This window comes from Terrapene carolina, unplaced genomic scaffold (genome assembly GCF_002925995.2).
Source record: "Terrapene carolina triunguis isolate 2854851 unplaced genomic scaffold, T_m_triunguis-2.0 Scaffold238, whole genome shotgun sequence".
Classification (NCBI taxonomy): Eukaryota; Metazoa; Chordata; order Testudines; family Emydidae; genus Terrapene; species Terrapene triunguis.
Window position 1 is genome coordinate 12,824,897 of NW_020664589.1, and position 138,285 is coordinate 12,963,181.

Here is a 138,285-nt window from a genome sequence, read left to right on the forward strand (position 1 = left end):
ATCGTTTGTCATGGGTCTCCCTACTTGTAGCTCATGTACATGAATCATTACCAAACTAGAAGAAATATACATTTTCCCTTAAAAGCTGGTTAGAAAGATCTAATCTCCTATTGGGGTTGGAGAAGGATGAACAGAGGAGGATGTGGTTGCTGTCTGTTGTGAAAACCAACTGTAAACTGCCACCAAAGCGAGGAGTTCTTTGCTTGATTTTAAACCTACCAGTGTGACTTGAAGACATAAATTAGGTTTCTGAAGGACACTTCCCTCCCAATGTAGGACATACATGTCCACCTTTTAACAGAATACTCTATGGCCTTAACAGGACCATGCACAATTGTAATGCATATAAAACAATACTGGCATTTGCCAATATATGAAGGTTTAAGATGCTCATCTGGGAAATGCCTCACATGCTTATTTTTTTTAGGGGAGGGGGGCCACAGCTCATCCAAATAAATAAATTGACCTATAGTGAATTAAAACTGTGACTGTAATAAAATCTAAAATTAGTCTGATTTGGATTTTATATAGTATGTATGTAGTTGTGTTTTAGACTCCTTGTAAAACAAATTGTATAGTCTGAAAGAAGCTCTTTGTACAATAGTCAATGCTGTACTATTTCTGATGAGTGAGTGTTCTTCTTAAGTGCAATATGGTTACTTGCTTTCTCTCTCAAACTACTGGCACTATATAATTAAGGTGGTAACAGCTTGAAAGTTGTTTAAAAATAATTTTCCTTTTGAGTGCCAGAATCTGTTCCTAATACTCTGCTCTTGAACTTCCATTAATAAAATAACTAAGGTCTTAAATAGCTAACAACTTAATTTCATACTAAATTAAATGGATTAGACCTCTACTGATCAACTTGAAAAGCTTTAGGTTTAATATAGAAAATTCTGAAAACCATTGAGGTGTAATATTCACATGCATTGAAAAGTCTAAAAGGCCCACAAGGAGAGAAAATAAACTTCAAATATTTATTAAATCATTAGGTCATATTTTCTTTAGGATTTGACAAGGAAGCTGATTGATGTTACTTACATTTCTGCCCATGCGTTGAAATAATGTATATGTGGAATTGTTAATGTTGCCCCTTGATTTTTTTTTCTCCCCCCTTTTCCTGGGTAATACCACCTTTTGAGATCTGGACAGCCTTATGTATATTTCCAAAGGGATTATACACGATTTGAAATAAAATGTGGTGACCTGGAGGAATTAGTAGCCTTCTGGTAATGCTCCTTACTCTAAATCCTGGACTTGGTCAGCAGCAGTCAGTGTGGCTTTCTTTTGTAACTAAAAACCTGTTCAGATACTTGGCTTCAGAGACTGCCAAATATCTTTTAATTCAAGAAGGCTTCCTCTGAGCTGGGAGCTGCTATCTTTCCGAAGTGTTAGATTTGACGCTGTAAATTCTTAAATAAAATATTTTGCGCTCTGGAGCACTTTCACACTTTACTTTTTCTTGTGGTTATTGGTTAGCAAGCTGGTTGGATAAAAGAACTTTTCTGTACAGTTGGAGATACAACTCTGAACACTTCAGGCTTCTTAAATAATTTAGAGAATACTGCCTCTCTGATCTCAAGGATTGCCACTTATCCATTACTAATCTTTAACTTGTATATATTGGAAATTGATATTTCAACCTCTGATTTAAAAGTGAATATTTTCCTTTTTAATGTTCAAAATTAAAACCTATTTTACAGTAAATAAATGACTTTCCAATTTGTTGCAGGCTTGTAACAGTATTAAAAAAAAAAGTGCTTATTAGAAAAGCAATACAGTTGGTTTAAATGTCCACTTCTCGGTAAATATCACACAAGGTTTTTTGAAAGGATTCATCCCTGGGTAACCTTTCCAAAATCTCTGATTTTTATATGGTTTTATAAATGTGCTGTTTCCTGTTGGTTTTGCATTACTGCAGCCTGACATCAAAAGTAGTCAGTATCTTCTCTTCCGCCTTGATACTTTGTGTGTGGAATTTTCCATTTGTCATGGAATGGTTTAGAAAGCACAATGTTTTTAGCTTTATAATATGCTACTGTTAACTGAGTGTCAGGGCAAGCAGGTATGTTATACAAAGCATCAGTGATGCAGACTAGATATTAATCTAATCCTCCTAGCTTCGAATGTTTTTCATTAAGTGCTAGCCTTCTTGATTTTTCTTTATTTTTACTGTGTTTTCTGTATTCAGAAATACAGCCAGTTTACTAAAGTTAATAATGCTGCTTTATAGTTCAGACCTGGATAATTAGTTTTTCTTCACACCTTCACTGCATGTTTTGTCTTAACTTTTGAAATGCCTGCACTTCCTGCAACCACAGGGACAAATGCTGGCAGCTGTTCATACTTCTGCAATGAACTTCATTTATCTAGATGGGAAGGATTAGCTGTCAGGATTTGACCCCGCGGTTCTTGTGAAACCTTTGAAAAGAGAGGTCTTCTCTTGGTATAGATACTAAAGGTCCTATGGTAGTTTTCAAAAGTTCTGGGACCTTGGATAAATTTTTTTCCTCAACCTGGAATACAGCTGCATTTTGATGCTAGTTTGTATACAGTGGTGAGTTTGGGATGACAAGCACTGATCCTATTTATGATGTACACATTCATTGAATTTTTTTTTATTTTTTTTTTTTTTTTTTTTTTTTTTTTGAGGAAGAGCCCATGAGAAAAGCTGCATTAGTTTCTGTCCACATACAGATGGCTTGAAGTAGGAGGCACTTGCTTAGAACAGGCATACTTAAAAACTGTTGCATCCCTACTCTATGGGCACAAGTCAACAAGGTGTTTTCCCTTGTGGATTTAGGTAAGTATTTAGTAGCATGATTTCCCATAGGGGTGCCTACTGATATGGCAGATCAATTCAGACTTCATGGGCTAGTTTTTCAAAAATCCTAGTAATTTGCTCTACCTTGTATATTTTTAAAAAACATTTCCTTTCCAGAGTTGCAGAGGTGAGACAAGTTTTGTAGTGTATGGTGGAAAGAACACTGCAAAAAACTGGGTTTCTGGCTAACTAGTGAAAATCTGCTTGTATAATTAGTACAGTTTAAGGGGTAAAAAAGGCTGAGTGTTAAACAAGAATTGCCATACCTACTTCAGCCAGTGCTCCACTGTAGTGCAGCCAGAACTGACCGTGTTAGAGGCAACTGCAGGATACCATGTAATGGACAGTTGTGGAAGAGTGTCTGCCTATAGACAATCTTTCTTCCTAAACTCTTTCAGTTGCCTCATACCCTGAAACATCCCTTCTAAATTCTGTATCCTGTCTCGTAGAAATAGCGGCTTTTAGTATATCATGTTTAATCCCTTGTGGCATCTTGCTAAATGGTTGAAAAGCTGAAATGGGAGGCCCGTGGTTCTCAACAAGGGGTCTGTGTGGGTACATCAATTCATCTAGATATTTGCCTAGTTTTACAATTAGCTCCATCAAAAGCACTAGTAGAGCCAGTACAACTGAAACTTGCCTACAGACAAGGACTTGCAATACACTGAAATGTGCGCACAATATTTATAGTCCAATGGATTTTTTATTTATAGGGTAAGTTGTTTACTGTCTTTTTTGTAGTCTGGGTGCTGTGCCGCTTGTCTTTTTGTCTGATTGTGTAAGCAAGTAGCTCTCAAGGGAGGGGAAAGTGGGGGGGCGCAAGACCGACCAGACTCCTGCAAGGGGCACAATCCTCGGGAAAGGTTGAGCCGCTGCTCTAGGCCAGGCGAGGGCCGGGGGCTGGGCTGGGCTGTTGTAGAGGGGCTCCCGGGGGCTGGGACCCTCTCCCCGGGCGGGCTGCGAGCCCCTTTTCGCCCGCGGCGAGGCGGCTCGGGGGGCCGGAGCCCCCAGCGGAGACTCGGGCCCCGGCCCCTGCGGCGGGGAGCTGCCGGGGTGGGGCCGGGCCGGGCCGCCAGGGCTGAAGGCGCCGGTCTCTCCTCCGGGCGGCAGGGCGCGCTCGCTGCGGGCTCCGGCCCTCCGAGCCGCGGCTGCTCGTTGTCAGGGGCGGCCCCGGCCCGCGGCTGCCGACCGAGCCGGTTGCTAAGGCCGGGCCGCGGGCTGCAGGCGCGGACTGGAGGTGAGGCCGGCGCCGGATCCTGTCGCTGGGCCCCCGTCCCACCGCGGCCAGGGCCCCGCGATTAGCGGCTGCCCCCCCACCCCCCCCCGGGTCGCTCGGCCTCTGACTCGCTCCCCCTGCCCGTAGGGTCACTGAGCCCCTCCTTGTTCGTCTAGGCGCCCCCCCCGCCCTTAAGTGTGTGATCACATCCCGCGGGCACTGCCCCCCCCGTGTATCCCCCCTACAAACACACGCAGAGTGTGAGTCCCACACACACACACACACACATACACACTGCCTGTGTTCCCCCATACACAACCCCACTGGCGTGTCTCACCGCCATATCGACAGACACAGTCTGCCCCCCTCTCTGTGAATTCCCCCCCCCCCCTATATACACACACACAGTATCTGTGCCCACCCCGCATATGCACACACATTTCCCGGCCGTGACATAAGTGTTTTTAACACTAACACAAAGCCCTGGCACTATCGGCCCCAACTCGGGGGGTTCCTGCCCCTGGAAAGGGGAGCTGCTGGGGTGGCCTTGCCTAACCATGCTATTTAGACGCTGTCCATCAGGTCACTGAAAAGTCCCGGCCCCTTTGGATAAAAATAGTTTTCCCAGGCTCTGGGAGTGACTGGCCCTTTTGTGGGGTAGCATAGTGTTAGGGTTGAACAGGAATTAAGGCCCAATCTGGAGTCCTTCTTTTCTTTAGCTAATAAAGAAACCCTGCCTTTATTCTCTCCAGGCTCCTATGCTGCTCCAATCACCATAGTAGTTTTAATAAAATGTTATTATTTGCATTACCGGCAGAACTTCTCTTACAAGTACCTTAGCAAATAATAGGTGGGATGGTGATTTGAACCCATGAGTCTCAAAGGGTTTTAGATTATTTTGGTTTCGCTTTAAATTGGTTAGGAACAATAAAATGAAGTAAGCCGCTCTTCAACCAAAATAAGAGGGGTTTGCACCAGTTCAACAAGTTATGCAAGCTTGTGTGCAGGTGAGGCCTACGTTTCATACGGCTCCTCTGAGGCAGGTAAGTAGTAGTATGCCCATTTTACAGGTGAGTAAATTTCCTGAGGGGTTAAAAGGTCATAAAGCTCCTAATAAATGTTTGGTGCCATATTAATAATAAATCAGTGGTGAATGCAGGAATAGAATATCATTCCAGACTCCCAGCCACTGGAGAACATACACACAGGGCCGGCTCTAGGCACCAGCAAACCAAGCATGTGCTTGGGGCGGCACAATTCCAGGGGCAGCAGGATCCCAAGACTGACCCCCATAGAGGGGCACATATAACTCCTAATGCTGCTGCAACTAATGGAGAGTCTTCAGCTCAAGTGGTAGTGGCCTATGTGTTGTGCAGCCACAGGTCTACCTTAATTGATGATGGTGATACAGGATCATTACAGAACCTGAGACCATTGAAAACTTACTGATTTCTGATGCTGAATGTTGTACCTACCTGCATTACTAAATCACCTCACAGAGTGACCATCTGAAAGCCTAAAAGATTAAGGTGGTAACTTGTATGTGGTTTTAATTTCCATTTCCTGCTCTGCTAAAGCGAACGAACATCCTGTCCTATAAAACGCATGGTGGGAATTTACTTCCAGTTCTGTCACATACAGTCCTTGGGAAGTCACTTCACTCTTCTGGGCCTAAATTTCCCCTTCTGTAAAATGGAAATAACACTGACCTTTCTTACAGGGGGCTTTTTGAGGTTTGGAAAATGCTTTGAGATCCTCTGATGGAAGGTGCCATGCAAGACCATGATTTTATTGTGTTTATAGTATATGGCTCAGGAGGTTGTTACAGTTCTGTTTCTTTTGGGCAATTGCAGGTTTCTTACCGCTAAGGCTTTTCCAGCCATGCATCTTGCTACTCACATAACTTTCCTGTATTCCTGGCAAAAGACTTAGGTGTATTCACATTCCTGATCTCTGTGTTTTGGTTCAAACACCTGAACGTACCACCCTGGGAGCCAAAACGATACAGTAAAGGAAGATGACTCTTTGAGGAACTGACTCTATGGAGAGGAGTCCGTAACTGGTACATGGGAGGAGAATGAACCCTCCAAATGGATTTTCTCCACATGCAGTGGCATGTATTACTTCGAGCACAGAGGGCAGAGTACTACAGGACCAGCAAGTGAAGAAGGCTGGTGGAGCTATGAGGAAGGAGGCTGGTGACAGCAGGGTGCTTGCACTTGAGGACCGTCCAGACATAGAATCCTTTTTAAATGACACCTTAAGGTTTCCCCCTGATGAAATCAAACCCAATATGAAGATTAAATCTGTCACCCCGAAGCCTCCCAGGAAACCCAGGCTGGCGCGAGCATCATCTCTTGATGAGAAAAGCTGGAGGAGGAGGAGAGTGTTTAGAACGAGTCAGGAAAATCTGATCGATCCCAGTGAGACAAGCTCCTCCAATGGCTCTCTCCAGGAGTCGTCCCTGAGTCCTCCCACCAGGAGCAGAGTGGTACTCAATGGTGATCAGGGTTCTTTGCACAACTTGCAGGATGCCTCGGAACCGAGCCCTTATGGGAAGAACAAGGGTAGCATTTCTGATTCCGAGAAACAGGTCTCTGAGGTTCCCAGTGTCTCTGTGGGGCTTATGCAGGGGAAAGAAATTTCAGGCAGCAAACCCCGGCTGTCCAAAATAACACCCCCTCGACCGCTGCCCCCCCTGGAACTCAGCGTGGCCTCTCACGTGCTGAGGACAGCTAATAGGATCGACTCAGATTATATGGATTACCAACATTATTCTCAGAGCAGGTTTGAAAGGTTGAGCAGCAGCCTGAGTGACACCGGTCTTCACAACAGCGGGATGGTCTGCGATAGCAGTTCCACAGACTCCATGAAGTCTACGTTCAGCCTGCTCACCCCTCTTCGTGCCAAGGATGTTCGAAACAGGTATATTCTCCATGTTTTCATAGCAGAGAGAATACAGTATTTGTTACTAGATGGCCAACTGCCTTGCAGGATTCTGTTTGTCTGCAATAAGTAACTTGACCAGTGAGCAAATTATCATTGTTCCCTTATTTTCACTGTCATGGGAAGGGCAAGTGAGGTACATTTTTGAATGGCTGCTTTATGGCAAAGCTCCTCAGAAGAGCAGCATGTTAGGAAGAAACACTGGGGCTGGATCAATGTGCGTCCAGGAGGTGCAGGGAATATTTTGAGAGCACAAGCATAACATGTAGAAAGTGCAGTCACTGGCTGTATTAATCAAAGTTTCGTAGCAGAATGCTTTTCACATGCCTAGCTGTGAAGGTTAATGTTTTGAACTGTTTTGAAGCTGAAAAGCTCAGAATAAGTGCTAAATATAATGTTGGCTTTTTCATGCTGTAACTTACTTTCACATGAAAAATGATTCAAAAGTTAATTACTTTCAGCTTTCTGATAATACACAAGTAGTTGGTTTCGCAGGGGTAATCCCAAAATCCAGATATTCTAGCTGAAACTACTAGTTAAAACAGGGCTTTTTTCTTTAGTAGAAGCTGCATGATTTTCAGGGATATCTGATCAGAAAACTCCAATGCCCAGTTCATCTTTATTTCCTGTTTCTGGGCAGGAGGAGAAAGTAAACAATTTACCAGGCTCCACAAATCAGACAAGAATAGCTTATTAAAGGAGAGGCGCTAAGCACTTGCCATTTCCATTGGCTTCAGTGGGAGCTATAGGTGCTTGGCACCCTTCAGGATCAGCCCCTAACTTAGGCATCTGATCATTTAAGTGGATCTTATGAGTCAAATTGAGATGGCTGGGATCTTGTCAGAACTGGCAAATAGAGTGGTATGAGCCTGGGGGTGTTTGTCCATTGCTAAAAGAGGTCACAGGGCCAGCCAAGGATTTACCTGCCCCTCTCAGAAGTGAAGAGAATTAGCCGATGGATTGCAGGGGTGACATCATCTGCTAAAGTGGTAGAGCAGTGGCAGTTCTCCGTTTTGCTGGAAGTGTGTTCCTGCTAAAGAAAAAGCTAGGAGAATGCCTTCAAGCTGCTTGACATTAGCGCAGGCTTTGGCCCCAGCCCCGTGGGGTGCGGAGTGGCCTCAACTCCCAGTGGTGTCAATGGGAATTGAGGCTGCTCAGTTCCTTACGCAAGGTATGCAGCTTCTCATAGGATCAGGCCGCTTGTCAGCACCTTGTCTCGCAGGAGATTCTAGACTACAAATTTTCTAGAATCCTCTGAGAAGGGAGCACAATTTGCCCCCTCCTCCACTTGCTACTTTCTGGAGTATTTTACAGAAAAGAGTATAAAGAAGGGCTTGTATTCTTTAGAATGAAGAGGGAATCAATCCAAGAAAAGACAGTGAATGAGTGGAATCCCTCTGAAGTCTGTATCTCCAGGAACCCCATGCCTAGAACTAAATGCCGGGTTTTATGAATGACAGGCTGTCGCTCAGAAAGCTAGGGAAATGTTTGAAAAGCAGAGAGAGGCCCAAGTCAAAACCCTGATTTCATGCAATCTCCAGCTTTCGGGGGTGTTTGATAGCTGAGCCCAAAACTGGATCTGAATATTACCCATTCTCCTACTGTGCTTCCTATGTGTGTCTCTTGCTTCTTTATCCCCCAAATTCAGTTGGATTTAACAGTTGTTTTGGAGGGAACAGGCTTGTGAGTCCTCTTTCTCATCTAGTTGCCAGCATAACCCCAATTATACAGCTCTCAAAGCGGAAAGCAGCAACAGATTATTAATAAGTAGCAATTGTCATCATCCAGTTTCTATACTGGGACATTTCCAAACACTAAAGAAGGAAGGTGTTCGATCATCTGTCCAGCCCAGTTGCTGCTTTAATTTTCTTCTTATATTTGAGAATTTTCTAGTTTTATTCAAATGCTCGGTAGCATCTGGAACTCATTGCCACAAGATGATGATGCAGAAAACAGCTTAGCAGGATTCTAAAGCATATTAGACATTCATATGAACAATAAGATTAATAACATATGAGGCTAAATAATTATAAGGGATATAACTCCTCATACCGTAATGTACAAGTCAGGTAATTGGTGTTAGGAAGAAACTTCCTCTGCAGGCAAGTTATTGCCTACTTATCTGTTTGGGGTTTTCTTGCACCTTCCTCTGAAGCAGCTGTTGGAGACAGGATACAGGGTGAGGTAGACCATTGGTCAGATCCTGCATTCCCTGACATTATGTTGTAATCATTAATTGCAGGGTTTAAGGCTCCACAGACTAAACCAGATTAGAAGTATTAATTCAGCCTGCTCTCCTTTCATGAGCGTCCCTGCCGAACCCCGACCATTCCTAGCAGCAGATTCCCTGCAGGACTCATGGGAGGAGTTGGGGAAATCCAACTGTTTCAAATTGCACATACTGTTTTATTTAGGGCTCCAGAAACCTTTTATTTAGAAAAATCTTATTGAAGTGAGAATAAGATTATCTGAATTTGACTCTTTAGTTCCCTGCACCCTAATGCAGGAGCTATTGTAATTTTTTTATTTTATGAGGTGAACTAGTTCATATTATATTGGGAGCTAGTTCTCGGTGGGGCTCGGTCATCAAACCAGTCACACTATTTGTTTCCATGTATGAGTTTAGTACTGGAAGAAGAAACAATCTGTACAACCACACCCCAGGTACAGCACAGGTAACATCACTGCAAGCTTCACCGACACTGATGCTCCAGTGTGTCCCTGCCCTGACTGAAAGAGACTAGGGACAAGAGGCTAGTTCAGTGTTCATGGTTCATTCAGTCCTTGAACGCTCCACTGAGATTAACATTAAAGGTGGCATTCGGGGGTACTTTTTGTGGGACCTGAACTCTGCCTACCAAATTCATTTTCCACAAGCCAGTGTTGGCAGATGGTAGGAACTTCTGTTCATACCAACCTGCGTTGTGTTTGAATTGGTGACCTACAGAGGTGCAGCTACATACCATTTCCAAGTGCCTGAGCTGTCAACTGACCCTCCTCCCAAATTCATTTTATTTAGAAAATTTCAGCCAGAGATCATTCTCCTTTTCCTCTGCCGAATAACTAATTAACTAGCTTATAACATCCCATCTGTCGACCGTGTTGGTATACTTATATGGCACCCAGTGTTGTGGTAGTGGAGCATTATCAGAGCGATCCAGAAGCTAGATGAGGGTTTTCTCCTCTGAGTGGGAATACAATTTTAACTGGAGCCTGACTTGATACTTCTGTTAGATATTCAGCAAAATGTGGGTGGGCTCTAATACATTCTTTCTGGTTATAGTGTTCCTTCCTGGAGTTCCGTCCAGTTCCTCTTCCGGAAGATGACTGGACACGTGTTCCTCCAGAGCTTCCTGACACCAACCTGAGCATTGGTCAGAGGCTGAGTGGGGATCGCTTGAGAGAATTGCAAGCAACTTTGGCAGTGCTCAGAGAGAGCTCTCTAAATGGGATGTTGTATCTGAAAAGAGTGTTAATACAACTTGGCTGTTTAAAAACGTCCCTTCCGGTTTAGTGTGTAGTCAGGAAGCTTGTGTGCTGTGAAACAGGATCCTGAGTGTTCTGTTCCTCCAGAAGACCTCTGAGAACTCCAAGCTACTCTGCTTTGTTTTGTGTGCTTCAGATCTTCAGGGCCTGGTGCTCCCTCAGGCGATGATGATCTCATCAGATCTGCCAAGCGAAAGCAGGCTTGGGCCAGTTCAGTACTTCACTTCAGTGGGTATGAAAACCCCCAAGGAGCACCCCTGGTGCTGCAGGAAGTAGTATTAGTGATTCAGTACATTGCATTATTCCTGCTGACCGGTGCCCAGGTGTTATAGTAGAAATTGTTGTCTCTTGACTAAGCTATCAAACAAACCTGACCGCTTGTGGGTGTTAAAAAACCTTGTGGCACTTTTCACAAGAGAGTGTATGGACCCTGGTGTTCTGGCCAGATTCCTCTTTCGGTGTCATGTCTTCTTTCCCTGGAAGCAACTCAATATTTAATGCTGCATTTCCGAAGACTGTGAATATTAGCTCCTTTTTTAAAGGAACTTGTAATAGACAAAGTATTATAAAATGTTAAATATTGTTAAGATTTGGGTCTGTTCTTGAGTGATGCAAACTAGGATTCCGGCAACCAGAACATTTGCTTATTTGCCTTTTTAACAATATGGAGTTTTAAAAATACATTTCCCTCTCCCTGTTTCACAGAAGCTATTTGGAAGGCAGCCTTCTAGCTAGTGGTGCATTGCTGGGAGCAGAAGAACTGAGCAGATATTTCCCTGATCGGAGCATTGGGATATTTGTGGCCACCTGGAACATGCAAGGCCGGAAGGTGGGTACATGAATCTCCTGAATTTGGCTCTTGGCGGTGCATGTTTCCCCCTGTGTTTGGTAAACGGACTAGCGCCACTGCTGCTTGCGAAATTGTCACTTTCAATATATTTATGATGTTGATCCTCATCTGCCTGAGTAGCTTAGTCTCTATGGCTGCTCAGCCTTCCTCCTGTGTCCTTGGATCCTCTTGCACATGCTCAGTTGAGTAGACGTGACCATTGTAATGGTGAAATTCTGTGAACTGTAGTATTTGGTCAATAGAGAGCAGGAAGCGGGGAGCTGCCGCTTTTTTATTTGTATTGTGAGTGCTCCCTAGGGCCTCAGTTAGGATTGGGGCCCTATTAATCTGTGTGATGCACAATTGCTTATGGAGAGAATGTTTTTGAAGGGGAACATAATCATAACTACATCTCTGCACAGCAGAGAAACCTGAGATTGCTGCAGCCAAGTGACTTAGGGACAGAACCAGAGAGAGACTGAGGAACACTAGGTGAGTTCAACGGGGGATGCAGGTGCTTGGCACCTCTTGGGATCAGGACCTTAAAGAGGTCTGTATATTAGCCTCTAAACTCTTCTTAAATAAGTATCCGAGAGAAATTAAAAATACACACTGGGCCACGGCATTCATCGTGTGGCCATGACCAAAACGCTTCACCCCCTCTGTGTCTCAGTTTCCATATCTACAGCCTGGGTACAGTGATGCTTAGTGATGGGGCAGGGAGGTGATTAGACTTGATTAATGTTGAGCGTCTCAGATCTAAAATGTGATGTAAGTGCAAAATATTAGCAGTGGTCGTAAATGATTTATTAACTCATTAAGCTTGAAGCTTTTCTGGATTTTCCCTCCCCTCCTTTTCCAAATGCTAGCATAACAGACGCTGTGCATCTCTTCCTTTTTTTGCAGGAACTTCCAGAGAATCTGGATGACTTCTTGTTCCCATCGGATCCTGACTATGCCCAGGACATGTATGTTATTGGCGTTCAAGAAGGCTGTCCAGACAGGTAGCAGAAACAGCGTAATGAAGAGCCACCCTTGTCACTTGCTAATCACTGCTGGGTTTTTTTTCTTTTTAAATTAGTTTTCAATACACCAAAAAACGGAATAGACTTGCCCTTGTGCTTTATTTATATTTCATAAATCTGTGAATTCGTCAGTATGAGGAGAAAACGAGTTCTAGAGGGTGTCTTTATTTAACCTCATAGTAGCCCTAACCACCTATCATCACCCAAAGTTTGGGCTTGGTACTCCTCTCACTGAAGGCAATAGCAAAACTCTCTTGATTTCAGTGGGAACCTCCAGCTCTCCTGCTGACTTGTGTGACCTTAAGCAGGTTAGCTTCCCAGGGTACTGCGAGGCGTCAGGCTGGATGTAAGGTGCTGTGGATGTGCATTCATTCTTAGCATCCTTCCAAGGGTTTCAGAATGCAGGTTTCTGGCAGTTCCTGCGATCTACTGATATGTAAAACTATGTCAGAGTGAAGCTGCTGCATGCAACCGACAAGGTGCTTACTCTGTTTGCCTATAGGTTTTATAGTCCTCAATTTAAAAAGCTGTTTGTCTTCAGATCAGCCCAGTGCGCCATTGTTTTGGCAGAGGAGGTACCCTTATATGGTAGCGGTTGCTGCACCCTCACACTGCTGGTTCCCCCCACTGCCTGCTCATTCCATTGTCTTCCTCATCACCATCATCTTCACCTTCCTCCTCATCACCAGTGGGCATCATTCTGGCACCTCCCAAGGGCTACATCTCTCTCTCCTACTGCCCACAGGCTGACAACTCTTCCCCTCCACCTTGTCCTGTAGTTGTGATGTGGCCATGGTGCTTTTGTTGTCTCCCATAGAAGAGCGTGGGAGATCCGTCTGCAGGAGACGCTGGGGCCCCATTACGTCATGCTGTACTCAGCTGCACACGGAGTTCTCTACATGTCAGTGTTCATAAGAAGAGACCTCATCTGGTTCTGCTCAGGTACGTTGTTAATAAAGCGCTGGAGATTACAGAGAGGGAAAAATTGCGCTGTCACTGTGTGGGACAGGGAGACTTGTAATGGTGGGTGGAAACCTCCGAGAGTGGCATCAGTTAAAGGTATAAATTCTCCTTACCTGCTGAAAGTGTCTGTGATGCCCAAACTCTGATCAGTAGCCTGCCATGCCAAATAGGACCAGGCCTTTTGAGAGCTCCATGGGGCTTGTGAGCGCTAAGCACCTCTTGGGAGCAGGGTAACCTATGTATTTATTATGAACCACAAGCCAGAGGGGATGGCTTTCAGGACTAAGCCTCTGGACTCCCTTCAGGGTGGGTGCATCCTTTCATCCTTCTGAAGGCTAGATTCCCAGATAGCCAAGCTGAGTGACATTCGTTTTGCTGCATCTCTCTCGCAGATGGCACCTTGACAGCAGAGGTCCTGTCTGTGCCACATGGACCTTCACAAACCTATGGCACTTGCTAGGTGTTTTCTCTACGTCCTGAGCCAGAATATTGCTCCACTCCACAGTTGTGTGGTGGTGTGTGTTCCTGTTAACTGCCTGGCTGGGCCCCTGCCGGAGGGCGGGTGTATTGCAATGATGCTGGGCATGTACAGTTTGTAAAGTGAGCTGGGATCCTGGGAGCCCTATCAAACAATGCAGCAGTCTGATTAAATGACTGCCCCCTCCTCCCTTCCCGTCCTCTTTCCTCCCCACAGTGCAGTTTCAATGGGCTTCCTGTAGCAGCAGCAGCAGCTTCTCTTTCCCTTCTCCCTACAGAGGTGGAATACGCCACTGTGACCACTCGCATTGTGTCTCAGATCAAAACCAAGGGAGCCCTGGGAATCTGCTTCACGTTCTTTGGGACTTCCTTCCTCTTCATCACGTCCCATTTCACATGTGAGTCAGTTACTTACTTAACACAAATGTTGTGTCCCCTTTCCCCATCCCTCACCTGTTGCTGCCTTTTTAGTTTGTACTCTCTTCAGGGTAGGGACCATCTCCTCCTACATGTTTAGAAAGTGCCCAGCACATTTTGGATTCTGCCACAATCATTCTACATAATAATGATCCATGGCGATTGAATTCAAATTCTGCACAAAATCTCCATCTTTCCACATGAATTTGCAGTGTTTATGCATCTCTCTTTCAGCGGGAGATGGTAAAGTGTATGAGAGGATACTGGACTACAATAAAACCATCCAAGCACTTGCACTTCCCAAGAACGTCCCAGATACAAATCCCTATCGATCCAGCCCTTGTGAGTAACTTGATGTGAACAGAATCCATGTCTCTGGGCGTGTGTATGCGTGTGCCTGCACGGCTAGTGGAAGGATTTGTGGGTTAACTTGCTGCTCCACCCCAAAGCAGAAATGGGGCTGATGGCCTGTCTCACTTGGCTTTGCAGCCGATGTCACAACTCGGTTCGATGAGGTGTTCTGGTTTGGAGACTTCAATTTCCGACTAAACAAGGATCGTGAGAGCGTGGAGTCAATCCTGAACCAGCATCTAGAAAAAGATATGTCCAAGCTACTGCAGTATGACCAGCTCATTAAAGAAATGAATGATGGTAAGGGACTTGCTGCCTTCCCCTCTACTCCTAGTCCCCACTGACTGGAGATTTCCAAGCATGTGAATGTCTGGGCCTGCTAAACCCAGGGTTGTGAGTTCAATCCTTGAGGGGGCCACTTAGGGATCTGGGGCAAAAATCAGTATTTGGTCCTGCTAGTGAAGGCAGGGGGCTGGACTCGATGATCTTTCAGGGTCCCTTCCAGTTCTATGAGATAGGTATATCTCCATATATTTACTTCTTGGATAGCCACTGAAATAAGTGAGGGCGTTGTCTCTGGAAAGGGAAAGCCAATAGCTTTCAAATCTAATGACACTTCAAAGTAGGGGAGTAGGAATGTGAATTCTTGGGTTCTGCCTGACATGCCACATGCTCCTGCCAAGGTAGTCAATTATTATGAATCATGTCTATTATGGCAGAGCCTACGGGCCAGCCAAGACTGGGCCCCATTGTGCCAGGTGCTGCACAAACACAGGGTAGAAGATGGTCCTTCCCCAAAGAGTTACAGTCTAAACAGACAAGAGAAACGCAGGACAGAACACACAAGTGAACAATGTGATGGCAGCAAATGTCATGTTAATTCCACCACCTGGGTCCTAGTGCCCCTGGAGTTGGGGGGAGTCTCCCCTGCACTTAGGTGGGGTGTGGTTTGCCTCTGTTTACTGCTCTGTAAACTGGAGATAATTCCCACCTGTCTCACAGGGGTGCTTAGAGCGGATTGATTTGCAAAGCATGCAGAGGGTTTCAATGGAAGGTACCATAAACAGGCCAAGTATTAGTTCTCCAGTCTTTTAAATGTTCCCTTATAGATTCACCCTTAATTTGAACAGACTTTAGCTAATCCCCTGTCTGGGTCCGGTTTTGTAGCCCTGTATGTTACAGGTTTAGTTTCTAGCTGTGATTGCCAAGCTGCTTTTAAAATGTGTGTTGTAAATGCCCAGATGCTGTTATGCTCGGTTACGAGGGAAGAATCACTTTGTTCTTCATGCTGCCTCCCCTTCCCCTGCAGGGGCTATTTTCAAAGGGTTCCAGGAGGCTGCCATTCATTTCCGCCCTTCCTATAAGTTCGATATAGGGCAGGATAGCTACGACACCACTTCCAAGCAGAGGACGCCTTCGTACACGGTACAGGGTTACTTATAAACACGCTTCTGGGGAGGGAATGGACTAACAATCCTTCTTCGCCACTGTAACGGGTTCCCTACTCATGGCTGGGGCTCCTCCTCCTGACTGCATCTGGGAAATAGCTCTGCGTGGTCTGACGCCCTTCCGGCCGCTCGTGTGCCCCTCTCATGCTCCAGGAGTTGCAGTGCTTCCTCTTTATGGCTTGGCCCTCCGGCCAGGTCACTAGAGTTTCCCTTCTGGGGTGTCAGTCTCACTGGACTGGTGGACCGGCTATCATTCCCAGCAGTCCTCCAATTCAAGACTATGCCACTTCCCCAGTGGAGGATGGGGGAACCTGGGCCCATGCACTAATCTGGGTTCTAGCTCAGGGACCCTCAAATCAGCGATCACTGTCTGTACCATCCAAAACCTTGCTGCTATTTCCTTGGGCCCTTTCCTGCTCCACCTCTACCAGGCTTCCGCTCCACCGCCGTTCTGGGTAAACCCTGCCTTCCTGGCCAGGGCTTCCACTCTCCCCCTGGGTCTCTTCCTTTCCCTCTGTCAGCCCAGAGTGACTGCAGGCTTCCTGGCCTTATACCAGCCCCGCCTGCTCCTGCCTAGCTGGGCTTCAGCCTCTCTGTGCTTGCTTGTCAAGCCTAGCTCTCCTTCACCCCTCGGAGCCACATGGACACTTTCCAGGCTACTGTGGGGTGAACATCCCATCACAGCTGGATAGCAGTTCTCTAAGGGAGGAAATCCACCTATCATGGGGGACTGATGGGACGCCCTTCCCATCGCCTTGCGTCTACCTGATCAAACAGCCATGCTGGGAACTTCCACGTTATCCTGAGCAGAGTGGGGCATAGGGGGTGGGGTAGGGGAAGGGTCACTGGCTGCTCAAAAACATGGATCTAGGCGCCTCAGTCCCCTGCCAGATAGGAGGTGAGATGTGGCAGGGACAGCTATCCCTCTTTGAGTCCAGAGGGTCAGCCATGGAAGCTCATCGAGAGGGAATTCTCACCCACACATAGAGCTGTATGCAAAGCAGATCCTTGGCTTCGCAGTGCCAGATATATATGCTTCAGTGTGCTGCCTCCATCCCAGGGTGCTAGGACAGGGGAGAATGAGTCCTACACAGGGCTCTGAGTTCCTTTGATTGCAAGGCACTTCTAAAAGTGGAGGGTTTTAAATTAACCTGTGTCTTTAGCGAACAAATGTTTCTCTCCAGGGTGGATAAGGAAAGGGGAATGACCATCTGCTTCCCTCCTTCTTTCTCTCTTGGCCTCCCAGGATCGAGTGATCTACAGGAGCCGTCACAAGGATGACATCCATGCAGTGAAGTACTCCTCCTGTTCCGTGGTCAAAACGTCAGACCACAGGCCAGTGTACGGGCTGTTCCGGGTGAAAGTGAGGCCCGGCAGAGACAAGTCAGTGACCTGTTTGTGCATCTACGCATGTGATCAGGCTGCAGTGATTTCCTAGGACATGTTTCCAGTCAGGAATTTGTGGCTTATGTTGTCACAAGAGCTCCTGAGATGGAATGAATCCCCTGTAACTCACTGCAGTGTATTTGCTCGCTGTGTAATGTTTGGCCCCAGCGCTGAAAACAATAAAAAGCATTTAACCCAGCCTGGCCATAGCAGTATCCCTCCTGCTAGTCCCCTTGGTCCTTCTGAGGGATAACTTGAGTCCAGTGCATTTACCACGTAGGCATGCTCACCTGAGAGACAGCTCTCATTGCCCTTTATCGAGGAAATAGGGGGGCTGCCCTTTTCCCAGTCCCCAGAAGTGGTTGCGTTTCAGTAGAGCTGTATGTATACAGCTCGCTAAGCACCTTGGGATCCTTTAGGATTCATAACCCTAGAGAAATGTAAATAGAAATCAGTCTCTAACATTTTAACAGCTTGTAAACATTAGTTGGTTTGAATCCACGAAGCTGGCGAGTTTCATGCTCAAGTAATTAAAAATGTAAAAGAATCTATAAATTAGAAAACAGTGCTGACTGGGTGTTTGGGAAGTCAGTGCAGTTAAAATTGCTGTTTGCTCGGTTTCAGATGTGGGTGGGGTTGTGCCTGCCCACCCCCTGAGCTCAATAGGTGCTCTGTTCTGTTGTGGGTGAAATGTGACCATGGCAACATGATAAATACAGAGATGTTGCTGATTCCATGAAGGCAGACAGGTTTGGTGCATTGCTCCCATTCTTCTGCTCCCTGGCTACGGGATGGGAGGTAACTTATGGGCTCAGGAGGAAGAGGAAAGCTTTCCGACTCTGCATAAGTAAACTCCATCTTAGCCTGAGCGGAAGAACTGGGACGAGCTGTGGAGCCTTACACATTTCAGAGTGACTGTTCTTGGAAGTCAGATAATGAGACCAGCAGGACCAGTTCATAGTTAAAAGAAACAATAAAGGTTTGGTTAGCTGTTTGACTGACAGTCATAGGCTTAAGGGCCCAGGGCTGACAGCAACTTCCTCATGTATGTCTCCCATTAATACTGGAAGTTTCATGCTTAGATTGAGGGTATGTTTCCCTTTTACTACTCAATCTAGCCTCTCCAAACAAGCCTAACTTGCTGCGACGGTAGAGAAACACTTTGTTAGAGCAACAGCCAGGTGCCTTAGTGCGAGAGAAAATGGAAAAGTTCATTCTTGCTGCTGTTGGGCCCTACACTAATCATGGAGCTCTAAGCCAATGTAAGTTGTGCGCATTGCACAAATCTAACAGCTTTTCTTTATATTGTAGCATCCCGCTTGCTGCAGGGCAGTTTGACAGAGAACTTTATTTAATCGGAATAAAGAGACGAATTACAAGGGGACTTCAGAAGCGGCAGGAGATAAAGGACCAAAAATCCAGCAGAGTCTGTACTGTTTCCTGACCTTAAAGCCCAGCAACAAGCTTGTAAATGGTGCCCGAAAGGAGGATTTCAGACCCAGGCAAAGGTGACTTGATTCCATGTCTGCAGAGGTACAGCTCAAGAGGAAGGGGTCTTGGTTTGAGCACCAGCATGACAGTTGATGTGGCCTGTACCAAATGTCTTAAACTTCAGCTCTCACGTTTCATTTGCATGAGCTAATCCAAGGAACTTGAGTGCTTTTGCTGAAGAGGAAGGGAGTAAATATTCCGAACAGATGCCTCTGCTTATTCAATCAGGTCACTTTTAGCAAAACTTCCTTTGCAAGCAGCAGGATGCAGTTAGGTGGCAATGCTGGCCATACCAAAGACAAGATGCCCCATTGGGTGCATTGTATTATGAGTGGTTACTCAAGGACATTTTTCAAAAAGGAGACAATTGTGGTTCCATCTGTTTTATTCAGTCTGTTCTGGATACTTGCTTTGTAAGTATCCATCTCAGGAGGGCATTGATGTCAGCTATTTATTTCTTTACGTATAGCCAAATGTACAGTATTCTGTAAAATACCTAAGGGGACCAACGAGAGAACCTGAGCAGTCTCTCTCCCAGCTTGATGCTTGCTCATCATAGTTTTGCTGTTGTGGGCCACTGCAGCAAGATCTGTATGGATGTACAGTAATCAAGGTGCATTTGATATGGCCTTTTAATTAGTATTTATTTTTACTACTTCTGTTGTTGCTAAGGGTGCATATTAATCTCTCAAACCAGCACATGTCCTTGGATAAAGTCAGACTTTCTGAACCAATGTTCATATCGTAATTTATGGATCCTCTGCAGTAGAGATCCGGTTTCTACTTCAGTGAGAAATTGGCCACAAGCTTGCAGGCGCAAGAGACGCTGCAGCTGAAATCAGTGGCCTCGGTGGCGTTAATGTGTAAAAATCTAGCAAAAAGTGATTTACTGTAGAAGTAAAGACAGCACTAAAGAAAGCTACTTTGGGGTGGGGGAAAAAAATCTGTTTTGACCTTTGGGAGATATTCAGAGCAAGAATCAGGACTCAGAAGAACTCAGTTCTGTTCTTTCTCTGATTCTCAGTTTGGAGAAGTTCTGTCCCCCCTGTGGTTGTTTCCCAGTCAGCAAAATGTGGAGAATTTCTCTCTCTAATGGGGCTTTTTCTGGAGCTAAAGGCACTCTAAGTGTCAAGTATTACACTGGTAAAATGTACGTGACAGTTAATACTGTAAAACTTCTCATGGGAATACCTTGCTTGAATCATTAGCTAAAGTTAACACTTTTTAACCCACATTACTACTGGAAATACAAAGCAAATGGTTTGGAGGAAGCTCCATTGTAATTAGGTGTTTGGCAATCACCTACTTCCACAAAAAAACTTAGGATGAAAAGGTATATTTTAGAACACGAACAATATTGTGATCATTCCCAACTCTGAGAAGAAAACCTATGAGAAGTGCTACTGTTCATAGGTAATAAATCAATCATCTTTTCATGTTTTAAACAAAAATTCTGCTCTCAGTAATCATGTATCAATCCCTCCTTGAGCAAAACTTTCATTGTGGTATCTTAGGGTAGAATTGTTATATGTGTAGGAGAGAAAATAAGAATTGGCTGCTTTATGGAAGGAATATAAGGCTCAATCCTGCAAGGTGCTGAGCACACCAGCCTTGATCCAGCAAGACTGAAGTCTGTGGGACTACTCACATGCTTAAAGTTGAGCATGTGCTTAAGTGCTTTGCTCGACTGACCTGAGCACCTTATGGGCCTGAGTCCTTAATGTGTCTCCCCATCCCCTTTAAAAAACAAATCAGATTTTGGTTTAAGTGATATTTTCATACCGTAAACATAGCCTAGAAATTAAATTATAAAGAAAAGTCCAACTTTATCTGTGTTTTCAGCATTTTCGTGTTAGAGCACCTGTTGGTATGTTTTCTGTCCCAATTTCTTTTTACAAATAAAATGAGGAGCAGATTTTACTCAAATGGCACGGTTTCTAAATTAAGCTTGTTACTGAGAGGTAGATTTCTTGTGGGAACAATACTAAGCTAGAAAAGGGACCTGCTGCCCATGTGCCATAAATCCTTTGCTGAGAGAGTGAAGGTCCCTGTGTATGTGCAGTAGTGACAATATACATAGCCCTAAGCCTATGGAACCATGCACATGCTTGGATAAATAGCCCACAGAGCCTCTGTGAATTTAAAGCCATCTCTGTCTGTGCACAGGACAGATCCAGCCATCAGTCTTACTTTTTCTTTTTGGTTCCTTTAAAAAAAAAAAAGCCCTCAAAACAAAACAGTGCACCTTAAGCCAGAGCCAGCTTTGTTGCTCAGCAACAGCAGAGCCGAGTTCTAGTCAAAGCTGTGACGTGTGCTTACTGGCTGGGTGGCCTGGGGCAAATCATGTCCTCTTTCCTCAGCTGTAAAGTGGGTCCCAAGCTTCTTGCCTTACTAAGTGGTAATGAAGTGCTTTTAAACTAATCCATAAACTATCAATTTACCAAAGCAGTCTAGAAATCCATTAGAGTTGATAACTTTCTAAACCGTCATAGTCACTTTGCTCACTTACTAATCACACCCATTCATTTCAATGTCTTTATTTGTTTCCTTGACAAAGATACACACCACAATTGCCAGGACAAAGCTGTCTGTTGTAAAACATACCGTGGGTTCAAAAAGCAGCTGCATTTTGTTAGTATTAACAGCACTTGTGCATGCTCCTGGAGCAGAGAACAGGCAAACTTCCACTCACATGAATGGATGTGTGTGTGTGTAGCTAGTAGCTGCCTCTGAACCTTCTGCTCAGTTTGATCACTTATGCATAGTCATTTAATGGCAGCACTAAACAAACAGTTTCACTATTTATACCTAGAAAGGTCAGAAATGTGTATATAACTGGATATTACATCTCACCTGTCAAAGGTGATGGGTTCTTGTGTGCCTGAGAAACAGGTTACTAAACCGTGTTACTGGTGGTATTCTTATATGGATTTCTTCTTATGGGCTTTTAGTAAGAACCAATTACCTTCAAGACTAAGCTCTTTACACAAATCATTGTCTCTTTGCTGACAACATTTAATTCAGCTTAATCTTTCCTTGGGAAATAAACAGTTATCAGGGTAAATGGCATTTCTGTTTGCAAGAAACCATTAGTTGCACTTAAGGTTCAACCTAACTCCAAGTGAGCTCTGTGTGGCCAAGTATCTACCACCCCACACCCTTTACAGAGAGGATCTGCCTGACAGCACAGCACTTGATGGAAAGCTGTAAGTATGTTATCCATGATATGTCTACCGAGAACATGCAGCAATCTTGTTCAGATTATTGAAGGTATTTTACAATAGCAGCCAGTATTTACATTTTAAAATTAACGAAGTATAAACTCAGAACTTTGTTGTGGGGACAGATTGTTCTAGTGCTCTCCGTTCAACTTGATTACAGTTTTATATATCCTCTGGACTAAGAAGCATCACATTAGCACCTTGCTTTAGCAGTACTTGTAACAATCCTCCCCAAGTGACAATATTACTACTCACAGTCTACAAGATTGGAGGACAACTGACTTATGAAATGTAACTCCACTTAAATCTATTCCTTTAGTAAGGAGGACCACACATTTTGGGCTACAACCACCAATGTGCATACTTATGAAGAAAAAGTAACATGAACACTTCCCTTGCAATACTGGATATTTAAAGCAAGTGGTAACTGTAAGATCTTGGCTAATTCATCAATATGTGTAGCCCTTTCACCTGTAGTGGTTTAGGTTTGCTTTGCCACACTGCTATTCAAGGTGCCAAGAGAAAGGCCTACACACACAGCCTTCTGTAGTCGGCAGAAGAATTTATTGATGGCCAAAGTGCTCATTCAGAGCTGGGACCGGTCTGTAAGCCTATATCAACATGAACACTTCACATTCTGAACACCTGAAGCCATCTCAGCTACAAGAAAAGTTCCATATTTACATCATGTGCATGTAAATATTTTTTGCAGTGACATAATCCAAAGAACAATATGTATAAAAAAGGCAAGTCTCCTGTTCTAGACGGCATTTGCTGCTTTATCGAAAAAGTCGATACATCCTAGGTAGCCGCCCGTCCTTACTAGACAGTGCTGCTTGAATGTGTTCATACGTAGGTAATTCCGTCAAGTCACCCAGGGCAGCCACTGCTGGTTTGTTACGAAGCATTTTCGCAACCACCCTCTTGATGTCATTGGGTTTCACGTTACCTGCAGACAATGACGACAAGAGCTATTTCAAATGCATTTTAAACAGAGTTCAAAGCTTTGCCCTGGAGGCTGAATATCATCATCATGCCGGATCTATACTTGGAATGCCTGCATTTTAATCCCAGCTCTGACAAACTGTGAGACAGATTTCTCCTTCTGTTAAACAGAAGCACCCAGCTAGCTCGCAAACAGTTGTGAGGGTTACTTTGTGAGATGTTTTGAAGATATTAAGTCAATGTATTACAAGTACGCCCAGTTAAAGGGGGACAGTTCACAACTGCATTTCCCTCTGATTTTTTAAAAAGAACAGGAGTACTTGTGGCACCTTAGAGACTAACAAATTTATTAGAGCATAAGCTTTCGTGGGCTACAACCCACTTCTTCGGATGCATATAGAGTGAAACATATATTGAGGAGATATATATATATATATACACACACACACACACACACACACACACACACACACACACAGAGCATGAACAGGTGGGAGTTGTCTTACCAACTCTGAGAGGCCAATTAAGTAAGAGAAAAAAAACTTTTGAAGTGATAATCAAGATGGCTCAGTACAGACAGTTTGATACTCAGTCTGATACCCATAAAAGCCTTATGAGGCTGGCTCTTAAATTAATTTAAAAATCAAATTGATGGTGTCTCTAAGCCTTGCTTAGTGTAAACACACCCTAGGGCTGCGGGGGCAACACGAGCACTTCCATTTGCACTGTCACACCCCATGAAGTGAGAAATTCCTGTTCTACAGAGGGGGAAACAGAGGATCAGAAACATTAAGTGGCTTGGCCAGACACAGAGCAAGTCCATGCGAGCGCTGGGATGGCCTGGCTTTCCAGTCCACTAGACAATAAGGGCCTAATCTGAAGTCTTTCCATTGATTTCAATGGGCTTTGGCTCAGACTTCATCGCCTCACTGGTTACATTTGCTGTCCATATTTGAAATACCGTCAGCAGCAAGGTGAGCTGGGCATTTGCCCCAATACCGACAAACAAATACCTAATCCCTAGAGTGACTGCTGCCATTGGGGGATTCTGTTGAAACTTCCCTGCCCCCCACTCTGGGGGTTAAGAGCCCACAGGAGCCCCACCGTGCTGAAGAGTTGGACCAGAACTGCAGAGATGGCACCCTACCAAAAGGTCCCGTTTTATCCAGTACAGGATTTAGGTGTTTATCCCACCTGAACTTGCGAGGTAGCTCCTGCACGAAGGCATCAGCAGAGTGCACCTACAGCCCAACACGGTCAGTGCAAAGTCCATGGGGTTTACTCACCGATGAGAGAGCACAGCTCATGAGGGAGTTTTCTTGTGTTTGTTGCCAGCACTTGCCTTCCTACATCCTCAAAGATAACTGGCCGGGATTCTAGGTTCATCATAAGCATGGATTTCAACTGGGTCTTTGCTCGCTCCAATTCCACCTGTATGGCAACAGAAAATACAGCAGACTGCTTTAGACTGGTCTCAGGACTGGCAACTACTCTGCATGCTGTACACAGTCATCCTCCTCCAGGAATAACTGGGAGACATCAACATCACATTCTGCTGCCAGCGTAAATCTAGAGCTGGGGATGGCCTTTACAGCTGGAATGAGTCTGCAGAGGAGGGTTTAAGAGGAAAAGGAAGGTGCTTGGTAAGTTAACAGAGATGGTTCCAAAACGAAGTGGTGTGAAGTCAGGATTGGGCAAAGGGTCCCTTCTTCTACGTAAATATTTGCCACCCATACACACACAAAATTGAGCTACAAACACCTGCCTCCTTGTGGAGATGCTCTTGTGATTACTAGACTATTAAAGACATGAAACACAGTCAGAAAATGTACATTCAAAAGCTTACGTATGAAATTCATCAGCCTAGCTAGGGCCCATCACCATGGTATTTCAGTACTGAGACTATGTGCATAAAACAGAGTTCGGGCAACTTACCTCTCCCACTGCTCCCGCCATTAAAATGAACTCTCTTGTAATTATTTCCACCATTTCTCGGACCTGTAAAAACAAGCGAGTCTTTGAAAGAAAAACAGAACAATGCCTGCTCGTTCTCTCAAGTTGGGTTTAACAAAAAAAACACCAGTGATCAGCAGGGCGCGACTTTCAGACTCCAAAAGGAGAAAGGGGAAAGATTCAAACCCCTCCCTCGTTGAACTGCACGAGTACAGGAAAATTGTAGTGGGGCACCACAGCAGCAATTCCCGTCAATGCGAATGGAACTTTGCCAGAAGGGGAGTGAGGCTGTGCAGAGCACCTGAGCCATTTGGGGACGATGTTTATAGCAGTGGGTCAGGAATACATAAACCCAATTCACCTTTATACATAGTCAGCTAAGTGGGAAAATAGGATTCCCTCTTCCAGAGTGGTAAACTTTCACAATGCCAATATTTTACAGTTAGAATTGGCCATTATGACCATGCAACCCCACTGCAAAATAACGTATCATACCCTCGAGGGGTGAATGATTTAAAGTTTGATGTGTTATATGCAACCGATAACTGCTTAATGATAATATGGAAAGAGCTACTCTATCTGAAATTAAGTCAGTGACAGACTTACCTTTTATGAATTTATGACTTGGAATACAGAAGAGCCACGTACCTGTCGAGGATCTGCACTGGCATGAATACACAAGAGACCAGTATCTTCATAACTGTGATGGTAAGAGGTTGCATTATACATCCAGTGATGCCTGTAAGTACAAAAACATGCATCTGAGTGCTCTATAACTAACAAAAGACAATACACTCCCTGTTTCATCTTCAAGGTGAGGATTCCGAAATGCTGATGGGAATTCAAACTATCAGTCCAATCATTAGGAACAGGTCTCCGCTCCCCTGATTATTTTCTTCTGTGCATGTCTGCCCTCTACTCCCCTCCTCACTGTTTCTATAGTAGGAGGATACTGTGCAGGAACAGTTGCATCAACTGCTAATTTTCAAGATTCCCCCCGAGTTGAAGGCATGGGCCGGTGGAGGACGACAAGATTCCAGGGCACCCGTGTGATCAGTTGAACTACACCCACCTCCTCCCAAATAAGCCACATCTGCTTCTAAGAGCTGATTTTTAAAAATGGACACATGTAGGCTTTCAGATGAGGCCTTCTGTTCAGGGCCCATATCCATAGAAATGTCTTTTGGCAGCATTCCTTGAAAGAGGTAAACAAACCTGTTGAGTACATTAAGATACAGACGGGTGAACATGCCCTTGCCAGGTCCTCCGGCAGAAAAGGAGCCGCCACCTCCCATCATCATGTTTAATACAGCAAAGGGAATGAAGTCTTCCTCCTGAATCACAATAAGAGAGTCCGTCATCTCTACAGTGGAGATGCAGTGCAGGGTGTCTCAGTGCTCAAAGGTAAGTGGAAGAGGGAAAAAAACAGGAGAAAGGCCCCTGATGAACACAAGAAGCCATGCAAATATTGGTGCATATCTCCAAGCTCTAACTAGCGATACATGTGATAGCAAACTCCTGCAGTTGGGTGGCAAAACCATTCCCAGCCTCCCAACAGGCTACGGATGGAAAACGCTCCCTTGCTACCTGCATGCATCTGTGCTCTCAGACACAAAATAGCTCCAACATTTGAACAATGACATGGTTGCTCAAGGTTTTGCTAGTTTAGAGTGTGCACAGCAATGAATTTTAGGACCGTACTTACCAAAAACGAACAGCTTTCTAACCCAATCATGATGTGGGTCAGCTCAGGGATTGGGGTCGGACCCAAACTCACATCTGACATGTCTTTTTCAAGCTGTGGGGAGAGAGAACAAATTAGGATTTAATTTCACCTTCAGAGTGTGGCCTAGTAAATTACAGAAATCAAACAGGTTGCCCAGCAGCAGCCACAGTGGGCGCACACAGAGCTGCTGCACATTCATAAGCCTGTACTTATATCGGCACAGTAGGCAACTGCATGTACAAATGAGCACTGACGTAATTAACTGTTTTGTGGGTACAAATGCTGCTTATCGCGAGTTCAAGAGGTGCCGTTTTGAAAATAAAGACCTACCACTATGAATGAAATCAAGGGAGCTCAAATCTATTACTGTACGTTAAGAAGAAGTCGCATAACGCACTGATTAGTTCTTGCTTTTATTTTACCTTTATGATTCCTCCCGTGTACTGTGCGACTGATTTGTCAATTTGCTTGGGCTTGTCGCTTTTCCACACTGGATCTACACCAAGCAGATACTTCCTGGCACACTCCACCAACTGCTCATGCTCTATCCCAACTCCAGCCAACACCATCCTGTCAGGTGAATAGTAATTCTGCAGATATGAATGGAGCACTTTCCGATCCATTTTCTCTATGTTTTCCACGGGGCAGAACCTGTTGAGTCCCACGGTGTTCTCCCTGTAGGCTGCCTATTGGGAGGGTGAACATACAACCATCCTTAGTTTAGAACACACAATGCTCTGTTCTCCCTCAAAATTACGATGTGAGCCTTCCCTTGCCCCTTTACATCTAGGCTAATGTAGATGCAGTACGAGAGGGAACACATATTGAGCATCATTTCACTTACGCCTCCCCACTCCTCCCAAAGATAAGTTATAGCAGGAGAGGATTGGGTAACTGTCTAAGTGTCAGGTTTGAAACATCTAGACTACCTGGACTCGCAGGATCAACAAAGCCCTTCATTCTTTTGAGGAAGGTACAGTAAACTTAATGGACTCAATGTACATGACACTTTCAGAGGCTTTAAAAATCCAAGACCCTGTCTGCTCTACATGGATCTTAATGGTATCATGGCCCGTTTTGTAAGAGCAGGGGTTTGTCCAGTTTCTGTAGCCTATACTTCCAGGGACAGGATGCTGTTCCGATCCCGCCCCCAGCAGAGCCTGTGCCCAGACTTCAGTGGTACTAGATGAATAGCTTGGATCCTTGGGGAGAAAGAGTACTACAGAAATGTAAGTCATCATCCTGAAGGTGCAAACAGGAAAAACAATGGAATGCTGGAGACAGGAAGTTCTAAAAGAAGCATGGAGTGCAAGTATCAAGCACACTATACAAAGATTGCAGTGTGAATAAGCTTTGGTTTATGTTGGAACCTTAACTGCCCCTTTCTTGACTTTCTACCTCATGCAGAATATAGGATTTCAAAACGGAGCGTAAGCAAAATGCTCCCCCAATTCTATGTTAGCATAATAAAAGTGTGTTTATAGCCCAAATAAAAAGCACCAGTGAAATTAAGTAAAGGGTGGAAATAAACTGCATCACGTAGTGCAGAGAGCAATGTGTGTGAGACAAATCCCACAGCAGTTTACCGCGTGTATCATCTCCGTTAGTAGAGGCTCTGGATCAGGTCTCATATTCAGATCTTCAAGCTCAAACTGCACAGCCATTCGAGTCATCTCAATTTCTTCATCTACAGTGAGAGAAAACAAAGGATATGAACCACTGTCCAAAGTATTGAATAGGTAATGAACTCCCTGGGTCCTGCACAGACAATGAGGAACACCGTGGGATGTTGGCTCCAGCAGAATCCTGGAGGTCAAGAAACAAAGAAGCTCAAATTAAGACGGGTGGGGGAAAGAATCCATCCACACTATTCAGTCTTAAGTAAAACACTGAGTATCAGAGGGTTAGCCGTATTAGTCTGTATCCACAAAAACAACAAGGAGTCCGGTGGAACCTTAAAGACTAACAGATTTATTTATTCAGAAAAAGATCTTGGCGTCATCGTGGATAGTTCTCTGAAGACATCCACGCAGTGTGCAGCGGCGGTCAAAAAAGCAAACCGGATGTTAGGAATCATTAAAAAGGGGATAGAGAATAAGATGGAGAGTAACTTATTGCCCTTATATAAATCAATGGAACACCCACATCCTGAATACTGCATACAGATGTGGTCGCCTCATCTCAAAAAAGATATACTGGCACTAGAAAAGGTTCAGAGAAGGGCAACTAAAATGATTAGGGGTTTGGAACAGGTTCCATATGAGGAGATATTAAAGAGGCTAGGACTTTTCAGCTTGGAAAAGAGGAGACTAAGGGGGGATATGATAGAGGTATATAAAATCCTGAGTGATGTGGAGAAAGTAAATAAGGAAAACTTATTTACTTGTTCCCATAATACAAGAACTAGGGGCCACCAAATGAAATTAATGGGCAGCAGCTTTAAAACAAATAAAAGGAAATTCTTCTTCACACAGCGCACAGTCAACTTGTGGAACTCCTTGCCTGAGGAGGTTGTGAAGGCTAGGACTATAACAGCGTTTAAAAGAGAACTGGATAAATTCACGGAGGTTAAGTCCATTAATGGCTATTAGCCAGGAAGGGTAAGGAAAGGTGTCCCTAGCCTCTGTTTGTCAGAGGGTGGAGATGAATGGCAGGAGAGAGATCACTTGATCATTACCTGTTAGGTTCACTCCCTCTGGGGCACCTGGCATTGGCCACTGTCAGTAGAGAGGCTACTGGGCTAGATGGACCTTTGGTCTGACCCAGTACAGCCGTTCTTATGTTCTTATTTGGACATAAGCTTTCATGGGTAAAAAACCCCACTTCTTCAGATACATGCAGATATAGGAAAGCAGCAATAGATTGGATCCATTTGCAGACTAGGGCTATGTTATTCTCTGTCCATCTCCTCAGATGGAAGCAAACAGTCTAAAACAAACCCCATTGCTAGAAGGAAGTGGAAATGACTGACCTGTCTAAGCATATTAACGTTCATACTAAAAACATTCTATAACAATCTAATGTTTGCTCTGTTACTTCAAACTCAAAAGTCTTTAAATCAGTAGGACGTAATGAACGATAGTACTGAAATAATTTTGTCATGTAATGTCTAGGTATCCTTTCCTGAAACAGAGACTCAGATTCTCGCACCTGATAACCTGGGCTGTAGTACTACATCAGCCAGTAGATTGACCACAGAGTCTAGGCCTTTGGCATCAGCAGAAACAGCATACATCGTGGTATCCCTGCAACACAAACAGATATTTTGCATTCAGTTTTCAAGTGGAATATATGAACTCCTGGTAATATTTGCCCAGTACTTTGAAATAGTAAAGCACTAAAATTCCTTCTCATTTTATGTTCACACTAGCATCCTTATTTGCAATTTGCCACAAAGAGATTACTCTTGCTATTCAAAAACAAAGTCATTGTTGTGATGGAACAGAAAATCAAGTTCAGTTATGCTGCGTCGCTGTCAGCAATCATGACAACTATTCATGCGTGGGGAAATACAGAGTAAGATGTGTACCTTGATGCCTGACAATCACAAATACCCCCGTGCTTTTCCAAGGTCAGAAGAATTTCATCTTTGCTGCCAAACTGGGCTGTGGACTAACCAAAGAAAAACAAAAACAAACAAAAAGTGTTAAGGCTTATGAAATGTGTGTCTATTTACCATTTGTTAGTGTGACCTAATACACTGAAGCACTTTTCTTTTTTTCCCCCACTTGAAGCAAATATATGCATAGAACTTGAGCTGGATTCCTTTAAGTCAGTAAGGCCTGGTCTACACTACGGGATTAATTAGGATTTAGCAGCGTTAATTCGAATTAACCCTTCACCCGTCCACACAACAGAGCCATTTAGTTCGAATTAAAGGGCGCTTTAAATCGATTTCTGTACTCCACCTCGACGAGCAGAGTAGCGCCAAAATCGATTTTGTTAATTCGAATTAGGGTTAGTGTGGCCGCACACCACCAAATTAATGTGGTTAAAATTAATGGGGTAGTGTGGCCGCACACCACCGAATTAATGTGGTTAAAAACCGAATTAATGTGCTTAGTGTGGCCGCGCACAATCGAATTTATACAACCTGTTTCCCAAATTCGAATTATCTAAATTTGGATTAATCCCGTAGTGTAGACATACCCTAAGAATCTTGGGTGCTCAAGGAAAGCAGACTTGGGCCTTCTGAGAATAATTACAGCCATACTAATAACCGAGTTTAGGTTTTTTGTAAGTATTTAACACAGAGGCTTTAGGAACCTTATCGTCACAAACAATACTTACAGAGAAAGCCAACTTTTCCAAAAAGTGTGAAATGCCGCTAAGGTATTTTGCTTCATGTCTTGATCCTGAATTTATAAGAACTTATATTAAAAAAAAAAAAAAAAAAGTTAATATTTATTTTAACCCCATTGCCTATTCACTGATTTTACAACCATGAGAATGCATATGACTAGCAAAGACCATCTCAATTTAAAACATAATTTCAATGCATTAGATTATTTCTAAGTAAATATTTCACTACCATATCGCTAAGGACTTCTCTTCACTGCAAAGTTAATTTGAGTTATAATTCAAGTCTTGCTCCCGTCCACACTCAAAACCCCTTGACTCAAGTGAGGTGCTTTTAACTCACGTTGGCTGGCCCACCGGGGAATAGGCTAAAGCTCAAGTTAACGCAACTCATCGGCTGCTAACTCAGCCAGTTATTTTGCAGTGTGGCTGCTCTCGTTTGAGCTGGGCTAACTCAAGAGGAATAACTTGAGCGTAGATAATTCAAGTTAACTGTGCAGTGAAGGCAAGCCATTAGGTATGTCTGTTTCACGTTGGTACCTAAATACCAAATCTGCTCCCAATTAAGTCAATGGGAATTTGGCCACTGGTGCCAAAGCAGGATGTGGTCCTCTATATATGGTAGATCCAAATGCAATGATTCCTAAATTACAAAGCCAGAAGGGACCATTGTGATCATTGAGTCTGGCCTGTATAACACCAGTCATAGAACTTCCCCTGAGCAGTGAGACTTGCCTGCTTGAAGTCATTCAGTACTTACTCCCTACAGTACAGAACTGTCCAAATTTGTTTTGTGATGCAATCCGCAGTCCATTCTCTAGTGTTGTAACTTTGGTTTCAAATTTCTCCTGTCCGTCAACTGTTGCGAAGACAGGCTTAGGCACTCCAGGCAGAGGAGAAGTGAGAGGGACGTTGGGGCAGCCACCACCACTGCTGTATTTTCTGTAAGCTGCCAAGCCAAACCTAGACCAATCATAGACATTTGTATAAAAACACTAATCACAGTGCACCAGACCTCAGTTCATCAAATAGGCTTTTAGTAACGATTGAGAGTGGATGCTTTGACTGTGAGGATTATAGCACTTCCCTACTTTGCTAGGGTGATGAGAAGGTAAAAATCCCCTCAGATACTACAGTGCTGGGGGCCACATAAGTACTTAAGTAGATACATGGAATCAACTGGCCCTGACCTCACTAGTGACAGTCATACTGCCAGAAGGTTGCTGAGGTGTCCAATTCTGTCCATCAAGGGCTGTTCAGCGTTCAGCAAACCATGAAGGAGGCTAAAATGTTCCCACAATCGTGGGGTTGAGCGAATGGGTTTCTAGGCAAAGGAAAGCCCTGCATGATGCCCCAAGGGAAGGAGACTGGGTAGGTGAGACAGATAGCTGTGCTTTCATTGACACCCCCTTATTTATGGGCAGGTCGGGATCTGGTCAGCGGAAACTCTATTCAGAGCTCAGCAACAGTAATCGGAGGGTGTGAGGCCCCAGGACATGTTGGGGGGGGGGGATCTTGTGAGGTCACTTGCCGAGGAGCAGCTAGGGGGGTGCAGCGTCCTGAAGGTGACATCCCTGACCTAGCTCTTGGGGGCCCTGTCAGAGGAGAGCCTGGGGGTGGCACCTGGGTCCTTAGAAAGGTGATGGTGAAGCGATTAGGATTCACTGATGAGTGTGTGTGTGAGGGGGGGGGAGTCTTAGGGGGTGTCTGGCAGGGGGCACTGGGGAAGACCAGGATTCTTGAGTCTCTGGCAGGAGGAAGAGCTCAGGGGGCGCCAGGGCCTTGGGGCCCCTGTCAGAGGAGAGCCTGGGCGGACTCTCTGGGAGAAGGGTTATGGGTCACTGATGGAGGGAAGGTGAAGGGTCACGGGGGGGAGAAGGGTGAGGGGCCACGGGCAGCTCTGTTCAACTACTGTCCGGGTGGGGGAGGAGGCTGCGCTCACCTGCGAACCGGGCCCCACGCGCCACCCCGAAACCGCACCATGTTCGCCGCCATCTTATGTCCGGGGAGCCCCGGCCTCCGCCCGCCCCTTCCGCCCGGCTGCCCGGCACGGAAACCACGTGCGTCGCCCGGGGCGGAGCTAAACGCGTTCCCTGGCGGCGTTGGCTGGTTGGCCAATGCCGGCGAGGGGTGGGGCTGAGTGTCCGGAGGCGGGTTCTCAGTGGTTAGCGCTGAGGCGGTTGCTGGTTGGTCAGTCCCAGGAAGGGCGGGCCCAGGCGGGGAATAGCCCCGCCTCCCGCCCCGATGGGAGCCGACGGGCCGGCCTGGGGCCTCTAGCCGTTGCTGAGGGGAGGCGGGGGGGCTATGGCGGGTCACAGCCGCGCCCCCCGCTCCCCTTCCCCGAACCCCCACCTCTGGGGCGGTGAGAACCGGGAGGGGGCGGGCATGGGGGGGAGGGGGTGTCCCCGAGGCCGCCCGGCTGACGCGTCCCCTCTCTCCCCGCAGGCGAGGAGCCCGGCGAGGCCAACCCCTTCTCCTTCAGGGAGTTCGTGCGGAGCCAGGGCCGGGGCGCGGCCCCGCGCGGCGCCAGCCCTAAGGTACTGGGGGGGCGGGTGGGGGGGGGGGCCGGGCGCCCGCCCCCCCCCCCCCGCCAGCCCGCGGTCCCCACCTGCCCCCTCTCTCCCTACAGGCCGCGCCGCCCCCCCTGCGCGAGGCGTCGGGGCTGAGCCTGCGGCGCCCCGAGCCGTTTTTCCCGGACCCCAGCGCGGGCGACGCGCGGCTGGACGAGGAGGATGCGGAGTGGAGCGGGTGTTACCAGCCCGCCGCCGTGGAACAAGCCCACTCGGCCGGGCCTGGGAGCGCCTCGCCGGGGCCCAGCGCCTTGGAGTCCTTCTACGGCGACTGGTCGGGGCGGGAGGACTCCGCTCCGTGGCCGCTGGACGAGAGCGACCCCCTGGGCTACGCAGACCAGAGCCTGGCGTCCGGGGGCGAAGCTGGAGAGGGGCCTTACCACCCGCTGCAGCCGGCCTGCCGAGAAGTAAGCGGCTGAGCTCGTCTCTGAGAGAGCTTATAGAGCCCTAGAGCATCCCAGCTTCCACTGCCCCTCTGAGTCCTTTGCCAGGCCTGAAGAGCTCTGTAAGCTCACCAGCTTCTCGCTCCCCAACAGACGTTATTCCCTCCCCCGCCTTGGCTTTCTAGTAGATTGTCCTGGTAGTTTGTGAAGTGCTGGAGCTTCACTTTGCACCTCCGCATGTTACAGAAAAGTTAGTTTAGGTCACCCTAAAGGGCCTTTAAAATGTATCGGCATTTTCACTGGAGTCTGTGAATGGTATTAAGGCAACTTGGCTTCAGAGTTGGAGGACTATGAAATGAAACCCCTTGAAATAGTTCTCAACTCTTCTATATAGCAGAAGTTAAAACTAATGATGATGTGTGGCACAGCACAAAGGTTTCTATAGGCACTCGGGGTGAGCTATAAAATCCCCTCATCGCTCTCCATATATTCATGGCCATAAAATCTTTATCCAGGCACACACTTGTCTCACTTAATCTCTCCATGCCTCTTGTTTTTCCTCTGAAATGGAGAAGATTCTTATTTTGGTTTTGTTTGAGAGGCTATATTCTTAAATATTTGTTAGTGAATTTAGTTCATGGAAATTGCCAAGATTTTTCCAGCTCTAGAAGTGAGACTTGGAAGGTTTCATCCAGGCTGGTTTTTGTATGTTAAAAAGATCAGTATGATCACCAGACCATACATTCCTGATTTCTAATGAGTATTTTTCTGCAGCTACAAGAAGAAAATGCCAGACTAAGAAGCAAGATTAACCAGCTTCACTTCTTCTCTGAAACTCAGACAGACAAGTATGTATACTACAGCGGAAAAGAAATCATTAACTTGATAAATGAAGATGAAATGCTGATATCCTTATACATCGTAACTGAATGAAACAAGATTTGTGACCATTTATGCCAGTGGTCACCAACTGGTCGATCGTGATGGATTGGTCAATCCTATAGGATCTCCCAGTGGATCGCAATCTCTGGTGGTGCAGCAGGGCTGCCGCTAAGGCAGGCTCCCTGCCTGCCCTGACCCCGCAGCTCCCATTGGCCGGGAATGGGGAGTTGTGGCCAATGAGAGCTGCGGGGCGGTGCTTGCAGAGAGGGGCAGTGCATGGAGCTGTGTGCCCCCCACTCTCCCCCAGGGGCCTCAGGGGCATGTTGGCCCCTTCCGGGAGCGGTGTGGGGCCGGGGTAGGCAGGGAGCCTGCCTTAGCACTACGCCACCAACTGGGAGCCGTGGCGGTAAGTGCTGCCCGGCGGGAGGCTGCCCCCCCAGCTCTGAGCCGCCCCCCGGAGCCTGCATCCCATACCCCGTCCTGCATCTGGAACCCCCTCCAGCCCTGAGCCCCCTCCCAGAGCCTGCACCCGGAACCCCTTCCTGCACCCCCAGCCCTGAGCCCCTTCCCAGAGCCTGCACCCAGAACCCCCTCCTGAACCCCAACCCCCCCTTCCCCAGCCCAGAGAGAGTGAGGGTATGGGAGAGTGAGCAATGGGGGAGGGGGGATAGAGGGAGCAGGGCGGGGCTTTGGGGAAGGGGTGTGGTAGAGATCTTGGGTTGCCCTTAAATTCAAAAAGTGATCTTGGGTGTAAAATCGGTAGTCTCCAACCTTTTATCTTATTGTATGACAATTTCACTACAGGGTTATTTCAGCTGAGAAACTTTGGCTTCTAAGAAATCATTTGGATTTCCTTTTAGAAAGAAATCAGGGAAAGTAGGTAGAATGTTTGTTTGTCTGATTTGGTGTCTTGTTTTTTAATAATAATTGGAGCCAAATCCTGTCCTCTTTTATAACCTATTCAACTCAGTTTGTCAATGAGGGCAAACTTGCCTATTGGAACACTTCAGACCTTCAAAGTGATGTATTAATAATCCTTACTTTGCTCCTGTGAGGCAAATAAGTATTTTCATTTTACCAATAGGGAAATTGATGGTGGGGAGGTTAGGTGAATTTCCCCAGGACACAGGTGAGTCAGTGACAGAGCTGTGATTAGAACTCAAGAATTCCTCTGTCCACTGCACCATGCTGCTTCACATACTGAGGCAATTCACACTTTCCTAAAAATGGACTGTTACACCACCACCGACCACACCTCAGAATGGCTTGAAAAACAACATAATATAGACTGACAGTGAATGGATGTGTTGTGCAGAGATTCAGCTGTATAATTATCCTTAATGCTAATGGATGTTGAACAAATGAATCCCCTGAGGCCCAACCTAATTCTGTGGGTGGAGTTTCTATAGTGCATTAGAATGAACATTTTTGTCATACTGAAGCCTCTATCTAGGATGTTCTAAAAATATTTATAATAGAATCTTCTTGCCTGCAACACTTTGTACTCTCTCCCACTGAATGCAAATAAAAATACCTACTTTGTTCTCTTTTTAACAAGGGTAAAGACACTTGAAAAAAAACTAGAAGAGAACAAGATTAAAGAGCAAAAAGAGGCCCAGGATCTAGAAGCAATGGTGCAGCATGTAGAACAGAATCTCCAGTTGATGACTGTAAATATTTCTTTATGTTCTTATAGTACAGAACCATGATCAGGGCTGCCCTGAGGGTTTTTGTTTTCCTCCTCAAACACTGGAGGAAGCATAAGCAATGCAGGCGGGAGGATGGTTCAGTAATGGTAACATTCTCTTTTCAACTCTGACACTTTGGTTCAACTTTTTCCCTTACATTATTCAGGAGACAAGTTCTCTCTCACTTTTCATAGTATCAAGTGTCTATTACTGACAGCACTTCTGAAGCAAGGGCTGCTAACATGAAAAGGAGCTGAGTTCCACTCCAAAAGTACCTCAGTTATACAGGAGTCAGGGCTTTGCATGATTGATTAAAGAGTCTTAATCACTTATATTCAGCTGTTTCTGTGTAGCTTTCTGGAAACACCCAACTTACACATAATTTACAAATATTTACATTTAGGCATTGCCTGCAAGAAAATTGGTAATTAAGTCATCTGTTTGTTTATAGTGAGTAAATTCTTTCCTTACTCAGAAGAAAGCGATATATTGCAGCCTTGATCACTTGATTGGTATGTTATATCCCTTCCCTATCTTTAGTATGTTATTTTAGTCTCTTTGAGGTAAGACTTATACATTCCTCTGTATTAGGAAAATGCATAGTGCATTCTAGGCACTACCACAGTATAAATAATCTTGGTATCTTGTATTCCAGAAACGGGCTGTGAAAGCAGAAAACAATGTTATAAAACTGAAACAGGAAAATGCACTACTTCAGGTATGAATCTGTCCTCTCCTTTTTAAGGTTCTCTTACTGTATGAACTTCACGTGAACATATCTTGATATTAAATGGAGTTTATAACAGTGCTACTGGAAAAGTATTCACCTGTGGGTGAATCTTTTATAAAATGTCCTTGTGTTCTGATTGAATGTATATTAAGTCAATGTAAACCAAAAATTTCACAACTCCAAAGTTTAGAACTTGTGCGCCATGGGACCAGTAACTATTATGAGGTTTCTTATCCCACAGAATCTGGGATTTCTCACTTTCCATTGGCATAAACACTGACTTTTAGCCATGGTATGTTACGTGATAGACATTAAAATCGCATTATTCTGATTAACCTCGTCCTCATCCCCAATGCACTCTCTCAATTTGAACTGATTTTAGTGCCTTCTATTTTACACTGCTAAGAGAAGACAGTAACGCCAACACCACCTGGAAGTCCAGCTTTCTGATATCAAATATTAACTTCTAAATGAGTTGGAAAATCCACTACTTTAATATCAGAATTAAAATTGAGTAAGGGAAGCAGAAGCAAGATGATTTTCAGAATGAAGCAGATTTCGGGACTGATAACTAGCAACCTGCCAGGGTTAGAAGCATTTGGTGGGACTAGTACAAATGCTTTCAAGTCTGGTAAAGGCTTCCAAGATTTAATCCTGGATCAGAGATCACATGAAGAATTTTGATCCCTGTAAGTGGAGACCATGATCTTGCAGATGGCACAAATTCCTAATGGAGAGAGCCCTAAGTTAGCCCCCAAAGAGCAGCATTCAAGTACTCATAGGAATTGTTTTTTCTCATGCCATCTTCTATAAATAAATGTGCATCTGCTCCAGGAAAATTGCTTATAATAAACTAAACTCTTCCTAAGGTTCAGCTGAAAAATTACAAGACAGAGAATGAAGCCTTGAAGACTGGCCAGTCTGCTAGTTTGGCTGTAGTGAAACAAAATGCAGATATTGCCTTGCAGAATCTTCTGAGAGTAATTACAAATTCACGCTCTTCAATAAAGTAAGTTCAGCTTTATAAAGAGAACTGTAAAATAAAGAACTTGTCCTAACAGGAGTCTATAGACTAAATGAAAATTAGTACTGGAGGCTCTTCCGTTGACATTCATGAGATCATGATTTCACCTTTTGTTTACATTTTGAATTTCAGTTTCACATAGGTGGAGGTGCAAATACTGTTCAGTTTCACTTTCTAGTTCACCTACAGTAGCTCAGTGTTATGTTTGTGCACACACTGCAGGAAAATAATTACACAATTCAGATTTTTCACTAACTGTTCAAAATTAAGTCCATTTTCTGTGTAATATTAAGCTTTTGTACAACTAGGGTTTTTAATGATGTAAATGTTAATCCTAAACTACCTAAATCTTTTTTTTTACAGTGAATTTTGCAATTCAAGTGAACTGTTTTTTCTTAGCAACTGAAGTTGCATAAATGTTCTCTGATATAAATAAGTTTGAAATGCCCTGTTTATTGTTCTTTGTCTCTGCATATCGACCCCTCTTCTGGTAACGTTTCTTGTTACTTGTAATCTGCCCTATCCTGTTTAGTATTTTGTTTTTTAAATTCCAGGCAATTGGTCTCTGGAGCAGAATCATTGCAGGTTGTTGCCGAACTCCTTAAATCCATAGACAGAATTTCTGAAATTTCAGATGATGGACCATGAAAAAACCACTAAAGGAACTCTACCCCAAGAGTTCTGTTTACATATAGAAATCACTATTTAAAGATTGTTTGCTTTAATATTTAAAAAATGCTGTCTTAAAATATGCAACCTTTACCCTTACTGTTTTTATTGTGGGAGAACAGTTATGCACTGGTGCAGTATTACCCTTCCTTCCATTGTACCAACAGTGGCTTTCCAGAACCTGATCCAGCAAAGCACGTACTTTACGTGCTTTGCTGGATTGGGACCTCAAGACCCAGCCCTCACACTTTGTGCATTGCAGTCTCCCATTAAAATGAAGTGGAGCACTGGACTCAAAACATTGTGCTCCCTGCCTTTTTTCCTCATTCCCTCTAGTAGTGCTGTGTCAAAGTATTCTATAAATGCTGGGAGCAAATAAATCTTTTCTGTGTGGTTTTTCTTTTTCTTTTTTTTTTTTACACTGCCATGAGGCGTGAAATAGGGGAAAATATTTTGAACTCTTGTATAATTAAATATGAAAATGAGACTATACCATACATAATGCTTTAACCAGTTTACTTCCTAAATATATTTAAAAATGCTTTTTAATTGTATTAGGTTTTGTAACAATACTTTTTTTCTAAAAAAATAAAGAAATAAAATAATACTGCCTTTAGTTGGTGATTCTTGGTGGTTTAAAAAAAATGGTTTTCAGGAAAAAAAAAAAGGGGGGGGTTCTTTTTAAAAGTGGGAAAAGTCACGTTGGTAGAGGTGAGGCAGCTGCTTTTGTGCACTGGACTACTTTCATAGACTTTAAGGTCAGAAGGGACCATTATGATCTTCTAGTCTGAGCTCCTACACAACACAGGCCACAGAATCTCACTCACCCACCCCTGTAACAAACCCCTGACCTATGTCTGAGCTATTGAAGTCCTCAAATCATGGTTTAAAGACTTCAAGGTGCAGAGAATCCTCCAGCAAGTGACCCGTGCCCCAAACTGCAGAGGAAGGCAAAAAAACCCCAGGGCCTCTGCCAATCTGCCCTGGAGGAAAATTCCTTCCTGGCCCCAAATAGGGTGATCAGCTAAACCCTGAGCATGTGGGCAAGACTCACCAGCCAGATACCTAGGGTGCGATCTGAGTTACTATGGAGAATTCTTTCCTATCTAGTGTCCCATCACAGGCCATTGGGCATATTTATTGCTAATAGTCAAAGATTAATTAATTGCCAAAATTAGGCTATCCCCTCATACCATCCCTTCCATAAATTTATCAAGCTTAGTCTTGAAGTCAGATATGTCTTTTGCCTCCACTGTTCCCCTTGGAAGGCTATTCCAGAACTTCACTCTTCTGATGGTTAGAAACCATCTAATTTCAAGTCTAAACTTCCTGATGGCCAGTTTATATCAGAAAAAGTCCAGAACTTTGATCTATACTACCACAATAGTGTATTCTGTCTAATACAGGAATTGCTGTAATGTGTATAAATACACCAGTAAACTCACATTTGAGCAGCAGTGAATACTATAATTACAAAAACCAAGGAAGACTCTCCATAGACCAACTTCAGGTGTGACTGAAATAATGGAGCTAACATTTCTTTGTGCAAAACAAGTGCCAATGATGTAGTAGTGACTGGAAAAATGGAGATGTTAATATAGGCACAGCACGAGAAGAAATTAGCGTTTGGGGATTAGTAGTTACTGCAAATTTGAGTATTTATTTCCAATGTTACTCCGGCAGGTGCAGTGCAGGGAAGTGTGGGAAATGTGTATACTAGTTGCAGTGCCCTTCCTCAGTTCTACCCTGTTTTGCTCCGTTAACACTGACGTGGGTGTAAGTGGCATGCACACAGGGTAGCTGGGGAGAGACAGCAGCGAGATCAGGTCAGCAAACTCCTTCAGGGGCATCCCAGGTGGATGCTTTCCTCTATTTCCATAAACCAGATGTCTGCCGGGGAGCGGCGGGCCCCGCCTTAAGGCCAGACAAATGAAATCACAGCAGGACTCGCAGCCTCCTGGGGGCAGCAAGCGCCTGCCCGGTCATCTGAGCCCTGGGGTCCAGTTCTGGCTGTGCGGCCGGTTACCATGTGTGGGGTGAGGCAGCCACCTCCACCCCCTGCCTTCGCTGTGTAACAGGGGGCGGGGTGAGGGGGGCGGCCGAGAAAAGCGTGACCGCTCCAGAGCCGCTGGCCAGGGCCCCTCTGCTCCGGCTGCAGGGGCGGCCGGCCGGCCTAGCCCTTGCTGTTCCGCCCCCCTAGACACCCTGCGCCCGCGGGAGCCCCGGGCCGCCCTAGACCGGAAGGAGGCTGGGGCTGGAGGAAACGTGCTGAGCCACCGCCGCCTCTCCCGGCCCCGCCGTGACCGTCTCAGCCCCGTCACGTGGCGGAATTCAGCCAATCAAACAAGTCTCCTGCGGGCTATGAAAAATACCGCGGCACGCGATTCCTCAGCCCAGTCGAAAAGCCACCTCCCTCGGCACGTGACAGCGGCACTTCCTCCGGCACGTGATACCGGCCGCCCAATCAGGTTAGCTCCTGGGACAGGCGATAGTCTCCTAGGCACTACGAGGGCGCAGCTCGCGCGGCTGTAGGGCCGGGAGGCGCTGAGGGAGTCTCGCCTTCGTCTCCGCCTCCCGCAGCCCTCGGGGCGCCGCCGCGGCCATGGCCCATTACCTGGGCCCGGCTGGGGACCTCCTGCGGGAGCGCGGTGAGGGGCAGGGCCGGCTGGTGGTGGGGCTGGGGCTTGTACCTGGGCTGGCGCCTCAGGGCGGGCGCCTGGCAGTTCCCTGGGGGACGTGCTCGGTGGGGGTGGGGTCTGCAGGGGACTTGCCCTGCGGCCGCTCACCTGGGACACCAGCAGCCACCCTCCCGTCCCTGGTGGAGAATGGGGGGGCGCTGCCCTGAGTCCATGTGGTGTCGCTGACTCTGCTGCCTCGCTCTCTCTCTCTCTCTCTCAGAAGTCATGTCGCCTGTGGATTTACACGCCGAAAGAGAGAGAATCCGGCGGGAAATAGAGGAGCTAGAAAAGAGCTTGGACCCCAGTATCCCCAGTATCGAAGTCCTTGTGTCGGATTCCAGCCTGGACTCGGATTCTGACGTAGGTCCGTTCTCACGGCGTGCAGTTATTTCTCGGACATCTGATCGTTCCTATACTTCTGCCCAAAAGATGTGTCCTGCAGTGTCTAGACACTGATGCTAAAGGCCGTGGCTTTATCTCCTGGTTACATCTGTGCAGAGCTTAAATGTTGTCACAGTGTTTTCTGCTTAAAAACTGCTGTCTGTGCCTGCTTTATAATTTATGAAAGGCTTATTTGGTACCTTGGGCGAAAATTAAATGTGACGTTTGTTTCTTGTAGGGTGCTAGAAATCCAGTCGTTATCCCATTTATCCTAAAGTGATCAACTGAAAACTTTAAGAATGTTAGGGTCTTGCTTGCATATTTTTAAAATCACCTTCTATTCTATATAAAAGAGCTTTAGATTCATATATTTTACAGATAGACGGGACTGTCACGATCGTCTAGTCCGACCTCCTGCATAGCATGGGCTCGAGAACCTTTCTTAATAATTCCTTCATGAAGCCTGTAACTTCTCATTTAGCTATGCTATATCTCAAACAGAACAGTCCTCTCTTCCATGATAAACTCGGTGGGATTTGAACATGACACTTTCTACTTCTCTACTAAGCAATTGCACCTGTGTTATAAGCATCCCTATAAAATGAATATTCTGCCATCTGCTTTTGCTATCAAATTGTAGTCAGATACCTGTGGTTTTTATTGCATCACGTTACTTAGATAAGAATCTTATTTCTGTGGCTCCTGTCCACGAAGAGCACACATTACATCATATCAGCAGTAAATACAACTGTACTGTACTTTATGTAATGTCCAAATTCTACCGTAGTGCTTTAAAGCTAAAGAAAAGGGAGCGAGGAATAGGTAAAGGGGAGCAATAAACACTTGAAATGAATTCGAGAATTGGTCAGGAAGAGGGTTACAAAAAAGCTTTTTCCAAATTGTGGTGTCTTCTGAGGAGAAGGTTCTTGTGCCAGCAGTTGCCAGGTTTTGTGATGAGACAGATGAAGTGGGCAGTAGTTAAGAGGGAGGGGATTAAGGAGGCCCATGATCTGCCAAGTGGGCTGGAACCAGTCAGTTGAGTGTGTTACAAACAAGGAGGGCAATATTGAACTGGCTCGTGGATTCAAAGTACTATTTTGGAGTGTTGTCAAAAGCTAAATCAAGCAGGTGTGAACAGTCATTTTTTTTTTTTGTATTCATAACTGGGGTGGGCATGTCTGTTCAGTGCAGCACAGACACACAAACCATCTGTCTTAACCTGCATCTACCTGCATCTGTGTGGTGAGACATCCCTTTAAAAAAAGAACTGCAAAAAGTCTTAAGCCACCAGCTGCTAGTCTTGGTGATCACTGTGCACGTTCCTTCATTTTACTGTGCCCCAATTCTCCACATACCCAAGTACATGCTTACCTTTAGTAGTCTTATTGAGAACAAAAATGGAAGCTGTATTTACTGCCGAAGTCTGTGGGACTACTCATGTGCTTCTAAAGTTAAGCACATTCTTAAGTGTTGCAGGATTGGAGCCCTAGTCTGCTTGGTTCTGCACCCTGGATTATTTGTTTGTGTTGCTCACCGTAGGAACTGAGACATAGCTTAATTGCAGCTCTAGTTGTTTAGAGGGGTTCTTTCAGTCTCCAAAGCAAAAAAAAAAAAAAGTCAGTGAACGGTGATTGATCAAAGTTTGGTCTTGGCAACCTTAACAGTGGCCTAGAATGTTGTTGGGTCAGACTTAAGAAATTATGTATTGTTCTGTTTTCTTGTGGTCATCTTAGCTGGAAAGCTTTTGATTTCAAAGCTCTTGTCATCTTTACATAAGAACAGCCGTACTGGGTCAGACCAAAGGTCCATCTAGCCCAGTATCCTGTCTTCCAACAGTGGCCAATGCCAGGTGCCCCAGGGGGAATGAACAGAACAGGTAATCATCAAGTGGTCCATCCCCTGTCGCCCATTCCCAGCTTCTGGCAAACAGAGGCTAGGGACCCCATCTCAGCCCATCCTGGTTAATAGCCATTGATGGACCTATCCTCCATTAACTTATCTGGTTCTTTTTGAACCCTCTTATAGTCTTGGCCTTCACAACATCCTCTGGCAAGGAGTTCCACAGGTTGACTGTGCGTTGTGTGCAAAAATTACTTCCTTTTGTTTGTTTTAAACCTGCTGCCTATTAATTTCATTTGGTGATCTCTAGTTCTTGTGTTATGAGAAGGAGTAAATAACACTTCCTTACTTACTTTCTCCACACCAGTCATGATTTTATAGACCTTTGTCATATCCCCCCTTAGTCGTCTCTTTTCAAAGCTGAAAAGTCCCAGTCTTATTAATCTCTCTTCATACATAAGCCATTCCATACCCCTAATGATTTTTGTTGCCCTTTTTTGAACCTTTTCCGATTCCAGTATATCTTTTTTGAGATGGGGCGACTACATCTGCACGCAGTATTCAAGATGTGGGCGTGCCATGGATTTATCTATCTTTTCCTGTAATAAAATCTTTTTTTGTACTTCTATTTCTAACAGATGATCTGGACGATGATGATTCAGATGCCCATACGGAAATGGTAATTCATCTTACTTAAAATGCATCATCCAATCTTTCTGCTGATGGGGGAAGAACAGGCAGAATTTTGTATGTCTGTAGGAGGCTTTTCACATTTTTGCACCTAAAGGGAAATGTTGCACCTAAAAAGGGAAACATTACTGCTAAAATTTTCATTTTTACAAGTCCTGTTACTGGTTTTTTTCTTTAGAAAAATAAAACATTTTAATTAGAGAGAATGTTTCCTAGAACTCAGGTAAGAGTATTTAAAAATATTTGTATAACAGAGCACATACAAAGGGAACTTTCTTTGTGGGTCAGATCCAGTTGATGTCATTGCAGGGTTCACTGACTAGTTAGATGTTTGGATGTAGTGCATATGCAAAAACAGAGCTGTGTTTCACCCATAATGTTTTTATTGAGTAGTTCATACAAAACTATCTCTAGACACTCTAGAAATCATGCAGTTGGGGATAAATAACAGCAAAGGGGGAGAAATGAGATGGTGAGTCCGGAGTGTAGTTCTGGAAGGCTGGCTCATACAGCAGGGGAGAAGGCCCTGGCATCAACAGCTGCAAAATTGTGAGACTGGCCAGAGAAGAGACAAGTACTAAGGGCCTGACACTGCACCTATAGAAGCCAGTAGCTAGCTTCCCATTGACTTCAATGGCAGTAAATTCAGGTCCAAAATCAGCAGAGGAAAAGGGAGAGGGCAAATAGACAAGGTTGATAGTGCTCTCATTGCCAACATTAAAGAGGACAGCCAGGTTAGAGATGCACAGTTGTTTTCAGAAGGATTCACACAAGATTCCTGACATTAATGGTAGTGGCTAGTTAAATAAAAATCACTGTCTGCTCAAAGCAAGCTTGGCTCTCTTCCCTTCTATCTGCTTAAATCACATTTATTTCACCTCACATCAGGAAGTAGAGAGAGAACGGGGCAGTAGTGATGACGACGACATTGATAACAACCTCCCAGCGGACCCAGAAACGTGTTTACAGATGAACCTGGTGTATCAGGAAGTTATTCAGGAAAAGATAGAGGAAGTCAACCTTCTGATCACACAAAACAAAGAACAGCAGGTAGGTGGAACTTGGGAAAAATGTTCCTTAGTGCACGGTTGGGGTGTGATTTTTCTCCCATTCATATCAACGAGGGAAGAAGTTGTGCGGATGTTTTTTAAATGGGAGTAAATTTGAGTCCTTGAATTGTGATTTATTTGGTATGAATCATTTTTCAAATCTCTGGAACTTTGAAGATTTTATCAAGTAACAGCGGAGGGCAACGTGATCTGCAGAGTAAAGGAATCCTATTGATTTTGTTTATATACCAAGAGCCTGATCCTGGGAATCATGAGCGGCTCCATTAATTTCAGTGGAACTGCTTATGGATTGTAAGGATTGGCAAGATCAGGCCCTAAATCTGGGTTTAAAATGACTTGAAAAACCTAATATGAAGAGAAACATTTTTAATGAAATCCTGTTTTAGGGGCCTGTTTTCACTGGGTTATTTAAAAAAAAAAAAAAAAGCATTCAATTGATAAGTTACAAACTTCCAAGCAGCATTTTCCTAATGTAGGAGAATCACTAACATTACAGTAAAAATGAAGCGAAAGTGAGTGAAGCTTAAAAAAAAAAAATAGAGCATCAATGTGAGAGGTTAACTAGATTTTTATTATAATTGGTGCCATGTGGGTAAGGAATTTCTTTTTCAAGTAGATTGCACTGAAGTTTTCAGAAATAACACATTGATGGGCCCTATGGATAAAGCTAAGATAGGGATATTAATCTTCACAATGCAAACAGGCTTTTTTGGTGGTTTTCTATTATTACAGCAAGTTGCTCTTGTCTCTGTTTTGCATTGGTCCACTTGGCAGTTACATAGGAAATTTTCCAGGTTGCAGAAACTACATTTAAAAGATCTGCTTTATATATAGTCTGATGGTGCAAGGTAATTGGGCTTCGCCTGGGATATGCATAACAGCAGGGCCACTGGCTGAGTTTGAGGTGGGATCATTTAAAAGTCTCAGTGATGTGTATGGTTTTCAATTAATGATTGTATTGCAGAAAGAAATTATGTGTGAGGTTGGTGGTCCAAAGATGACGAAGGCAGGAGATAGTAAACTTTTACCATTGAATATGTTTTTGGGCCATTTTATGAAGCCGTACTTCAAGGATAAAGTATCGGGAATTGTAAGTATAACTAAATGCATACTACACTCATTATTCCGGTGTCATTTAGCCTTAATTTGTTACTTACACTCCCTCTTGAGATGAACATTGCTGAACATTAAGGTCACTGCATCTAAGTTTTCAGTGTTTTTTTTTTTTTTTTGCCTGATTTGAGATACAGACTTAACTTATTGCTTTCTTGCTACCTTTTTGCCTATCAGACTCTTCAGATCTAAAAGGAGGGGGGGTGGATTCCCCCCCCAAAAAAATTCTGGCTTACACAGCATCCAGAAAACAAAGGAGTGCCTTTAAAATATATGTTCATAAGCATTTTGTTATAAAATGCATGTGGCCTGGAAGAGGATTCTAGGTAATAGCATGGAAATCTACCCACCAAACTTTCTAGGCACAGCACAGTATGATGTCAGGCAAGTGACAAGCTGTGACTTCTGTTTATTACCTCATCTTCCCAGCCCAACCCCCACTGTCTGTTTCACCCACCTGTTGCATCCCGGCTGTCATGTAAACTGAGTTCTTTGGGGCAAGGGCTGTCATCTGTTGCATAAGAACAGCCATGCTAGGTCAGACCAATAGTCCATCTAGTCCAGTATCCTGTCTTCCAACAGTGGCCAGTGCCAGGAATGAGCAGAACAGGGCAATTATCAAGTGATCCATCGCCTGTTTTCCAGTCCAAGCTTCTAGCAGTCAGAGGCTGGGGACACCCCAAGCATGGGGTTGCATCCCTGACTGTCTTGACTAATAGTCATTGATGGACCTATCCTCCAAGAATTTATCTAATTCTTTTTCAAATCCAGTTATAGTTTTGGCCTTCACAGTGCCACAGTTACGTGTCTTAGCCCACTAGGGCCTGACCTTGGTCATGATTACTGTAATACAAATAACTGCTCTTTGTTTATTGACCATTTTGGATAAGGATTACACAGCTTTTTGAATTGGAGTGGGCAGGTGTCACATGTAAACCATTACCCAAAGCGCTCTTCCACCCAGTTCCCAGCTGGTGCAAGACACTCAACATGGATAAGTGGACTGAGCTCTGGGTAGAAAGAAAGGAACTCCAGAGCGCTCACCTTAGCTGTGCCACTGACTTGCTCGGTAGTCTTTGGCAAATCACTTAACTTCTCACTCCCTTAGGTTCCCTATCTATAAAATGGGAATAAAGCTGCTTGCATGCCCATCCCTCATGGAGTTCCTGTGAACTAGAGTTTGTAAAGTGCCCTGTGCAGTGGGAGAGTGCGAATGCACAGTCTTGAATTAGTCTGTTTTATAGCAGTGCTGGTGTCAGAGCTCTGGGAATGAGCTGAATTCTCAATCAAAATGTAACATCTGTGCTGTTTCTAACATCTCTGATCTTTGCTAGGGCCCTCCTGCCAATGAAGATACCCGAGAAAAGACAGCACAAGGCATAAAATCCTTTGAGGAACTGCTTATAAAAAAGTGTAAGAAACCTCCTGTCTGTGTGCGCTGCTCCAAGTTCTATAATAGGCTTGGCAAACTCATTGGGGTTTTTCGCATCCTCTTCCTCCTTGTTTTTCTTCAGTGTTCACACTGTTATGCGTTGAAGCCACTAATGGTGCAGACGCTAAAAGTAAATGGGACTGCTCTGAATTATGCTAAACTCCGCTAGCTTTGAATGTTGGCATGGCTGATAGTTTCACGACTCTTCCCTTCCCTTGCATCTGCCCTGATGCATTGCATGTTAAATTGTGCAGCCGTCCTATTAGCTCACACAAGCTAAGTAGGGTCGTGCCAGGTCAGTACTCAGATGGCAGCACCTAGGTGTTATGGAATTGGTGCTGGGGATGCAGTAGGCGACGCTCTTCCATGAGCTGGATCTCGCATCAAGTTAGCAATGGAACCAGGAATAGAGCCCAGATTTCCTATTTCTCTGTGCGTCTAGGCACAGAGGGAACCAGCAACAATCCAGGCATAATGCAGGTGGACCTTTCCAAGAGACCTTGGAGATACTTTAAAGTGGTGGTTGAAGCCAATGGGTTTGCTTATTGGAGGTGGCCTTGTATTAGTGACTTTGGTGCCCTCATCTGTGTTTTATCCCCAGGGAAAAGCAGAGAGAAGAGCCTGCTGAACAAATCAGTAATAAGTGACCGTTTGCAGCGTCTGCTTCAGCCAAAGTTACTGAAGTAAGCAAAGCATAAGAAGTCCCATCGCTGCTGATGAGACAAGTGTATTCTAGGATTTGATGGCTGGTTAGGCAGTGGGGAGGAGAGTGACTAAGAGCTGGTATCATTTCCACCTCTCTTCTCTCAAGTGCATGCCTTGGCACAGTTACCGCCACCTGCAGTGGGGTTACAAAGCACAGCAGGGAGAGGGTTGTGTGTTTGGGCCTGGGATGGTCAGCCTGTGCCAGTAGGGAGCATTGGTCAAGATATGAATGACTTAGTGATTATATTGCAGGTAATCAGCAGGCTGGGAGTTCACTTTTATACCTCAAAAGTACCAAGACATTTCCTAGCCATCCAGCTCTTTCCATTAATATAATCGTATGGCCTAAAATCCTATTTCAGGGACTGTGACATTTAGGTTTGGAGGGCTACCGTGTAGCCTTTGAGCCCTAGTTCTGCATCCTAGAATAAACTGAACAGCATGGAGACAGATTCTTGTTCCTACTCAGTATCATCTTGCACTTGGCTCCTGGGGGGATATGGCTTGTCTGAGTCACGGACCTGGCACGCTTCTCTGTGTCTGCAGCCGCAGCAGCCATTGCAGATCCTCTTAGATCCAACTTGCGGGAGGTGGGGAAAGCACTTGGTCTGTCACCTGCTCTGTAGATTCGCACTTGGTATAGATGAGGAGGCAAAGCATGAGCAGTGGGTCTGCTATGTGGAAGAGTGTCTGGTTGGGGGCTGTTTTCTGGAAGGTGGGGACAAATGCAATGCGTTACATGGATTTTGAAATAAGCTCTGTGGAATAAGGATGGCTGAGGAAAGAACCCAGCTTTTGGGCCTGCCAGCTTTAACACTATTTTATAATACTTATCCTTGCTTCTGTTTAGTCATGTTTAATAATCTTGGAAATGTCCTTAAACAGGCTCAGCTATTTGAATCAGAAACTGGAAAAAGCCAAGAATGAAATGGAAAAGAAGATTTTGGAAAAGCAAGTCAAAGAAGCAGAGCGTGAAATAGAGGAGATCAAGTGAGAGGATTTATATTCTGGGTGAAGTGAACACTACCTCTTCTAGGGATTTTTTCCCCCCCTTAAAGACATTTTGTAAAGCTCAAACACCAACAGACTTAAGCCAGGAAAACCTTGCCTTATTCTGGCTTGCAAACGATTCCAAAAACAATGTTCAAACCTTGCAGCGTTGTCCCAGAGCCCTCACTCCTCAATTATTCGGTAGCAGTGTTGTAGAGTGTTTTGGGTATTAATATGCAAATATAGGCATCCCGCTTTGTTTAATAACTTCTGCTGCCAGTACTGAAGTGCTGCAAGCAAAAGCTGTTGGTTTAGCTGCGTTGAGGTTCGGAATTCAGAGCCATTTGTAAAGCTTTGGATGTACTGACATGTTCTGTATAGTGCATTTCAGAATTGTAGAGTTAAACTTCTATAGAGCCAGCATCAAGGATGCATGTGTGCTAAGGTACATGTGTGTGAATGTGAATTCAAATAGGTGCCATTTGGGCTTGGTTAATTTTTATAATTTAGACATTTGTAGCCAGCACTTTTCTGCATTCCTGTCATCGCCCCTATTGCAAAGTATATTAATGTGTCACCTTAGGGCATTGCCACGTCTGGGTGCTGTGAAGGGAAAATACAGTTTATACACAGGTTAAGTTACTGTCTTAGTTAGAGACACTCTAAATTCCATAAGAGGATTTAGACACAAGTCTAAGTTGTACAGTAGGTGTATTACAGCTTTGGCAGCTGTATACTAAGGGAGTTAAATAGTGTGTGTACCTATTATTATTTATCCCTGGTCATGGACTGGTCCCCATTGTGCTAAACACAGCATGTTCCGTTAATTACAAAGAGTTGAGGATTTTCTCCAAGGGACCTATGGGGTTTAGGGAACCAACTTCCATTGAAATTCAGAGAGCCTGAAGCCCTTAGATCCCTTTGTCTTAATTATAGAATGATTTCCAATCTCTTGTTGCTTCAGTCCCATACAACCTGTCTCGTGACCTAACACACACAAGTGCTTATCTTCTCTTGCTGTTTGCTGGCGGCCCTGGATGCTACGAAGGAAGCATCTGACCCTAGAAAGACTGTACTGTGCAGGTGTGCCGGGGTGGGAGAGGGAAGGCAAACAGATGAAGCAAATGCCAGTGTCCGATCATGTTAACAATGATTAAGAGCCTGATCCTGTGAATTGCTGAGTCTCTACATCTCCCATTGAAGGCAATGAGATTTGGAGGTGTACAAATGTGTTAGTCTCTAAGGTGCCACAAGTACTCCTGTTCTTTTTGCGGATACAGACTAACACGGCTGCTACTCTGAACCAATGCTTAGCAAGATTAGGCATAGAAAGAGACCCAATGGTTGATGTGATCATTCCTTCTTCCCCCTGCTTTAGCCATCTGCCAGAGGAGGCCTTATTAGGAAACAGACTGGATGAGCACGACTGGGAGAAGATTTCCAACATCAATGTAAGTTGGTAGAGCAATTACTTAGACCCAGATTCTACCTCCCTTCCTCTGCAAGTTGCCCCATTGATTTCAATGGGACTAGTTGTGAAATAAAGAACTACTTTGGATGGACAAAGGAGATAGAACCCAGCCTTTAACACTTCACACTTTTTTCAAAGGACTGAAACCCAAACCCTGATTAACTTCCAAATAGCCATCTGTTTCAAAGGGGGAGGGGACAGGTTTGAGACTTGGCATTGTGGAAGGGATTCAAAAATTAGATGCTATTGGAAAATACCCAACTCTTTACGCAAAGATTAACAGCAAAATATATTTGAAAATTTATTTAAGAAATAAGCCTTTTGCATCAATCTCACTCAATTTGCTAGGATATTTCAGTAATGTCCTCAAGGCAGAGCCAATTTGTGGTGTTTCTATTAGTTTGATGGAAGTCGCAACGCAGAAGAGCTGAGGAAATTCTGGCAGAACTGGGAGCATCCGACCATCAACAAGAGAGAGTGGAATGAAGAGGAGATAGAGAAGTTAAAGGAAATAGCTGCGAAACATAATTGTCTGGACTGGCAAACTATAGCCCAGGAGCTTGGGGTAAGGTGCTTGCCACTATGAACCGAATATTTATTTGAGGCCCAGGGTTCGATCTGAAAATAATGCAGTCACTGCTTCTAGCCACTTCTCAGCACTGGGTGTACTGTAGGGTGCTGTTTTGAAAAAGGAAGTTCATTGTAGTGCTCAGGAAATGGATAAACCAAGTGAGTCCTAGCAAGGCATAGTGCAGGCAGGTGCTGTATGCAGACCTTCCCACACATACTCCTCCATTCTGACCTCTAGCATTTCTGCTGTTCTAGTTCTGGGCCTTTCTCCAACAGGTAAGACACCAGTTGGGTACTAGCATTGCATCAAAGGAATAGTTCTGCTAGAACATCCAGCAGAGGTGAGGTTGAGATCACCATACTCCTGGCACTTCTAACTAAAGTCAGAGATGAAAGACAGGGGTATTTGCTCTTGGCAAATTTTCTCTTTATTGTATACTCTCTTGCTGCTTGAGGAAAACGTAAGCCAGAAATCCTGCTCATGAATGCTTTTGTGCGAAACACTCGAGGGAGCATAACCAAAACCTCTTAACTTGTTCACTTTCTAGAAGTTGAAGCAACCAGAAAAACGTTTCCCTTCTTGAGACTCTAGTGAATGTGGGTTTTATAAACATTTTATAGGCATGTCAACACACACTCCAGTCTATGCGGGACACTGTTCCAGTCGCTGTCAATTGAAAGCTAACTCTGTAACTGCCCCACTTGGGTGGCAGTAACTTGCCATTTGTGCAGCAGCAGGGAACTCCTTGCAGCATGGTGTCCAGTTCCAGTGTCGACACGTTAAAAAAGATATCATAAAATTGGAGAGGGTTGAGAAAAGAGCCATGAGTCATGGTCTGGGAAACCTGCCTTGCAGGGAGAGGCGTAAGCTGAATTTATTTCGCTTGTCATAGAGAAGGTTAAGTGGTGACTTTGATCAGTTTATGTGGGCAGAAGAGTTCTGAAAGATGGCTCTTTAATCTAGCAGGCAAAGGCATAACAAGATCAAGTGGCTGGAAGTTGAAGCTAGGCAGATTCGAAGTGAGAAACAAGGCACAACTTTTTAACAGGGAGGGTAATTTACCAGTGGGACAATTTACCAAAGGATGTGGTGGATTTTCCATCACTTGAAGTCTTTCAATCAAGATCGAATGTCTCTTTAACAGATGCTTTAGCTCAACCACAAGGTCGGGGCTTGATGGAGAAATTGCTGTGAAGCTCTATGGCCTGTGTTGTGCAGGAGGTCAGACTAGATTACCATAATCTGCTCTTCTGGCCTTAATTTGTGAAAGGAAGAAAGATAATGAATCAGTGAGAGCTGGTGTTGGACCATTAATTGACAATGATTATAATCACTTCACTGTCATCTGGTGCTCCCCTCTGTTTGCTGTATACACTTGTTATCTTGCTTGTCTTAAACTTCAGTTATAAGCTCTTTGAGTAGGGACTGTCTTTTCATTGTGTGTAGTGCTTAATACAGTTGAGCCCTGGTCCCTGACTGGCACTACCGCAGTATTAATAATACTTAAAAGGACTGGATTTGAACCACCACAGGTTCATGCCAGAGCCAGATTGAGTCAACCCTCTCTTTCCTAGGTCAAAATGCCCCCAGTGTTCTAAGTAACTTTTTGTTCTTTTATTAAGACAAATCGAAGTGCATTCCAGTGCCTGCAGAAGTTTCAAGCCTACAACAAAGACTTCAAGAGGAAAGAATGGACAAAGGAAGAGGACCAGATGCTCCTACAGCTCGTTCAAGAAATGAGAGTAGGAAGCCACATACCTTACAGGAAAAGTAAGTGATCTCCAAGGCTTGTACTCACAGAGTAAGTGATCCCTTGTACTCACGGAGCCTGATTCTCCAGAGTCTTGTGTTCAGTGATATTCCCAACGTGCAGCGCACTTTCCAAATACAAAAGGTGACATGGTCCCTGTTCTGGAGAGGTGGAGTTAATTTCATACAATCCTTGGACTTTCCTCCTTTAATTTTAAAAGGCTCATCTGCAGTCATGACACCTGGTGACAGTTGCCTAGCATATCTTCCAAGGATGGATTTGGCCAGTACTTGGGTGCAAAACCCCCCGGTGCTGCAAGATTTGTTGTTGGGAGCGGTGGGTGTATGTATGTAATGCACATGATTCTAGTATCAATGGTAATGTTTCTTACACAATGTGTGTTCTCGGTTCTTGTTACATGCTAGTTGTGTTTGAGAAGTTAAATATTTAAGTCGTAACTACAATGTGCTTTAATAAGAATGCTAGAAGCATCGTATTAAAAGCAGAATTTAAATATTTCTTTCAATTTCTAGTTGCTTATTATATGGAAGGAAGAGATTCTATGCAGCTACTTTACCGATGGACAAAGAGCGTGGATCCCAACCTAAGGAAAGGATTCTGGACACCAGAGGAAGATGCTGTAAGTTCCTTTCTTTCCTCTAGTGCTAGGAAAAACGGCATGGTACAAAAAGTGGATAGATGAAGCCATTCCAATGTTCTGTTGCTGAATAGCCACATGTCTTGGAGGTTTTAATCAGTGGAACATGAAAAAGCAACCAGAAGTGGCAGTTCAGAAGTTTTAGGAGTTCATGTGGAGTCACGGGACCTAGTTTCAGATTAGATTATAGTAGAGACTAACACATCTGCTTTTGTCTTGAGCCCATTTTAGCTGAAATGGACAAACATGCAATCTCGGCTGGGTTCATTAGTAAAACATTCACTTTAATTAGTGTTCTATGGACACTTGACTGTCTTCATACATTATCCAGGCACAGAAGCGGGTTGTGATCTCTATTACAAGGATGGCATAGGTGCTATACAAACCCAGAGGTAGATGCGCAACTCTCCCCTGAAGAGCTTCCAGTCTGCTCTCACTGTATTTCACTAAGGCTGAAATGCCACGTCTCTCTTCCTCATGCACTAGACTAGTGTAGCAGTGTTTTCATTTGAAAACAAACTAGTTTAAAATAAGTTCTATGGGTATTTTTAAAAATAAAATTAATTTAACATAAACGATCTGGCATGACCTCTCTGAGTAACTCCAAAGCTCAGCAATGATCAAATTAAAGTCCTCCTATGATGGATCTCTATTTGCCGCTTCTTCTTTGGGGGTGAGGAGGGAGGGTAGGTGTGACTGGGAGGGCACAGACCTAATAGAGGCAGAATGAATTAAAAGCAGGGTGTGATGCATATAGCTAGGTAATTCCCAAAAGATTCCAGCCAGTGGAGACTTGTTAACTTAGAATGACTTGCATGCATTATCAGCCTAATCTTTTTGTGTAATTCATGTAGAAGTTGTTGGCAGCAGTTGCTAAGTATGGAGAGCGTGACTGGTATAAAATTCGGACAGAGGTACCAGGAAGGAGTGATGCTCAATGCAGAGACAGGTCTGTATAGTGACTAAAAGAATCTTGCTTCCAAGTTCTCTCCTGTAACAAAGATGCAGCATTTAAAAATAAAAAAAAGGGGGGGGGGGGCGGATTTTTACGATACGTGCACCTAGTTCCTCTGTGCACCTTTCACAAATAAAAACCCTCAAAACCTATATTCTAAATAGAACAAAGAGGCCAGAAGGAATCTCGGCGTATTCCCTCCCACATTTTCACTGTTTGATTATTCTATGCATGTCTATGAAAAGTCTAGTCAGTGACTCTTGTGGGGAGTTAGAGGTGCTCAGCACCTTCCAGAATTAGGCTCTAAATTAGCAATTGTACCTGAAACGTATCTAGTTTTGAGTTGCCTTTACTACTCCTTAATTGTGAGTCCTGGGATCTTTGCTGAGAACCAAGGACTTGCATTACCAGCAATGGAGCTGCAGTGTCAAGGGTACAGGCATGTGGGACTGCATGGGGGAAGGAAGGGGTCCACTGATTTTACTCTCCATTTAACTTTAGAAACATGTCTCATGAAAGAGAACATTTAATCCCGTTAAACTTTGTATCAAATCTTTAAATTTTCTAGGTATTTAAATGCATTACACCATGATGTAAAAAAAGGCAGGTGGAGTTTAGAGGAAAAAGAAAAGTTCATTGAACTGGTAGAGAAACATGGTGTAGGTAAGTTTTCACTGTGGCATGATCTTTAAGGGCTTGTAATGGTTTGAGCTGCCTTCCCCCCGCTCTTCCCCCCCTTTAAATTAAAATCCTGCAGTTAGTACTGGAGAGCTTTGCTTCTTACTGAGAAATGCATATTGCCATCTTCCATGTATGGTATGGCCTGCATGTAGTGATCTATGGAATAGGGAGACCGTTTACATAAAGAAGTCTTGAGATATTTCTGTGCACTGTGCAGTCCTGGTTACTGAAACCCTCTGCTTGTGAAGTTGACCAGTAGAGGGGGAAGAATTCTATAAATGGGCTCCCCTGTGCATTACTTTCTTTCAGGATAAGATCTTATGGCAGTACAGAAGCTTTGGGCATGCAGCTATATGCTTTCCTCTTCTAATAGTAATTACTGGCAGGGAACCTTCTTTCCACCTTCTAACCCCAGCTACAAGTGTATGGCAAAGAGAGGTTGAGTTGGAGCACAGGACTGGGAACTAGGGATTCCTCTAGTTTTGGTCCAGCTCTGATACTGACTCTTCGTGGCTTTGCTATACAAATGTTATGTAATTTCTTGTCCACTTTTCATTTGGCTCACATCCAGTCTTGTGTTCCTAAAGCTCATGCTTCAGGAACGCACATAAGCATGTGTTTAAGTCCCATTGACTTCACTGCAGGGGTCAGGAAGGGATTTTCCCCACCTCCCCCCAATGTATTTGGGTTTTTTTGTGGTCTTCTTCCTCTGAAGCATCAGGGATGGCCACTGCAGGAGGTGGGACATGGATAGTGGGTAGGCCATGGCCCTGAGGTGGCACCGAGCATTCTGTCTCTCTCAGGTGCTTGGTTGCCTGGCTCTTGCTCACATGCTCAGGCTCTAACTGATCACCATATGTGGGATCGGGAAGGAATTTTCCCCCAGATCACATTGGCAGTGACCTTGTTTATTTGTTTTTTTTCTGGCTTCCTCTGCAGTGTATAGGGGCAGGTCACTCACCAGGATTATCTGGGTATATCTCCCTTCCTTTTCATTGTGGGGGCCTTGGGCACCTCTGTCCCTTCTATTCTCCACCTGTGGCATGTAGTGGTCTAGTCTCCTGTGGGCTGTAATGCTTTGGTGGCTGGATTTAGTGTGCGGGTGGTGGTGGTGGCCTGTGCTAGACAGGAGATCAGACTAGATGATCTGGTGGTCCCTCCTGGCCTTAAACTCTATGACTACGTGTAAAAAGCACTTGCTTTAAAGGGATTCTGTCCCTTTAAAAATCACGCTACTTTCTGAATGTCGGCCTACTCTTGACACAGGTAACCTCTCAGATTACTGGAACTGAAAGAGATTAGAGAGAAGAACAGTCACCCACTTTTCCAGTTTATGTACTTTGTGCATTTCACAGCACTTTGCATATTGTCCATTTCAGCTTCCCTCTGTAGCTGGTCAGTTTCCTCTATATGGGCCTTTCACAGAGAGGCATGGGAGAGAGAAACCTTTTAAAAAGTAATAAAATGTGATCATAAAGCCACCTCCTCCCCCCCCACACACACACACAAAAAAACTGTCTGGGAGCTCAGGGCAGGTGTAGGATCTGAAACTAGTTGGAACTTTTCTTAAATTGACTAGATTTCAAGCTGATGTCCCTCTTATTTAATCCTTGCGTAACCCCTGTCTGGTAGGCTGTATTTTACATGTTGCTGTGAAGGAAGCTGAGGCGCAGAGGTTCGGATTCAGGAACGCACATAAGCATGTGTTTAAGTCCCATTGACTTCACTGCTTAAAGTTAAGCATGTTCTTGTCTGACTTCCTGAACTGGGACCAGAGGTTTTGACTCGCCTAAGGTCAGCCAGCACATCTGTAGCACACCTAGACACAGAAGCTAGGTCAGTGTCCAGATGTCATGATTTAATGACACATAACCTCTTCAAAATTAGCATTTTGAGGGATACTCTTCACTGATGACTGATTTTTCTTAAAAGTATTACTATTCAGTGAAAAAAAATCTTAAATAAAAATCTTCCTGAACAGTATAAGTAAATATTATCTGGAGTCTAATCTGCTGAGAGAGGGACTTTCTTTAATTTAAGATATTAACATGGCCCAACTATTTATCTCCTTAGGTCACTGGACTAAAATAGCTTCTGAATTACCACACAGAACTGGCTCCCAGTGTCTAAGCAAATGGAAAGCCTTGATTGGGGCTAAGGTATTGTAACTCCCTGATCTGGTATAGTGGGTTATCTTCCTTTTCCTTTGCAGTAATCAAATGACCTGTTTTGAAGTACAACATCCTGCTATGCTGTAGACCAGGAGTAGGCAACCTATGGCACGTGTGCCGAAGGCGGCACTTGATCTGATTTTTCAGTGGCACTCACACTGCCCGGGTCCTGGCCAACGGTCTGGGGGGTCCTGCATTTTAATTTAATTTTAAATGAAGCTTCTTAAACATTTTAAAACCCTTGTTTACTTTACATACAATAGTTTAGTTATATATTAAAGACTTATAGAAAGAGACCTTCTAAAAATGTTAAAATGTATGACTGGCACGTGAAACCTTAAATTAGCGTGAATAAATGAAGACTTGGCTCACCACTTCTGAAAGGTTGCTGACCCCTGCTGTAGACCCATCTTATTTAAGAAAAGACTGGGAAAAGTCAATCTGACTCAGGTCAGTGAGCATTCCGGACCCGGGTCCTAGGACCCTGCTAGGGGGGTGGGTTGGAGCCCAAATCCAACTGTGATTGAATCCTCACCCTGCCATTTTGAAGCATGGATGCGGCTCAAGCTGTGGACCTGAGTCAGAAAGTTGGTGTAGTGCAGTGTGGATGCATTAGCACGGCCGTGAGACCCAAGTCCAGCAATTGTAAGCCCAAGTTTACAATGCTGTATGGACACTCAAGCATGGGCTTGGAAACACCAAGTCCAGAAACCTGGTTCCCACAGACGTGGGATTACAATGCAGTGTAGACACACCCTGTGGCCAGATTTTCAGTGGGGGCTGAACACACTTGAAAATCCGGCCACGTGTTTTAGGTACCTTAGGGCATGATTTTATTTGCCAGTGGGGAAAATACCCATTAACTTCAGTGCTGCAGGATCAGATCCTGAATGGGGAGATGTTGGGTGCTGAGCTCTTATTAAACTCTGGCCCCTGGTCCTGAAGGTTAAAGGTTTATAGAATCTAAACATGTGGAGATGCAAAAGACCTGTGGTGTCAGTGTATCCACTTGGTGCATTAAGCCTTGTTGCTGAAGACAGAAACCAGTGTTAGAACTTGCCTCTGTATAAGGAATTCTGAACTCATAAAAGACTTTGGTCCTAGAAGTAGCATGTGAAATATGTCAGAGACTGTAAAGTGGGGTTGCCTCCTGGCAAACCATGCCTTCCTGATGGTGTGCTGTCCTCTAAAGCATTTGTATGTAATGCCAGCTGGTTGCCTCTAGCTCTAATGAAGAAATGGGGGAGATGCAAATCAGTGGCGAATATTTGTCAGCTCTTATTTGTTGGGTTTGTGTTTTTAATGCTAAACAGAAGAAGTCTGGGCCGAGGAAACGCCTTAAGAAACGCAGGCGAGTGCGGAGACACAGTTCCAGCTCTTCAGAGAGCAGCAGTGAGGATTCAGAGCTGGAGCTAATGGATAGCTCTGAGGGCGAAATAGACCCTTCCTCAGGATTCAGGGGTACAGTGCCCGGCCTCGACCTGTGGATCCCGACCAGGAGAGATCCGGCCAAGTGCAGAAAAGCCAAACACTTAATTCCCTCCCTCTACTGTTCCACAAGTGCTTATGTAAAGGGACACTTAAAACGAGTTCCAGCTACATCTGCTGGGGGAGGCAGGGACAGAGTCCCAGCTGATTCAGCAGGGTTAAGTACCATACTGAAAGGTATTGGATGTCCACCTTCTACTGACCTCAATTTGAAGGATCCAGAAGAACTGGTAAAGGAGGTGAGCACTTGACTTCTCCTTTAAAAAGATTGTACTGTTGGGCTGTCAGCTAAGCTCAAGCTGTGAAGCGTTGATCAGGTAGGATGGGAAACCGCTAAGGCAAGTGGTGTGGGTGATTATGGCCCCTTTTTCCTCTCGGAATCATTACTGGGCCACTGCCCCTGTGTGTCATAGGGGACGCTGTTGTGGGAAAGACCATCTTCTGGATGAAATGTAAAATCCAAGGCCTTGCCCTTTATGGTATCCTCAAGGCCTCTGTAGCACTTCCTGTAAGAATAAGGTGTTAACCTCAAGGTCCTAGCCAAGTGCCAGTGTCCTCAATTGCATTCTGCTGGTCAATTCGCTCTGCCATGACACTCTTCCTGCCCAAACTGTGGCTTCGTGTGGCTGTCAAACAGCTGCCACCCTCCACCCCAGAGATGATGGTATTGCTGGGGTCAAGGAAGAGCCCTCTGTGCACAGAGGTGTGTTAGTATAAACTGTAGAGCATTTCAGGTTAAAAGCTAACAAATGAAAGTGTATATTGGCCGTGGGAGCCTCTATTCATCTCAATGCAGATGAGGTATTTGCATAACTCAGGGGGAAAATGTAATGGTACTGTCTGGGTCACCCTCTTCAGAAAATCAAATTGTCAGGTGTAGCATTGGCTTGATATTCAATCAATTATACTGCTTTATTTTCCTGAACAACTTCACCACACCCCAATGGGATGAGGTGCCTTTGGAAAATTTTACGCAGCGTGTCTTGTGGAGACTTTGATTACCCAGTTTCTCTGGGAAAAGTTTCAGGTTTGTTTCCCCCCTCCCATCTCTCCCTCCTCCCCTTCCCCCCCAAGTGAAGCCAGAAAAGCAGAACAGGTGGGTCAAAATGGTCCTAAATTTGGGTTTCATAATGTTTTTTCTTTTGTTACTTCAGAGGAAAGTGTATATGCAAACCAAACATTGCAGCACTGGGCTAGTGTGTGAGAGACAGAAAGTTAAACTGACCACAAACGAAAGTTGAGCTGGTTACTTTGAGAAAATGCAGCTATCCAGCTGGCAGTACAGATTAGTTCTTCACAAGATTCTTAATCCTGTAAACTTTTGTTTTGGCTCCTGGCTTAGATAAATTCATGGAGGATAGGTCCACTGATGTCTATTAGTCAAGATGGTTAGGGATGCAACCCCATGCTCTGGGTGTCCCTAAACCTCTGACTGCCAGAAATTGGGACTGGATGACGGGCTGGATCACTTGATAAATTGCCCTGTTCTGTTTGCTCCCTCTGAAGCACCTGGCACTGGCCACTGTCAGAAGAAAGGACACTGGGCTAGATGGACCCTTGGTCTGACCAGTATGGTCATTCTTATGGCTTTTGTATACTTTCCTCTAGGCTTCCATAAGAGGAAAGCAAGTGTTAAAGGTTACCCTGGAAGATGTGAGGAGAGTGCTAAGAAATAATACCTGTTCTCAGAGGAAATGCGTAAGTGCCTTTTGTTTGGTTGTTCTGACTTCCCCCGCTAATAGCACAGACAATCTGTTTGGAATTCCAGATGTTCTTCATGATACCCATGTGATGGACTGAAGGGAGTAAAATTCCCAAAGCAACTTTAACCCCCACGCTCCTATTTCCTGTCTGAGCTCTTGTTAAAGGGCCAATGATGCGTGTAGCTCTGAGACTGCCTGTAAACATATACCTAACCAGGCTATGCACTTAAACAATGCTAGGGCTTTAGGGACTGAGAGTTCCATGTGCTCTCCACTAAACTTAGTGTCTTGCACTTCTCATTTATATGCCCCAATGGAAGGCTTCGCTTTAGCGCGCATGTGATCAGCTGAGTTTGTTTTTTAATCCTCCGTGAAGGACCAAACCCACAAGTGTTTCAACTGGTGGTTTATCCAGTGTAATCCTGCCATAGGGAGCAGCATTTGAGCCTGAGTTCTGTGTAGATAAAAAGATAAGTAGCTAATGTGCAATTAACAAGGGAGACAAAACAAACAGTCTAATTGGTCAGCTGCTTACAAACTATGCCCTGTCCCCATCTACATTGAAATAGTAGAATGCCCTGTAACTAATAATTTTGGCATCCCTAAAGACGTGGTTAGGAACTCACGTTGATGCACTTTGTGACGGGGAAACGGAAGGATAACAGTACTCTCAATTCCTAACCTAAGCAATCTTACGGCTCTGCTATAATCATTTAATGTTGGTGGTCTGACCTATAACCTCTGCCCCGGTAAGAAATCCAGGGTGTATATGCTTTCTTCTAACCTGCAGCCTTTATTTTAACACCCAGTAAGTGTTTGACCCCAGTGTCCTGGTAACATGGAATAAAAACCCACTGGAGCAGATCCTCCACTGGCATACGTCTGCATCGTTCCATAGAATTCCATGGAGCTCTGCTAATTTACAGCTGCTGGTTTCAATTTTTGTGATCTTATATCTTTGTTCCGCCACATACAGCAAGACGGGCTACGGAAGCCTTATGTCTCCTCTTCAGCAGTGGTTTCTGGAGTGACGCCAGGCACGTCAGTCGGCCAGGTGCTGCAGGGATTACAGAACACTAAGGAGAAACAGTACCGTCGCCAGAGAGAGCAATTCCACAGAAAGAACCTGGAGAGGAGGCTCCTGATGGCAGTGACTCCGTGGGTGGGCAATGTCCTGCTGCCTTGTGCCTTTAGAGCCGAGAGGGCGGCGTCCCGTCAGACAAAAGGTATCACTGACCCCATCAGGTTTCTAACGGTTTTCCCCCTTCCCCTCCACCTTGCACAAGCATGGCACCAGACTCTTAAACAGGGCTCCAGGATTGTGCCTTAGGACACAGAACCTTTCATCTCGGGATCTCAAAGCACCTTTGACCACCTGAGGCGTAAGGTAAGTGGCATTACCTCTTACCATTTACGGTACAGGTACCAGAGACCCAGACAGGGGAAGTGGGTAGCCCCATGTCACACAGCAAGGTGGCAGCAGAATTGGCAATAGAACCCAGGAGTTGTATTCCTAGTCTCCTGCCCTAACCACTAGACCACACTCTTCCTGTGTAGGTTAGATTTTTATTGAGGCAGTACTTTTTCCTATCCACCAGTCACTGTTAATCAGAGGCAGGAAATTATGCTCATTTATTTACTCAAAATATATGGTCATTCTGAGATCTTAAGAGGGGATTCTCTTTTGCCAGAGTCTTTTATAAGAGCAGGGTGAGTTGCAAGTGTCGTTATTCAGCTCCTCAAATGTTGATATTGGAGGGGTGCTGCTCACAACCCTCCGCAGACCTATGTGAATGTCCACTTAACGTTTTTTTTACATTGGATTCTTTTTTCCAGCTCTTGTTATTCAAGAACAGCTTCAGACAGTCACACTGGGCAGCACTCCAGTGTTCACGCTCTTCATTCAGGTGGGCACCGCTGCATTAACTGGACTCCAGAGTTTTAACATAGTTCTTTTTATACTTGTATTTGATAGATATTTAACATCCATCACTGACACCTAATTTTGCTCTCGAATGATTACGTCTCACTGTATTTATATGGCCCACGTAGAGAAGCCATGATTGTAAATTCAGCTTTAAAAAAATAAATCTTGCAATACAAAGAACCAAATACTACTTAGCTTCTTTCCAGTGGCAACAAAAGGGCCGAGATTCTTCAAATGAAATGTCTCCTGTTTGCAGGGTGCCATCCCCTTCACCCCCAGAATGCCTCTCTTCCGAGCTGAGCTTTAACATAAGATTTTCATCTCCTTGCAGCTCTTCCAGATTGACACTAGTGGCTGCATGAAGGTTATTCGTGAGAGGAAGATGAGGCAGTCAGACCTCATCAAGGCCATGGCTGGGAATACAAGGAGACTTCAGCAGGTACTGTGCGTGTTGTTTCAAACCCTGTCCCATCGTGCGGGCTGCGAGGGGGCACCTGGGTGGAAATCACCGACTGCTTGTGTTAAGGGAAACCGTACGTATCCTGTTTGTCAGCTGCTGCTTTGTACCTCTCACAGAGGAGACTAAAACCAATGTTAATGTGGTTGAGTGGATAGGGCACCGAATTGGGCAGTGGGAGACCTGGGTTGAGTTTCCAGTTCTGCCACTAACTCTTGGTGACCAGAGTCTAGTCACTTAACCCCTGTTTCACTCAGCCATAAAATGAGGTTAATAAAAGTCACTTACCTATGTAAAGCTCTGTGAGATGTACTAGTGAAATGCTGTATTAGAAGAGGAAGTGGCTGTTGTGAATTTGTAATTACAACTGGCTAAATGGCTTGTCTAGACAGTCCAAGCTTTGGATACCTTATGCTCGCTGGGTCTGCTGATGATTCTCTTTTCAAAAGCTGGTACTAGGCTCTCCCACGCATCCCCGCCATACCGTATGTGCAGGCAATAAAACAATTCTTTATCTGTATTGCAGTAGTGCCTGGGAGCGAATGGGGAAAATAGTAAAGATGTCTTTGCTGTTGGCGTTCACAGTAATGAAAGGGTCAGCTGGGCCCTTGCCTTCATGAGCTGATGCTCTGTGGCTGAATAATTAAAGTGGTGCCAACTGGCTCCAAGAACAGCAACATCTACCAAGGAGGATTGTTTGTGTCTCTCTTACCAGAAGTTCTGACTCCCGTTCTAGGCCAAGTCTTGTGAACCTGCTGCTCAAACTCTCTAAAAGAGGCATGTGGCGTCAGTAGAAGGGAAGATAAGAGAAATCAGACCTGCACTGACATCAGTAATTTTATTGGGGTCCACTTCTGACATATGTTTTCAGTGTCCTGAGGATATTTTCCTGCTAATGCGCCAATGTATAGCTTTCCTGCTGGAGTACAAAGCTCTCCCAGAAACATCTGGAGAAATGATATACCCACAATATGAGTGCCCTGTATCTGATCTCTAGATATCCCAAGAACATAATTCATAATCTGTTTCCTTTTTTGCAGCCCTCTGGACGTTCCAAGAACTCTTCAGGTACCTACCCTAACACTTCCATTTATTTTCACAATATACAGGGACTTGTGCTTAGTTAATCACTAGTTAATACGACTCTCAATCTAATCTGATAAAAGCCTCAAGAACAAAATCACTTTTCATTTTCCTCTCTGGGGGCTTTTAAGCTGGTGGTATTTGATCATTCCATTACTGGCCATAGAAAGATGCCACTTAATAAAGAAGGGCAAAGATTCTGGAGGGACAGGGTGACCAACAATGCTGTGACATCCTCTCTGGACATTAGCACTGTAGTGCTGTTGAAGGCTAGGTGTTCTGGCAGAGCACCCTGGCACGGTCTAATACCGGTGCTGAATGCTGGTGTTATATTGACCTGATTGAGTGGGCGTTCCCTTCCATGGTATATAGTTCTGCCAGTAAGTTCTGCACACGACTCCTGGGACGATAGTTACATTCACTCCTCGTTACTGGGATTCAAGTGTGTCACTCCTTTTTTTAGAGGCCCTCAGAACAGGGCGGATTAGATCCATTTTCTGTCGTAGAGTCCGCCGGAGCTCCCCTTTAGCATGAATGGCAGTCGTGTGTTACTTACCATGTTAAGTTACCCTATGGTTTAATAGCTAGAGAGCGACTTTTAAAGCCTCATTTGGCTTTGAAAGCATTGATAAAATCTCTTCTTTCTGAAGGCTCACCAGCACAGCCCCGCTCCCAGAAGGTCCCAGCAAAGAGAAGAGCCAGGAGACCCATCGCCTTAAAAGCAAAGGAGAACCCTGCAGCTGCGTCAGCGGGTGTCCCTACTCTTCCCACTCCCAGGCAAAAGCCTAAAACCGTCTCCGAATTACTGAGGGAGAAGAGGCTGCGGGAGTCCCGGGCTAAGAAAGCTTTGCAGAGAACAGTGATTCTTGCCCCCCAGGTGTTGGTTTCGCCCTCTGTGATAATCCAGCACCCTGTGCAGCAGGTAATTCCTGCCCCACAAGGAGGAAGTGAGCCTCAGCCAGCTGGATTGGCAGGTAGCAGGAATGCTCCGGCAGCGTGTGTACCAGTGTCATTATCTCCATTTACTCCTGTCATGGCTTCTGTCTCCTCTCCCAAACCTGTCGGAAGCCATTCATCTCCAACCCCAGAATCTGCAAAAAGTGCTTGCTCCTCTGAGAGGAGAGCAAAATCCGAGAGAGAGCTCAGTGCGGCAGCTTTGGGAGATGTGTCCAAAGGTGAGGCTTCTCAGGAGAGACCCATGGGTGCAGGGGAGAATGGCCTGTCCCAGCGGTGCAAGACAGCTCAAGCATTCAGTGGCAGCTCAGTACCTGCAGTCTTGCAAAACCATGCCTTTGTGCCCCATCAGATTGCACTGATGCCATCGTCAGCCATTTCTCTGAACCCTGCCGCCATGAAGTCAGGCCCCAAGGAAACCTCTCCCTCCACATCCACGACTTGTGCCCCAGCACTGGTCAGATCACAGCAGAATCCAGTCAATCTGTTGCCTGCTATCCTAGCTCCCCAGAGAGGGTCTCCCATGGTTCCCAAGAACATTATGCCCATCACCTGGGTGGTAACGCCACAGGGTTTGATCCCCACCTCGGTACAAGCATTGGTGAGTGTTCATAGCCAAGGGAAGCAGCCTGCAGCTGGGATCGTAAGCAGTGCTGCCAAAAATCAGAGTCGGACTGGAGAGACCTCGGCCCCAAGAGTGCCTCAGATGCCACCCGAAGCAAGTCACCCTCCCATCGGGTGCACAGGTACGCAAGTGCTGAGCCCACAGTTAGCGGAAGGGGCACCCTCAGGGAAGACTGTTTGCTTAAACCCTTCCACTCATTCCTCATCCGTAACCTGCTCGGATCCTGGGCACAACTCACCCAGCATGACTCCTCCAGCTCCTGCATCTTTAAACAGCCTCTCGAGGATGTCCGACTCCTCTAGAGAGAGGAGTGCAACTCCAACAAGCCTTCCAGATGAAGGAGCAGCTCTGCACCCCAGCCCTGTGGTGTTGCCCCAAGCGAAGCCTCCTGCAAGCACTCCATGGGCTGACCCGCTCTGCTCACCAAGTCTCCCTGGCCCGGGCGAGAGCAATAACTGCAATACGCTCACCGGGGCCGCCTCCAATCCAAACGTCCTGCTGGAAGGGAGCCTGGTGCAAAGGCCGGATCGGCTTCTGGCGTGTAACAACATAGTAGAGAACTCAGATGCTCCTGGTGCACAGGTAACCAGGAACAGGCCGATCTTCCCAAAGCCACAGAGCACCCCAAAAGTGGACAGCACTCCGAAAGTGGACAACCCCCCTGGACTGCCCACGCCCGGAGCCGAAAAGAATCTCCTGGACGTCAGCCTTCTCTCCCTTGAGGACGAGGCTTCGGTGAAGGAGTGGCTGAGAGGGAAGCGGGGCATCCCGGTGCCCCCATTGAAAACCAGCTTGGCTTACTTGCCGCCTTTCTTGTGCAACTTGAAAACGCTCTCCAGGCTGCTTCTGCAGAAGAAGACGCTGGAGCAGCGTGTGTCGTGCCTTGGGGCCTCTGAAGAGCGCAAGGATGGGGGCGCTGGGGCTGATCTGCCTGCTGTCAGAGAGCTGGTGTGGCGGAAACTCAGCGATAACCCTGCTTATCTCCTGCTGAAAGCCAGGTTTTTAGCAGCATTTACTCTCCCAGCCGTCCTAGCAACTCTGTCTCCTCCCACTGTGACTACGACTCTCTCCAGCAGCTGGCAGTGGTCAGAGAGTGAAGAAGAGGAGTCCTCTGCTGATAAGGAACTGATGGAGGCAGAAAGCTGTGGGAAAGAACCAGCGGAAGTACCCTTGGATAGCACAGCTGGCATTGTCCCTGAGAGTGAGGATGCTGACATCACTAATCAGGTAAAGTCAAAGCAGTGAATTGCTCCTATTGGAGTTAATAGCAAAACTTCCATTGGCTTTGGTGGGGCCAGGATTTGGCTTGTAACTTTTTTTTTTTTTTTCCTTTTTGAATAAGTATGGATTTACGTGTTGAGAACTAGGGGAAAGTTTCCCTGCTTCACGCAATACCCTGCATCCATGGAACTCGGATTGGGCCCCCCCCCCCCCCCCCCCCCCCCCCCCCAAGGATCAAGCTCCCATGCAACATGTTAGACCCGGATTATGCACCACTCCTTCCCACCCATGCCAAAGCCCTCTTCCCCGGAGCACCCAGTCAGTAGGTACAGCATAGTCAGTGCAGCGTCTCTGGTTCTGTTAAATATGAAGCTCAGGTTAGTTTACAGTACCCCCAGATTTTCACTGGGCTGCAGATGTAAACCCAGAGCTGCTTTGTAGAAGGTTGTCAGAGGGAATCTGGAGAATTTGGTTAGGGCTTTTGGTAGCCATGATGGCACAGAAGTTGGTTTTGGTTTCGCAATCGTGCATTTCTTGGTTGCGATCTTCAGAGATTTTCAGTAACTTAAATTCTCTTTATAGTGTTAAAACACAAATGATCCTTCACTTCTAACCCTGTTTCTAGACCTATTCTCAAAGCTCCTGTTTACAGAATTGGTGGTGGTTCCCATAAAACTCCTTCTTTTAGGCTTGTGCTGGTGGATGCTACAGTAGAGCAAAGCAGAAAGGATGCTTGGGGAAGACCTGCAGCTGTTTACCTCTCCCAGGAAAGCTTGGGTTAGCAGGATTGGGTGTGTCTGAGAATTCCTTACATTGTGGATAGGGAACACGGTGGTCTTTGCATCTCCAGGATGTAAGGGGAAGAGCACCTATGTCCCTATGTAGAATGTGAGGTTCCTACTCCACAGCGTCACGTGTGACTAGACTAGGGTTTTCCAAGTGCTTGTATGCCTGTCCGATGGAAGGGGTTTTGGGGGCAAGACGTTCCTGCTGAAGCTCCGTAACACCGAAGGGGTGGACGGTGACTATGCCTCATTCTTGGGCTCTCCTGATCCTTATTCCTTTGTTCCTATGTTGCTACTGGCAGTCCCTTCCTGGAAGAGCTGATCAAAGAAGGGTGTTAGAATAGTGCTGGCTTCACCCCTTCTCCTCAGGGAAGAACGTGCAGCTAGGCTTGCCCCCTGCGTCAGCCCCACAAGCTCAGATACTGGGGTGCTAAGCACAGTGGGTCGTACCCAGGAGGGGCTCCCAAATTGCTCTAGGGGTGGGCGAAGACTTACGGGTCCTGCCGCCCGCCCGTCTTCATTCAGTCAGCGCGGCTTCATTTCAGCAGCGGGGGGCTGATGGGGAGAAGTCAGACTGGATTCCCTTTACCTACTAGAATGTGCCCACGGTCCAGGTGGCTGCATCGGGGCGGGGAAGTGTCTTTCACTTTGAGAGACTCTGGAGCCCCTTGTTCAGCAGGGCCCCGGCCTGACCCCCAGCTGCAGTGGCAAAAACATCGTGTGGGAGGAGGAATCATTCCCACGCAGCCAGGCAGAGGCTGTGAGCTAGGGAGCTGCTGTAAAAGCAAGGCTCCAGCTTGAATCCTTGCAGTATCACTGTCCCCAGGAGGAAACACCCGAGCATTGGCTAGATGAATTTTTACTACTCTATATGTAATATTCCTCACTATTGGGAGAACACATGCTGTCTGGCACGGCTGTGTGATGGAGGGGAGCAGGCATCACGTTGTGCTTTTAATGATCTGGGAATAAAGAGTGCTATTTTCGTTCCATTCTTTCCCAGCCTTGCCAGAATCCCTGAATGATTTGTGGGGAGGGGGTTCCGGTCCTTCCTGCGGTCCCAAGTATCTTCAGCCTGCAGTAATGCCCTGTCACTGGTTATGTTGCAGGGTGCTGGAGCTGAAGCGCCTACTGTCCAATCGGTCTCCGGCTCCTGCACTGGCGTGGGTGAGGCCAGAGTTCTGCGAACCAGGAGAAGTGCTCGCTTCAGGAAGAGGAGGCGGCGGATGTGAGAGAAGCATGGGGAGAAATGTGTTAGTAACTCTGCCTTGAAGCCGTTATTTCTCACTTGAGAGAGACCTTGTGAGGCACAGCTTAGAAATAGCCGGGGAATCGTGACTCCAGGCCTATAGCAATGGTTTGAAACAGGCCTCTCTCGCCTTCCCTGTGGGCATGCAGGTCTGAACTCACTTGTTTAGCCGTGAGCAGTAAAGACCATAATTACAAGGCATGCTACATTTATACAGTGCTCTTTGTCAGGGTTCCCTCCCCACTCTGAACTCTGGGGTACAGATGTGGGGACCTGCATGAAAGTCCCACTAAACTTATATTCCACCAGCTTAGGTTAAAAACTTCCCCAAGGCTCAAATTCCTTTCCTTGTCCTTGGACGGTATTACTGCCACCACTAAGTGATTTAACAAACATTCAGGGAGGGGCCACTTGGAGCCCTACCCCCCCCCCCCCATAACCCCCAAGCTCCTTCATACCCTTGGGTTTTTAGGACACTAAAAACCAAACCCGAACTTAAAAGAAGAGCTTTATTATAAAGAAAAAAGTAAAAGAAGCACCTCTGTAAAATCAGGATGGAAGGTAATTTTACAGGGTAATAAAAAGATTTAAAACACACAGGATTGTCCCCTAGGCTCAACTTCAAAGTGACAAAACAGGAATAGTATCAGAGGGGTAGCCGTGTTAGTCTGGATCTGTAAAAGGAGCAAAGAGTCCTGGGGCACCTTATAGACTAACAGACGTATTGGAGCATGAGCTTTCGTGGGTGAATACATGCATCCGACAAGGTGGGTATTCACCCACGAAAGCTCATGCTCCAATACGTCTGTTAGTCTTGCCACAGGACTCTTTGCTGCTAAAACAGGAATAAACCTCCCTCTTAGCATAGGGAAAATTCACAAGCTAAAACAAAAGATAATCTAATGCATTTCCTTGCTGTTACTTACAATTTCTGTAATTTTAGATGTATCATTTCGGTAGGAGCTGGGTTACCTGCTTGGTCTCTCTCTTTGTTCCAAGAGGGAACAAAAACAAAGAGCACAAACAAAACCTCTTCTCCTCCCCTCCTCCCCAAGATTTGAAAGTATCTTCTTTCCCCCATTGATCCTTCTGGTCAGGTGCCAACTAGTTTAATTGAACTGATTAACCCCTTACAGGTAAGTGATTCTGTACCTCTGGCCAGGAGGGATTTGATGTTACTGCATACATAAAGGTTGTTACCCTTCCCTTTATATTTATGACAGCTTCAGAGACAAAGGCCCACTGTCATATGGACTCAACAGCCCAGAGTCCTTGCAGTCAGTGGTGAGAATTGGTTGTAAGGTATTGCAACTGATAGTGAGAGTTTTGCACGATTGGTTGCTAAGATAAGACCAGTTTAAACAAAAACAAAACAGAGGATGACAGTTTAGGTAAAGAGGAGTGAGCTCTTGGGGAGAGGAATGTTTGAAGGATGTATTTAAAGCTATTGGCTCCTGCTGCAGAGCCTAAACATTGTCCCAGTGTCTTCTCTACACCTTGGCTGCCATGTGCCCCTTGCTGACAGCCTTAGCAGAGTTCTGGTGATGGGGGTTCACTTGGGCTGCTTTGTCTGCAACAGTGGAGCAAAGATACTGAAGGTCCTACACTAGCAATGGCAGCTGTTGTCGATTTTTAAATTCTCAGTGGCCAGAGTGGTGGACTTTTAAATAGAGTGCAGAAGATGGTCTCCATCAGGCAGTGCTTTTAACGTGAGTAAGATCACCCACAAGCCACAGCTGGGCAAAAGGAGTGTTTAATTCTTAGAGGGCCTGGGGAGTTGGATGCTTTTCGTGTCTCTACCATAGACTCTCTGCAGGGCAAGCGGTTTCCTTGCCTGTATTCACAGGGCTAACACCATACTGCACAGGTGTGCTGTGGTCTGATCAACGTAAAAAACATCAACAGCTTTTGGTTGACAGGTACCAAATAAGTGCAAAGATTTTTTTGCCTTGATATCCCTCCTCAGTTCATGGAGTTGTTCTCATTTATTTTTGATTCTTTTCTTAAATGACTTTAGAAACTCTGTCCTGTGATTAATGAGAGGTGAATGTATCCTTATTACAGGAGTCTCTGAATGAAGCTTGCTTTCAGACGTGGCAGTACCAGCTGTTCCTTGCACTACCGACCAGTGACGCGTCAAATAAACTGACTCCGCAGTTCTGGGGAAGAGAAGAAAATGGTTGCACTGTTTTTCCCAACACTTAGCCAAGTCTGTATATTACTACAGTTCTCGTTTAAAACCACTAATTGGGAAAGTGAGAGACAGAAGTCTTTCTTTTTTTCTTCTTCTTCTTGACACAGACTGATTCTGTTCTAACACACTTACAGTCTGGCAGCAGCATGGACAAAGGTGGGAGAAGACTATTGGAGACAGGCGTTAAAAATGAATGCTTGTTTGTTTTTTGTGTTGGAGCCTATTTATATAAATGTCTGTCCCCAGTTCAGAACATGAGTCTCAGTCTGTGTTTTTTAATGCTGTGGCAATGCTTGTGGTTGACAATTAACTGGTTCTGAGGTGACAACACTGTTGAATGATCAGTGGATTTATTTTGTATCTGAATGATTCTGACTGTTTGATTAAATGTAAATGTTATATTTTTCTCATTTGCAAAGATTTAGGCATGTTCTTTCTGGCCCCACAAACAGGAGAGGTTTCATTTGAATATGCTTTCCTGTAAGTGTTTGGTCTTTGACAACAAGAAAGGTGATGATTGTTTCCTCACATAGAACCCAGGAGGGAGTGGGAATCAGCTGATCTTGTGGTTAAGACACAGGACTTGGTTACACAGGATCTCCTTCCTGGCTCTGCCGCAGATTACAGTGCAGCCTTGGGCATGTCACTCTGTCTCTAGTTCCTCATCAGCAAAGTAGGGATTTTTGTCCCCCGGGAGTGCTAAGGCTAAATGAATGAAAGCTGGTAAAGTCTGAGTTCCATGGATGAAAGACACTGGGGAAGGGCAGAGGCTGTGGAGTGGCTCTAATTTCCCAGGAGCACGGCAGTGATTTCAGGCTGTAGTGATGCTATGAAGCAAACTCGCCGGCAATGCTTTGTCCCACCCTATGCTTGTGTGGTGCTTTCCAGGGTCGCTAAGTCCCAGTAGGCCAAGGTGCTATTCAAATGTTAAGCCTGTATCGTGCCCAGAGAAGGGAATTTCAGGCGAGTTTCCCCCTCCCAAAGTGTGTGCGAGCCGCCACCCTCCTGCATGAAATTCACCCCAGGGCACAAGCTTTGCCATGAAACCATGTGCAGCACTTGAGACACAGCTGTTAACATGAGGCTTAAGTGGGGTGTAGGACCTTCTGCCCTGGAGTCAATGTGCCTTTGTGAATGCCACGTAGGTAATGACACCTGCTGGGCTGACTAGCCAGGCTGCCACTGTGCGGCACCTGATCTCAATCTTTGGTGATTTGAACCTAACATCAAAGAGAACTTTGAGAATTATCAGACACAAACATGATTTGTTGGGGAAAAGTCACCATGGCTTTTGTAAAGGGAAGTCATGCCTCACCAAGCTATTAGAATTATTTGAGGATGTCAACAATCCTATGAATAAGGGTGACCAAGCTGATATAGAGTACTTGGATTTTTAGAAAGCCTTTGAGAAGGTCCCTTAGCAAGGGCTCTTGAGGAAACTAAGCAGTCATGGGATAACAGGGAAGGTCCTGTTTAAAAGTTACAGTGAGGTAGAAAAGTTTGCAGATGATACAAAATTATTCAAGATAGTTAAGTCCAAAGCTGACGATGAAGAGTTACGGGAGATCTCAAAAAACTGGGTGTAGTCTGCGCCCGCTCACTTCTAAAGGCCCCTCCCCCAGTTTCTGGTGGTCATCTCTGGTGATGGGGTCTAATTGTAATGCCTCCTATTACAAGCAAGCTAGAACTAAGGTATGGAGCATGGGGGGAGAATAGAAATAAGGACCATACTATAGAGCATCCCTATAATTCAAGGACCTGGGATGCCCACACCTTTGGTCTAGGTGGTACTCGACCAGATGGAGGGGTGGGAGAATTGGACTGATTCTGGAAGCTGTCCTCAGGCTCTATTGCAGAGACGGTATATGCATAGTGTGCACAGGTTCCATCCTGTGTGCTGGCACCAAAAGGGGGCTTGTCAGGGAGGTCTCTCCAGTGGTTTGGCTTTAAAAGTAACCCCCTTCCCCTACTGTGCTACAACCATGCCCAACACCTGGATTCTGTTGTAATGGAGATTGGAGAGGACAAGAGTGGAATTCCCAAAACCATTTTATAGAAAGAGCCAGAAACTTAATTAGTAAATGAAGAAAACTTAAGCTACAGCTCAGCCCTGAGCATCAGTCATGCTAGCGAGTCCTTTACCTATCTGTATCTATTACACAGCTGAAGAAATGATCAATAAGCAAACTTCCACCTAGAAACCAAGTGAAGTCATCCGAAACTATCACAGCCCTCGCTTGTCTGAAGTTGAGCCTCTATCTTCGGTGGTTATAACAAATTAGAGTTTATATATCTTCTGCCTCAAACACTTCGATACCATTTCCTTCAAAAAACCAAAAATCACTGCCAGCCGACACCTGCAGACCCAATGCTCCTGAGCAACCTCTTCCCATTATTTGTCAAGAAAACATGGAAACAGAGGCAGGTTTTTATACTTTAATGTGGCACTGACGTACTGTCATGATGACAGGCCCCACAAGGTGGATAGGCGTATCACTTAGCACATTGCTTTCAGACGGGTTTTTAAATGAAAGCATTAGTTCTGTTTATCATCTCCACCCCTCCGCTCCCTGAAGACCCCTGTCCTATAACATTGGACCTAGAAAGTTGAGAACCTACTTCAGAAGCTGTCGTTTTCCCACCTGGCTGTTGTGCAAGTTTCTTACTGAAGAGATTGGCCATTCTAGACAGTGCGTGTGCACTCCTGTAATACTTCTCATCAGTGAAACTTTATAACCATTAAATAAAGAAGCCTCAACTGCTTCTCCGAGTTATTACGTGGTACAGATGGGGACATTGAGGCACAGAGAGATTAAGTTATTCAACAAGTCAATGGGGATGTGAGGTGCTTCCAGACACTAGTTTGTCTGTTTTTTTCCCCCTTGTGGCTTCCTCTTTTGTTTTCCTTTGTCTTGGATAAGCGCTGTAACCCACTGGTTTCCCCTTTCTTCTTTCTAGTTTTTACTCTTGAGTCATCTGAATTGCAGACAGACTATTTAGGGAGCTTGCCATGCGGCTGGGTTTGCTGGGAGATGGGACAAAGAGTATTGCCATGCTGAGCCAGTGAGAGAAGGAGCCGAGGAGAGCCCGTGAGAGGAGGAAACACTTGATGCGCAGAGCCAGGTCGGTCCATGTAACACAGAGCGACTAGTCATTATGGAAGTCTGGATCCAATTTTTGTCTAGAGGGAAGGGTGGGGGGTGTATTGACTGGGCAAGACATTTCTACTTCTCTTACCCGGCTGGGAACTGGGACTGGCTCCGCTAGTGGGCAGAGCAGTTTGTGTGCTGGGGTAGCAGAATGTTTAGGGATGGGTCAGGCAGGCTGCTGAAGTCAATCCCACTGGCTTTACCTAGTGTCGATCACTGTAGTATCTATGCATTGAAGTCAGTGGGAGTTTTGTCTGTGGGGGAACAGAGTAAGGCTTGTAGGATTTGGCCTGTTAGGAACCGAGAGAGGGAGCTAGATATACCCCAGGCTCTACAGAGCTGCTGCTGTCAGGAATGATGCAGTTTTTCCCCCCCAAACAAGTGAAACACTCCTGGATTTGTAGGTGGCTGGCAACCCCTCTGGGCCATTGGCTACTGCAACAAATCCTGTTCTGATATGAGCACTGCAATCAAATGCCTGGGTCAGAACCTAGGCACCCATTTTGGTGCAGCATTTGGCCCCAAATGGGCAAAACAAGGAATGGAGATAAGAGGAAATGTGTTAGCGGTTCGTTACAGACAAAGCCATCGTTAAGTCAGAGAGGTCTCGGCGAAGCGTCAGGTTATTTCATGTTGTTTTTCTCTAAGCAGGGGAAGAGTGAACCTGGCCCAAGCGTGCATTCCTTGTATCAAAATGTGAGTCGCTAATCAAGGATAATGCAGATCTAACTGTAGGCTACAACTTCTGTAATGTGGCTTCTGCATCTTCTGTAATGTCAGCAGTCCCTGAATGGCTTCCTGATTTCCTCGAATCGGCATATGGCCTGGTTGAGCTGACACTAGAAAATTCCAGTTTGGTTTCATTTTGGTTTGTGGGTGTATGGGAAAGAGTGCACTGGGGAGGAAGCATTGTGGGAAAGAAACCTCAAAGTGCAGCTGCTGCTGAGGGTGGATGCCGAGAAGTTCCCTGCAAAAGTGACACGCAGGAGGCTCTCTGCAGTGACACAACGCTCTCAGTTGACCACATCAAGCAGTGATGTTTCAAAGCAACGTGCGTGTAACCATTGCTAGGGTTACCCAAAGCTTGTGACTTGCACATGCAATGGGGCCGGCACTGCATGTGGTTTGCAATGTTGCAAGATCATGTAAAATTGTGGGTTTTGCACATTCTCTTCCTTTGCAAATGCAAATTAGACATTATTAAAAATATTAGCTCTTGGTGGTTACAATTAACTGCAATTTAAGAGCATAGATGTTGGGGGTTCTTCCCCCTGGAACCTTTCAAACGGGTTCACTCTAATGTTTGAATACGTGTCTATCCCTGTTGCCCGAGGGGCTGTACAGCACTCTTGGATCTCTAGTTTCAAGCAGGTAATAGCTGTCTGTTGTGTGATGGTTCCTTGTTTATGCTCTACCCTTGCACTTGTGGGTCACTAGATTAGGTTTGGGCCCTGAGCACATGTGACCCCTGTTAATGTCCGTGGGACATGTAGATTCTCCCTTGGTGCAGCCTGTTGGGAATCCATATGCAATTTGAGTTCCTGGTGTCCCCAGCATCCATGCAGGAGCTTTCGGTCTTCAATGCTACTGACCCAGGATGCACACTAAGTGGTTTCACTTCCCTCCTCTAATGACTCAGGAAATGGCTGGTTGAGGGGCGCTCACCAGAATTTCATCACCTCTTCAGCAGTGGTGCCAACCCTGCCAGCTGTTGAGGGAGCTTGGGACGTAGTGCCCCAGTCCTACATTTGCTTGCACAAGCTGGCATTTCTGTACATGAGGTGCACCGTGACCCGATCCGCTGGTGCAATGGGGGTGGGGGGGTGCATGTATTTTGTGCGTACAGAGTTAGAGGCTGCAGTGGGAGACATGGTCCCTTATGGTCAATGAGCGTGTTCCCAGTCTCGTTGGGTTGATAGTGTTGGGCCACCTGCTATCCTTGCTGCTCATCCCGAGCTGCTCTGAGGCTTGTGGTGTGGCTTTCAGACAAGAAGACCTGGCCTGCCAGTATTTCTTGCTCTCCGCCATGTCGGAGCAGGAAGATGACGAGATGTGCTGGAATAACTTGGAGAACTTCCGGGTGAAGCTGATCTCGGTGATAGACCCCTCCAGAATAACGCCTTATCTCCGCCAATGCAAAGTGATTAACCATGACGACGAAGAGCAAGTGCTTAACGACCCCAATCTGGTAGTCCGGAAACGGAAAGTAGGTGGGTACTGGGCAGCTTCCGACTCGCCACATGTGGGGGGGGAGGGCCTGGCTCTGGGGTGATACACTGGAATGAAAATGCCGAGGTGTCAATTGCTCCTGTAGGCCACATGGTGTTACCATCAACCCATGTAGTGCAGTTCTGGGAATCATGCTTTCAAGGTGCGTCTTTTCCCAGCCATTTGAAGATGGTTTTCTCTAAATCCAAATAAACAGTAAATAATTCCTTCTCCTTGAGCTAACGTGAATTCTCCGTCACTGGCAATTTTAAAATCAAGATTGGATTTTATTTAGTGATTTATTTTAAGATATGCTCCAGTTTGGCGTAGGCAACCTATGGCACGCGTGCCGAAGGCGGCACGCGAGCTGATTTTCAGTGGCACTCTCACTGCCCGGGTCCTGGCCAATGGTCCGGGGGGCTCTGCATTTTAATTTAATTTTAAATGAAGTTTCTTAAACATTTTAAAAACCTTATTTACATACAACAATAGTTTAGTTATATATTATAGACTTATAGAAAGAGACCTTCTAAAAACGTTAAGATGTATTACTGGCACGTGAAACCTTAAATGAGAGTGAATAAATGAAGACTCGGCACAGCACTTCTGAAAGGTTGCCGACTCCTGGAATTATTTCTGAGACGTTTTCTGGCCTGTTGTTATATATGAGGACAGACTAGGGGATCACAGCAGTCCCTACAGGCCTTAAAAAGCTCTGAATCTAGGATAAACTATTTCTGTGCCTCAGGTTCAGAGGGACTCTGGCAACATTAGAAAGAAAAATTAGCCTGTATTACTAGGAGTCCCTGGGGTTATTCAATCTGAGACCATTAAAAATCAAAGGTACTTTTCACCATCTATTCTATTTTACAATATTAACCCCTAGCTCTTTTGTGACAGTTTTCATCAGTAGACCTCAGTGCTCTACAACAGAGGCCAGTATTGTTACCCCCATTTTACAAATGGGGAAACTGAGGCACAGAAAGGGGAAGTGACTTGCCCAGGGTTACCCAGCAGGTCAGAGATGGGAACAGAACCCAGGGCTCTGGAGTCTGACCAGTGCCTTAGTCTCTAGGCCACGCTGCGTCACTGTTAGTTGTTTATAGTGTAGTAGCCTCCAGAGGTCTGAATTAGGATTGAGATCCCGTTGTACTTGGTTCTGCGCAGACACCGCTCCTTCCCAAAGAGTTTACAGTCTCAGACAGCGTGGGCTGTGAAACAAAGCCGTTTACTTTCCCTTGCTTAGTGAGTTACACTTTCCAGTTCTCCTTTGCCACCATCGCAAGGAACTGAGACTGGAAAGGCTTATTGTGGACCTCCCTTGCCTTCGTCCCGCTGAGTGTAGGATTCTTCTCTACGGGATATTGACTAGCGCACACTCTGCTGTTTGGGTTTCCAGCATGGCAGGGAGTGTTTAACCTCAGAATGACACCATGAGAAAGACCTGCCTGTGAAAGCATCTCTGGTCCTATTAGACTTCATAATTCCAACTTTAAAAACTGGTGACAGACTCCCTGCTTCTCTTGCTCTCGCTGTGACCCCACTTGTAGCAGGAGACGGAGACTGCGGTCCTGCTGACCTCGAGAGCAGAGCAGAGGCTCCAGCACTTCATGGCAGATACTTTGCCCCTTGCAGGATCAGGAGATCTGTGCCAGAAGTGGGGCCCATCTAACCATCCCCTCTTCTTGAATTTGAGACCAAAGCCGCCCAGAGTTATAGGAACTGCCGTGGCCGTTTCATTCAAGCCTGCCTGCTCTCCTCCTCGCCTTCAGCAAGGCATTGCTTCTCTTGCAGTGCCTGCTGTTTGCAACACGATAGTAGGAGCAGAGGCCTAGGGGCAAACCCTGCAGCCGTTGCTCAGTTAAATCGCCAGTGAGAGAGTTGCCTGGGCCAGGCCTGAAGGGTTTGACACCAAGGACTCTCTTCTGCTCTTGCTTACAGAGGAACGCAAGTACCAGCCATCTCTGGAAGTGCAGGGAACGTGTGTTACTCTGACATGCCATGTTGCAGTACGCGCCTTTGTTTCTGTATTGCAGGCGTCCTCCTGGATATACTTCAGAGGACGGGCCAGAAAGGTTTTGAGGCCTTTCTCGAGAGCCTTGAGCTTTACTACCCACAGTTATATATGAAAATAACCGGCAAGGAGCCCAGCAGGGTCTTTTCGATGATTATCGGTAACGTTTTGATTCATTCCCACAACAGTCTCTCTATTTGATGCTGCTTTGCAGCTAGAGGAGACCTCGAATTCCACGGTTAAATCCCCGGTGGCTCGTGTGGGCAGAGCCCCAGCCAACCAGCCGTTCAGACTAGGTCACTGGCTTGAAAGCTCTTCAGCGAGGGTCCGATCCTGCAGTCGGATCCCTGCGGGGAGAGCTCTGCGGAACCCGCCCAGATCCGATTGTAGGTTGGAGACTAAACACACAATGCTGTGTTAGGCACTACATCGCCACCCTCTCCTGGGGAACGCCAGTGCTGCTCCCTGTATCCAAAGGAAGAGCGGGTGCTAGATAATGGCCCGGTTTCCCCTCATGGACTGCTCCGCCATGGTGCAAGCAGACCGAATTCCCCGTGAAATCACCAGCAGGTGCCCCCACTGAACATGGGTCCCAGAGTGGCTGAGGCCTGAGACGCTGTTCTGGAGCACTTGGCATGTCCACGGTACAGGGCAAGGTGGGTCGTTGCTCCTTCCGGCTCTGGCCAGCTGTATGTTCCTGTCAGCATGACTGTACCGGGTGTGATCGTGCTGGCTGGGGGGCCGGCTCGGGAGGCCGGGGGAAGAAAAGCTGCTGTGGCGCTGACTACACGCGCCATTGGCTAGACAGCACCCGCAGGGAAGTCTTGTGATGCTGACTTGTGATAAGGGACCTCTCTGCCTGGGGCTAGGGACTTGGGCTGGGCCCGCCTGAGGGGCCGGGGACTATGTTGTGTGAGTCTCTCTGTTGCGCAGACACCGCGGGGGAATCGGGGCTGAGCCAGCTCCTGATGAACGAGATCACGAAGCTGCAGAGCGCCGTGCAGGAGGAGAGGAGGAAGGCCCAGGAGCTCAACATGTGGCTCCATGCCAAGGAGGACGCGCTCAAGGAGATGCGGGTGAGGGACAGCGTGCTGCGGAAGCACCAGGAGAGGGCCCAGAAGATGAAGGAGGAGAGGGACAACTTGGCCAAGGAGCTGCGGAAATGCAAGGATGAGAACTACGACCTGGCCATGAGCTATGCCAAGCAGAGCGAAGAGAAGAACGCAGCCCTGATGAAGAACCGGGATCTGCAGCTAGAGGTCAGTGCCTCACCCTCTCTCCTTCCTCCCTCGTGCACCCCCGGGATTGGAGAGCTGAGCACAGTCGGGCCTTAGCGACCGGACACCACAGTCCAACGGGTGCCTCTCTTCTGCACCAGGTGCCGGGAGTCCTGAATTCGCTGGGCTGGGCTAGTGCCTTCAAGGTACCATGTGCTGTTGGCAGAGAGGGCTCTGCTACATTCCCCCGGGGGTGGGGAAGGCATTCCCCTCGTGCTTCTTGCTGGAGGATGGGACTAAAACCATGCCACTACAAAGATTTCCCCCTCACCGGCCGGCACTCCCCACGTGGCTCCTGGCGAGGCCTGACCAGCTCCAAACTCCCCCTCCCGCTGCAGATTGACCATCTGAGGCACAGCCTGATGAAGGCCGAGGACGACTGTACACTGGAGAGGAAGCACACGATGAAACTGAAGCACGCCATTGAGAAGCGGCCGAGCCACGAAGTGGTGTGGGAGATCCAGCGGGAGAAGGAGCTGCTGCTGGCCAAGAATCAAGAGCTGGAGAACACTCTCCAGGTCTGTGGGGAGGGCGGGCGTTGGGACTCTGGGACTGGTTGGGGTAGCAGCTCTGCCTCACTAACGCAGGCTTCTCCACGGGGGTTGGTGTCAGGGCCCCTCTTGGTGAGGCCGGGGAGCTTGGCGGGGTGAGAGCCGTGGGTTAGAGCAGAGCATGCTCATGGGTGCTTTGTGGCAGAGGGACCCCCTGAGCAGTGGTGGTGGGATATATGGGGTGTGTGAAGGCTGACAGCAGCTAGATGGGCTCGGAGGGCAACGGGAGAGGTGTGAGCAGCCATGGTGGCAGAGGAGTACAGCATTAGCGAGAACAGCTAGGCCTGAGGCTCAGAAGGGTTTAAATTAAGGGCCCCAGACTTGCCCAACTCATTCTACACCTTCCCCTGAACTGGCGGCCGTGACAGCAGGATGCGGGGCTGGACGGGGGCGCTGATCTTGCCTGGCAATTCCGGTGTGCTGCAGGGCTGCACGGGAGCCTGCAGATCACACCTGCCTGTCAGGAAATGGAGCAGCGCGCAGCTGCCTTCATCTTTAACATGGAGGGCACAGCAGCCTGTGGCGAGCACAGGTCCTGGCATGTGATGCCCTGTCTTGCTCAGAGCAGCACCTACTGGGACTCTTTCTCCAGGCGACTCCCCTCCATCTCACAGATGAGGACAGCCCGGTGCTGCATTGGAGAGCATGTCGCTCACCTCCACTTTAACCCAGAGGCAGAGTGGAGGCCATGGGGGTGGTGGAAGGGGAGTGAGAATTGGCCACTAGTGCTGTTAGGCTCGGGTAGGGGAGAGTGCCTCCTGGCTTTCCTAGCCAGTTGGGCCACCCCTCGTTGTATTCCCCTTCCCCCTGGAGGTTGCCAAGGAAGGGAACTTTGAGAAGAACAGCCTCTACATCCAGGCTCTGGAGGCTGATCGGAGACGGGCCCTGGGGGAGCATCAGGAGCTGGTGAACACCACCTACAGCCTGCGCAAGGCGCTCCAGCAAGCAGAGGATCTCCAGGACAAAGTACGAAGTCTGGCGGGAGGGGGGAGAGATGGAGTAAACTCAGCATGGGGAACATGTGTCCAATGAAAGCCACTCTCTTCCCTGTGGAGCAGAGCAGTGCAGCGCCCGGGCAGCTAGCACTGCGGCTTGGCCTTCTGGCTCAGATCAAAGGTAGCAGCAGTTTAATGAGAAACGTGATCTGAGATGGGTACTCCTCTGCTCTGGTACTGACTCCCTGTCCTTGGGAAAGACGTGGCCTCTCCCTGCTTCACGTGTAAGATGGGGATGATGACGCTGATCCACCTGGATCGCCAGGAGAACTGATCAGTTACTGTTTGCAAAGTGCTTACATCGGCCCCACATCTCCTTTGCCTTCCAAGCACTTTCCCACCTGTAGACCTCAATGTGCTTTCTCAGTAGGAGTAAGCATCATCCCCGGGGGAACTGAGGCACCGAGAGGCCATATGACTTGTCCAAGATCATATGGTAAGTCTCCTTGCCCTCAGACTCGCCCTCCATCCACTCAATCATTGGTGTAATTGGCATTGGGCTTGGTCAACTGTAGAAGAGTCTCCTTGCTTTGGCACGGCTCAGCAATCCGTGTCGGATATTTACACTACAAGCCACGGGTGTTTCAAGAGTGAAGCAAGCCCCTTGGCCTCCAGCACTGGGTGTCTCGGTCAAGCGAGCCCCATGAGCAGGGCGCTTCTGTGCTTTGCTTGCAGCACGCGGAGGAGAAGGAGGTGCTGGAGCTGCAGTGCATGTCCCTGAGGAAGGACTCCCGGATGTACAAGGATCGCATCGAGGCCATCTTGAAGCAGATAGAAGAAGTGGCTGCAGAAAGAGACCAGGTGATAAAACTTCCTGTTTGGAGCCCAGCTACCAAAGATAATGGGAAGTGTAGGCTCAGACACCATGTCAGTGACACGCTTTGCCCTCCCGCTTTCTGCATCAGGCGCTGCTGACCCGAGAGCAGTTCCACATGCAATACTCCAAGAGCCTGGTCAACAAAGACGCCTACCGCAAAGAGATCCGGGAGCTGGGGGAGAGGTGCGATGAGATGCAGCTACAGCTGTTCCAGAAGGAGGGCCAGTTACTAGCCGCTGAGGCCAAGCTGAAAAAGTTGCATCTGGAGCCACCCACGCTGGTAAGTCTGCAGGAATACACAGCTACATGCAGGTATTGTGCTATGGGCAGGGGAAGAGGCTGGAGGGCCCTGGCTCTGGGTATTGCACTGACTTCAGACACTGACGCTGCCTGTAGTTGGGATCAGCCTCGATTCCGCAATCAATGGCTGTGCTTAGACAAGGGAACTTGGGATTGGCCGCAGTAGAGCTCACCCTGGTTTCCAGCGTAAGTAATCTCCACCAGTGCAAATGCATCCCTTCCTTATTTGCATTTGGGGCTGGCCCTGGTGCATCAAGGCCAACTGAAGCCCAGGAAGGACAAGGCTTGAGCCATTGGGGTGAAATCTGTGGGGGGGGGGGAGATGTACCATAACTCTGTTCCTAAGCCCAGAATGAAAAGAACGCCCTAGTATCATAGTCTCTTGGGTGGCTTCTGGCTGGGCCGGTCGGGACAGGTAAGAGGGAGGAAATCCCTGCGTCTCAGTTCCTAGCTTTCGTTCTGTTCTACGTGCCATCATTGCCGCTGTCTCGCTGTGGAGCATGCTCTCCAGACTGATCCCTGACTGGCTTGTTTTCTTACAGTTCCAGACTTCTGACCTAGATGACGTCTCACCCAGGAGTTCCCAAGAGGTGAGGAAAGTGGCTAGCTGCTTTTATACTGGAGACCAGCCCAGTGGCTGGGTGGCATCGGGTTCGAGAGAATGTGTGCACCAATCCTGAGTCATCCAAGCACATCTGGGCTGCAGCTCAGATTCTGGGCCAAGATTTGTAGCTCTGTGAGTGTAACTTTAAATGCTCGGGATACAAATAAAGGGCCCAGTTCTGCAGCCCTGACTTGCGTGGGGAGCCCCACTGACTCTGAGCAGATGTGACGAGTCTCTGCGAGGATGCACCGAGACAGCCTTTCCAGCATGGTCCCTAGCATGGCCAGATTGCTTCAGCTGCCGTGAAGCAGGAGCCAGCAGTTGTCTAGTGTATTGCATCTTCAGTCAAGATACAAGATGTGAATAAAAGGGAATCCTCCCCCTGCCTGGATATAAAGGAGTCCCAAGGAGTCCCAAGTCTCAGCCAAAGCCAGTGCAGCCTGAATCTCCATGGAAAGCATCAGGGTGAAGGGGGAGTTAGTGTCCTGTAATGGGGTGAGGAGCAGGGCTGGTTTAATGGATTGAAACCATGGCAACTTTGCATCTTTCAGGTGAGATCTAAGGTCCTGGCCACTTGTGATCATTTACAGATCTTAGCTCTTTCCTGGTGACCTAATTAAACCCCAATGGAGGCAATTACAACCTGCCTCCTTGCATCCCCTGGCCATCCCACTGGAGAAGTCACCCTCCACTTTTCCCCACACTGCTCCAACTGTTGTGTAATGTTTGCTGCTGCTGCTCCCTGCCTAGAGGCAGCTGCATTCAGCGGTAGGTGATGTGACTGATGTGGGACGAAAGGTGCCATACACACAATAGAAGTACTATCCTATTGGTGTGGGGTAGTGTTTTCACTGGAGAATTGGCTTCATTCATGCATAGCACTTGTATCTACAGGTGCATCACTAAGGTGATATTGCATAGGATGGGTCGGCAGCCTTGCAACTCTCGCTAGACAGGAAAGAGAAACTTGTGGAATCCTGGGGCTCTGTTTTTGTTTTTAATCGTTTGTCTTTTTTGTGGGAGACGAGGAGAGGAAAATGAGTGTTGCTATTTCCCCAGAAGAGATGTATTTCTTTTTGTCCCAAAGCTCTCTTTCCATGGAAACCTGGATGAGGACACACTGCTGTCTGATAAAAGTAAGACTTTTTGCTTAATTTCTACTTGGAGACATTAGAGCAGTATTCCCGATACAATATGTCTAGTGGTTCAAGCAGGCAGCTGGGAATCGGGACCTTCTGGGTTCTGCCCCTGGCTCTGCTGTGTAGTCTTGGGGCATCAATGGGGCCTGAATTCTCAAAAGTAATTAATGGTTTTTGGGGCCCCAATTTGGGACACGCTTTTGGGACTCCCAGGGTGGGTGCTCAGCACTTTGAAAGTCAACCCACAGAAGGTGTCTCAACTTGGGTACGCCAAAATGGAGGTGTCTAGACCTCCCGGTCATCTCCCGAAAGGGATGTCTGTGAAGCCCCCTGCTGAGCACTTAGAGCTTTTTACCTTCATTCGTCTGTTCATGACATGTGATCTGGGAGGGTCCTCAAGTGGCTGCATTCTGGAAGGCTATGTTGGGCTAGCTCATTATAACAGCACTAGGCAATACTGTTCCATTTGATCCTAAAGTCTCATTATTAAGAGATTGCCAGTGTATTGATGCCCCCAGGAAAAATGAGCTTGGAGATGTGCAGGGCCTGACTTTTCAAAGATGTGGAGGACTCTCTGTCCCCAGTGAAGTTAAGGAGTACTGCGGGCACTCGGCATCTATGAAAATCAGACATTACGTGACTTGCCTGGGCTCTCTCTGCTTGTTGGGGCAGAGCTGAGAACAGCCCAGGTGTCCTGACTCCACTTTAACTGAGTCGTGCACCTTTCTCCATGCTCTTTGCTGGGTTGTTTTTTTCCCTTAAATTAGGTTATTTTCACTTGGGTTTTGACAAAAGCAGAACTAGCTAATGAACACACCATCCCCAGTTCTGCTTTTGTGGAGGTTCAAGTGGAAATGACTCATCATTGAGGAAGACTTGACAGGCTACACTGAGGGTTTGAACTACGCTTCCAAAAAGAAGAGAGAAACTGCCCCATGGGAGCATCTTCCTGTTTTAACCTCCTGAGGGGCTGAATATTTTTTTCACCCATTTGGGAAGGGAGATCACTGAAAAGCTTGAGACGCCCCGGTCTGATTTTAAGTCCCAGTCCAAGTTAGCAGGTTGGTAGCGATCTCTGCTCCTGAATGGATTGCTGTGAGTTCAAATTCTGCACTTGCACGATGAAGTCATAGTGTGAACTGCACAGTTCTATATAGGATTGATCTTGCTAGAAAACTAGGCTGTGTTAACGCAACCCTCAAGAGTATGTTCTAACTAACATGATATTAAACATGACTTAGCTAGTGTGGACAGTGACTAGTCATGTTTAATATCATGTTAAGCAATGTGACCTCTCAACTTATCTTCGTTAGAGAACAACCTTAAGGGGCTGCTTTGTTGAGGTCCCTTGGGTTCATGCAAAGATCCCACGTCCCTTTTGGAAAAGAGTTATGGGAAAAACCCACTGTCCTGAGCAAGATTCCAACAGCTAGTAAAATGGCAGCTTGCTGTAGTGGACTGAGCTCCGGACTGGAATCCAGGACCTCCTGAGGTCTGGTTTTCACTTTCCCACTGACTTGCGGTATAGTTTTGGGCGAGTCACTTCAATTTTGTCTCCTTTTCTCCACTCATCTGTCAACGGGGGATAGTAATGCAGATTACATCCCAAGGAGGTTGGAAGACTGGCTTAATGTATGTGCAGCATCTTGAAAACGCGGCGCACTCTGCACGTACCAAGCAATAACCTCCTACACGAGGTGTGAGCTATTGCCAGTGACCCAGTGGCCATCGCCCTTCACCTGCATCGGTTACTGTGTTCTCACCGTCTCACTTGTTAATTCTGCAGAGCACTTTGGGACACCCGGGGTATGAAATATACAACGTCTACAAGCAGTTGGTTCTATTCTAAGGTTGTAAAACCACAAACCAATGACGTGAAGAAGGATGGGCTTGTGATGAAGGCCCTGGATGGGGACTCAGGCGATCAGGGATCAATTCCTGGCTCTGCCATGCAATCCCTGGGTGGTCTTGGACAAATCACTTCATCTCTCTGAGCCTCAGCTCCCTATCTGTACAAAGGGCGAATCCTTCCTTTGTCTGCCTTGTCTCTATCCGATGGAAAGTTTTTGGGGGCTGGGGCTGCTTCTAGAACAGCAGGGGTCCAAGTGCTAATGTAACACAGATAATAAATAACACCAGTTTGCGACTACACTTGCAGTTTTTCCTTCTCTCTTAGAAGATCTCTCTGAAGGTCGGGATCAGCAGTTCAGTGCGTTAGAGAGCATTCAGTGCCTGCAGTCGTCAAACGTAAGTGTCTTTGTGAACCCTCCGCTTTTTGGGGCCTCGCTCACGACGATTAACATTTGCATTTGCGATAGGCTTGTCCAGTTTGGAGGTACCTGGCACTTTCGCAGGGAGAGTTATGTATTCTCATGACCAAATTCATCCTTCAAATAACAGCAGGGCATCATTGTCCTTTCCATCTCTTCTGGAAGCTGCTGCTCTTCGGGAGTGGTATGGGTGGGAATGGAGTCCGCCAATCAACACATCCGCTGCCTCGCTGTCAGTCAGGAATGTACTGTTTCATGGCATATTACAAGAATGGGCAGCCTACAGGCGCCATCTCCGGTAGGGCGCTTTTGGGACAGTTGTTGGTGTTTCTCTCATCCACTTGACCTTTACGTTAGGATTTAGTGGCTGATCCTGCCTTCCTTGCACACCCCAAACTCCCATTGTTGTCGTTGATCATTTATATTGCTGTAGCGCCAGATCGGGACCTTTGTTGCGCAAGGTGCTGTACAGGCACATAGTAAATGCTTGTCCCTGTCCCAAAGAGCTTACACTCTATGGGAGTCTTGTTGAACAGGATTGGCTGGACCTAATTCAGGAATAATCCACATTAAATTTAAAGGATGATATCGAGCCTCTGATTTTCTAGAATTAGCACTGGCAACGCTAACTGGGTTTTTAAGCAATTTCCTATTGACAGGGGAGTGTTTCCTTTCTCATCTATGTCAGCCGTTGCAAATATCTCTCAACTTCTCCTTTTTCTCCTAACATCATTTCTCCCCCTGCTCCCCAAACCTGCTCTAGCTAATTAATGTTCAGCGTCTGTGTTGTCTGAGCACTGATGTTTGTGATTAAATGGTCTCCAAAGCAATATTGCTGTTCCTATTCATGCTGCTGGGAAGAGGATGTGAACCTCTGGCTGTACAAATGGATGAATCCAGACATCCCTTCTGTGCCCCAAGGAGCTCTGCTGTCATGGCAAAAGGAGATCTTAAGTGGTTAATCTTCTGATTCTGGTGTTTAGGGCTTCACCCTCCAAGCCCTCACTTGGGCAAGTAACCCCATTGCCTTTGGTGGGATCGGTAGCATGAGCACTAATCCGTAAGCGATGCAGAAGCGGGCTCCTGTACAAACCACAGTGGGTGCTGTGAAGAACCAAACTGTTCAGGAGAGATGAGGGCAGTTCAGCATTCGGGGAGGGAATAGTGGTGGAATGGATCTTCAGTCCATTGGATGCCTTCAGAAGGAGGCCATAGAGTTTTAAGTGTGAGTCAGGGCCTGAGCCTGACTCGGCCATGCACAGGATAATGGGGCCAGGAATGAACACAGGAGGCTGTAACGTTCCCCAGGGACCTGTGGACATCAGAAGCTGCCAGCGCAAAGCGTGTGTGCTTTCTAAATGGCAGCAGCACCCAGAGGATGCATTTGGCCATGAAGTTGCTCTCAGCCTGTTCACTGGTACAGGTTCATTTTTAATGAGTGAATTGAGTGCTCATGGAAACCACTGGGAGCACACCACATGGCACTGCGTGGACAGCAGCTTTCCATGTTCTCCACACCCCCTCCACTGCCCTGTCCATTGTGCCTCTTTTGTCCTTCAGGGACCAACTCCAGAAGTTGAGTCTCATTGCCCACATAGTTCCTGGCCTCCATGTAGAGCAAGGCTGGCCCCATCCCCACCCAGCCCCAAGCTTCAACTAGACCAGGCCTTTCTTTTCCTTTCCAGGAGGGTGGCCCACCCAATGGAGAGCTGGCTGAGAAGGAGCGGCGGCGGATGAAGGACAGCTTTGAGCACTATCGGAGGTCTGGCCTGTGCTCTCGGGACTGCTCTTGCCATGTTTGCATAACCTACTGGTCACTGTGTGTCATGTCCCCTGCTGTGCCTGATCCACGGAGGATGAGAATCTGTTACTGCCTTCTCTTCTAGCTCAAGCCGTAGGGACTCGTGCATTTAGTCCCAGATGTGCCGAGCACGTTGGCCAAAATGGCAGCCGTTGCATTGCACTGAAACAAGTGTGGATGTTTTCAGACACATGTATATCATGGCCTGTGTCCTAGGCTGCTTCATGCCACTGACCGATTCCACCGTAGTTTAACAGAGCGGTACCCAGAGGACATGAAGCTGGGGGTGGTCACCTGGATCATGGGCAATGGATCACAACGCCACTCACTCAGATTTGTAGAGGGTCTGTGCAGGGGCTCATGGGCCATGTGGGTCAGGCTGCTGGTGGGAGGAAAAGGAGTTCCTGAGAGGAGGTGGTGAGGGTCAGGTGGCAGGGACACAAATCTATGCCCACCCCACCCCAGACTTTTAATGGCACTCTGCAGTCCTGGGGGCACCATACTTTGGGAACTGCTGGCTTGGTAAGTTTGATCTATTTTACTAGCTCAGGGTTCCATCCTGCTACTGCTGACACCAAAGACCAAGCTCCTATTAATGAGACCCAGGGCAGGTTTGAGCCCTTTCAAAACGATTGCAAGTGGCCGAGCACCTCTGTCTCCGTCTTTGGGGATTGAAGGGACTGAGCATCATGTCAAATGCAGATCTGAATTTGCACACGAAATAGAAATGATCCAAAAGAGCTAAATGCTGGAGCAGATTACAGGAAACATCTAAAACCATGTAGTATTGCTTCTGTAAGTGGTAGTGTGCTGGGGTCTTGTGTAATATTTGTATTCAAGAAGGAACTGAGAGTCAGGAAATTCTTGCATTCAGTTGTACTGTACATTGAGGAATATAGGAATAGCTTTACTGCTCTAGACTAAACCCAATAAGCTTCTGATCACAGTCTATATTGGATGCTTGAGAGGAGACCCAGAACACTAATCACAATTGTGGATAATTTATTTGACAAAGTTGCCCCAATGAACAACGTTGATTCAACCAGTGCGCCCCAGAAGTACAGGCGTGTGCTACTGTATCATGGAAGGAGACTTCTTCCTGACCTTCAGCAGGTGATTACTTTGTGTCCTGGTGCATGAAGGTAGAAAGGCTGCCTTAATTTTTACTTTGGCCAGTGTCACTGCAAATGCACAGTCCTGTTTGACTGAGTACTAATTGAGTTTTTTCAGTTTGCTGGTTTATGTGTAATTGAGAAGCTTGTTGCTCATGGAATTTTGTTTTTCTCATAAATGTTTAACCTAACTTACAGAAAGAGGGCATTGCGAAGGGTACAGAAGGGCAGACACCATGAAGTGGACTGGGAAAACAACACTGGTAGTGACAACACGGACACTGAAGGCTCCTAATACCATCAGCTCAACTGCAACGGGAATTACAAAAAGTTTGCTGGGGTTATAGTGCAAGAATCTTCCCTTCTGCCCGTCTAAGCTGATTGATATTTAAAACTTTTTCTCAATAACCACCTTAACATTTACTACGTTGAAGGCACTGGACTGGGATGCAGGAGATCTGGACTATATTTCTGCCTCTGCCATAGCAATCCTATATGACCTTGGCCTGGTCACCTAACCAGTTCACGTCTCTGTGATTCAGAACCCTAATTCTTTTATAGATTTAATGGGGATGATGATGTCCTTCCAGAAGTGGTATGAATCTAAATGAATTAAACTCCAATTGCTCTAGCAGAAATCCTTACCATCATGGTGCTATGTTAGTGCATTGTAGTATTCTGTGCAAAAAACAGTCCAAGTAAAAAAATACACTTTTTTATTTGCTTCAAAACTGGACTAAACGGTGTGCTAAAAATATAAAATATGCTAAACATTGTTGCTATGGCAACACCACCCAACAGTGGGATATGGAAAAACCCTCTGTGGCCATAGTCAACCTATTAGCTTAAGAAAATATTTTCCTTATGATTTCCAGAAAAATAATCAAATGAGGGAGAATGTAATACCAATTAATGCCCCAATTCCACGATTGCTAGCACCATCAGTTAAAAAATAACATGCCATCTTCCCCTCCCCTACCCCTCCTCGTGAGACTTTAATAAATGGTGGCTTCCTTTTATTTTATTATTTGCTTCCTGCATTCACGTTATGTTTTCTTCCATACCCATGAGGGCTAGAACTTTACTGTTTTATTTTTTTAAATGAAACCGAAGGAGCTGGGCCATTAAGCATATTTGGAATGGCAACATTGTGGTCTTGTAACTCCAGCTGTGTGAGCAGGCCTCTGGTAGAGCCACTTGAGCTCTGTGCAGGTGTCCTGGCCAGGTACTCCAACAACAGAAGGGCCTAAACCAGAAAACTAACCAAATCTAGCAGGGTGCAGAGGGCGTGCCCCTATATCATTAGCAAATATAAAAGCAAACACACAATAGCATAGGTTTGACCAAAACTAATTTAGCTCCACAGTCTTGAATAGCGTTTTGAATATACATCAGTTGCTGTTATGTTAAGCATGTCTAAGGCTCTGTGTACTATCAGAAAGAGAGAGCACTAGTGTGCTGAGAGTGACGTCGACTGCTGGTGTATAGGGGTAGATGCCCAATGCTAATAGCAAAGGAGAGAACACACTCCTTGCACGTTACCTGCTGTCCTTCTGCCCACCTGCAACTGGACCTATCCAGCTGCAAAACGTCACAGGTTTTTCTTTCTCTTGGATATTCAGTCAGCCAGAGGTTGCTGAGGTTTCTCGTACTACTCTGATAAGTGGGATGTGAGACCTTACTGGGCCCTGGCTTCCTCCTTTAGTAGTAAATACCCTTGGCACTGAAGGGCTATCTCTGGAAAACCTGGGTCTGTGGTCTGCCCAAGCTGTGGACAGAGCACCAGGCTGGCCAGAGCTCAGGGTGACTAACGAGGGTGTCCCTTTCATTCGCATGGTGACAGGGGGGTAGATGCGCCTCTCGAGGGCCCACCCGCTGGTGGTGGGGGACAGAGCAGTAGGCTGAGGGGTCTGGGTCCAGAGCGCCACACACTCCAAGGGGGACGGAGGGATCCCCTCTAGTAGACCGATTTCTCTGGTGGAGCGGGGCCCATGTCTGTTGATTTACGGCTATAGGATCTAAAGGCAGTAGGGGAGACAACCCCCCCGCCCGCTCAGTGGGGGTGTGGGGGGGGGGGCGGGCAGGGCCTGCTTTGGGGGGCAGGGCAGGGAGCCTCCTGTGTATGATTTAGGGTATAGGAGCAGGGCTCCCCGGGCACCCAGCTCAGTGATGTTGGGGAGGGGGCCCTGCTTCTGATTTTGCAGGTAGAAGAGTCCCCCTCCCCCCCCGGTATCCCGGACGGGCTCCCCCCGTAGCCCGGTGGATTGGGTGCACGAGGCCTAGCGGGGGCGGGGAGCCCGGCTCGCTGCCCACACCTAAGATGGCGGCCGGGGCCTCAGCGGCCGCCCCATCCGGGAGCCAGAGCGGGCGGGATGCTGCGGGCCGGGCGGAGGCTGGGGTCGCTGGGGGCCCGGCTGGGGTCTGTGTGGCGATGGGCCCCGCCGTCCCGTCCCAGGGCCCGGGCAGCCCCAGGGCCCCACCCCTGCTGCCCGGAGCCCGCCTGGCCTCGCAGGCTCTGCAGCGCCCACGGGCCGGGCGGCGCCGTGGGGCAGGTGGAGGCCACGCACTACCGGCTGGTGTACACCTGCCAGGTGGGGCTGGGGCGCTGTGAAAGGGGGTTAGGGGAAGCTGGGGTGGAGGGGGGAAGCTGGGGGGGGGAAGAGGGTGTTTGGATGGGTGCTGGGGGCCCCTGAGGAAGGGGAGAAGCTGGGGCTGGGGGGCCCTGGGGAGGGGATGGGAGTTGGGTGCGAGGGGTACCCCAGTGATTGAGGGCTGAGGACTCGCTGCAAGGTATCTGGGCATATTGCTGTTATCTTTTGGGGGACATCTGTGTTGTTTTGGGGCTGGGAGTTGCTGCATGCTTGCAAATGGAGACTCTTAAACCCCATAAGAAAATGTTTTGTAGCCCTGCAGCCCCTATTGCAAAAGGGAAAGCGACTAAGGCCAGTGCCCACTAAAATTGCTTCCCCCTTTCAACTCTTCTTTTAGTAGTAATAAAGTGTGTGTGTTTCATTTAATCCCTTAAATGTCTTACTAAAAGCTAACATGTGAGATGTCACATTGGGTGAATATTTTTGAATCAGCTTCAGGGTTGTTTTAGTTCATAATAATGTTTTGATTATTTGCCATCTGTGCTTTCATAGTCAAATTCAAACCTTTAAATCCTATCCAAAATAAACTTAAATACACAGGAGTTGGTCTTTCCCGAGGTTTAAAAACACAAACAAGTACAATCCATGGTATCTAAACAACCAAGAATATCAGGCTTGAGAAACTGATTTGTATTCTACTTTACGTTTAGGAATGCAAACCAGTGTGGTTTTTAAATTATTCTTTCAGCAAGAGAGTGAGGAAAGATCAGTAAGTCTCAGAAATCAAAATGCGTTTGGGGCTATGTTGTTTCCATTGGCCCAAGTTCAAATGACATAGGAAGGTAGCATACCTCTGAGTAACAAGCTGGGTAGGATCATATTGTGGGGCTGCATGACCACTTTAGTTGAAGAAATGTTATGGTTGGGGGAAAACAAGTCCTTTTTATTCAGATAAACGGTGTCTCTGATTTTGTTGGGTTGTAATATAGCTGTGTCTTTTTACAAAATAAAAAAATCTAAGCATCTTGGTCATGAAATTAACTTTGTTCACTTTCTAGGTCTGCAAAACACGGTCAGCAAAAACGATTTCCAAAGTAGCGTATCATAACGGGGTGGTGATAGTAAAGTGTCCTGGTTGCAAGAATCATCACGTCATAGCAGATAACCTGGGATGGTTTTCAGATTTGGAGGGGAAAAGGTAACTGTGTCAGACAGCAGCTCTTCCCCCTTCTCCCCCTTCAAAATATACCCCAATCTTGTTTAGCTGATACAAAGCCTACAAGAAACAGAAGTCCAGTGTAAGTGGTGGTTTAAATGCGCAGGAGAGTTATTGCTGGGGATAATCTCTGATTCAGCTAACTTTCTGAAGCATGTAAGAAGACTCCAGCCCCATGGCCGAGTTTTCTGACCCGTTGCAGATGGGTGGTGTAAATAATGGAATCTCCCAACCAAGGCCCACTAAGTGGGATGTAGCCAAAACAGTTAGAAAGTGCATGTTGCACAGATATCACGGTTGCTAGTTGCAGTCTTATTGCTGGATGTGATATTTTATTCTCCATCAGGGTTTATTAAATCATTGCTGGTCTCTGGCTAGCATGTTCAAAGGAGCCTAAAGGAGTTAGGTGCTCAAATCCTGTTGAATTTCAAAGGCTTCCAACTCCCTTCAACTCCTTTGAAAATCCTACCTCTGTCTAACTGCAGTTGCCAAATTAGTGATCATGTTGCATGAAAGTTGCCCCTAAAGTCTGTAATCCCATCGTCTCCACAGTCACCTGGACTACCTCTGCTAGGAGGAAATGTTATATTCATCTTCAGAACTTGAATTTCTGCTAATGGTGAAAACAGAATGCAGCTGAGAGCACCTAAGCCTCAGCTGCAAAATCTAACATCTAGTCTCATGGGCACCTTTGCAATGTTACTAGTGTTTTTTAACTTGTAATCCAGGAACATTGAGGAAATCCTAGCAGCCAAAGGGGAGAAAGTGAGACGTGTAGTTGGCGAGGATGCCTTGGAACTGCTCCCAGAGAGGACTGCAGAGACAGAGTCGCAAAACCACCACACAGAGGGAGAAGGTGGGGAAAGGTCCTCGGAGTCTGGAGACAAGGGAACAACCTGATCAACAGAGTTCCCTCTGCTCTGCGTTTGGCAGAGAAATGCTTTGCCATCTCTCTCCCCCTTTCAACTTTGTGTTTTGTTTTTTTTAATAAATTCAGGATCAGGGAAGCCTTGGCCTCTGGTTTATTCCCATCTTTGTACTGTGCAGCTTCACCTTTGACCAGTCACATGGGAATTGTTTTTTTACAACTGGAATCTTCATGTTCTCGCTGTAGCATGTAGTGGTGATTTTAAAACCAGCCTTATTTCTTAAATGACACTAGGAATCCTGCTTTGTTCTCTTGTTCCAAGCCTGGAACCAGTAGGTCTTCGTTAACTTGTTTGGGGAGGCCCAGGGGGGGAAAGCACTAAATTAGTGAGTTTTTAGCAGTGTTTTGCTGTTCTCCTCTGCTATGCATATTTTAAGGTTAGTTCCTCAGCTGGTATAAATCAGCATGGCTGAATGGAGAGAGATTGACTCATACCAGCTGAGGAGCTGGGCTCTTAACGAACTGGAGCTTGCAAAGCCAGTGAGATTCTGTAGCAGGGAAGTATGCCTCCAGGCTGCTCTGCTGCTTAGAGTGGGGGCTGTTCTGCCTCTTGTCTCCCCACCTTGGTTTCTTTATTGCATCCCCTATTAACTTTGGGCAGCTTGGTAAATCATCTGCCAGAGGTGGCTGGTACTTGGGGCATGATTCCTCTAAGGATGAATGTTTGGTCTGTAGAATGCACTTGTGGGGACAGGGCAGCCCGTGGCATGGGTTGTTTGGCTGTAATTATCCGAGAAGGATTTTGCACCCTTCCTGCCAAGGGGCTGCTGCAGTCAGGCTGGAGACACCTACTCTGTCTTCCCTCATCTCCATCCCAGCCACAAGAGCCAGCAAATGGGTGAGTGACAAACTGGGGGTTTCTGCTTTACAGGCACTAGAACTGCAGTTATTCTATCTTCTGCACCATGGCCTTCTGGCAGGATTGGTGTGTGCACATACAAGCTAGAGGGATGATGTTTAGTCAGTCACAGCTAAGATCTCCATTGCGGTCTATGCCAGGCATGATGGAGGTAGCCAGAAAGTAGTTGCATTGTCCTGGACACAACCTCTCCAGGTCATGCACAAACTTTCATCCTTTCATAATCCATCAGCAGCACGCACTGATTTCCTGTGCTACCTTGGGCACGTCTTGAACGCTGGGCTGGTGCCCAAATGCTCCTGAGTTCTAATTTGGGCTCTGCCACAGTTGCTACATGGTCCTGTTGGGCAAATCACTTCACGTTTCTACCTCAATTGTCCCGTGGTGCAAAATGGGGATTAGGAAACCTAATTCCGTTCCTCCTAGGGATGTTCTGAGGATTGATTAAAGCTTGTAAAGTGCTGAGAAGATGAGCGCTAAGTCTGAAGAGTGTTTCTAGAGCCACTTGCCAAACACTATTATTATGAGATGTTAAAATCAACCATAGTATCTAAAAGGCTAGCAGGATGACCTAATGCACAATGATGTGTCTTGCAGCAGAATGGTCACATCAGATTGTCTTTGGGAAAGATGGATTGACGCCCTTTATTCTTGGGGAGGGGGGGGAAGGGAGGAGAAAACGGTCTAGTCCCTGAGGTGTAATGGCCTTTCTTGCTGAGGTATAATAAAAAGAACCTGAGTCCTTATCTGCGCTTAAATATCTGTCTTTTTTTAGGTTCTTATATGGCCTTGCCAGAGTATGTGAGCACCTCACATATATTAATTAACCTAGTGCCATTCTTCTGAAGCTCTCACAGTACTTCAGAAATGTTAATATAGCCACAGAACAGCTCTGGGTGGAAGGCTAGTAGTATCTTCATGCTTACAGATAAGTCTAGAGTGGTTACATGGCTCCACTGAAGCAAGACTCCCACAGAGCTACAATTTACAATGGCAGCTCTCTGAGGAGGACGGTGCTGTCCTTGTGTGTGTGCAGTGCCTAGCACAAGGCAGCCCCTGTGCTTGAATGAGCCCTATAAGGTCTACCACTATACAAATAATAACTAAGAGTCGGGGGTCCTATATTCCAGCCCCTTGCTCTACCCAGTAGACACATCCCATTAGAATTTGTGGAAACAGGCTAGCACTGTCCTCCCAGGAGCTTATTCCCACCTCTCTGTCTCTCAGCACGGTAAAAGTGCTGAGATTCCATTGTGACGGATGCTTTAGAAATGAATGTAATAATATATACTCGTCCCTGAGCACTGCGAGCTCCGTGCTGTCCTGGTAATCATGAACTTGCAAACGTATCTTTGAGAAGTCTCTCTTACCTGTCAGTTTATACGCTAATTAAGGACAATGGGATCACACTACTCAATGGGCCATGTGGCAAGGGAGTGACAGAGGGAACCCGCTGTTTAAATGATACTGTTAACCTAGGTAGCAACAAACAAGGTGGAGAAGGCTGGAGAGCCACCGAGGATTCAAAGCCAATGGGGGCTGAACACCTCTGAAAATCAGGCCACAAGTTGTTTATTATTATTATTGTTTAGTCATAGTCCAAGACTCCACTGTGCTAGGCGCTGTACAAACACAAACAAAGGGGTTCACTCTTGCAAGATCCACAGCAATGTTTCTGTAGGGTCTTCCACGCTTTCCATGTATTGGATTGGATTTGAATGGCCTATTTTAAGAGCACCCTGGGAAGGGATGTGTTTATTTGCATGATAGTGGATTTTTTTCCCAACTAGACTTCTCTGTTGCCTGAAGCAAATCTGCCAAAAAGCCTAAATTGGAATTTCTGTTGCTATTGTATATTTTGCTTTTCTCCCTCTGTTCCCCCCCCCTTTATATGAATAATACTTGACACTTTGCATCTTCAGAGATAATTGTTTGCCCCTGTGAAGCGGGTTAGTTTATCTGTATTTTGTTATAGGAGAGAGAGGCCAAAGTCATGCAGCGAGGCAGTGTGCCTGAGAGCCCGTCTAACCACTAGGCAACACGTCCTCACTAAAACAATGTAATTTTAAATAGGTAACAACTCTTGGTGCTTACAGAGCATGTTGCAATGTTCAAAGTGGTTTAAAAGGCTGGATGTTGAATTCGATGTCGTCATTAAATGCTGATTTACTAATTGCGGCTCCAACCCATATGGATTAATGGTTGTGCACCTAAGCAGGCCCCCTGGAATTCTGTTCCCGCCTGCAGGGTGAATGAGCGGCTCAGTTGTGTGTGTGTGTGTGTGTGTGTGTGTGTCAGTTGTTCACTCCCCTGGCGTTTTGCACCTGCCCCTTTAACACTGGCTCTGCCCGGCCCCTTTCAGCAGGGAAGGCAGAGCCTGAGCTGGGAGAATTTGCAGCTGCTGCTGAGGGTCTGTGCTGGGTGGCCAGGAGGGAGGAGGAGGCACAGAGGGCCAGGAGCCAGGCTGCTTCCCCCTTGCACAGCAGGGGCTGGGCTGAGATGGCAGAGGTAGGTGCAAAGCCCCTTGCGAGAGGGGAACCAGCCTGCCCCCGAGTCACTCCATTTTCTCCTTAGGAGAGAAGGGAGGAAGGGGCCGCCGAGGCTCCTGGGAATTGTAGTTTTTTTGGGAGGCTGCTGCCCCTAGTAGCCTTGAGGGCTTGTTCATAGCCTGGCTGGCCCTGCCTCTGGACCTGCAGAAGGCCAGGGGCTGCTGTGGCTTAGCCGAGCTGGAGGTGTGGGGCGGTTCCTGGGTTTTGAGGCTCCACAGTCGCTCTAGAATTTACTCGGCTCCAGCCGGTTGCACGGAGGCTCTCGGAGTCGGCACAGGGTTGAGCCCCAAATGCTGGCTCTTCACAACGAAGAGCAGCCGGCGGGTGGCGAAGCGAAGGATGAGTCTGTGGCTAAGGCACTGGGCTGGGAGCCGGGAGAGAGGGGTTGAGATCCCAGCTCTGCTACAGATTCCCCTTGTGACCTGGGGTAGGGGGCAAATCACTTTGTCTGAGCCTCTGTTCCCTATTTGTAGAAGTAGAACCCTGCCTTTCTCCCACGCTTTGCTGTTTTATCTTGGTAGGGCTTATGTACACATAAAAGTTATTCCAGAATAAGGCAGAGTGTGAATTGAAAATGGAATAGCTAGTCCGGAATAGCCCCCTGTGTGAACATTCTTATTCTGGAATCAGTGCCTTTTTCTGGTTAATCTTAATCCACTTCCAAAGTGGATTAAACTAATTTGGAGAAAGGCACTCTTACTCCAGAATAGCTCATGGACAGACGAGCCCTGAGATCTGTCAAGTCTCTGAGGCAGGAACTGTCTCTTGTTTGTACAGCACCCAGCACAAATGGAGTGGAGTCTGGGGCTTGCCCTGCTCCGGTGCTCTAGCCAGGGAGCAGGGTCAGGGGTTGCTCCACACAGCTCCTGGAAGCAGCAGAATGGCCCCACTCCGGCTCCTATGCATATGGGCAGCCAGAGGGCTCTACTCCTCACGCTGCCCCCACCCCAAGTGCCGCCCCCGCAGCTCCCATTGACCGGGAACTGCGGCCAATGGGATCTGCAGGGGCAGCATCTGCGGATGGGGCAGCGTGCAGAGCCGGAGAGGGGACGTGGCCGCTGCTTCCGGGAGCCGCTTGAGGTAAGCGCTGCCTGGAGCCTGCACCCCTGAGCCATCCCTCTGTGCCCCAGCCCTGATCCCCTCCAAACCCCTCGGTCCCAGCCCAGAGCACCCTCCTGCACCCCAAACTCCTCATCCCCAGCCCCACCCCAGAGCCTGCACCCCCAGCTGGAGCCCTCCCCCCCCCCCGCATTCCCCCGCCCCAGCCCAGAGCCCCCTCCTGCACCCTGAACTCCTCATTTCTGGCCCCACCTCGGAGTCTGCACCCCCAACCAGAGCCCTCGCCCCCTCCCGCACCCCAACCCCAATTTGTGAGCATTCATGGCCCGCCTACAATTTCTATTCCCAGATGTGGCCCTCGGGCCAAAAAGTTTACCCACCCCTGGACTAGAGCCCCCAGGGACTCGATGGCACCAAACTCTCAGGCTGCAGCCCCACACACAGAGCAGAAAAGTTGTGCTCTTCATCAGAACATATTGGAAGGCTTTGTCTGCTTTTAGAAATGTTGGGGGCGGGGTTGTGTGCACTCGGGCAGTCTGTGAATACTGGAGGGGGGTTTGCTGGGAGTAAATTGAAGGGTTTTGAAGTCCGGGGCTCACACTTGAAGAGGCAGTGCAGTCTAGTAGATGGAGCACTGAGACTGGGACTCACGTGACCTGGGTTCTAATTCCAGCTCTGACGCTGACTTTGTAACCACAGGCCAGGCTCTTCACCCCTCTGTTTCCCCTGGAGACCTTTGTCTGCCTGGTCTCTTTAGACTGGGAGCTCCCTGGGGCAGGGACTGTCTCTTACTGTAAGTCTGAACAGGGCCTATTGTGCTAGGTTCCATATACACACATCGCAAGAGTCAGTCATTCACTCGCTTTCTCAGAGGAATATTTGTCCCAAGAGCAATTCTCAACAGCTGGCTCTGTTCATCTAAGACCGACGCAGCGATGCCATTAGTTATGTCCAGGTAACACAGGGAGATGTGTTCAGGGATTGTACGGGCTATAGGTGTTGTCCGAGCAGGGAGCCAGGAGTTCCTGAATTCTCATCTTCACACTGCTGCTAAATCCCTCTGGGACTTTGGGCAAGTCATTTTCTCCTGCTCCGTGCCTCAGTTTCCCCTCTCCAAAAATTAGGTAGAACATTGACTGACTTTCCAAGACTGTTCTGAGGAGTCGCATCATACTTTCTAGTTATGAAATGCCAAGTATGAGCCGAGCCTCACCCAGATCCATAGGTCCGAACAAATGCTTCCCGACTTCAGAGGAGTGTGAATTTCTCTCTGGACTTTGTCATGTGGGTCCAGCTCTGATATTATCTGAAGGAGGCAATAGATAAATAATATGTGCTGTGCCTAGGAGCCACCCAGCACCCTGGCTGTCGTCCGAAGGAGCAGGAGAGTGAGGAAGAAAAGAAACTTTTCTCCTGAAGTGGAAATTGTGGCGAAGGGGAGAAAAGTGAGCAGGGGGGATCGCGCAGCCGGGCCAGAGCAGACAAGGCGGGTTAAAGGAGCAGCTGGCTTGGGTAAGTAGACTTGGGGATAGCGGGTGGAAAGGGTGGCAAAGGAGCATTGTATGAATTATTCTAGACATGCAAAGTTTCTTGCACTGTCCTCTGAAGCGTCTAGTGGTGGCCGCTGCTGGACCAGATCGAGCCCGGATCTGATACAGTCTGGTGACTCCTGTGTTCCTATACCCCACAAGGGCTTTTCAGCACCATGGCAAATGCGCTCTCTGCCTCTCCTGCCCATTTCCTCTTGCGTCGCATTCAGATCCCAGGGAGGCTTGATACCCTATATAAGAAAGAGTCAAGACACTGCTGTTTGGCGGCCCGTGTGAGGAGGTGGGACATGGGTGCTGCCGCTCCGGGGCTAGGGCCTGTGGGGGAACATGGCGGATGGCTGCTTGGTTGCGGTGGCTGGAGATGCCGTTCCCTTCTCATGCTCAGTGTGTGGGTGTCATTCCAGATTCCGGGAAAGGACGCGGATTCTGCTGTGACCTCTGCAGCTCTCCTTACCTCGTCGACCCCAGCCGCAGAGGCAACCAGCTGAAGACCTCTAGCTCTCTGCCTTCTCCACGCCACAAACGGGATCCCAGGACAGGCCAGGTGCTGACGCTCTGCAACGCATGTGGTGAGGGAAAGCGCTGTCCTGTGGTCTGTGCTAGGCTGAGCTGGGCATTATCTGATGGATGTACCTTATGTTCAGTATCCGTCACGTCCTCCTGTTCAAAGGGTGCTGCAATCCTGCCCCCTGCTGGGGGAAAAATGCATGCATGTATTGAGCCATCCAGCCACTGCGTTGTGGTGTGTTGAGTATCTTGGCCCATACAGCCAGTCTGTATGTAGGGCCCAATCCAGCTCCTACTGAAAATTGGTGGCAAAATTCCCTGTAATAGGAAGAGGGTCAGGCCCTTATGATCTTCTCCCAAAGTCTATTCTCTGATTAGATCTGCGCAGGTGAGCGCTGGGCAGCCCCCCCCACCCCCGGAGATGATGTCTGGTCATCTTTGAACATCTCTTGCCTCATGTCCCCCTCCCCTCCCCATCCCAGTGGTGTAATCAGCCTTTGCCTTTATCTGCTGCCACCCGGGTGAGATCCAGGAGCTGCAATGTGTGCAGAGTGACCTTTCCCTGCAAACAGTCCCCCAAGCCCTTCACTCCGATCCCAGGCACGTCTCTGCTTGGTTACTGTCCCAGGCATATAGTCATGGTGTCCAGCCCCAGAGTGACATGGAGAATGTCAGTGGTGTTGTAGTAACTGGTATCACCGAAGCGTCTGTAGGTTTTTTAGCAGTAGCTGGGGGGTTGCGGGTGACGTACTGCGATCAGGCCTCTGTTACGTTAGGAGCTCTGCTCTGCGTGTACGTGTGAAAAACGCAAAATATTACAGCTCGTCCCTCAGCATCTGTAATAACCATTGGCTGTAACTCCTCCGGGGGCGGGGATATCCCCCTAGGTCTGGCACTCGGCAGGCCTCGGAGCACTCCGAACCCCGCGAAGGATCCTGGGCCGGATGAGAGGAAGCGGCATGAAGAGCAGCTGCAGGCGTTTGGACGGGCCATGGTGGAGCTGCTCGGGGACCAGGATGGGAGCAAGCTCTGCTGTCCTGCCTACACCAGGAGACCCTGCCTCTGCCTCCAGAATTATCTCAAAGCCCCAGGTGGGTGGAGCGGGAACCTAGAGAGATGGACCTAGAGTAATATAACGTAGTGCTGTTAATCCCAGAGCTCGGTACTTAGTCCACTACTGAAATGCAGCCATTGCTGGGGTGGAGGGTGGCAACCAGCGAGTGTAGAACGTGCTAGTGACAGGGATGGGACATGTTAGCTAGAACACCGGGACATACTTGTACCCTTTGAAAACTGCCGTGAGCATGGTGTCCCTCTACAGCTGACTGGACCTTTGTTCTAAGGTCGTCTTGGAAAGCCCCACACGTTGGGACCTGTACAGATCTCTGTTCATCCGGCTCAGAAAGCGGGGAAGGGCTGGGTCACCCTGGCCAGTATATCAACCTGAGGTCCCAGGTTGTTTAAAACTTCCACCTACTAAGTACGGGAAACGTTCGTGGACCACTGCAATGGTGCCGTAATGCTATCGGGAAGATTGACCGAGACACGTGGCTTAGTCCATGTGCTTCTTGAAAGGCAGCTCAAGCATTCACGTGGCCCCTCCAGAGAGGGCCAGAGAGGGCACTGGCTGTAACTCCCAAAGGGTGGCACCTCGCTCCACCACTGCCAGTGTCTGCTTTGAGCTATTGGCCCACACCCTAGGGTGGGATTCGAACCCACAACCTGGTGGTGTACACAGTGAGGGTGCCACCAAGTGAGCCATAAAAAATAGTGTCCAGCATTAGTGCAACGCAAGGAGGGAGGAAGGCTGGGTCCTGTGTGTGCTGCCAGCCAGAGCCCCCTCAATCCCAGCCTCTCGGATCCAATCCCACGGGCCTCCCCCTCATGGAGGGCTTGGCAGCTCCTCTGAGCTGGGCACAACTCTTTGTAGAGCTCCACGTCCACACATGGGTCCATGTCTGACTCCCTGATGTGCTGACATGCTGCTCCCGTGGCAGGGCTGGGCGAGAACGAGAGCCGGACGCGAGCCCTCGAGTTCTTGAGGTTGCTGCAGGAATCCAAGCGACTGAAAACCGTGAAGTTCTGCAGCGCCGGGGCCAGCCAGCAAGCCGGGGAGCCCAGGAGGCAAGGAGTGGGGTGGGGTGAAACCCATGGGGAATAATGGAGCAGCACGTCCCCTAGCTGAGGGGTGGCGCGCGTGGGCAGAGCCTTCCCCAGGCAGGATTCTCCATCAGGGCGTCCTCAAATGTGTTGCTGCCGGGGCTCGCCCAGCTGACTCATGGGGCAACGCCGATAATCATGGACAAGAACAGAGCTTAGGGTGACGCCTGATCCCTTTCAGTCCAGAGAGACAGACCAACAGGGAAGGGATTTTGGGCGACGACGTGCTACTGTCTCACGTGTCCATAGGCTCCCAAGGCCTCTGCAGACCCAAGGGGCAGAACTGGCTGGCAGCCAGCCTAGCTGGTTTTTGAGCGGCTATGTTGTCCAGTGGTTAGAGCAGGGGACTGGGCCTTGGGATTCCTGGGTTCTTTTCCCAGCACCGTTATGAATTCAGTGTTTGGGGCAAGTGCTTTCCCCTGCCTTTCTCCAGTCGTGAAATGGGGGGTAGGCACCCTGATTCTGAGGCCCCGTGCTAAGGGCACAGCACTGTCCTGTTGATTTCCTCAAGGAGGCGAGCCGTCGGGCTGGGGAGCGGCCAGCGGAGATCTCGAGCCTTTGAGGACTTTGTCCTGAAGAACCGGAGGGTGTTGCGTGAAGAGCTGAAACTATGCGAGAGAGCCACGCAAAGGATTCTGGGATACTCCAACAACTTCCTGCATAAGAAGCTCAAAACAAGCAGCCAAGTAAGTTGAAATATGAATTCCCCCTCCCCCCCCGAGGATGGGGTCGTGTGGGGCAGTGTGGTGCTAACCAGTCTAGTGACGGGGAGTGTGGGTGAGGCGGAGTTACACTCCAAGAGGGTTGCTAGTGGAAGCCTGGTTTCCCCTACAGAAGCCTGCCAGAGTTGAGCGGAAGAAGGGGAAAGGGGCTCTGGGGCTCCTCAAGCCCATTGCAGAACTCGGCGAAGAGAAGTGCTGCGCGGCCAACTGCACTGCGGTAAATACTCCGGGGCCCCCACACCGCGGGGACGGGGGTGTCAGGGATGCTGGGCTCGCAGGAGCAGTGGGGCCGATCACGCCTTCAGAGCAAGTCAGTCAGATACAAAAAAAAAAATGAGCGTCTGGCATACCAATGCCTCTCTGCCAAAGGGTCCCAGGGGTTAGAGCTAGGGGGACTAAAAGCCAAAGCTCCTGGGTTCTAATCCTGTCTCTGCCTCTGATTCACTGTGAGACTCTGGGCAAGTACTTAATCTGTTTGTGCCTCAGTTTCCCTAACTGTCAAATCTTTAAAATAAAACAGTCCAGTCTCCAGGGCTCTCTTCCTTTCCCTAGACTGCATTGAGCATTGGTCCGATGTGTTAGTCTGTCCTCTTCTTGCTCCACATGCCTGAGAGGTGGGTGTCCAGCCTGCTTTCACTCTGATGGGGGTGGATCAGGCGGCCTGGCATGTATATGGACGGTACCGTATAGCATACAGGTTTCCTATGCGCTGTCTCCTTTGGCTCCTTCTCAGATGGCCCACACCTACGGCCGCCTGCTGCAGCACTGGAGAGATCGAGCATTAATGGGCCAGTCGGAGGCTCGCCGAGTCCTAGCCGAAATGCTAACGCCCTCGGGTGAGTTGTGAGCATGTGGTGTGTCCCTCTGGTGATCGCACAGGTAAAGGAATAGAAAACCTGCCTTACGGTGATAGACTCAAGGAGCTCAATCTATTTAGCGTAACAGAGAGAAGGTTATGGGGTGATTTGTCACAGTTTGTAAGTACCTACAGGGGGAGTAGACGTTTGATGATGGGCTCTTTGCTCTAGCAGAGAAAGGTCTAACACGATCCAGTGGCTGGAAGTTGAAGCTAGACAAATTCAGGCCGGGAGTAACAGGGAGAGTAATTAACCCTTGGAGCAACTTACCAAGGGTCGTGGTGGAATTATTGTGGGGAAGTTCTGGGGTCTGCTGTACAGGAGGCCAGGCAAGATGATCACAGTGGTCCCTGCTGGCTTTGGACTTCATGAATAAACGCAGAGCAAAGCTAGGGGTTTATTTGGAAACACGATGTGTGCACATGCCCCTGCCCTCTGCTGGCTGGAATCAGATCCCTGTGCTGCCATCCTATAATAGCTATGGCTGACAGAGGTTAAAAGGCTCGATGGGACTCCTGGAGATTCTCTTGGCGTCGATGATTGTAAGGTCTGGATCTCCTGCCTGCAGGTGCAGTGTCGTCTGTGTGGGACCAAGCAGCCAGGGCAATGAAACCCTCCAAACAGTCAGGGAAAAGCCCCACCGGAGTCCTGCTAAGAAAATACACCCAGCAGGGGCTGTTGGTGCAGGGCAGATCCCTGCTGATCTCGTTCTTTTGGGGCCTGTTGCAAAGCCCATTCCCGTCCATTGCGTGGGGTTTGCATCAGACCCCCGATGCTCTGGCATTTGTCCTGGCTGTGCTACCGTCCGTTGTGGTGCATGCAGGCGAGAATCACACCGTTTTCCTGTTTCCCTGCAGGGGGCAGTAGGTGTAACTGTTACCGCTTCATATCCTGGGTGACTGGCTCCAGCCCGAGCACCATTAGCAAGGTTAACGAGCAGATGAAGAGGACAGGGGGAGATAGGGAGCCCCCTCCCCACAGACTCAAGCAGTGGAGGAAGGTTGGTACCAAAGGGCTGTCCCAAAGCTGCTTCTCACCCCACGGAGTTTCTGCTTCGGGTCCATATTTTGCATTGTGTGCATTTATTGCTATGTTTTGCTAACTGCTCATGTAAAGGGCCTTGTGCAGGGGAAGGGGGACTGGCTGGTGGCGGGGGGGGGGGGGGGCATGGGCTGTGGGTCCTGCTTTCTTAGTAGGGGTGGATCTGTTGGATGGGTTTAAACACTAGATTAGCTCTCTGTGCAAGCAGGTGTAACCTAGGCAGCCAGGCTACTGAGGTAACGAGGGCACCAAGTTGTGGCAATACCGACCCTCGTGCGTCAGGGCTTCTCGGACGGTCTCTGGGGTTGGAAGGGGATTTGCCCTGAGACATCACTGACTGTCTGGCTGGGAGGGTGCGTGTGTCTTTCTGTGAAGCATTCGCTATAGATCACTGCCAGAGACAGGATAGCGGTTGGTTCTTTGGGGCCGGGGTCTGCCTTTCTGTTCTATGTTTGTTCGGCACCAAGCACAGCGAGACCCTCGTCTGTGATCACGGGTGCTACGATACAAGGACATAATCGGAGTCCCTGGGCCTGTGATGTGAGATGGTACTTTCGCCTGTGAGCCTTGAGCACAGCAGCTACAGACGAAGGACGCTCGATGAGCTTAGTCTGGCCTTTTGTTCTCAGTGAGCACGTCCCTGTCTGCGGGGACCCAGGGCTGGTGTGGAACCGACAGAAGGCAGTTCCCCAGTGTACCGTGATACAGCATCCTCTGCCTGCCTGGATGGGACAGTCCAGAGCCAGGGTGACATCACTGGGGCACTAACTCGCCCCATCAGCACATTTCATCCCGGAGAGGTCCCAAAAGGGCCAGCTTTGTGAGCAGCCTAGGACAGCCGACTGCAACGTACGGCGGGTCGGAGCCCTGAGCCAGCGTATCCGTCAGTTCTGACTGAAAGTTTTTTCAGCGTGTGGGCCTAGACGGCGGTCACCCCAGCCGGCCCCCTGGCTGACACTTGGGAGACCACCTCTGTTTTAAGGGTGTGGCGCTCCCGGGGACTATCGGGCACGAGCTACGCAGAGAGGCTGAGCAAACAGCCCTGATCTCAGTCTGGTGGGCTAGTGGCTGCAGGGTGGGCATCTGAGGTCAAAGCCATGACCGGAGGGAGGCGGCGTAAAGGGGGTTATCAGGAGCCATGGGAGGCCTGGGCTGTGGCACCCCAAACACAGACCAGATGAGCCGGCTCATTGTGTGTTCTGTTGCCATATCCACTCCCCTTCTGCTCCGCTAACCTCCTGGCTTCCCGTCCCGCCCTGTAGGAGAACCCCAAGCCCAACAAGAAGGGTTGTGTTGCTGAGGAGAGAGCGCAACCCAGTCAGGCACCATTGCTGGCTTCCCCCTCCACAGCTGGTTCCCAGGAGCTGCCTTCAGTCTCGGTCCACGGGCCAGCCTCAGCGGGCGAGCCGCCCACCTCTGTAACCGGCGTGAGTAGAAGGGCTTGTTTGGGGTGGACTCTGAGGCCGTGCAGTGCGTCGATCGGCAGAGAGGAAGGGAATCCAGAGGGCCGTTCAGGGACAGTTGCATTCGAGGGCTGCTTTCCTTTCTGCTCACACAGAGCTGCTTGGTGCTGGCGGTAGCCGGTGGCTAGAAGGAGCCCAGGAGCGAGAGGTTACAGTGCTGTGGAGGGAGCAGCGCAGGCAGCATGCGGGAGCCTTGCCCAGTGCTTGAACCTGCAGCTCCACGGAGAGCCCCCTCTGCCCATACGTGGCGCATGGCGTCCGGCCTCAGCCCAAGCCCTAGGGGCCGATGAGTTGCTGCTGGAGCAGCTTGTCTGTCTGCCCTCATGGAATCCTAGAAATGGAAGGGACCTCGCAAGGCCGTCAAATCCCCTCGCCTGCGCTAAGCCAGGACCAAGTCACCCTAGACCAAGGGTTTGTCCAGCCTGTCCGTAAAACCTCCAATGACGGGGATTCCACCACCTCCCTGGGAAGCCAGTTCCCGAGCTGAACTGCCCTGGGAGGTAGAAAGTTTTTCCTGATCTCTAATCTAAATCTCCCTGGCTGCAGATTAAGCCCATTGCTTCCTGTCCTACCTTCCTGGACATGGAGAACAATCGATCGCTGTCCTCTTTCTAACAGCCCTTAACATATCTGAACGCTGGTATCCGGTTCCCCCTCAGTCATCTTCTCTGAAGACTAAACATGCCCAGTTTTTTAACCTTTCCTCGCAGGCCAGGTTTTCTAAACCTTTTATCGTTTTTGTTGCTCTCCTCTGGACTCTCTCCTGTTTGCCCAGAAATCCATGGGGGTGACCAGCTCTATACGGTGTATACGCACAGCTGCACCTCTCCCTGCGCTCTACTGATGTGGAGATCAAACCCCAGCACCAGTCGTCATGTCTCTCTCATTTAGTGGTGTTCTAAGACTGCCCAGTTGAGATTGTACAGCACCCAGCACGGGGGTGGGGGGGGGCAGAGTTAGTCTCTGCACGGAAGAGCTTACTATATAAAAAGACAAAGAAGGGAGGGGAAGGAAGTACTTTTACCCCCATGTAACAGGGGAAACTGAGGCACAGAGCGATAAAGTGACTTGCCCAGCATCACACAGGGAGTCTGTTGGCACTATCTGGAACTGAGCCCAGAGCTCCAGAGTCCCAAGCCCCTCTCCCCCACCCATCTAACAGAGAGGCCTGGCTAACCGAAAGGTTAAGGAACTGGGAATAGAAGCCAGGAATCCCGGCTTCCACTGCTCTGCCCCAACCACTAGGCTGCATCGCCCCCAGTGTGACCCACTGCTGTGATAGCCTTGCGACCTTGGCAATGATCTTCCTTTGTCTCCCTGGCAGGCTCTGGACCCCTGCCCCCTGCCGCAGGCCATGCCTGTCTCTAGCATTGTCTCAGCACTGCCCAGCACTGGCGGGGAGATGACATCACCTTGTACCAGGCGGCCAGCTGGCACGTTCTCTCCTGCACCGGCTGCTGCTTCAAAAGCTGCATCCGCTTCTCTCGCCCCCTCCAGCCCCCTGCTGCACAGAGCCCAGGTAATACGTCCAGTAAAACATCACCAGCCGTGGGCCGTATCCTCAGCGGCTGTAAATCAGTGCAGCTCCATCAAAGTCACCGGGACAGTGCTGACTTACTCCAACTGGGGATTTGGCCCAGTAACCCAAATGCTTTAGAGAGAGGCAATTTAAGTGGGCGTCGCCAATCCAGGAACCAGTGCTAGGAATTCCCTGGTCAGCTTAACAACCAAAGCACGGGCCTTTTGTAAACGGAAACCCACTGGCCTGGCCATCTGTGGCTCCCATTGATACCTCTAGCAGGACAAGTGTTAGCCCCAGCGCTCGGGGCAGCGGCGTATTATCGCCTAGGCCAACAAGGCCTAGGCCTAGGGTGGCAAATTTGCTCTTGCCCCCTCCCCAACTCCGCCCCTTCCCCAAATCCCCGGACCGCCTCCTCCCCCAGGCGCGCCGCGCTTCCCTCCTTCCACCTCCCTCCCAGGCTTGCCGCGCTGGGAGGGAGGGAGAAGCGAGTTGCAGGGCGCTCGGAGGAGGTGGAGCAGAGGTGAGCTAGGGCCCGCGGGCGCGGGGAGTAACGGGGGGCTTGGAACCGCTTCCCGGCCCGCCCCAGCTCACCTCTGCTCCACCACCGCCACCATCCCCCGAGTGCGCCGCAACTCCCCTTCTCCCCCCTCCCTCCCCGGCTTGCTGCGGGGGAGCGGAGGTGAGCTGGCGAGGGGGCGGGGGGGCGGCAATTTTTTGACGGCCTAGGGACGGCAAATTTGTTAATCTGCCCCTGGCTCGGGGTAACTGCGTCCTCCCCCTGCAGGCCCCTGGACACTGTACCCCTGAAGCCGTGTGCTGTTGAGTAGCTGCCGCGTGTCGGGAGCGATCCCTGCTCGCCTGCGAAGAGTACCGGGCTCTGGGGAAGGAAGGTGCTCTGGGAAGGTTGGGCTGTATTACCACGTGCAAAGCACGACCACACATAGGTTGAGAAGCGCTTTGAGATCTGCGGCTGGTGGAACGTGCTATGTAAGAACACGGGATTGATACTAACCATTGCCCAACCCTCTTGTAATACGTGGTTCGCCCCGCAGGTGTCACCATGGCAGAGCTCTTAAAACAGTGCTTCTCAAACTACTGTCCTGGTGACCCCTTTCACATTGCAGTGTGACCCCCTTATACATTAAAAACACTTTTGAATGTATTTTAACACCATTCTAAATGCTGGAGGCAAAGCAGGGTTTGGGGTGGAGGCTGACCGCTTGCGACCCCCCTGCGGGGTCCCGACCCCCGGTTTGAGAACCCCTGCTTTCAAGAGAGGAGGCTGAGCTGATGCTATGGTCAGCGCTGAATGACTCCAAGTGGCTGCCAGACTGGAAGGTTTAAGGAGATGCTTATGGGGGCGAGAAGCGTGCACCTGCCTTAACCTCGAGAGGGTCCTTGCGGGCGCCCTATGTAACTTTCCCTGCAGATTGATGGACATCTTTTCTCCCACCCCTTAGACTGAGCAGCAGCATCTGCGGGGCCTTGGCTACACTAGGGATCCAGCCCACCCTGCGCAGCCTTCACCCCTGGCCCAGTCTCTGGCTCTCTCTCAGCTTCTTGGTCCGGACTCTGGGCTCTGTCCAGCCCGTCAGCAGATGCAGGGAGCGGAGGAGATATGGAAAGGCCAAGAGCTGCAGCCTCCTTTGATCCTGATGGGGGCAAACAAAGGCGCTGTTCCAGGCTCCATTAACTCTGGGGGCCGGTTTCTTGGTGGCTGCGTTGCAGGTGAGTTGGGGACAGCACAGGCCTTGCGTTGCTGGTGTTGGCTTGGGAATTGCATGACAGCAACAGACGCACGGGGGGAGTGGGGTGAGGGGAGGGAGATTTCCTGGGGGCGCCTAGGAGGAGAGGTGCCTCACACTCCTCTCTCACCATGACTCCCACAAAGTGTAACACTCCCACCCCCGTGGGCTAGGCAGGGTCTCAGGAAGGGGTGGGAGTGTTACACTTTGTGGGGTGGAGCAATGGGTAGACAGAGGAGAGCAGGTCTGTGTGGGGAGCTGGGATGAGACACGTCCCCTGCACAGGACGACAGCGAGAAGCTGGGGCTGGGCCCGGGCCCGGCTGGTGTGCAGTGGTGGGAAGTATCCTAGCAAAGCAGGACAGGCCAGAGAGCTCAGCCAAGTACTTCGCTGGCTGTTCCGACAGCAGGCAGAACTCCTCTGCTGGGGATGTAACCTGAGCTCCCGAGGCTCTCGGAGATCACAGGTTCAAATCCCAGCCGGGCTGCTGCCGCTGTTCCTCCTCCTGAGAGATACAAATGGTATTGCCCGTCATTTCCCCGCTGTGCATGTGCGGCCACCGTGTCTGCAGCGCAGAGAGCCCTTGGCATGTCGTGGAGTAAGTTTTTACCCTGCTGCTCTTGTCCAAAACTTTCCTGGTCTGGTGCATGGTGCTGGTCAGTTGCTGCCCTCCTCCCCAGAAGCAGTCGCATTTCTTGTGCTGTCTGTAGCTTTGGGGTGCTAGCTAGCCCTGTTACTATTCTGAACCTGCTGTAAATGCAGGTTGGTGGTTTACAGCCTGTCTCCCCTTATCCCCAAATGGTGCCGCCCTCAGGCCCTGGTGTGCTGCTCTGAAGCTGTGAGGAAGGGTAATGTGTGCCATGGAGGAAGCGGGTTTAACGTGCCAGGATTTCCCTCTGGTGCATGGGGCAAAGGGGAGGCTGTTGATTGCATAGCAAGCTGGCAGGGGGTTGTCCCCTGGGCACTCCTTACATGGCCATTCTCACATTGGGTGACTTCCATTTCCTAGGTGCTGTGAGGGGCCCGCTGCCCAGCGCAGAACAGAGGCTCCCGTCCCAGCTGGCAGGAGGCGATGAGACCCGACAGCCGGTACCAGACTTTCTGGGCTTCCCCCCTCCCCTCCCCTTAGCGTTTCTGGTGGACTTGCCCTGTACCCCAGTGTGCACGCCCAGAGCCCCGCTCATCCTACAGGCTGTGCAAGAGCCTGCTAGTTCTGGGGCCTGAGGTTTAGGGGGTGAGAGGGAGCCTCCTTCCCAGCCAGCCCAGGGGAGTGAGAAGCTGGGAACTGGCTGGGAGTCAGTCCTAGGGCTCCTGTCTGCCAGTGCAGAATGCTAACCTCGAATCCAGGCCCGTCCCTGGGCCAGCCCCACTCAGCCTAACCCTGTACTGGCTCCTGCTACAGCGCTTCCCCGTGGGCCTGGCAAGAGAGGCTGCTGGGGTGTGGAGCAGAGGCATTGTGATGACAGTGTAGACCTGCAGCTACAGAAGAGCCCCTACCATGCCTGAAGGATCCCAAACCCCTTCGCTGCTTCCCGCCGGAGGGCAGGAGGAAGAGGAAGCAGAAACGTCAGGCATCTGATCCAACCCCCCACCATTCCAAAGCCCTGGGCATCGCCTGCAGCCTTGGTGTGTGATGTTCCTCTCAGCTTGGAGAGCCCTGTCCTTTCGCAGTTCTCTCCTTGGTTTGTACCTGGGGGCCAGCTGTAAAGTCTGTCCCTAGTCTACTTACTGAGTCTCTGCTTTGTGTCTCCACAGCTTGCCCTCCCCAGCAGCCTCCATCCTCCTCATTAGCAGCGCACGTGGCTGCCCCAGTGCTCCCGGGGGCTGGAGCGTGGGTCTCAGAAGGCAGTTTGCCAGCTCAGCTATGGGGGCTGCTCTCAGCTCCCCAGGCGAACGCCGCCTGCTTCATCGTGAAAGCTGAAGGACAGCCCGTGAGTGGGGAGGCTAAGGTCACTGTTCACCTCGGCTGGCCAATGACTTTGTGCTGCCCTGGGTAGGGCTAACGACGTCCAGCCCTGACCTCACTGGCTCCCAGCTATGCAGGAGTGCTCTGGTTAGTGATACGGTATCGCCGCCAGCAAGCAAATCCAGAGCGTCTGGCCCAAGGAGGGGTGTGTCCAAGGGCTAGTGTGAGAAGGCTGCTGTGAAGAGTCCAACAGCCCTGCTGGTCCTGGGAATCTGTGGCCACCCTTGGAGCATCAGCCCCAGGGCATCAGAATTCTAACTGGTGCGGCTCTTGCCTTGTGAAACGGAGACTGGCTGGGTGCACGCCCGGGGCCCTGGAGCTGGGGTGTGTGAAAGCAGGTCAGTGTATGACCCAGTAAGGTCTAAGCGGCCCCTGAACCTTTGTACGTGGACAGCACTGCCCCGGGCAGGGGCCTTGGCTCCCCATTTCAGGTCCCCTAAGGTAGGACTGACTCGCACTGGGTGAGAGAGGCCTCCTAGGCTTTGGAACTCTGTCCCATCGCAGCTTCCCTGTGACTGCCCTGTAGGAAAGACAGGCCCGACTGGGTCCTGTCTCTAACCCATTGCTTGACCTGTCATCACGGGCTGGGAGAGCCAGTTCCTGTTCCCCAAGAGCCTTGCAGCAGGGGCTGGCAGGCAGTGCAAACAGAGACCCAGCAGCCAGGCAGCTCGTAAGCACCTGCTTAAACTTTAGCATGTGCACTTTCCCCAGGCACGGCTTTGCTTGCACTGCTGCTGGAGTTCTCCTGAAAAACACAACCCCCAAAGCCCTTAGTTCCTGCCTTCTCTCTCTCAGGCTGGGAGCCCTCAGCCCAGACAAGGGGCTGCTGTGTTCTAGTGAAGCAGGAGAAAGTTACTCTTGGCGTGGAAGTTTGGACCACAAATGTTTATTAAGCATAACCCTTCCCCCCACCCCAAGCCCTATGTATTTCTATATATTAATTTAAATCATTTGGCAGGGTTTTTTTTTTTTAAGGAAAAAAACAAGTACCTGGTGGGTTGAAATTCCCCCTTAAAATGACATTAGCAAATGCACATGTAAAAAATATAAATAAGCTCATACATTCAAGTATATGGCAATTACATCACGCTTCCACAAGCTGATTGGTCAGATTCCAGTTTGTGGCCAGGCCAAGCCCCCAGCTGGTCATGTTGTCTTAACAGCAGGAGCCTGGCGGGGTAGCCCCTCCTACCGAATACAATACAGGGAGCGATGGCCCCGCTGAACTGGTCCTCGCACTGGTTGATCCATCCAGCAGTACTGAGGGTGAATTCTACCTGCTCACACGGAGGACATCTACACACGTTAGCACACTGGTGCCTCTCCCGAGCATCCGTTCAGTTGGGCTAAGTGGCACCTGGCTGAATTTCTTGCTGCTCCTGAGAGCGACGGGGAGATGAGCAGTAGCTGGAAGGCCCACTGAGGACCGGCACAGCTTGTAATCTAGCCCTGCCAGGCCCACCTGCCGCAGCAGTGCTAAGTGGCACCTCGGTACAGCAAACCTGGGGGGGGGCAGCTAGCCCCATTCTGTGTGAGGGCTCAGGGCTTTTGGGGGAGGAGGAGCATTGTTTTTCAGCCTATTTGAAAGTGACAAGTCCCCACCAAAGTCAGCACCTTCCCTGTGTGCTCCTGTCACTTTAAAGAGCTACTGTGCCTAGCCCACACCATGCCTGCCAGGCTGGAGGCCTCTAGCTCCTACTGCAAGAGAAAGGAGGAGTGTTATTAAGCCCCTTAGGTGTGGGCAGTGCTCTAAGCTAGATTCACACTGGACAGACTAACAGCGTTCCTCTAAAAACACGTGGCAGCTGTATTCCTAGGGTAGTGAACGGGGCCAGAGTGACAGCCCTGGGGCGTGAGGTTCCAGCTTCACAACACGCAGCAAAACAAGTTTTAGCCCCTGCTGCTTTGCTTCCACCTGAACCCGATGGGGCCTCCATGGGGTTCACTGCCAGCAAGGCCAGTTGTGAGGCAAACACCCAGGAGCTCTTTGATACAGGCCAACAGCTGTCAGGGGCTAGTGCCAAGTATACCGGGCCCCTCTTCGTTCATGGTCACAGGTTCCACTCCAGAGTTCCCCGCTCCCCTGTAACAGCACAGCCAGCATGGCACCGGAGACAGGTATGGGCAACCTCCGTGCTGCTGCTGCGTTTGCAGAGGAGGCGTCGCCATGAGCGGGGGCAGCCCCACGTGTGCACAGCACCTGAACTGGGCTTGCTTGGCACTGCGGGGCAGGACCCCAGCTCCAATGGCTCCCACTGTCACCTTGGCAGGCTGGTGAAGACAGCGCCAAATGGCTCCTGGCCAGACCCGGGAGGAGTCCAAAGAAGAGAGGCACCCCGTTAGCCCACGTGTGGCAGAAATAAAATACATTACGGCACGTAGGACCACGGTCGCTGCAGCCAGGGCTCAGGGTTACACTAACTGCTGGCTGCCTTCAGCTTCTCCACGGTTGCACCCCCTGCCTCCGGACGCCCCTTCCTCACAGAGCTCGGCAGGGGGGTGCAGACGCTCCCAGGCACCGCTGGCAGGGGGGCTGCAGCAGCCAGTTCACCAGTTGTCTGTCTACGTCCCTGGCACTCTGGGCCCAGCCCCCAGCTGTGCCTTCTAGCTTTGCTCAGCTGTACAACAGTCATTGGTTGCCTATAAAAAGCCATAAAGAAAAACTGTCCCCAGCTTGTGAACCTGCCCAGCCCCTACTCCAAGGAAAGATAAACCCCAAAAGTGGCAGGAAACACCCCCCTCCCCCTCTATACCCACCCCCTTCACTGGGCAGGGCTGCTCCTCCCCGGGAACGTCTGCCACGGAGCAGCTGGGCTCAGTTTTTCAACAGACGACACTTTCCTCAAAGCAAACCCCCAATTCTTAGCTGGAGCTAGGTCTCTGCTGCTGCTCCTCCTCCTGGGCTGAAGCCAGATCCACCCTCTGCTCGTCCATACGCTTGGCCTGGACGCGCTGGATGAGGCTGAAGAAGTCTTCGTCAGGCATGGTGGGGCCACGGGGGACGGCATCCGGCGGAGCGCAGCGCTGGTCGTCTATCCGGGATGACTGGCACGGCCGAGGGGAGGGGAGGAGAAACAGGTGTTAGAAACGGTTCCCGCCCGAGCGCAGGGGATTCCGCGACCGCTGGCTGGGGAGACAGCGAGCGCCCTGCAGCTGGCGGGAGCCCAAAGGGGTTGTCATGAGGAGGTGGGCAGAAGAAGCCCACCCTGGAAACAAAGGGAGCCAGGAACAGTGGCCCTGAGCCCAGGACTGGGGGGGGGGAAAGAGGGGGGAGGAAGGGGCGTTTCACAGCTGTTAAAAGGCTTTGGAGTGAATCCTGCTTTAATGGGCCAGCCTCTCAGGCCCCCCTCCCTCCCGGTTTGCAGGCATGGACAGGCGTGGGCCCTGTGCCTCGGCCTACCTCACGGCAGGTGTCAATCACAGAGCAGCACAAGACCTTGACTGGCACCTGCTCTTCTGTTCTGGAGGCACAAATCTGGCCCCGCAAAGAGGAGGCTGGGCCCTTTGCTGGTCTTGCCCCATGTTCGTACAGGGCTGCCGACTGTTCGGGATGGGCCCTAGGAGCGGCAGGAAAGCTGGCGCTGGCCCTGGCCGAGCAGAGTCTCAGCCCCTCGGGTGGGTGCAGAAGAGCAAACTGCCTACCTGGCACTTCATGAGCATGTTGAAGAACTCGTCCCCTGGCTCCTGGGCATCCCCCTCCATGCGCAGGTGCCCCAGGTTGTTGTGAGTGATGCGGAGGCCGGGCAGGCTGCCCACGCTGGCACGCTGGTCATCCAGCCGCCTGCTCTGGGAGCTGGCGATGAGATCAAAGAACTCCTCTGTCTGCGGAGATGCTATTAACGAGGACTGAGCTGCAGGGGAACAGGGAGAGCACCAGGGCATCAGGCCAGGGAAGGGGCCTGTGTCACGGCGCTGTTCAGCTCCAGCATGCTGCTCAGTCTCTCATTAACTCGTTCGCCACCCCTCTGAGGTCCGGGAGCCAGGACGCCTGGGTTCTGACGCTGATTTACTCGGTGATCTTGGGTAAGTCACTTCGCCCCTCTGTGCCTCTCAACGCATCCCTCCCTGCCTTTGTAAAGCACTTATGGCCCCCGTAAAGCTCAAAGTGCATCACTATTAACTAGTAAATGATCCCCTTTTAGAGGTGGGTAAGCTGAGGCAGTGAGCGGGCAAGTGACGTGCCCAAGGGCACCCATCTAATCAGTGGCAGAGCCGGGATTAGACCAGGCCTGTGGTCAGCCGCTCTCAGCAGAAAGGTCATTTGAGCTGCCTTTTTTTTGCCCCACTTGATCTCTTAACTACCCCCCACACACACACTAAGAGTAACCTCATTTCCCTGCACTGAATGGGCTCACCTGGCCCACAGGAGGAGAGAAGTGAATTGCAGCCATTTCATCTAATTGCAAAGAAGAACAAATGACCAAGACTTTTCTTTTAGAACAGTGGGTCTGGCCCAGCCAAAGCTGCATGGCCCGTCTGAGCTGCAGGCAATGTGCAGAGCCAGCCAGGGCCCCGTTTCAGACCACACTTTCTGAAATCAGCCAGCTAAAGTGACTGCCACTCCTAGGGAGAGCAGACAGCTGGCGCTGTGAACTTCCCCTCAGCAGTGCCACACAATCCACTCAGGCTGGGTGTGCTGGAGCAAGGAGCGCGCACACTCAGAGCACAATGGCTGGCGGGACCTTGCGTGAGGAAGACACGAAGGCTCAGTTTGCACCCTGAAAGCTGGCCTTGGGAGCAGCACACGCTGTGGCTATCGTTTTCTCTATGGCATTAAAAAACCTTTTAAAAGATCAGAGGGGGTTTATTGCCTGGCTTGACACAACATCAATAAAGTCTAGACGGTATCAGTACCTCCCTGGAACGAGGGCTCTGTGAGTGCACGAACACCGGGCAGCGAAGGGGGAAAGCAGCTGGCTTTAGAGGGTAAACCGCAGAAACTCTGGCTACACATCTCCCCCTGGCTGACAAGGCTGCGTTGAGGGAGCAGGACAGGATATTAATTGCACTTGGACCGTTGATTTGATTAGATTAGGGAAGGGATGCCTCATTGACGTGGCCTTTCAAGAAGGTACCAAATCTTTAGCACTCTCATTGCATTACCAGCCCCCTGCCTGTGAAGCCACACGAGCAAAAACTGCACCTTACTCCGGGGCCATGATGACCCCTGTCCCCATACATCTTCCCCACTGCAGTGCTGGCTAGTACCCAGCACTGGGATTCCCGGGGTCCATCTCTGGCTCTCTTAGCGAAGGCTGTGCTACCCCAGGAGCTTAACTTCTGTGCCTCACTTGACCCCTCCAGCTCAGGAAAGTAATACTTCCCTGCCCCGGTCCGGGGTGTGCCGCATGGCTGACCTGGGTCTGGAGCGCCTGGCACTGCTCGAGTGCTATACAAAGAGTTAGAAACGCAGCATTCCAAGCTCTCAGCCCCCTGCTGCCTCTTGGCTCCCATACGCTGCTGTCGCTACAAGCAGCGAGCTCCCGCTGGGAGCGGCTGGCAAGGAGCGTAGGAGAATGCAGCGGGGAGTGGCTGAGCGGATCAGGGAGCAGAACGTTGACATCAACACGGGCACAGGCGCCCAAGCAGCCTTTTAAGGTCCGACATGAGCGAGTGGTTCTGCCTTTGAGAACTCCTGGGTGGTGGGACCAAACAGACCTGTTCCTGGTTACAACGCGTCCTCGAATTGCCCGTGCTGAGCCCTGGAGCAGCCTCCTCAGTGCAACTGCAGATCCCAAGTCAGTTAATAGGCCATGATTACAGTGAACCACCGAGGAACTTGTCTGAAGAGACATTTTCCGCCTTCCTCATTATTAAGCCTAATTTTAGGATTCAGGGGGCAGAGGCCGGCCCGTTCCAAGTAGGCGGTAGTTACAGAAATTGTGCTTGCAATTGACTCCAAAGTCCCTGGAAACTTGAGTGGCTTTCTGGCTTGCGCTCAGACAGCCTCCTACCAGACGCCCCATGCAATTACAAAGGGTGGGCTATAATTAGAGGCCATGTAATCAGCCAAGTGCAAGCAGAGGTAAGTGATTCATCAGACAGCTCGTCCTTTCCGAGTCCCCCAGACAGCACTCGCCTGTCAGGTCCGGTGCAGATACGGTGTCTGCCGGTGCAATGGCTGCGGACGTTCTGTCCAGCACAAGGCAGTGGGACCTGCGTCAGAGCGCCTGCCTTAGGAAATCACAGTCTGCGCCTGGTTCTTTTCAGCCCTCCCAGAGCCAGCCTGCTCCTCCGACGGCTGTCTGTCCGGGCGTGTGCTTGGGAGCGAGAGCGCAAGCCAAGCTCTCTGCTGAGGTAAACGGGCTCAGTTTCATTGGCTTCAATGGAGTTTTGCCCATTTCCCCCAGTGGAGGATTTGAGCCATGACTTCCCACCACTCTCCTTAGTGCTATGCTCACAAGTGCACACGCTCCCAATGCCACCTAAAGATTCCGGTGCTGCCTCCCAGTGAGAAACGAGACCAGCAGGTACTTGCAACTCCCGCTGCTGGCACAGACAGCCCCCCGAGCCGAGGGGCTCTGCTCTGTCTTGGAGCACACCCGTGGGAAACCCAATGGTCTGTGATGGGATGTTAGATGGGGTGGGATCTGAGTTACCACAGAGAATTCTTTCCTGGGTGCTGGCTGGTGAGTCTTGCCCACATGCTCAGGGTTTAACTGATCGCCATATTTGGGATCAGGAAGGAATTTTCCTCCAGGGCAGATTGGCAGAGGCCCTGGAGGTTTTTCGCCTTCCTCTGCAGCGTGGGGCATGAGTCACTTGCTGGAGGATTCTCTGCACCTTGAGGTCTTTAAACCACGATTTGAGGACTTCAATAACTCAGACATAGGTCAAGGGTTTGTTACAGGAGTGGGTGGGTGAGATTCTGTGGCCTGCGTTGTGCAGGAGGTCGGACTAGATGATCATAATGGTCCCTTCTGTCCTTAAAGTCTATGAAACGGGGTTGGGGGAAGCGAAGGGAAAGGTGCATTGCAAGCTCAGCCAGCGGCTAATGTCCCTACGTGCTGGCTAATGTCCCCACACCTAAGTGCAGACTTGTGCTGCCAATGCCCATCATGCTTGGTATGACCAGGTCTGGATGGCACCACATCTGGCACTGCTAGGAACCTCAGGGAGGAGGTTTTTCAAATGACGGGCATAAGCAAACAGAAGGCACTGCACAACGAAAACATTCAGTCGCAAGCCCTGAAACAACATCCAACAGTCCATGAAAACAGCTAGATGGTTCCTTTTTGCTGCTGGTTAGGAATGAAACATTCCCCTGCAATGTAGAAATCCAAACACGCTGCCGCCGGGTGAGCAAAGGAGACCCAGTAAATAACTCTAAATAGAAAGTAAAACAGGGCATGTAGTTTTACTGTCTAAGCGAGAGTGCAAATTAATTAAACAGCAGTGTGCCCAACTCGCACTTTTATCGAGTGTCTCATGGTATTTGCTGTTGTCCTTAAAGCCTCCTGTTACAGAGGCAGGGGCGGCTCTATGTTTTTTGCTGCCCCAAGCACGGCAGTCAGGCGGCCTTCGGCGGCACGCCTGTGGGGGGTCCGCTGGTCACGCAGATTCGGCGGCGTTTCTGCGGGTGATCTGCCGGTCTTGCGCCTTCGGCGTACCCGCCGCCAAATTGCCGCCGAAGCTGCGGGACCGGCAGACCTCCCGCAGGCATGCCGCCCAAGGCTGCCTGACTGCCGCCCTCACGGAGACCGGCACAGCGCCCCCCGCGGCTTGCCGCCCCAGGCACGTGCTTGCTGCGCTGGTGCCTGGAGCCGCCCCTGTACATGAGAATCTCAGCTTTCATTTAAAAAAGGAAGTAAGGCCCAGACCCTCAAAAGGGATTGATTCCAATGAGAATTTGGCCCAGAACCTCAAAGGGATTTAGGCACCTAAGTTTCTAGCCATCAGGGTTGTGGAGAAAAGCTTCAAAATATGAAGTGAGGACAGCACCAAGGCTCAGAAATCAGGAGCCGAATCAGCAGAGCTCCAAATTCACGTATTGATTAACAAATCATGTTTTTTAATCCAGCCTCCTGCTCTGGAGTTCTAAAGCCTGGTTTGGAACACCTGGGCTGACGGTAATATTGAAACAGCTTAAAGGCTGCTGCTGTCTACAGCTCCCTCGATTATAGCCCTCGGCACAGCTGGGAAACCCACGCTGGTTTCTGTATCAGCAACACGCGTAGCTTTATAAAAACGATGCGCACGTCCAGGCTATTTTTAGGGTGAAAAAGCCACCTGACTCGGAGCCAGTCTGTGCTCCCTGTCACAACACAACCTGACCTTTTCAGCACTATTTAGCTCTCGCTGGTGCCAGCTCTGTATTCCCGAGGTGGTTCGGTGCTGCGTCTCACATATCGGCCTTGTTAGGGATGTCGGGTGTCTTTTCTTAAATCATCTTTTAGGTTTGTTTGTTCCAAACGGCATCGTTTGATCAAAACCGTATGGAACAAATAAAAGGGTAAAGTACCATAGAAATGGCTTTTAAAGCGAAGAGTTGGATACTAGTCTCTTTAGCCATTGCTTTCTGATTACTGTTTAAACACACCGCATCACAGCCTTGCAAAATGGCCATGAAAATATACCAGCCCAGGCACCCAATCTCCTTGCCTAGCCTTACTATGTTGAAATCGCTACCATCTAGTTTATCTACCTATTCATTCAGCTATCGAAGGGTATGTCTACACTACAGGATTAATCCGAATTTAGATAATTCGAATTTGGGAAACAGGTTGTATAAATTCGATTGTGCGCGGCCACACTAAGCACATTAATTTGGTTTTTAACCACATTAATTCGGTGGTGTGCGGCCACATTACCCCATTACTTTAACCACAGTAATTCGGTGGTGTGCGGCCACACTAACCCTAATTCGAATTAACAAAATCGATTTAGGCGCTACTCCGCTCGTCGAGGTGGAGTACAGAAATCGATTTTAAGTGCCCTTTAATTCGAATTAACTGGCTCTGTAGTGTGGACGGGTGAAGGGTTAATTCGGATTAACGCAGCTAAATCCGAATTAAAGTCGTAGTGTAGACCAGGCCTCAGATCTTCCTGTGGCTATCTACCTATCTGTGCTCCGTGTGTCTCCTATGGTTTATCTTTCTCTCCAGCACCGTTCATCATAGTATCTACGTGCTGAATAACATTCAGAAGCACAAAAACCAAATGACTATTCCAGTGAAAAAAACCTAACACTCTTTTACTTGCCCATCCAAAAACACGGCAAATGACCCAGGTGTGTCAGCAAACAGACACCTCTAATTGCAAGACCGCCTTAACAATTAATAATACACCTCTACCCTGATATAACGTGACCCGATATAACACAAATTCAGATATAACGCGGTAAAGCAGCACTCCGGTGGGAGGGGGCGCAGGGCTGCGCACTCCGGTGGATCAAAGCAAGTTCGATATAACTTCGAATATAAGTTCGGTTTCACCTATAACGTGGTAAGACTTTTTGGCTCCCAAGGACAGCGTTATATCGAGGTAAAGGTGTACTTAGCGCTTATAGCACTTTTCATCCAGAGCAGGAAAGTGCCTTATAGCCAACCCCAAAATTTTGGGGTTCTTTTTATTCGTGTCTTGGTCCTTGTGCCTTTGGGGCTCATCTTTTCAAGCTTTTCTCTGAAACCAGAAAGATACTTTCGAACAAATGAAAGCTGAGATTCTCACATAAGCACCTGACTCCAGGAGCTGGGGGTTTAAAAGAAAACACCAACTATTGCCAGACTTGCGGTAAATTCATGAGAACTGGCAGCACTGCAGACATGTCATTACGCTCATTAACGAGAGCCCCCAAATGCTTACATATTCTTTCTTCCAGGGCAGGCACGGAGGTGGCAGCAGCCTCTGCAGCCTCTGTTTGGCATTCTTCTAGCGGGCAGCGCTGGTCATCCATTCGACTGCTCTGGAACTTGCTCAGCAGGTCAAAGAAGCATTCCTCGTCTGAAGGGGCCCGGCTGATTTTCTGCAAAGAAGAAAGAAAACAGAAGAAGTCAAGCAATCAACAGCAACTCCTTGCATCTGCAACTGCTGACTTACATATATACAAGTTTCCTGCCCTGTCCTAGGCCAAGTGGAGGCCGGATTCCCTGCTGCTCGGTGCTGCAGAATGGAGCCGTCAGAGAGGGTCAGCGCTATTTGATTCTCTGCTTGGCTCCGCCCCCAACCACAGGATAGGTTAGAGCAGTTTGGGGGCTGCTCTAACCTGCACCAGTTGGCAATGACCTCCAAGGGACTGTCCGCACCTCCTTCCCTCCCCCAGTTCACTCCTTGGCCAGGGCTATGAGGGTAAGGCATAGAAACGGCCTCTGTCCCTGCTGCAGCTTCTCCCCCCGCACGCACACACACACACACACCACCCTTAGCAACCCCAGCTGGGACATGTGGTGGGTTTCCACCTGAGCAATGCAAAGGGAGCAGAGCAGGACAGCGAATGGTGCCTCCGGGAGTCGTCAAATTCCCTTTCACTCAGTTCATTGCTCATCTCCCATTAAGGCGGCTCTTCCCCAGCGCAAGTGTCCCGCCAGGCATACAGCTGCATTGTGTCCCCATCCGTTCCCGTCTCCGAAATAGCTTCTCACTGTTCTTCTCCTTGCCTTTCCATCAGGGGACTGTAAAACTAGCCTCCAATGGCAAGAAAGATCAACCCCCCGCCCTACACACCCCGGCAAGGCAGAGTTACCTTCCTTTGCAAGTGCTCTCCTTCAAGGGCTATGGCCAGGGAGCATTCGCAAAGGCACAAGGTGAGCAGTCGTCACCGTTCCTTTCCGTTCCACCAGAGGAACATTTGTGGCAAGTCGTTCTGTTAAATAATCCAATCACGTTCCAGCCGACCCTGGGAAACTCTGGATGCATTCCAAGCAGCCTTTGGCTGGGGGCCGCGTTTCTAGTCTTCCTTTGGGCTCCTAGCAATGGGGAAATTAGCCTTGCTGTCCAACCGCCTTCATGGCTACAGAGCATCGTGACCACACGGGCGAGCTCTCTCCTGGCACGCCGGGATTGTGCTATGGCTGGGAGAAAAGGCTGGTTCTAAAGGAGAGAGGGAGGGAGTTCCATGCCCTTGCACGGGAGAGGGAATTAGTTACTGAGCAGTGTTGGGGCAGCGAAGTGAAAGAGAGGAGATCCGGACAGGAGCGGAGTCAGCCCGAGGAGCGTTTAGGAACCTGGGAGCGGGACTGGGCTCGAAGTCAGAGAGGGACAGGAAGAAGTGAATGAGATGGACCCTAGGGTATCACATAGAACCCCCTTCTGGTGTGTTGTCCCCAGCCCCATCCTCTCCCTTTGCAAGGTTATAGCCCCGTACGCACAGACAGCGAGTGTTCCTCTCAAACCAGCTAAATTTAGACTCCCATAAAGGCCTCCACAACGTGAGCTTCCCAGCGTTCTTCCTTCCTTTCTGTTATCCACAGGAGACCGCTGGTTATAACAATCATCGCGCTGCAAATGCCACTCAATTATAGCTCTTCAGGAAAACAATTCCCGCACGAGAGCCCCAAATGAGCACCTTTCACCAGACAGCGATCTATTTAAGCTGTGCTGTGGAATGGATTTGCTTCCAAAGCCTCCAGGCACAAGCCCCGTGGTGTGACCAATTCCAGTTCAGACAGATGTGTTTTTATGCCATTACCAGGCACGCTTCGTTAATGGAGTAAACACAGAGTCCCCTCTTTGGCTCAGCCAAATGCAGCGTAAGCAGCAGATTTCTCTGAAGAATTGCTCAGAATTGGATGTGAAATTAGAAAATGAGAAGAGAGGTATCTGCCAGGCTCAGGGGGGCTCTGCCTGGGCTGGGGATCTGGTACCGTCACACAGGCTGGTCAGATGCTACCAAGAGCAATGGATAAAATCAGTGGACACTGATGAACCGCTGGTATCCGCTCAGTGGCCCATTGACATGAGCTGGTGGCATGGATGGACTGACAGCACCAAAACCAAGAGCAATTATTTGTTATTAGTATTATGAAGACCCAGCTCTTCAAAGGGATTTAGGCACGTAACTCCCATTGAAACCAATGGGACCCTGAAACCAATGAGAGTCGGGCGCCTAAATACCTCAGAGGATCTGGACCTATGAGCCCCAAGCAGGATCAGGTCCCCATTGTGCTAGGGGAGAGGGATAACTCAGTGGTTTGAGCATTGGCCTGCTAAACCCAGGGTTGTGAGTTCAATCCTTGAGGGGGCCATTTAGGGATCTGGGGCAAAAATCAGTACTTGGTCCTGCTAGTGAAGGCAGGGGGCTGGACTTGATGACCTTTCAGGGTCCCTTCCAGCTCTATGAGATAGGTATATCTCCATTTATTATTATTATAGGCGCTGCACAAACACCTAGCGAGAGAGAGTCCCTGCCCTGAGGCATTTATGATCTAAACGGACAAGTCAGGCAAAGGGCAGGAGACAGGAAGGATTATTACAGGGCTTGAGGTGAAGTGCTCTGTCAAACGGGGGCTGTAGCAGAGAGGGGACTGACCCCCGATGGCCCGTGTCCCAGGGCCTTCACCACACAGCCATCCCTCCAGTCAGGCGCTTGCCTCAGCAGAGAGGCGCTTCATGAATGGGGCCCACAGCTCGAACCCCCTTCTCTCGCCCGCTACAGGTGGGTCCCTCCATGCCAGTCAGTGGGGAATTGCGGGTGCCTGCCCTGGAGAGAGGGAGATTTAGCGCTCGAGTTAGCGAATCTGGAGCTATTCTCTAGCACAACGTTCATTGACCACAATCAAACCGGTCTGGTTCCAAACCGGATGAAGCAGGGAAGGCACGTTTCGTGCGAGAGGGGCAAGCTCACGCTGAGCTCACTACATGGCCACACCCCGTCCGTACCTAAGTCCCTCTGACAGCCCCTCTTCTGCTGTGCTGCTTCTATACAAATCACCCACTGCTGTTCCCCCTCCCCCGGGCACTTGTCTGTGTGCCGGTCTTGTCCTTAGATTGCGAGCAGGACTGCTCTCCCCGAGTGCCTGCGCCTGGAAAGCACAAGTGCACAGCAGGTGCTATTGCAAATACATACTAATAAACGGGCTGGCTGCGCTTGTGGAGTTGGGGAGCATTCGGCCTTTGGGCTCAAGCGATGTGTGGGACACCAGGGAACCCAGTTGTGCTACTGCTTCCACAATGCAATGCCTGGCTGGAGATTTCGTCTTTAATGCATCAGCAGCGCCTTCAGACAGCCGTTCGAAGAGCTCACCAGACTTTGCTGATTTTAACCCTTTGCATTCTACGTTTTCCAAAGCGCCTACCGACACCAGCTCCTTTCTCCTCCCATCATCCCTGAGAGGTAGGGGAGGTCTGAGCCCTATTTTACAGACTGTGGAGCAGAGGGGTCGGGTGACTTGGCCCAGGTCACACAGCGGGTCACTGGCAGAGCCAAGGATAGAACCCAGGCGTCCTGGTTCCCAGTCCCCTGCTCTGATCACTAGAATCTGCTTCTCTCATGGACACTGAAGTACAAAATGAAGTAAAGCGCCGATGCATCCTGGGATAGAAGCGCTTAGAGACGCTCACGTCTTAATGTAAAAAACAAACAACACCTTCCTTTTCTTCCTGGTTTTGGCATTTGCGGCCTTGTGCATCTGCACTAATTTGCCACCTAAACCCCCACAACTCTCCCCGTCACACTCACCAGCTTTTGGCAGAGGTCTGGACAGGGATTCCCATTGGGCTCCTAACTTGGCCAGCACCCTGGCTGAGCACTCCGCTTCTGGAGTGACTGCAGCCCCTTCCCAATCAGGGAACAGGGCAAGGTGTAGCAGAGTAAAAACCAAGTGTAGCGCCCAGGTGGATGCACTCAGCCCTTAGGCCCAGCCCTTTTAGCACTGGGCAGTGGAGACAGAGAGGGCATCAGAGAAAGGCCTCAACTCATTCAAGATCTGAAGCAACAGGTGCCTGCTGGTGGCAAGGAAAACCTGGAACTCCAGCCCCGGAAGCGTAGGGCACTGGAGTAAAGCCAGCAAAGCAAGAGGAGAAGTCAGAGTTCGGCTCCTTTGCTGACTCTGGGATCATCTCAAGCTTGTCAGCAAAGCTACGGGTTGTCCTTTATGGAACCGAGTCTGGAGCAGAAGAAGCCATATGAGGCTTCTCTTATGGGCCCCTCCTCGTTCTATCCCCATGGAGAGCCCTTCTAAACAGGTGAAGAAGACTTCGAACAAAGGGCAGCTTGGTTGTTTTCAAAGGGGATGGAAAATCCCCAGGAGAGAGTTGTGATGAGGGGGTTAAAGCAATGGTTTTGGCTCAGTAAATGAAGGAAAATAATTTTCTCTTATGCTAAGCAAACCAGACGAGATACATTCGACTTCTATTTAGGGCATCGTCAAAATTAGCAACAGGCCAGGCAACGGAACATTTGCAATCTGGGAGCTGATCGGGGGGGGAGGGGGAAGAGTAAAACCCCACCTCTTCCATGTGCTGATCTGCTAATAAAATGGTGTGTTGGAAAGACAGCCTCTGAACCAATAATAGCTGCACCCTGGAAATCAAAGGGTTTAAATTGAGGATGTGCTGCATGTATTACAGTTCTGCCACATCAGGTTGTGTGACCCAAATTTCATGCGGGAGAAGAAATTCTGCTCTCAATCACACCGATTCAACCCAGCTGGTTTCGGTGGGGTTGCACCAGTGTAACCGGGAGTAGCATTTGGTCGAGAGAAGGACTCTGACTTCAGATGTGCAAACATTAGGGAAGTGTCACGGGGGAGGAAAAATTAAGCTAAGAAGTGATGCCACGCACTCCAGAGAGCTGAGTTCAGATTCCGCCATCCTGTGAAAAAATGAGCTTCTACTGGACACTTTGTCTGGGTCACAAAAGCATGGCACAGTTTCAGGTGACTGGCAGCCACTGCTCAAGAAAGGCCCAGGGCTAGGACAGGAGGGGGTGTTTTGCCTGATCTGTGAGAGGAGTCAAGGACTGGAAGAGCCAGCGGGTGGTGTGGCAGGACCTGGAACAGCATGGGACTGGTCAGGCAGGTTCAGAGATGGAGGCATGCTGGGGGAGCCGTACAGGAGTCCAGGGCTGGACTAGCAAGGGGAGCTGCAGATCAAGGTCAGTGTTCACAGGCAGCCCAGGAGAAAAGCAAGGGATGCAGGTGAAGCTCATGGGACACTGGCAGGGTGGGACGAGGGAGCTTTTGCACTCTGCTGGCACAAGCCAGTGCTATTCATCCTTCTCTTTCATAAGCACCAATCACCCAGTTAACTCTCCTGGAGAAACAACTCCCACCTCCTCCACGTCCCTCTCACTGTGGACTAGTGGCTCACTTTCCCCTTGGTTCGCCATGGACTGGCTCAGCACCCCTCTAATTAAAATGCTAAAACCTGACGATACCCCGAGCGCTTGGCTCCCTCAGTGCACACCTCCGGCCTGGCCTCGGACAAGGAGCTGTGGAGAGAGCTGGACCATCACGATGCAGGCTGAGGCCACGGATGGGGTCATGATCAAGAGTGTGCGGACAATGGCATTTTGTAGAGTAAAACGGCGTCCTCATCTGGCACATATGGTGCATGTGCTACAAAATGGCGTCCTCCATGCTGTCTGGGGTCGCGGGCGTTAATAAAGCGTCAAAATGGGGTCCTGCCACCAAACTTTGGGAACTGCTGCTCTAGCTTGTAGGACTGGTCCCCAGATCCCCGGATCTTTCATCCATGAATTAGACCTTGTCTACGTGTGTCCTTAACTTACCATAACAATGAAAAATGAGACGGGTGCTTCCCCAGCTGCCATATCAATAAGCCTCCGTCAAAACCTGTTGCTGAGAAGTCCTTGCCCATTCCCTAGTGTCCTCTATAAGGACGGCAGGCAAGGAGATGATAAATGAGCCTTCCAGACAGCAGAGGGGCCCTTCTCCGGAGCGGCTCATCATTTATCTGAACACCACACACCTGCGGCCCAGCACAGCCCGGGGAACCGTTGCCAAAGAGACAGGCCAAATGGGTCTGCGCTTCCCTATATGGATTTTAAATGGAAATGAGGCGTGTGTGTGTGTGCGCGTCGGGGGGAGGGAGGGAACTGCCCTTATGATCGGAAAGAAAATCTCTTCTCACACGGCACCGTTCGCAGCGGGATGGATCTCAAAGCACAAACTCAAACACGAACCCAGCCTCGCAGCCAGAGCAGAGCTCGGAGCCTGGAATGAGGAATGCATGTGACTAATCGAGTTTCTTTCTCCGCCGGCGGTTTGCAATTTCGATGTATTTATTCGCTCTATTAAACGATAGTTTCTGCCAGCTGATGGAGCGACTCCTTTAGCTCAAGTGTTAGCGGTGTCCACAGCACCTTTTCTTTGGCTGCTGTCCCAAAGTATTTCCCAAAGCAACGAGTTAGTCCAGGCTCCAATGCTGGGTTCCAACCCTGCTGACGATCCACAAAGGGAGTCATTACAATTAATTCCAGCGGGAATACTTATGTGCATTAATTGAAAATCCACTTCCTCAAAGACTTGCACGGGCTCCTGGGAGATTTGTTTCCCACAAACAGTTGTGCTGGTGAAGCTGCAGCACTCAAACATTCCCAGAAAGCGAACGACTGGAGCAAACCCATTTACTCAAACTCACAGCAATTTTTTTAAAACGTGCTTCACCCATCTTTACTCACAATGCCCCAAGAGGTCAGTAATACTATCCCCGCCTTACAGAGGGGTAAACTGAGGCACAGCGACTTGGCCACACCGCAAAGCAGTGACAAATCTGGGAAAAGGACCAGAAGGCCTTGGTTCCCAGTGCCCGGGATGCCGAGTAATGGGTTACTGGTCCTGCTGATCGGATATAGGAAATTTCCACTTCTTATTTAGACTTTGAAATCATTCCAAATGCCTCATTGCAGCATTCAGGGCCCAATGCAAAATCCATTAATGTCAATGGTCTTTGGAGCAGGCCCTTGGAGTCTCCTTTGTGTTTCAGAAACAAATCTTTGGGGGAAGACGAGGATTGAAGCCTATTTTCGCTCCAGGAGGGGCTGCGGGGAGGTCTGGCTTTGTTCCTCTGTGAGAGACCCAAGTGAGGAGTTGCAGTCTCTCTTTCGGGAGGGGAAGCTTCCTGAGGCAGCTCCTACGCCTCTTCCAGGGATGGCACAAGACATGTGAAAACCAGACGAGGTATTTACTCGTCAGGGGAAAGCTGAGGGGCTCCCTCAACAAAACAGTCTGGTCTCGGCCAGGCGGGTGGGCCCTGAAAGGGTGAGAAAATCCAGCTGTGCCTGTCACCCTGGACTGGAGCCTGCCCCATGTGCTGCTGGGGGTTTTTGTATTGTGAAACAGGGACCAGCTTAACATGCAGACTTCTTCAGCTCAGCTACAAATCCATTCTCGCTCTAAAGGGCACTGGAGACACACACTTCTCTCCGCCGGCCTTGCTGCTGGGCAAGACATGAATTCTCCTCTTGCCATCTGAACGCAAGCAAAATACAGCTTGGAACGGAGCCAAGGACAGGGTCAGGGCTGTTTGGGGGTCAGAACAAGGGAGGCTGGCCCCATGTTCTCCCCTCAGGGAGCCTGCATCAACTGAGCTAATGGAGATGTACCCAGCCAGCAAGGGGGGCAGAGAACTGCATTTGGTTTAAAGTCACAGTCCCCACTTTGTATGACTGACATTTTCATCACGACACCCAACTGCTAATCAGAGTGCAGAGAGGGCTAATGAAACCCTGCCAGTCAGACTCGTTTACCTGAAATAGGCCTCCCTAATTTGAAGACACCCAGGCTTTTGCATACATTTTTTTCCCTAAGTGATCAGTAGGCCCGTTTCATCTGCTGTTTTGTAACCAAGGTGGAGACAACACCAGCTGCTGTCTGGGAAATGCATCGAAAAGTGAGTGCCCAGGCGATTGGGTGTCTCTGAGTCACCTTCTCGTGCACTCGGAGGATTTGCAGAGATGCTGCACACCCACGACTGTTGACGGGGTGCGGGGCGCTTCTGACAATCAGGTTGAGAAGCTTAGGGGGTTCTGAGACTTCTACCTCCTTAGCAGCATTCATAAGGGAGTGAGGATCTTGTGGAACTCTTTTTTCCCCGAGGCCACTTAGCCCTAAAACTCCCCATATCCCATTATTAGCATGAAGGTATTATGCTTGGAATTATTATAGCAGGATCAGGCCCCATGGTGCTGGGGGCTGTACAAACACAGACATAATCCACCGGTTTCCCCACGGCTCTTGTGGTCTAAAAGTTCTACTTTGAGAACCACTGAACTCACCTAAAATACCCGGCTCAGGGCTCCATCTACTGACCCCGGGCTCTGACTCAGGTCTGAGCCCGAGCGCCACTTCTGTCCACACACTAATCCGTTAGGCTCTGACCCAGCTTGCTGAACTGAGTCAGAGTCCTGCTGACATGTGGTCCAAGGCCTCTCATTCTGCTGTGTGGACACACTCGTGTGGCTGCGAGACCTGGGTCCAGCGACTGCGAGCCCAGGTTTACAAGGCAGTGTAGCCATCCACTAGAGGGCCCCAGGCTGCCTGGCTCCTGGGGCGAAAGGCTCTGGGGAAGATTCAATGTGATTCAGTGCCTTGGAAAATCACTGTAGTAGCAGCTGTGCAGGGCCAGCTTAGGGGGAAATTCAGCAAATCACTTACGCACGTGCTGAAAGTTAGTCGTAAGCACTTGCTTAAGGGCTTTGCTGAATCAGGGCCTTTAGGAGGAGATTTTCAAAAGCACCGAAGAGATGTATCCACCCGAGTCATCTTGACTTTCAATAGCCCTCGTGCTCCTGAGTCCCTTTGAAAATTCCCCTTAAACTGCCTCTGCCTCCTCTCACAATAAAGGCAGATTCCCAGGGCGACTCTGGGGTTCCATCTTCCCCCTCCCAGCCCCGGCGTGTCTCTGCAAAGGGCAGCCTTCCTTTGACACGCACACAGGCAGAGCTACATTCTGAACCCGGTGCTGGATGTGTTAACACAAGCACTGTCTTTGTGGCATCGTGGGGTGGTTTTATACAGCACCTCTCCTTTGGCTGGTGCCCCAAAGTGCTTCTCAGAGCAACGAGTTAGACAGCGGTGCTGAGTGGCCAGCCAACGGAAGCACCCTCTGCGCGCTCAGCAATTGCTCCCGTCCAGCCGGGGAGGTGTTACGAAAGGGCATGCGGGGCGAAGTTACCACCTCCCCATTGCTTGGTCCCTTCATCTCCAAGATGTTCAGCTTCATGGAGCGAAATAGAGAAGGACCCGGTGCTGGAACCCTGCAGCTGGTGCGGCTGTTCTGTGCACGCAGCTGTCACCCTGCCTAGTCACTGATCGGTGCTCCTCTCTCCTCAGCAGCCACCCATGGAGAGCACAGCACTCGGCACTGATCGCAGCCCCGGCCGGCCCAACAGACTCCAACACGAACTCCAGCAGGGCAGGGCCAGGAAATAAAATTCACTTTAAACGGGGAGCAATTTGGGGCAGGGACTTTGTCTCCCTTATAACGCTGAGAGCACCTAACACATCGAGGGAGATACCGTAATACCTATAATAAATCACAGCAACCCTGCGTCCAAAGAGGGGAGCAAGAAAACAAAGAGACAGAGCGAGAAGGAACAAACAGGAAGAAGGTAAATCCTGGAGGGCGAGTGGAAGGACGAAAGTCACGTTCTGACTCACCGACCCCACAACGTCCTTCTAAGCTTGGTCGGATGGTAGGGCTTACAGCAGGGGAGTAGGCGTCAGGACTCCTGGGTTCTCTTCCCCGCTCTGTAGGTAAATCATGTAACCTCTCCATGTCTGAGTTTCCCTGAGTACCTTATGTTTGTGAAAACACTTTGAGATCTTCAGATGCTAGAGAAAAGCTTTTTTTTTTTTTTTTTTTTTTTTTAAGAGAAAAGCTGCTAATTATTATCATTGTTACACTAGTGTAGTACACGGCATCTTGACACCTCTTATTCGATAGTGTCATAAATGCAGACAGAATGGTGACCAGCATTTTCTGTTGATCACACTATTATCCATATACTCCATAGGGGCTTCGGAACCACAACATCTGCTAACAACGTCCAAGGTTTCAGTCCCCTTTAGAGGCTTATTATTAGAGCTAGTCAAAAATTCTTCATGACAATATTTTCTTCCCCAAAGAAAAGGTGGCTTTTCAGCCAAAATAGAAATGTTTGTTTTGTTCCTTCGGTTGAAATTTCTGACCAAAAAAACCCCAAACCGATTTTTTTTTCAGTTTTTGAAAACCAATAAATGTTTCCAGTTCTAGTTAAACACACACACACACACCCCGTCCAAAACGTGAAAACTTTTCAGGCTAAAGTTTTGAGGGGGGGGTAGTGATTTAAAAAAAAAATGTCCCCCAAAAGTCAATGGGTGTTTTTTGTCCAGCTCTCTGTGTTATACATTTAACTTCACACCACAAAGAGTCATGGAACTTTCCTGCTGGCAAATGCTTCCTCCTCATGGACACATACACATCACCTGCCAGTTATAAATACCCCAGCCAAATGGGTCTGGCAGCCGGGGCTTCTCCCACAAAGCTTCCTGCTGCCTCCACAACATTTTAAAGTTAGTTCTTTTTAACACCGTAAGAGTCAAACGGGAAATAGGAGCCAGGCAGAGTGGCTGGAGTGGGATACAGTTTGGGGAGGAAGGTTTCTTATTGATCCCACGCTAAGAGAAAAATCCTCCCACTTTCATCTCATTTTACAATCATGAGATGCGATCGTGTGACTTTCTGACATGCTGCTGGCTAGAGACTTGAAGTTCAGAAAGTCCATTATGATCAACTAGTCTGATCTCCATAAACGCAGGCTGTGGAATTTCCCGCAGTGATTCTGCCATCTGTCCAATGACCCGAGGCCATCATGGGGGCTCTCAAAGCCTCCACGCCCTCCGAGAGATATAGGGATTGTCATTGCGGATCAGAGCAGAGGGCTGACCTAATTCAGCGTCCTTTCTCTGACAGCGATCAGCGCTGGATGCTTCAGAGACAAGTAAAAGAAATTCTAGCGGAGAATTAAGGACTAGGAAGTCCAGAGCAGCAGTTTCTTCCAACCCCCATCAGTCAGTGGCTGGCTTATACCATGAAGCACAAAGGCTAATACCCCTTCTGAACTTTGTTTATCCCATCCAGTGTAACTACAGATGTGCTCATTATCCATGTAAATAGCTAGTCTTCGTTTCTCTGATCGCACAAATGACATCCCCTTGTAGCACCAATTCCATTAAGGGGCCTTGGAGAACTTTGATGCCCATCCCAACCAAAAGAAGTCTGTTTCGTTATAAAATGTACCCCCAGCCAGTAGAAAGTCTCAAATCTCTAAGGACTTTTCACTGCCACTTAAAACGTCCCTGTTTTGCATGAAAGGTCACTGCTTCTAAATACACAATGCGGGACATCACCGAATGGAAATTAAAACGATAGCAAGTTTCTGAACAGTAAATCAACTTCAAAAACTCCAAATTTAAGGCATGTGTTTTTGGTGTCCCTCGGTCTTCTAGAGCACCTTCCATCACAAGATTTCAAAGGGCTCAGTCCCGACGACCCCCCCCGCCCCGATGTCAGCAGCAAATTCCCCATCTGGCGTAAGATCAGACACAAAGTGCCTGGACCGTAACACCTGAGCATGCCAGTAAGGCAGGTAAATATCACTAGACCCCTTTCCTATGTCGGTTCTCACGCTGGCCATTAGCAGCGCCTCCCAAACATTGAAAAGCAACTTCTTCATCTCTCAGGCTCTTCCTTCTTATTTTAGCCAATTAAGGGCTCTGTCCTACAAAGGAAAATACCTTGCGAGGTGGCGGGCACCGTCCGCTCCCACTAACTTCATGAGGAGTTGGAAGAAGCCCAGGCCTGGCAGGAGGTGTGCCAAGAGAGGCAGGAGCGGAGCCTGGGGCGAGGGGGCTGATTGACGATACTGGCCATCAGCGTCAGAGACACATTCTGGCTGCTTCGGGCACTGAACTAACGTTGCCGTCTAACCTGTTTTTGGAAAACTGCTGCTTGATAAAAAGCGAAGCAAGAAGGTACAAATGGAGCCCAGGCACTGAAGTGAGCCTTGCAGAGGAAAAGCGGGGGGTGGGGGGAACCCTGTGGTCAAACATTTCAGTCTGTTTGACGGGAGGAGGAGCTGTCTGGAGTTTTCATTCTAACTCTGGATTCACAGCATCTAGTGATGAACAGTTTCGTGCTCGCTAGAGCCAACACTCCCCATGCTAATGCTATTGCCATTTTAACACATTCAAAAGGGCTGTTCAGCTTGCACAGTCTTTGTGCTGGATAGAGCATTTTAATGGTCTTTCAGTATCACGACCAGCCACCCTCAGAAGTGACCTCACAGTGTCTTGGCCATACACAGGCACCCCTCACCTCCTCCTAAATAAACACACCCATCATCATGAGTGAGACCCCAGTCATCAAAATCCCCATGCTGCCTTTTACAAGGCTTTCCCAAGACACCGGGGGCTCCTCTCTTGAGGCTTGGGGGGGGAAATGAAAGCAATAAACAATTGTGTTACAAATAAGTTCATACTGAAGGGGCTCTTGCAAACTTTAAAGAAGCTGGTTTTTTTAAACAATTTACAGACCAAACCCCAGCCTTCCTATCCCCCCAAAATATAAATATATAACAAATTCCTCCTCTCCCCACATGTGTTCTCTCACTCCAGAGAACAAGAAGGAACACAAATAAAAAGACAGAGTGCTACTTACTGATCCCAGCAACAAATTCCCTCTAAAGCTTCTGCTTTCACATCTTGAAGCGCATGAACAATCTCACCCCGTATAGGAAGTAATTGTGGAGAGAAGCTGCCGCTTTGATGCTTTTTAGCTACTGCTAGCAGCCACAGAGAGCTCTCACCAGCTATCTCCCCTCGCAGGCTGCCGGAGGTAAGATTTATGTGGAGCGCTCAGCCATGTGAAAAATGTAGACAGCACCAATGACCCGCTCTGAGCGGAGATTCGGTTTAAAGTGACAGTCTCATTTTCAGAGACCCTGTCCTCGGGTGACTGTGTTCTGCCCGCACATGGAGAGGGATGTGTAGACTCAGTTAAATAGGTTGGCTTTCTCACAGCTGATGCCACGATCCTAATGTTATTAGATGCGCTAGAGCTCGGAGAATATTTAGCTCTCCCTCCTCCGCCTCGCCCACCCACCCACCGCACACATTTTAGCTTATAAATAGACTATCAGTTTTGCCAGAGTAGAGCTACAAACACACACTCAAATACACACACACACACACACACAATACACTTGCATATAGAGGGGAATATGGCCAATATGACAGGGAAGAGTTTCAAACACAAAACTAAAGCGCTGTTTGCTGCTCCTTGTTTTTCATATATAATTTCTGTTCGTAGTTTTTTCTCCCATTGCAAAAGCCAGAGGCATGACCGTCTGTAACCTCCTCTCTTAATTCAAATGCACTGATATTAAATAGATGGGAATTCAATACCAAATTGCAACAAGGTTTTAATAACAACACTGATCAGATGGAAATGCTGTAAGAGCCAAAGAACCGTTATCCCCCATTTTACAGATGGGGAAAATGAGGCACCAAGAGATGTAGCAACTTGTCCATGTCATGCAGCAGGGCAATAGCATAGCTGGGAGCAGAACCCAGTTCTCTTGGCTTTCTGTCCAGCACCCTAACCACTGGACCACACTGCCTCCCTAGACTGGGCCCTTCCTTCCTGGACAAAACTACCAGCTCCAGAGCAAATGCAGCTGTTGTGAACCCGGGTGTCTTTCTGAATCGCTTCTCCAGGCTTAATCCCGAGTGCCCCATTTGTTCCCACTGATAGCAAAGTACCTCTCAGAATCAGGGTCTAAATAAGCAGTGGTGAAAGTTCCCTGTTCTTCAGTTAGAGACAAGGATTTTCTTTGCAGGGAACCACACACTATTCTTAAAAAGGGGAGATAGTGTGATTGGAGCAGGGGGTCCGGACTCCCGGGTTCTCTCTCTGGCTCTGCCACTGATCTGCTCTGAGACCGTCAGTGAGTCAGTCCTTGCGTCTCAGTTTCCTCACGGGGAGGAAGCTAATAACTACCATGCCCCCAGAGAGGCTGGGACGCCTAATTGGTGTTTGCAAAGTGATGTGAGACCCGTGATGGGAAAGTGCCATGGACATGCAAAGGATTACTACTAAATATACCTCCTTGCAGCAGCAGCTCTGGGTGCTCGTGGCGGTAATGCTAGCACCACTCTATGGCAGGACGGGGCCGCAGGGCCGTGGCTGGAGACGGGGAGGGCTGGATTTGGAAGTAAAGGTGCTCACACCCAGAGATGATGGGACAAGAACTTGAACAGGAGAAGAAAGAATTATGCCACTGAGACAATTTGGCTCTAAGATTGAGGGTGGCTTGTGAGTGTGATCGGGTCAGGCAGTGTCCAAGGGCAAGGGAAAGTTCTGAACCGACGAATGAAAAAAAATCACCCATTAATGAGAGCCTCAGATGCGTCCTTCTACACGGCCCATCCCATACTGACCAGAGCCAGCAACCCCCCTCCCCGTATGGACCAGAGCCAGCCCCGACGTGTGACCTTCCACACAACCCCCCTCCCCGTATGGGCCAGAGCCAGCCCCGATGCATGCCCTTCCATGCAACCCCCCTCCCTATACAGACCAGAGCCAGCCCCGAAATGCGCCCTTCCATTCAGCCATTCTGGTCAGCTCCTGCTCCTCGTTAGTACAGCTGCAGCACTCCATGGGTTGTCCAGAGAAATCCAGATGTTGGGACATTAAGAGAAAAACCAGAATTCTTCAGGGGGGAAAGCCAGTCCCTTAAAGTACAGTGCACAGGCACTCTGCCCTAAGATTCGCCCTCCCTCCCTGAGACTCGGTGCCCTGAATGTCAGGTAGATGAATGTGTGAACTCCCGGCTGTACAGTGAAAAGAGCAACTCTATAAACCGGCCTTGACACACCGCCACTCGCTCTCAAACTCCACAACCATCGCTCCAACCAGGACTTACTCTGCAATCTATCCACAGAGAGAAATTCACCTTGGAACGACTTCCTCCAGTTCTTTCCTTTTCTGACTGTGCCGGTGATGAATTAGAAAACTAGAGAAGATACTCAGGCAGACAAACCATGGATCTCTCAGCAGAATAGCAGGGTGACAAGCTCAGCACAGCTGAGGGATGGAGGAGGCACGTCTGCAGAGATGCTTTCCCTTTCTGGAATGCCGGCTTGACAGGGACAGGTTGTTCTTCCTCGTCCTCTAGCTACCGCATGGCAGGAGAAGCCAGAGAAAGGCACCGGAGGTGCCTGTCAGCACTTCATGCCAAGACTGGCCTTCTGGACACACGATAGCAGCCAACTCCAAGAGACTCTCCGTACAAGTGACATGGCTCCCACACTAAGTTTCTTGCTCGCCTGCCCCAAAGACTTAAAGCAGCTGCTGCTACCTGGCAACGTGCGTTTCCTTTGTAAATACGTATCTTTCAGGGAGTTCTTTTCAACAGAGAAAAATGTTCATTAAATTTCAGCCACCAGGACAGGCAAAGGCACGTAAAATATACGAGATGGAGGACAGACCATGAAACCGAGGTAGGCAAAGAATATGGCGAGAAGAGCAGTGGATGAGAAGGGAAGATGAAAAACTTGGGTACAAGAAGAGTGGAAACA

At 48.5% G+C, this 138,285-nt stretch overlaps 9 protein-coding genes across 20 annotated transcripts in view; 7 read left to right on the forward strand and 2 right to left on the reverse strand.

Moving 5' to 3' along the window:
- SEC16A (SEC16 homolog A, endoplasmic reticulum export factor) overlaps positions 1-1,455 on the forward strand; it is a 41,140-nt gene extending 39,685 nt beyond the window's left edge. For all 5 annotated transcript variants that reach the window (XM_026657224.1, XM_026657227.1, XM_026657225.1 and 2 more), the window contains one exon: positions 1-1,455. This exon is cut by the window's left edge and continues 198 nt beyond it. The gene's annotated coding sequence lies outside the window, so the exon portion shown is untranslated.
- A 2,543-nt stretch (positions 1,456-3,998) lies between these two features.
- INPP5E (inositol polyphosphate-5-phosphatase E) lies at positions 3,999-20,785 on the forward strand. Of its 2 annotated transcripts, none has more exons than XM_024206666.2 (11): positions 3,999-4,061; positions 5,894-6,965; positions 11,178-11,301; positions 12,208-12,305; positions 13,144-13,268; positions 14,045-14,164; positions 14,418-14,525; positions 14,673-14,834; positions 15,844-15,959; positions 17,229-17,365; positions 18,680-20,785. In XM_024206666.2, exons 2-11 carry the CDS (start codon positions 6,118-6,120, stop codon positions 18,810-18,812), a joined length of 1,971 nt encoding a protein of 656 aa, XP_024062434.2. In that variant the 5' UTR covers positions 3,999-4,061; positions 5,894-6,117; the 3' UTR covers positions 18,813-20,785. The 2 variants fall into 2 exon arrangements, with proteins under 2 accessions (XP_024062434.2, XP_024062435.2); XM_024206667.2 differs by having other exon boundaries at positions 12,208-12,269.
- A 595-nt stretch (positions 20,786-21,380) lies between these two features.
- PMPCA (peptidase, mitochondrial processing alpha subunit) lies at positions 21,381-33,021 on the reverse strand. Its single transcript, XM_026657249.1, has 13 exons — positions 32,946-33,021; positions 31,764-31,966; positions 30,995-31,074; positions 30,234-30,316; positions 29,855-29,949; positions 28,291-28,391; positions 27,127-27,390; positions 26,684-26,776; positions 26,194-26,312; positions 25,627-25,717; positions 24,961-25,023; positions 24,312-24,456; positions 21,381-23,029 (listed from the first exon to the last, which is right to left on the reverse strand). The coding sequence occupies exons 1-13, from the start codon at positions 32,996-32,998 to the stop codon at positions 22,860-22,862; spliced, it is 1,560 nt and encodes a 519-aa protein (XP_026513034.1). The 5' UTR covers positions 32,999-33,021; the 3' UTR covers positions 21,381-22,859.
- A 230-nt stretch (positions 33,022-33,251) lies between these two features.
- ENTR1 (endosome associated trafficking regulator 1) lies at positions 33,252-39,345 on the forward strand. Of its 2 annotated transcripts, none has more exons than XM_024206668.3 (8): positions 33,252-33,365; positions 33,449-33,540; positions 33,633-33,980; positions 34,731-34,804; positions 36,397-36,508; positions 37,182-37,244; positions 38,126-38,265; positions 38,835-39,345. In XM_024206668.3, the coding sequence occupies exons 1-8, from the start codon at positions 33,308-33,310 to the stop codon at positions 38,926-38,928; spliced, it is 981 nt and encodes a 326-aa protein (XP_024062436.2). In that variant the 5' UTR covers positions 33,252-33,307; the 3' UTR covers positions 38,929-39,345. The 2 variants fall into 2 exon arrangements, with proteins under 2 accessions (XP_024062436.2, XP_024062437.2); XM_024206669.3 differs by having other exon boundaries at positions 38,132-38,265.
- A 2,131-nt stretch (positions 39,346-41,476) lies between these two features.
- On the forward strand, positions 41,477-72,360 carry SNAPC4 (small nuclear RNA activating complex polypeptide 4). 2 transcript variants are annotated; one of them, XM_024206684.3, is made up of 24 exons: positions 41,477-41,597; positions 41,848-41,991; positions 44,486-44,526; positions 45,426-45,587; positions 46,572-46,697; positions 48,055-48,133; positions 48,754-48,835; positions 49,743-49,847; positions 51,226-51,298; positions 51,719-51,883; positions 53,512-53,659; positions 54,173-54,279; positions 55,152-55,246; positions 55,821-55,915; positions 58,007-58,092; positions 59,418-59,831; positions 61,201-61,290; positions 62,272-62,521; positions 63,132-63,202; positions 63,554-63,661; positions 64,720-64,747; positions 65,413-67,568; positions 69,457-69,600; positions 71,661-72,360. In XM_024206684.3, the coding sequence occupies exons 1-23, from the start codon at positions 41,552-41,554 to the stop codon at positions 69,577-69,579; spliced, it is 4,794 nt and encodes a 1,597-aa protein (XP_024062452.2). In that variant the 5' UTR covers positions 41,477-41,551; the 3' UTR covers positions 69,580-69,600; positions 71,661-72,360. The 2 variants fall into 2 exon arrangements, with proteins under 2 accessions (XP_024062452.2, XP_024062453.2); XM_024206685.3 differs by lacking the exon at positions 41,477-41,597 and having other exon boundaries at positions 41,899-41,987; positions 71,661-72,358.
- A 456-nt stretch (positions 72,361-72,816) lies between these two features.
- CARD9 (caspase recruitment domain family member 9) lies at positions 72,817-91,051 on the forward strand. 3 transcript variants are annotated; one of them, XM_029912763.1, is made up of 14 exons: positions 74,827-74,913; positions 75,591-75,635; positions 76,926-77,149; positions 79,184-79,321; positions 80,095-80,420; positions 80,777-80,956; positions 81,803-81,955; positions 82,660-82,785; positions 82,890-83,081; positions 83,644-83,691; positions 84,793-84,841; positions 87,021-87,091; positions 88,800-88,876; positions 90,226-91,051. In XM_029912763.1, exons 1-14 carry the CDS (start codon positions 74,900-74,902, stop codon positions 90,320-90,322), a joined length of 1,740 nt encoding a protein of 579 aa, XP_029768623.1. In that variant the 5' UTR covers positions 74,827-74,899; the 3' UTR covers positions 90,323-91,051. The 3 variants fall into 3 exon arrangements, with proteins under 3 accessions (XP_024062456.2, XP_029768623.1, XP_024062454.2); XM_024206688.3 differs by having other exon boundaries at positions 72,817-74,913; positions 88,800-90,318; XM_024206686.2 differs by lacking the exon at positions 74,827-74,913 and having other exon boundaries at positions 75,598-77,149; positions 88,800-90,318.
- A 1,318-nt stretch (positions 91,052-92,369) lies between these two features.
- Positions 92,370-94,835, forward strand: DNLZ (DNL-type zinc finger). The gene is made up of 3 exons (XM_024206662.3): positions 92,370-92,618; positions 93,677-93,816; positions 94,563-94,835. Exons 1-3 carry the CDS (start codon positions 92,400-92,402, stop codon positions 94,732-94,734), a joined length of 531 nt encoding a protein of 176 aa, XP_024062430.2. The 5' UTR covers positions 92,370-92,399; the 3' UTR covers positions 94,735-94,835.
- A 5,748-nt stretch (positions 94,836-100,583) lies between these two features.
- On the forward strand, positions 100,584-115,485 carry LOC112111284. The gene is made up of 13 exons (XM_024206649.2): positions 100,584-100,741; positions 101,184-101,348; positions 102,174-102,377; positions 103,284-103,410; positions 103,958-104,132; positions 104,281-104,385; positions 104,902-105,004; positions 105,883-106,025; positions 107,329-107,493; positions 108,854-109,048; positions 110,512-110,779; positions 111,806-111,885; positions 112,552-115,485. Exons 3-13 carry the CDS (start codon positions 102,278-102,280, stop codon positions 112,585-112,587), a joined length of 1,497 nt encoding a protein of 498 aa, XP_024062417.2. The 5' UTR covers positions 100,584-100,741; positions 101,184-101,348; positions 102,174-102,277; the 3' UTR covers positions 112,588-115,485.
- A 7-nt stretch (positions 115,486-115,492) lies between these two features.
- Positions 115,493-138,285, reverse strand: part of GPSM1 (G protein signaling modulator 1) — a 144,212-nt gene continuing 121,419 nt past the window's right edge. Inside the window, exons 11-13 of one of the 3 annotated variants that reach the window (XM_024206648.3) lie at positions 122,567-122,726; positions 116,405-116,613; positions 115,493-115,807 (exon numbers count right to left, since the gene is read on the reverse strand). In XM_024206648.3, the coding sequence (XP_024062416.2) occupies positions 115,625-115,807; positions 116,405-116,613; positions 122,567-122,726 (552 nt within the window). In that variant the 3' untranslated portion in view covers positions 115,493-115,624. The remainder of the gene's footprint in view (positions 115,808-116,404; positions 116,614-122,566; positions 122,727-138,285) is intronic. The other 2 variants (XM_024206647.3, XM_024206646.3) reach the window with 2 other exon arrangements.

Bases quoted from the DNA above. Each gene is read 5' to 3' on its own strand.
- INPP5E (XM_024206666.2), top strand. From the start codon at position 6,118: ATGAACCCTCCAAATGGATTTTCTCCACATGCAGTGGCATGTATTACT. The intron at 11,302-12,207 runs GTGGGTACATGA...CTTTTTTTGCAG, and splicing joins GGAACATGCAAGGCCGGAAG to GAACTTCCAGAGAATCTGGA. The intron at 15,960-17,228 runs GTACAGGGTTAC...TTGGCCTCCCAG, and splicing joins AGAGGACGCCTTCGTACACG to GATCGAGTGATCTACAGGAG.
- PMPCA (XM_026657249.1), bottom strand. From the start codon at position 32,998: ATGGCGGCGAACATGGTGCGGTTTCGGGGTGGCGCGTGGGGCCCGGTT. The intron at 30,317-30,994 runs GTAAGTATTGTT...TTCTTTGGTTAG, and splicing joins TGGAAAAGTTGGCTTTCTCT to TCCACAGCCCAGTTTGGCAG. The intron at 26,313-26,683 runs GTAAGTACGGTC...ATTGTGATTCAG, and splicing joins TAGAAAGCTGTTCGTTTTTG to GAGGAAGACTTCATTCCCTT.
- ENTR1 (XM_024206668.3), top strand. From the start codon at position 33,308: ATGGCGGGTCACAGCCGCGCCCCCCGCTCCCCTTCCCCGAACCCCCAC. The intron at 33,981-34,730 runs GTAAGCGGCTGA...ATTTTTCTGCAG, and splicing joins TGCAGCCGGCCTGCCGAGAA to CTACAAGAAGAAAATGCCAG. The intron at 37,245-38,125 runs GTATGAATCTGT...ACTCTTCCTAAG, and splicing joins AGGAAAATGCACTACTTCAG to GTTCAGCTGAAAAATTACAA.
- SNAPC4 (XM_024206684.3), top strand. From the start codon at position 41,552: ATGGCCCATTACCTGGGCCCGGCTGGGGACCTCCTGCGGGAGCGCG. The intron at 58,093-59,417 runs GTATTGTAACTC...AATGCTAAACAG, and splicing joins AAGCCTTGATTGGGGCTAAG to AAGAAGTCTGGGCCGAGGAA. The intron at 62,522-63,131 runs GTATCACTGACC...TCTTTTTTCCAG, and splicing joins GGCGTCCCGTCAGACAAAAG to CTCTTGTTATTCAAGAACAG.
- CARD9 (XM_024206686.2), top strand. From the start codon at position 76,819: ATGGTCAATGAGCGTGTTCCCAGTCTCGTTGGGTTGATAGTGTTGGGC. The intron at 79,322-80,094 runs GTAACGTTTTGA...TCTGTTGCGCAG, and splicing joins GGTCTTTTCGATGATTATCG to ACACCGCGGGGGAATCGGGG. The intron at 81,956-82,659 runs GTACGAAGTCTG...CTTTGCTTGCAG, and splicing joins CAGAGGATCTCCAGGACAAA to CACGCGGAGGAGAAGGAGGT.
- DNLZ (XM_024206662.3), top strand. From the start codon at position 92,400: ATGCTGCGGGCCGGGCGGAGGCTGGGGTCGCTGGGGGCCCGGCTGGGG. The intron at 92,619-93,676 runs GTGGGGCTGGGG...TTCACTTTCTAG, and splicing joins GGCTGGTGTACACCTGCCAG to GTCTGCAAAACACGGTCAGC. The intron at 93,817-94,562 runs GTAACTGTGTCA...CTTGTAATCCAG, and splicing joins TCAGATTTGGAGGGGAAAAG to GAACATTGAGGAAATCCTAG.
- LOC112111284 (XM_024206649.2), top strand. From the start codon at position 102,278: ATGGTGGAGCTGCTCGGGGACCAGGATGGGAGCAAGCTCTGCTGTCCT. The intron at 106,026-107,328 runs GTTGGTACCAAA...CCCGCCCTGTAG, and splicing joins GACTCAAGCAGTGGAGGAAG to GAGAACCCCAAGCCCAACAA. The intron at 111,886-112,551 runs GTACCAGACTTT...GTGTCTCCACAG, and splicing joins GCGATGAGACCCGACAGCCG to CTTGCCCTCCCCAGCAGCCT.